At 36.0% G+C, this 121,896-nt stretch overlaps 1 protein-coding gene across 2 annotated transcripts; it reads left to right on the top strand.

The window, feature by feature from the left end:
- Positions 1-22,846: 22,846 nt before the first annotated feature.
- Positions 22,847-119,523, top strand: STK38L (serine/threonine kinase 38 like). Of its 2 annotated transcripts, none has more exons than XM_056799425.1 (14): positions 22,847-23,098; positions 85,201-85,346; positions 93,012-93,063; positions 96,691-96,813; positions 98,040-98,123; positions 99,573-99,696; positions 101,953-102,107; positions 104,471-104,573; positions 104,728-104,789; positions 109,047-109,164; positions 111,964-112,087; positions 113,354-113,449; positions 115,620-115,711; positions 115,852-119,523. In XM_056799425.1, exons 2-14 carry the CDS (start codon positions 85,213-85,215, stop codon positions 115,977-115,979), a joined length of 1,395 nt encoding a protein of 464 aa, XP_056655403.1. In that variant the 5' UTR covers positions 22,847-23,098; positions 85,201-85,212; the 3' UTR covers positions 115,980-119,523. The 2 variants fall into 2 exon arrangements, with proteins under 2 accessions (XP_056655403.1, XP_007503990.1); XM_007503928.3 differs by lacking the exon at positions 22,847-23,098 and adding an exon at positions 91,975-92,019 and having other exon boundaries at positions 85,216-85,346.
- The last annotated feature ends 2,373 nt before the right edge of the window (positions 119,524-121,896 follow it).

Below are 121,896 nucleotides of genomic sequence, written 5' to 3' on the forward strand. Positions count from 1 at the left end.
AGACATTTTCTCATTTCTTCCATTCTGCTAGGCAGCCAGAATTGGGGATGCCTTCAAAAGGCACCCTCAGCCAGAGTTTTAGTCTTTTTCTCTTTGGCTGCTCCCTCTTGGTTTGACTTCCCTGATGGTGTTTGATAAAAGATTAATGCTAGACTCTGAAGCTGTCACAAACCCACATGAACCAGGTTCAGTGCTTTGCCTGCTCATTTGCTCATTCCCATTTAGGTACAGGGATTGGAGACTCTAATTTTGCAAGTGTCAAAAGGTCAGAAAAGCAAGCCTCCTGATATTCTGGAATTCAGGTATTGCTGCTAAAAGTAGAGGCAGTAAGTAGCACAGTGGATAGAGCATCAGATCTGGAGATAGGTTCAAATCTGTCCTCAGACTCTTCCTCGCTATGTGCTGATGGAAAAGTCACGTAACCCCAATTACTTAGCCAATGCTGCTCTTCTGGCTTAGAACTGATAATAAGACAGAAGATTAAGGTATTGTTTGTTTTGTTTTTTTTTTAACCCAAATAATCAAAGTACTTAATATACTGCTTCCTTTCTTTTCATTTAGGAAACTAATCAGAACAGGTTTAATTTGGGCTAGACTTAGGGATTATTTTCTGTCATTTTAGTTAGCTTCCCTCCTAACCTCCTTTATAGTAAAATGATAAAAGATAATGTACTTAAAATGCTTTTGGAAAAAATAAGTGCCATTAGAAATGTAAAATGTTGGGAATATGATGATGATGATGATGATAGTCAGTATACATTAATATAGTAAGTTTATTCTTGTTCAGCCTTTTTCGATCATGTATGACTCTTTGTGGCCCCATTTGGGGTTTACTTGACAAAGATACAGAAGTAGTTTCCCATTTCCATCTCCAGTTCATATTATAGATGAGGAAACTGAGGCAAATAGGATTAAATGACTTGCCTAGGGTCACACAGCTAGTAAGTGTCTGAGAGCAGATTTGAACTTGAGAAGATGAGTCTTCCTGACTCTAGACCTGGCGCTCTATACACTATGCTACCTAGCTGCCCTTTTATAGTAAGTAGTCATTGATTAATCTATATATGTTAATTTTAGCTTTTATGTAGCCAAATTCCATTACTATCCCTCATGATAACTCTGAACATTTAGATAAATTTTCTTTCTTTTTTTTTTTAAACCCTAACTTTTCTTCTGAGCATCAATGCTGTGTATTGGTTCCAAGGCAGAGGATGGATAAGGACTATGCAGATGGGGTTAAGTGACTTGACCAGGGTCACACAGCTAGGAAGTATCTGAGGTCAGATAGGCCTAGCTCTCAATGCACTGAGCCATCTATCTGCTCCCATACTTTTTTTCATCACTATTGCTTTGGCTATCTTTGAGGCTTGAACTGTCTTGGATTCTGAAAACCTTATATTTCTCAGTTATATAAATGAAAGTCTATGAATGAAAGAGGTCAGCGTCTATATCTATATCAATGTTCTATACTGCTTTGTACATCTTTGGTACTCAAAAAATGCTAATAAGTAAAACCAAATTGGAAATAAGAGAGCTACAGTAAAGTGCCCCAGGTAATACAATGAGCTCCTATTACCTAGCAAAATTATCAGTAGAACGAATTATTTCCACTTCTGATCTGTTACTTAACCTATGAAGTTCTTGTTGCCTTACCAGTGGCATATGTAACACGAGTTGCACCTGATGGAAATAAGGCTATAGGGAGCATGCCATAAGATCACCTCCTCTGTCAACTCACAAGGTCACGATGACTCAACATTGAATGGAGGAGTACTTAAGATGGTGCAGCAAACAATGAATAGTCTCTTGGACCTTTCTCTTCCTTCACTCTCTAGCACAGATAGAGAGGTGGGGCTTGAGAAGTCAAAATAAGAAACATTTCCCCATCCTCTCTTTAACTCTCTGACATATTGAGTAAGTAGCTCTCTTCTGAAGGGTACTGGGAGAGGAACTACACATCCCTTATGTGTATAAATGGAATTTTGGGAAATTCTAAGGGACTTCTGGGGGATGAAGTCCAAAGGCTCAAAATCTCCATTTATACATATCCTAACAGGGTGGCAACTGCTCCCTTGTGACAAGGACTCAGTTAGATAAACTTGAACCTGCACCTCTGGTTGCCTTTTCTGCTTTATTTTTCTTTTTGGTTACCATGATATCTCAAGAGTTTCTAGATTCCTTTGTTGGTGTTAGTTTAACTTTGGGAATTACCTTCCCTAGACCAATTTTATTTTTTATTTTATTTTATTTGCATTTTCAAATTCTCTTCTTGCCTCTACTCCCTCCTTCATTCATTAAGATGGCAAGAAATACAGCATCCATTAGAAGTCATGCAAAATAGCATATGGGTAGGGTAATAAGAAAAAGAAACAACAAAAAATATATATACTTCAAGTCTATCAGTTCTCTATCTGGAAGGAGACAGGATTTTTCCTCGACAGTTCTTTGGAATTGTGGTGGATCATTGTATTGATCAAAGTTTCCAAATCTTTCACAATTGATGATCTTAACAATATTACTGCTACTATGTAAGTTGTTCTCTTGGTTCTGTTAACTTCACTTTGTATCAGTTCATTTAAATCTTCCTGGGTGTCTCTGAAACCATTCCTTTCATCATTTCTTATAGTCCAACAATATTCTATCACATTCATATGTCCCCCCTTGTTCAGCCATTCCCCAATTGATGGATATAACCTCAGTTTTCAGTTCCTTTCCACCACAAAAAGAGTTGTTATAAATACTTTTGAATGTATGGGTTCTTTTCCTTTAAATTTGATCTCTTTGTAGTGATATTTATGGCTCAAAGGGTAGGCACTTCAGGCAAAATTTAAACCCTATTCATCATTTCTTTAAGTTCTTACATTTTTTTTGTTCTTGTATTTTAACCCTTAACTTCTGTCTTGGAATCAATACTGTGTATTAGTTCCAAGGCAGAAGAGTGGTAAGGGCTAGGCATTGGGGGTTAAGTGACTTGCCCAGGATCACACAGCTGGGAAGTGTTTGAGGCCAAATTTGAACCTAGGACCTTCCATCTCTAGGACTGGCTTTCAAGCCACTGAGCCACCCAGCTGCCCCTTCTTACATGTTTTTAAATTCTTGCATATTCTCATGCTTAAGGCTTTCTTTACTGGGAAAGTATTACAGTAGTTATGTCATGTTTTTGTCTTTGTCAATGCCAACTGTGAGTCTTATGTGACTTTTAGCATTTCATTTGTGTAGAAAAAATAAATAGCTGTCCTTTACCTAATTTATATTATATGTTGAGTGGGGTATATGGGAGTGTTTAGGCGGCACTAGGATTTCTGGGATGAAATCTTTTTCAGAGCTGTGTGAATCTTAAAACTTCTCAGACTCTACTTCAGAAGATTTGATTAAGCTATTCCCCATTTTCTACAATGGAGGTACTTAGTCAAGAATGTATTGAGAATTTTAAAATTACTCCATCCTGCTCAGAGAGTGCCTGAGGGGAAGATAAAGTTGTAAAATTCCTGATTGAACAATGAAAAGTCCCCAACTCATACTTATAGTGAAGCAAACACCCTAAACTAGGTGGTCTTTTTTAGATCTAATACAAAAAGGTGATAAGTACCTATAAAGGTTTAATCACTAAAAGGTCAAGCAACTTACAAAGGGCAAGCTTAGCAAAGAGATGTGAAATACTCAGAAGATAGTAGATCTTCTAATCAGAGAAGGTGATAACAAAAGATGTGAACTAAGAATGGACAGTCCTGGGGGAAAGCTTCTACTGTGATTGGTAGATGTGAAAATTTAGTGGAGGTGACATAAGAGAAAATTCTCTTTAAAAGGAGGTCAAGAGTGGCTCTCTGAACTTAGTTGGTGTTTGGAGTTAGTTTGGAGGAGCTGGGTCTCTGAACTGAGTTCAGGGGTTGAGGATTTCAGTGAAGAACTGGAGTTTTGCTTTAGGACGATCTTGTGGTGAGATAAAAGACTGACTAGTCTCTCTTAAGGCTCAAACCTAGGCCATTTGGCCTAGACCCTTCCTACTATTTTCTCTTTCTCTGTCTCTTTCTCCCTTCCCTTAAATTTCTTCATTTGTATTAATTAAAATATCCATAAAACCCAGCTGACTTGGGTATTTTCATATTTGGGTATTTTTCCCATAGTGACCACTTATTTTTGATTTAAATCAAGAAACTAAAAATTATCTTTACAGTTTCGGCAATTCAGTCTTGAAACCCACATTTTCATGGTTACAGCTACTCATTCACCTTTGGTGCCCAGCTTTCACTCATCTCTCATTTGTGGCTCCAGGAAGCTATAGCATATGAAGTGGCCGCACTCAAATAAAATATATAAGGAGAAAAGCTAAACTAGGTTGAGGGTAGCCGACAGGCCTCAAACCCATTGGTGAGTTGGGGGATGTCTGTCTCAAGCATGTGAAGTCTTCCCTCCGTGGGATAGGTAGGTAGAACAATTCATTCCAACAGTCATGAAAGCAGCTGATTAGGTGCTATAGAGCACCTAGGACTTGTTAGTCATTGAAGATGCCATATTCATCCACTGCATCCTAGGCCATCATCTTGACTTTTGTCTTACCATTGAACTTCAATGCCTATGGATGAGAAAGTGAGGTGGAGAACTCTGCACAACTCTGCCTCACTTACCCATCTCATGTGCAAGTCAAGACACACTTGTGATGTCAGTGGTCCTCTTTAGAAAAGAAAGGATGAATAACAATTATAAGATGAGTAATTTCTAGTCTCCATTTTAGGGAGACTCCAGACATGAGCTAAATTCTAAACTTTAGGTAATATTTCCATTGGCTCTAAATAGATTTTAAAAAACAGCAACACATGACAGCAAGGGAAAGTAATGAAAGCTGGAGGGGATGTGGCAAAGTTGGGACATTAATTCATTGCTGGTGGAGTTGTGAATTGATCCAACCATTCTGGAGGGCAATTTGGAACTATGCCCAAAGGGTGATAAAAGACTGTCTGCCCTTTGATCCAGCTATAGCACCGCTGGGTCTGTACCCCAAAGAGATAATGGACAAAAAGACTTGTACAAGAATATTCATAGCTGTGCTTTTTGTGGTGACAAAAGGGGATGCCCTCCAATTGGGGAATGGCTGAACAAACTGTGGTATATGTTGGTGATGGAATACTATTGTGCAAAAAGGAATAATAAAGTAGAGGAATTCCATGGAGACTGGAACAACCTCCAGGAAGAGATGCAGAGTGAAAGGAGCAGAACCAGGAAAACATTGTACACAGAGACTAATACATTGTGGTACAATCGAAGGTAATGGACTTCTCCATTAGTGTCAATGCAATGTCCCTGAACAATCTGCAGGGATCTAGGAGAAAAAACACTATCCACAAGCAGAGGACAAATTGTGGGAGTAAAAACACTGAAGAAAAGCAACTGCTTTTTTTTTTTTTTAAATATATTTTATTTGATCATTTCCAAGCATTATTCGTTAAAGACATAGATCATTTTCTTTTCCTCCCCCCCCCCCCCACCCACCATAGCCGAAGCGTAAGTCCACTGGGCATTAGATGTTTTCTTGATTTGAACCCATTGCTTTGTTGATAGTATTTGCATTAGAGTGTTCATTTAGAGTCTATCCTCTGTCATGTCCCCTCAACCTCTGTATTCAGGCAGTTGCTTTTTCTCGGTGTTTCCACTCCCATAGTTTATCCTTTGCTTATGAATGGTGTTTTTTTCTCCTGGGTCCCTGCAAGTTGTTCAGGGACATTACACCACCACCAATGGAGAAGTCCATTACGTTCGATGATACCACAGTGTGTTTGTCTCTGTGTACAATGTTCTCCTGGTTCTGCTCCTCTCGCTCTGCATCACTTCCTGGAGGTTGTTCCAGTCTCCATGGAACTTCTCCACTTTATTATTCCTTTTAGCACAATAGTACTCCATCACCAACATATACCACAATTTGTTTAGCCATTCCCCAATTGATGGGCATCCCCTCATTTTCCAGTTTTGGGCCACCACAAAGAGCGCAGCTATGAATATTTTTGTACAAGTCTTTGTGTCCATTATCTCTTTGGGGTACAGACCCAGCAGTGCTATGGCTGGGTCAAAGGGTAGATATTCTTTTAGCACCCTTTGGGCATAGTTCCAAATTGCCCTCCAGAATGGTTGGATCAGTTCAAAAAGCAACTGCTTTACTACAGGGGAGGAAGGAACATGAATGAGGAGAGACTCTACATGAATACCCTAAGGCAAATACCAACAACATGGAAATGGGTTCGAATCAAGAACACATGTGATACCCAGTGGAATTGCACTTCCGCTATGGGGGGGGGGGGGGGAGGAAAAGAAAATTATCTTGTCTCCAATGAATAATGTTTGGAAATGACCAAATAAAATAATGTTCAAAAAAATTAAAAATATAAAAAACAGCAACAACAAGAAAAAGAGCCTGATCTTTCTTTTAGGTGGTCAGACTTCCTTAAGACTGAATCCAATTAGTACATGCCTCAGTCTAGAGCTGAGAGTGATCCCTTAGTAGAGTGGGAATATGTATTGTCTTCTAGCCCCTTGGGTTGCTCAGTGTTTTTTACTGATAAATATTGAAAACAAAAGGATTTGATTGTACAATCTGCTGTTCCTAGAAATTAGAGGAAAGGATGGCCAAAAACTAGAATGATAATAACAAAGAGGTAAAAAAACTAAACCTATGTGGTTAATTACTGAGAAGAATTCTTAAATTGGTTTCTAATTAATTTTCTAGCTCATATAATAACTTGCATTCATATTACTTATTAACATTACTACTTCAGTTGAGTCATCTTTAAAATGAGGGTAATAATATGTGCAGTAGCTCATAAGGAAATTGGAATGCTAAGTGTTTGTAAATTGCTCTGGGATCCTCTGATAAAAGTACTATATGACTGTAAAGGATTGTAATAACTGTTCTTGTTATAAAGAACCTTGTACTTAAAAGGATCTTATATGATTCCGTTGACATTGACTGAATCTAGAATGATTACATCTCTACTTTTTAAAAAATTTAAATGTATTTATTTGTTACATTAAAATACCCAGTTAACTCCTTCCCTGCCTCTTGTCCCTCAACTAGAGAAGGTGTCATTTGGCAAAAAGATATATGTATACATAAAACTACATCTTACTTATTTCTATACAAGTATTCTTCAAAGTGTTTCTGTTGCTGTATAGAATGCTCTCTTGGTTCTTCCCATTTCATGATTTCATGTAGATTCTTTCCAAGTTGTCCCAAAATTAACTGTTTGTCATTGCTTACAGGGCAGTGGTATTCCATCACAATCATATGCCACAACTTGTTTAGCCATTCCCTAATTAATGGGCATCCCTTTGATTGCCATCGTAAAGAAAGCTGCTATAAATATTTTAGAACATATAGGTTCTTTCCCTTTTCTGCAGATCACCTTAGGAAATAAACCTAATAATGGTATTGCTGGATCAAAGAAGTAAATACAGTTTAAACCTCTTTAAACATAACTCCAGATTGTTCTCTAAAATGATTGGATCAGTTCTCATTCCAAACCTTCTACTTCTTGGGAAAGCCCACTACTAATAATAGAATTCTGAGCTAGAAGACAACAATGTGGCTTCTTCAAACTCTGTATGTATGCAGATGTGTTTATGTGTATGTATTTTCATCATAAGAAGCAGAGAATAACAGAAAGGAGGTGGTTACACAAAATTGAAATCACTTGAAACTATGGCCTTTGAAAAGAGCCACAAGATACAGTTCTGGCCTTGAATTCAGGAGTGCTGCATTTTGTTTTAATTCTCTCTCTAACTACCCCAAGCATGTGAAGATAATCAATTTGTATCATACTTTAAAAATTAAAAAGCACTTCTTGTCCATTCTCTCAACTGAATTTTTTATTTTTATTTTTCATAAGCCTTACCTTCCATATTAGAATCAATACTGTATATTGGTTCTAAAGCAGAAGAATGGTAAGGGCTATACAATGGGGGGTCAAGTGACTTGCCCAGGGTCACACAACTAGGAAGTGTCTGAGGCCACATTTGAACCCAGGACCTCCTGGCTCTCAATCCACTGAGTCACCAAGCTGCCCCCTCTCAAATGAATTTTGAGAACTGTACTTACAACAAATTAAATCAGCTGTTCTAGGACTGGCCTACCTGTCTTAAGGACAAAGATTCTCATTGCATGGGCTGATTGACAGGTGAGGAATTCCTTGATGATGTAACATGTCCTTTAGTCCTTTTTTGCACTGAGAGTGTTGGAGAAGCGGAAAAGGAAATGGGATGGATTAAGAATCACATAGTTTTCAGATTACCTGTGATCATTTACTTTTTAGGTACCCTAAATATGAGGCATTCATGTAGGTCAGTACCTGCCTATCCCTTCTATCACAGATCTTACAGTTTCCTGGAGCACTGGGGATTTCAGTGACTTATCAAGGTCTCTTGGCCAATATATGAATAAAAGTATTGTGAATGGATAAAGAGCTGGTCTCTCAGGAAGTAAGACCTAGATTCATGTCTTGCCTCTGACATGTACTAGCTATGTAACACTATTTACTCTGTGTTACTGCTCCAGAGCTGAAAGTTTAAATAATCATTCTGCTTTTATCTGAGATCCAGTGATGACAAACCCTTTTAATTTATGATTTTCCTCCTGTTTCCCTGCATATTATTGACATTTTATTCCTTCATCGGAACGTTAAAGAATTTTTACTTTGTTTAGCCACAATTCTGATGAAGGAGGACATTAGGTCAGCAGTCCCACAAAATATCTTTTTCTTCTAGGAGTCCAGCAATTCTAATGGATAATTTGAAAGTTTTGTATTTCTCAATTTTTCATGACTTCCAGGGAATCCTTTCCATCTTTTGCATTTTCTATACTGGGCAAAATGAAGGCTGTTTCATACCTGATATTCATATTGTATACATGTAGGAATTGGCAATCCTATTACTTTTGGAGAAACCTAGACATGAACTGGATCAAAATTTTCTGGAGTTTGCTCTTTTGGGAGAGAAAGAGAAACTGACTCCTTTCAGGGTCAGCTCCCAGGATCAGACCGAAGTTCATCTGAGTCGAGTCCTTAGGGGTTGAGGAGTGGTCTGGGTTCCTAAATGACCTGTCAAAATTGTTTGTATTTGTGAAAGTCTTTTGTAGATTAATTCTTAGACATTTAATGCATTTTGTTGCTATTTTAAATGCTATTAGTTCAAACTGAGCATACCCTTTGACCTAGCTATTGCACTAGTAGCCCTTTACCCCAAAGAAATCAAAGAAAGAAGAAAAGAATCTTTAAGTATAATAATATTTATAGTAGGTTGCTTTTTTTCATGGAAATGACAAAATGGAAATTAGGTGACTATCCTCTTATTGGGGAATGACTAAATGAACTGTGGGACATGTTGAATGGCATGATTGAATATTATCATGCTATAAAAAAAAAGAATGAAATGGATAATTTCAATTTTTCAGATCTAACTTTATTTGTGTGAAAAGTGTTTTGTAATCGTGTTCATGTAATTTCCTTGTTTGTCTTGGCAAATTGATTCCCCATATTTTATATTGTGAAATGCATTATTTCAGTGAAAATTGGGAAGTCCTTTATAAACTGATACAGAGTAAAGTGAGCAGAAATAGAACAATTTATACAATAGGAACAACATTATGGAGAAAAACAACTTTGAAAGACTTTAGAACCCCTGATGAATGCAATGTTAAACCCCAAGTCCAGAAGAATGAAGAAGAACCATGCCATTCACCTCCTGAAAGAGAAGTGATGCAATGAAATGTAGAAAGAGATTTTTTCAGACTTGATTAATGTAGGAATTTGTTTTATGGTACCCTATAACTGTGTTGAAGGACTTGTTTTGTGAGTTTGTTTTTTTCTTTTAATTTGCTCTGTTGAGGGAATAGTGGGAGGTGCGGATGAATTAAAAATAGTTTTTCCTTAAAAAATAAAAATGATAAACTGCTAAAAATAAATGCTATTTCTCTATTTTATCCTCAGATTTCAGTAGCAACACACAAAAATGCTAATGATTTTGTGGATTTTGCTGAAGCAATTGTCTCTATTAATTTTCTTTTGATTTCTAGTTTTCAAGAGGATCAGATCATGTATCATATGAATATATTTTTACTTCCTCCTTGGCAGTGCTTACTCACTGAATTTCTTCTTCTTGTATTATTTCTAGTACTATGTCAAATAATTATGACACTGAGCATACTTATTTCACTCCTGATCTCACTGGGAAAGCTTCCAGTATTTCTCCATTACATATAATGCTAGGTTTTATCTAAACTTTTATTTTTATAGAGAGAGTTTATTAAAACTCTAGGTTTTAGATATATGTTTTTTATCGTATGAAGAAACATATTCTTATTCCTTTGCTTTTTAGTAAGATAAATGAATGCTAATTTTATTGAAGGCCTTTTTTACATAGATTGATAAAATTATATCACAGGTTGGTGCTGCTGGACCTAGAGTTAAGAAGATCTGAATTCAAATCTGATCGAATTTACTTACTACTTATTTCACTTTGAGTAAATTGCTTAACTTCTCCTTGACTTAATTTCCTCATGAATGTAAAATGAGGATAATAATAGCATCTATCTCTTAGGGTTTTTATGAGGATCAAATGAGAAAGTAATTGTAAAGGGTTTAGAACAGTGCCTAGAATATAGTAAGCACTTAATGAATGCTTTTTCCTTTCTTCCCTTCCTTCCAATTTTTTTTTTGGTTATTAATAGTCTGCTAATTTTTCCTGAAGTGGAGCTATTATTGAACATAAGCTTAAAGAATATATTTTTTTAAAAGCCCTTACCTTCCATCTTGGAATAAATACTGTATTGGTTCCAAGGTGGAAGAGTGGTAAGGGTTAGGCAATGGGGGGTTTAATGACTTGCCCAGGGTGACATAGCTGGGAAGTGTCTGAGGTCACATTTGAACCTAGGACCTCCTGTCTGTAGGCCTGGCTCTCAATCCACTGAGCTACCCAGCTTCCCCCATAAAGAATATTTTTTAAAAAATCTAACTCACCATGATGTCTTTACAAATATTTTATTTAACTATTTGCATCAGTTTTCATTAATGATCATGGTCTATATATTCCACTTTCTCAGTTTTTTGCCTCTGAGTGTCAAACCTAAACAAACCAAAACAAATCTCATAGAAGAAGGTTAGAAGAGTGATTTCTTTCTCTGAAAGAAATATGTAGGACTATTTTTTTAAAATATCTGATAACATTTCTTTAAAAATCTATCAAGACCTAGAAGTTTTTTTTCTTGGTACTTCCTCTATGACTGGTCAAATTTCTCTTTCTGGAATATTTATTTATGTCATCTATAGCTTGATCTGGCAAATTTGGTATTTTATATCTTTATAGACATCTATCCATTCTGTTGCTATATACTCCAGTATGGTAGTAGTTCTGAAATTTTCATTTTTCCTACTTCATTTGTTGTGAATTCCCTCTTTTCATTTTTGGTTTTTGCTTTCACTTTTCTTTTTCTAAAATCAGATAATAGGAACCTTTTAAAAGCCAACTTTTTATTAGTTTGATTGCTTTATTTTGCCTTTCATTTTTAAAATTTCCTTGTAGAAAAAACAATATTTCCTTTCCATGTAGGCTAGGCTAGCTTTTCCTTAAAAGTCATTGAAACCACACTCAAAATGAAATTGGCCCCAGGGTCTCAGACTTTTGCCATAGCTTCTTGGTGGCCTAAATCCAAAGTTCAATTAGAAGGAGTTAGATGTTCTTCCCTCAGGGTTCTGCTCAGTGGACCAGCATGGCCAACACAGAGGCAGGAAATTTGTCCCCAGCTGAATTAATGGGGGCAGTTTGGTGGTGCTGTCCTGGAGTCAGAAAGACTCATCTTCCTGAGTTCAAATCTGGCCTCAAACATTTACTAGCAGTGTGACCCTGGCAAGTCACTTAAATCTGCGTTAGTTCCTTATCTGTCAAGTGAGCTAGAGAAGAAAAATGGGAAAGCAATCTTTGCCAAGAAAACCCCAAATGGGATCACAGAGAGTTGGACACAACTGAAAACCACTGAACAATAAGGATTAATATTATATCCTTGCTGAATGCTCTTTCCAAGCTGTGGCTAAGCCAACTTCCTTTTGTTAAGTGTTAGACACCTTATTTGTGGCTTATTTCAGCCCATTCCTAAGCCTAAATCACCAGGCCAGTCTGAGGAGTGAGACTTGACCTCTAATATTTGACTATAGGTGTCTTGGAATGGAATTAGACCAGAATGACTTTGTTAGAATGAGGAAAAGGCAGAAGAGGAGAAGGAGGAGGAGGAGGAGGAGTAGAAGAAGAAGAAGAAGAAGAAGAAGAAGAAGAAGAAGAAGAAGAAGAAGAAGAAGAAGAAGAAGAAGAAGAAGAGGAAGAGGAAGAAGAAGAAGAAGAAGAAGAAGAAGAAGAAGAAGAAGAAGAAGAAGAAGAAGAAGAAGAAGAAGAAGAAGAAGAAGAAGAAGAAGAAGAAGAAGAAGAAGAAAGAAGAAAGAAGAAGAAAGAAGAAAGAAAAAAGAAGAAGAAGAAGAAGAAGAAGAAGAAGAAGAAGAAGAAGAAGAAGAAGAAAGAAGAAAGAAGAAGAAAGAAGAAAGAAAAAAGAAGAAGAAGAAGAAAGAAGAAAGAAAAAAGAAGAAGAAGAAAGAAGAAGAAAGAAGAAAGAAAAAAGAAGAAGAAGAAGAAAGAAGAAGAAGAAGAAGAAGAAGAAAGAAGAAAGAAGAAGAAGAAGAAGAAGAAAGAAGAAAGAAGAAGAAGAAGAAGAAGAAGAAGAAGAAGAAGAAGAAAGAAGAAAGAAGAAGAAGAAGAAGAAGAAGAAGAAGAAGAAGAAGAAGAAGAAGAAGAAGAAGAAGAAGAAGAAGAAGAAGAAGAAGAAGAAGAAGAAGAAGAAGAAGAAGAAGAAGAAGAAGAAGAAGAAGAAGAAGAAGAAGAAGAAGAAGAAGAAGAAGAAGAAGAAGAAGAAGAAGAAGAAGAAGAAGAAGAAGAAGAAGAAGAAGAAGAAGAAGAAGAAGAAGAAGAAGAAGAAAGAAGAAGAAGAAGAAATGTCCCAGAAGGTCTATGGCTTCTGGGTGTCACTTCTAGAGATGCTGTCTGAATATCTACTGGGAAGTATTCCCCCATTAACCTGAGGGAATTAGAGAGAGATACGAATGTATTCTGCCTCTCTGGGAACTATGCCAGGAAGGTAATAAATGCTATAACTATCAACTTTGTATAATTTTTGCTTTTGGTGGTGATGGTGATCCCCAGGTCAATCACTTTTGCTGGACCCGAGGACTTCCTAAAGGCTATTATTTGGGGATCATCTAAGAAATGTGATCAATGAAATGCTTAGGATTTTTTCATATGACATTCAGGAGACCTTTGGGAACCATGCTACATGGACTTTGTTGAAATACTTTAATGCAAGCAAGTGACTAGAGAAGGTACTTGAAAGTATAGTGTTTGCTCCTCACTAGAGATACTTCTAGAATTGAGAACATGTCTGAATGTGCTCATTCTCTCTTTGCTGGAGACAGGCAGATGCCTGCATCAGTTAAAAAGATTAAATAATTTCTGTTCTTGCTATACAGATCTCTACTTCTCTTTTTCTTTGTGATTTCCAGTGAGGCACCCCTAAGAAACCAGCCCTAGTGTAGGTCTAAGGACATAGGGACATTTTGGGGGGCTCTGGCACAGGAATAATGGATTGGGGATCAGCAGCAATGGGAGTTGGCATGGGCCTCAGTGGCAGCAAGCAGCAGAGCAGCCCCAGTATCAAGGGGCAGTGATGAAGCCCAGTGGCAGTAGAATGGAAAGGGACATTGGTCCAGCAGAGTGGGCATTGGCATAAGGAATTGTAAAAGCAGGATCAGCATACCTCTTCACTTACTACAATCTAGAAAAAATTGGACCTCTCCATATTGCCACCAGTGCAATCACTAGACTATTGCTTCCCAAGAGGGCTTTGTGGATCCTAAGGCTGAGTTAGGAAGTAGCTTGTTTTCTCATATCTACTCATTATTTTACCCTGTTAGAGCCCACTCTTTCCATATTCATTGTATATATTGGTTGGAGAGTATTCCCAAGATTTATGGAATAAATGTTGTATATCTACTGTTCCTATTATGCCATTTTAGTAAATGCCTTTCTCTAGATGCTAATTGTATCTCCTGGCTGATTATTAATTAGAAGCACATTGGTATGGACTCCACAGGACAGTGTCTGAGGTCTAAAGTTTTTGACTAAGGGTGATCCCCTCCCATTGAATTTTGTTTAAAGCCCTGACCTTCCTTTTTAGAGCTGATACTAAATACAGATATCTCTTCCACATCTCAACTTTACTTTTTATCATTTTGATAAATCTCTGATTAGCATAAGAAATTTAATAGGAATTGGGGGGGAATTTTTCAGAAGCTGTAGATGACATGTGAAGGCCAGCAGATGACAGAAAAAGTTTAGAAACTATATAGCTGTCAATGTGGAAATCTAGAAGTCCCCAGTTTATTTAGCTGGGAGGTAGAAACCCCAGGTTTTGACCTTGTCACAGGAGAGTTTTCCTCCTGAGGGAAGGTCTCACTTCACCAGACAATGGACAATCCACTTCAGGTGGGAGGTAGACCCAATCTGGGGCCAAGTGAGTCTTTGTCCCCAGAAGCCTTTCCCAGTATACTTTCCCAGTATACACTACCCAGTAGGTAGTGCATCAGTCTCACAGGTCCATCCTGAGAAGGAGGGTGTGATGTACTGGGAAAGGCTTCTGGGGACAAAGAGTCACTTCTCTTCAGATTGGGTTTATCTCTCACCTGAAGTGGATTGTCTATTGTCTGGTGAAACAGGACATTCCCTGGGGGTGGGGGTGGGGAGGGACTCTCCTGTGACAAGGTCAAACCTGGGGTTTCTACCTACCAACTAAATAAACTGGGGATTTCTAGATTTCCACATTGACAATATTAACGCAAAAGGTAAAGGATTTTAAAAAAAAAACTTGATGTTGTCAACTTGAAATCTGGAGACCCCAATTCTGCCCTTGTTCCCTGGAGAATTCACCTTGAGGGAAGTTTCAGATTTAGCCATTTCAGATCGAATAATAGACCTTAAGGAACTTAATGATCTTAGTTAGGTGGAACTAGTAGATCTAAATCAAATGTCAAGTACTCTTTTGTCCTAATAGTTTCTCCTACTTATCAAAGTCCTCTCCCAGGATGCCCAGCCCTTGGTTGGATCCTTCCCTTTTGTATCCATTGTAAAGCATCAGCCTCTCCCTGATGCTGTTTTGGGCTTTTCATTTCCTTGTAATCATGGTAATGTCAATCAATCATACTTCCCTGTCCTTAGTTCCCCAAATGGTAATATAAGTTCTCCAGTTTCTATTATTCTTTGGGGTATCATCTAGCGCTGTGATCCTCCCAGGGATACACATTCCCAGAGTTCCCAGTCTGTAGGTCCCCTGTGGTCTTTGGTGTTGGGCTCTATATAGGGGCCTATTATTGGAACTTTCCCTTTCCTGATTAAAAACTTGGTTTTTCTGACTACTTTAGTCTTTCTGTGTTGTTTCCAAGTTAACAATGTCAAGATGCCTTCCATATTGTTTGTCCCAAGGCACATTTTGTAGGACTTGCCCCAAAGGAGCAGAATTGTCGGACTTGTAATTTTATTCTTAGAAATGGAAGTTGTGACTTCCCAATTACTTTAGTGGATGGTCTTTGAAAGCTGCTGGAAATTCATCAACCCAAGAACAGCCAAGTAATGAGACTATCTGAACCTAGCTTTTCTCTCAAAAAATAGTCATCTGGTAATAATAATTAGTATTTATAAAACATCTACTAGGTGTCAGGTACTGTGCTAACTACTTTTACATATAACTCATTTGCTTCTCATAACAACCCTGTGTACTATTGGGCTCCCATTCTAAGCTCAATAGAACTTGCTACAACTCTTATTTAATTGAAAGATTTCCAGAATACTAGGTAACTTGTGTACCATGGAGAGGCATTAGAGTAGCTCTTTTAGGAGAGATTTATTCTCCCATCATCAAATTTTTTTGATCCCCTACTATGTATTTAATGCTGAGGATAATAAAATTTTAGCATGCTATTGCATGATATTCTTGATAAGTATGCAAGGGGCAGCTAGGTGGCTCAGTGGATTGAAGATACAGGTCTAGAGACAAGGTCCTAGGTTCAAATCAGACCTCAAACACTTCCTATCTGTGTGTCCCTGGACAAGTCACTTAACTCCCTTTGCCTAACACCATTCTTCTTTGTTGGAACTGTTAATTTGGGAAAAACACAGAACTATTAAAGTAGTCAGAAAAACCAAGTTTTTAATCAGTAAAGAGGTAGTGTCCACTATTTGGTGGCCACCAGTATCACTGAAAGGATAACCACTCTAGATTATCTTCTGAAGCACCATAAAATTTGGGAAATGTATATACTTCCTGGGGAACAGGGGACTGGAAAGTAGGATGATTGGCTTTACAAATGGCTACAAAGAAATGAGAAGCCCAAGACAGGATCATCAGGGAGAGGCTGATGCTTTACAATGGATACAAAAGGGAAGGGTCCAGCCAAGGGCTGGGCTTCCTGGGAGAGGACTTTGATATGGTGGAAGAAATTACCAGGACAAAAGGGTATGTAACATTTGATTAGATCTGCTAGTCCCACCTAAACTGAGATTATCAATTACTTTTAAATCTATTGTTCAAAATTGTGGTATATGTTGGTGATGGAATACTATTGTGCTCAAAGGAATAATAAAGTGGAGGAATTCCATGTGAACTGGAATAACCTCCAGGAAGTAATGCAGAGTGAAAGGAGCAGAAGCAGGAAAACATTGTACAAAGAGACTGATATACTGTGGTACAATTGAATGTAATAGACTTCTCCATTAGTGGCAATGCAGTGTTCCAGAACAACCTGGAGGGATCTATGAGAAAGAACAGGATCCACATTCAGAGGAAAAACAATGGGAGTAGAAACACAGAAGAAAAACAACTGCTTGATTACATGGGTCGAGGGGTATATGATTGGGGCTGTATACTCTAAATGATCATCCTAGTGCAAACACCAACAACATGGAAATAGGTTCTGATCAAGGATACATGTAATACCCAGTGGAATTGCATGTTGGCTATGGGAGGGAAGAGTGGAATATGATTTTTGTAGCCAAAGAATTTTGTAGCCAAAGAAATTGACCAAATAAAAATTTAAATTAAAAAAAAAATAAATATATTGTTCAGTTTGGGACTCATGGGTTCTATCCCCTGAGCCACCTAGCCTTGGGACTATCTCTCTTGGGACAAAGGTAAACTTGGGGTCTCCAGATTTCAAGTTGACAGAACTCATACATACTTCCTTTGTTCTTCCTTCCAAGTCTAGCTTACTTACGGAAGTTCTGCCCATTTAACAACAGCTCAAAGAAGAGTGAGTGCCAGAGTAGGACTAGGGTTCCCCCTTGGTACTGTAGTTAACAGAACTACTACTAACTGTCTTGTTAACTGCACTCAGCTTGTGTGGCCCCTTTTTTGCAGCAGAGACTGGCTATACAGACTACAGTGTAGTAAGGGGAAAACTCTTTGGGTATTTTCCCCTCTGAGACCATGTGGTTTTGAGAAAACAGACCTTGGTCCTTGGCTTCTATCTTTGTTCTTTTTTATTTTAGGTGGAGGAAATGGAATCTCCAGCTTTGTAAGTTAGAAAGCTCTGGAGGAGACATTAGCAAAGTATTCCAGAGTCTGGGTTTGCTGCCAATGCAGTACAGATGCCTCAAGGACCAGGGAGAGACTTTACAGAATGACCTTCTGCAACCAGGCCAGAAAAAGCTGAGATGAAGACTTATTTGGCAGCTATTGTTCATCTGGACATAAATTTGATGGGCTCAATATTATATGGGAAACGAGCTAAGTTTTGAGCATACTCTTCCCCTAGAGATTAAGGTTATACCTACTTAGAGGCAGAGAATGCCCTTGAGGTGCTATGAGAAAACATTTGTATATTTGTTTTTACAAGTTTTTTTAACCCTTACCTTTAATCTTAGTCTCAATACTATGTATTGGTTCCAGGATCACAATGTTAGGAAGTATCAGAAGTCACATTTGAAACCAGGAACTTCCATCTCTATGCCTAACAATCTATCTACTGAATCACCTAGCTACCCCATTCTTACTATTTTTTCAAGCAAATATCTGTGAAGTGGTTAAATGGAATTGGGAAACTAGTCCTTGGTACCTAAGGTAGGGAGAACACAGCCAGTAGGGGCTTAAGTCAATAGATTAGAAAAGAAAGACACTGCCACTCAGATGGGCACTCTAGACCCCTGAGTGGCTAATGTAGCAGCCTGGCCCTATGTGTAGTATAACTTGCTAGATATAGATGAGAAAAATGAAGTCCATAGAAACAAAGTAATTTGTTCATGTTCATCATACATGAGAGACAAGGTTGGAATTTGAACTCAGGGCTACTGACTAAATCCAATACTCTATCCACTGTACAATGCTGTCTCAAGCAATTGGAATTTTTTTCCTCCAAGCTGACATTTTCATAACCTTATTCTGCTAGGACTATCTCTGCTCTTTGAAAGTTCACTACTTCCTGTCTAGATCCTTGGTGCTGATATTTATGGACCTTCATGTGACTCTCTCTTCCTCCCAGAACTCCTAGGCTTTACCTACTACTCCCATGACTCCTGTCTCTAGGTTACTTCAGCAAGGGGCAGGAACAGTTCCACTTCAGAAGGTCCTTTCCTTCCCTTCCATCATATTTCACTAATTTTGCCCCAAGTGCCAGAATCCCTACGGCTATAGTACCTAATGAATCTAGGGTTTAAATGTTTCTGTTATACACCTTTAGGGATAGATAACTGTCAACTTTTGTTCTCCAAGTTGAGAGGTGATAATTGTTTCAAATGGTTCCATGAATAATCATCTGTTTAAGGATGAACATAAAGCTCTTTGTTACATACAGGTCAGGCACCCTCTGAAACCTGGTGGGAGAGTTTGTGTACAAAAGCCTCACTTTATAAATTGGAGGGTCCATCTAATGGATTAGTGAGATTTGGATATACAGTGGAACATTCATTAATTTGCCAATGTTAACTTCATATTAGTTGACAAGTTCTTTGTGTGTGTGTAGGGGAGTGGTGACAGAGGAGTTTAGTAATAGGTGCTTTTTTTTTTTAAGCCCTTATCTTCTGACTTAGAATTGACACCAAGTATTGCTTCCAAGGCAGAAAGGTGGGAAGGACTACATAATTGGTATTAAGTGATTTGCCCAAGGTCACACATCTAGGAAGTGTCTGGGGCTAGATTTAAACCCAGGACATTTTGCCACCAGGTTTGACTTTCTATCCCCCTGAGCCACCCTTAGTAATAAATTGTTTGTTTGTTTTTTAAACCCTTGCCTTCTGTCTGTCTTGGCAATAAGGGCTAGGCAGTGGGGGTTAAGTGACTTGCTCAGGATCACACAGCTTAGAAGTGTCTGCGGTCAGAACCTAGCACTTCCCATCTCTAGGCCTGGCTCTCAATTCACCAGGCCACCTAGCTGCCCAAGTAATGGGTTTTGATGAAGAGGATGAGATTATAATTATGGATGCTTTACTGAGGGTATAGATCAAGGGAATCTAGTTCAATTTCCAAATCCACTTGATGAATTTTTCAAGAGGTAACAGACAATGAGGACTCTATTTCTATATAAGGAGTCTGGATACTAGTTTGAGGGTTGGCAGAAACAATGGATTTGCCCTTACTTGTATCTTTTCTTTCACTGCTCATTGATTTTGGCAAATAGGAGAAACTGAATTTAAAAGAAAAAACAAAAACAAAACCCCCAACTATGCTAGAAATTGAGCTTGAGGCCTAATCAAGAGGAAAGCTTGTTATGGAGGAAGAACCCAGTTCTTAAAGAAGACCTTAAGAGTCTGCCCTTCACCTTTTCTCTGGAATCTCTTAGAGAGTCCAGAAAAAAGAAAGAGGTTTCTTTCTCTTTCCAGTTTGCTATTAGCAATGGAGCCTTGTATCAGAGAAATTTATGGCAGCACCCAGTGGATTAGAGAACTGCTGTGGAGTCTAGTTGGCAAGAAGAATTGAAAATCTGAGATCCTACTAGGCAGATCTCAGTGTCCATTCCCATTACACTACAATATTGAGAAAAGGGAAAAGGAACAAAAATTAGAGGGGGAAAAACCATTAGAGGAAGATCTCTTCTTGTCTTTTTTTTTTTTTGGTATGTTATCTGAAGCAATAGGTCTTGTATTTACCTCCCCTCAATGCTAGGGTTGAACTCTGAAAGATCTTCTCTGAAGGAAATGACAATTTCATACATTGTGAGATTCCTGATTCCTAGGCAAAGTGAAAATTCTGCATGTTTGGATCTTTTTGTTTGAATATATTTTGGTTCACGTTCAGTATTGTATCCAAATGAGATGCTACTAGAAAATATTATTTAGATGACTCATGGATAAAGAACTAGGCCTAGACATGGGATGTCCTGGGTTCAAATTTGGCCTTAGACACTTCTAAGATGTGTGACCCTGGGCAAGTCACTTAACCCAATTGCCTCAGCCTTACCATTCTTCTGCCTTGGAACTGATACTTAGTATTAGTTTTAAGGCAGAAGATAAGGGCTCTTAATTAAAAAAAAGAAAATATTGTTCAATCATTTTTTTAGTCATGCCCAACTCTTTGTGACCCCATTTGGGATTTTCTTGACAAAGACACTAGAGTGGTTTGCCATTGCCTTCTCCAGCTCATTTTACAGATAGGAAACTGAAGCCTGGGTTAAGTGATTCACCCAGGGTCACATAGGTAATGTCTGAGGCACATTTGAACATAGAAAGATGAGTCTTGGCACTCAATCCATTGTACCACTAGGCTCTGGTAGAAAGTATAACATCTTACCAAAAAAATTACTAATCAATAGCATGAAAAGGATATATCCAGCAAGGATACAGTCCTGATTCAATTATGGGAAGCTCTTCTCACCAGGTCAGAAGGGTGTGATGAACCTTGGTCTGTTGTTGTACCTTAAATATCAAGGATGGTTTCATTGCTTTTTAAAAAAATAACTTTTACCTTCTGTCTTAAAGTGGATACTATCAGTTCCAAGGCAGAAGAGTGGTAAGAGTTAGACAGTTGGTGTTGTGACTTGCCCAGGGTCACACAGCAATCAAGTGTCCAAGGTCAAATTTGAACCCAGGACTTCTGGGCCTAGTTCTCTGTCCACTGAGCTGCATAATTGTACTCCACCCCTTTTTTAAAAAAGGTATCTGCCCTTTGTGTAATAAATATTGCCTTACCACATTGTATATATTTGGCTTGAGATAAAGTTGTCAGAAGCCTTTAGGAGTTACTCCTTTTTGGCTTGTCCAAAGGTCAGCCTTTTCCCAAAACAAACTGTACCATTCTATAGTCCATCAAACTAGTTTCTTGCTTTTGTTCTCACATTTTGTTTCTCTATAACTTTTTTTCATCTTTTTTTATATATGTTATTTCCCTCTTTTGGAATGGTAGGTTCATTAAGTCTAAGGATGGCTTCATTTTTGTCTCTATCTTCAACATCTTAGCACTGTAAACAGGAGCTTTTTGATTGATTAGATCCTACTGTTTAGGCAGGGAAAAGATGTTCATTTTATAGGCAAGAAAACTGAGACTTGTAGGTTTCCCCTCCATTACCGGGCCCTGGTGAGGATCAAATAAGATAATATGTGTAAAAAGGGCCTAGTACACAGGCAAATAGTAGGTGTTACATAAATGTTTATTCCCTTCTTTTCTCTTCCCTGGCACATCTGAGGTCACATAATTAACAGATAGCAGAACTAAAATATGGTCTTCTACTTCAGAACTCTTTTCAATGATCAATGGTGATTCCAAAGGATAGATGATAAAGAATGCTGTCCACCTCCTGTCAGAGAGGTGACAGACTAAATATGTAGAACTAGAAACCCATTTTTGGACCTGGCCAAGATGGGAATTTCTTTTATTGGCCTATGCTTCGTTTTTTTTCCCCCTTCTAATTTTTATTTCAGAATTTTCCTCCCTTTCCCTACCCATTGAGAAGGCAAGAAATAATAATACTCATTGCATATGAAGTCATGCAAAATACAATTCCACATTAAACATGCTGGGGTAGGGGGGAGCAAGAAAAATAAAGTGGAGGAAAATATGCTTCAATCTGCTTTAATCAGCTCTCTCTGGAGTTGTATAGAATTTTTCATAATGGGTTCTAAGCTTGATTTTACATGTTATAAAGTTATTTTTGTTGGGTGGGAAGATTAAAAAAATAAATGCTTGATAATTTTCTTAACGGTAATTAAAATATCCTAGGTCTTCTGACTTATCGGCTTCCCTTAACCTTGCTGCCTCATCAATAAAAGCTTCTTCAGCAATCAAACCAGGGCTTCCGTCTTGCCTCGGTCCAGACAGCCTCCCAGCATGGAAATTCTATATTGCAAAAAATCCACCTTAAAAACGATGTACAAGCATATCCTGGTGCTCTCACATCACCTCCACGGTCTACCTCGTTTCAACTTTACAGCCAGGAAAGTAGTTTGACTTGCTTTGAGAAAGAAATAGGAGGCATCTGTGGGCTGGGCTGCAAGGAGAGAGAGTCCAGCTCGCCGGCACAGGGCAACCCGCGCAGGTTTTGCCTTAGCCAGGTGTCCAGTGATAGAAGGGGAGGCCCCAGGAGCAAGGTGACTGATGGGTGGCTGGGACTGGAGAGGGCCGCCGCCGAGGAGAGGGATTCAGACGCGAGGAGGGGGAGGAAGGGAGAAAGGTGGGGGCGAGGAATGGGGGGGGGGGGGGAGGGGGAGGCTTCCACGGGGGAGGGGGCAAGTCCAGCTCGCGAGAGTTGGTTCCGAGGAGGCCGCTCTGAGATTCGGGCTCCTGCTCCCGAGTCCCCACCTCCCGGGGAGGCGGAGCGAGGGGGGGGCGGGGAGCAAGGGAGGAAGTGAGCCGACTGGCAGGCGAGCTGGCACACGCACACTCACACACACACAAGCACACCAGCAACCGCACACACGCACGCATACACAGACGGCTGTAGTCCGAGGGGAGGCAGGAGCCGGTGGCAGCCGAACAACCCCAGAGGGAGCAGGAGGAGGAGGAGGAGGAGGAGGAGGAGGAGGAAGAAGAAAGAGGAGTAGGGAGGAGGTGAGTCCTGCAGAGATGCCCACCTCGCCCAGTTCAACGGCCCCTCTGTCCCCCACCCCCAACCCCGTTCCCTGTCTGCCACCTCTCTCGTGCCCCCCTTTACTAGTCCCAACTCTGCTTAAAGCAAGAAGCAGATTTTCTTTGTGTGTGTGTGTGTGTGTGTGTGTGTGTGTGTGTGTGTGTGTTGGGGGGGGGGGGGCTGTCCAGGGAGAGCCTAGCTCATCCCTTTGAAGCTGTAGCTGCAACTAGGGCCATGGTCCTTCCAGAACCCTTGGGGGGGGGGGGGTGATCCTGCTTGTCTGGAAGAGGTATCCTGAAGGGTAAGGGAGGTATCTTTGTCCTTCTGTTCTGTTTCTCTTGCCTTCCTCCCTCCCCCTTCATCATCCCTTATTCCCCGCTAGTCCCTAACATAAACAACAATTTTCTGTCCCCCTCTAGAGTATCTCCTTCTATCATTCGGTTCCCTGCCCTTCCCCCCACCCCAGTTGTTTGTTTGTTTTTTAATGGAGGGGACGGATGCTAGGGATAGCTCCCAATTGTGGGGGCTGCTTGATATGATATCTAAAAACTGATGCGTCAGATTGCATTTCACTGATAGACCCACAGTAAAAAATCCTCGGGTTCCCAGAAGCAGTAGATGTGTTAAAGCCTTGCTTAAAAATTCACCCCCTGATCTTTGCAACCCTTTACCCTTTTTTAAAAGCACTTTCCACCTCCTTTTCCTTTCCTTGCCCTTAGTAAAGGGGGGAGAGAGAAACATTTGGTTGGGGCAAGAGAAGGGAAAAAGCTTGAGCCTGAGTGCAGGGAGCATGCCATCTTTAAAAAGTTGCCAGATTGATGTCTAAAGGACAAACTGAATTTTAAAAGCCTAGTCTCAGTTTAGCCATATTAAGCAATGTTAACATTGTTGTGAATTATGTGTTCAGAACATTTAAAACAAAAGAGTTTGGGTAGGGAAAAGTGAATTGTTTATAAGTATGATGCTATTTATTACAAACACGCATAAAACCAAGTCTTTACCTGTGTTTTACAGTGTGTGAATAAGTTGTTGATGGGAACAAATGATTTGAAAATACTTGGGTATGCCGCTTTTCCATGTCTGATTCATGGTTTTTTCTTTCTAAACTTGAAAGTAGATGTGTTGTCTTTTACTGTGCTCTAACATGTCAGGTCACTCTACTTGAAACTTGCCTTTTTGAAATTCCTAGTTTTATTTGCCAGCTGCAGTTTTTTGAATGTTCTTTGTCTAAAAGCTGTACATGATACTGGAAACCCCTTTGTGTTTGTCTAGCCATTCTCTTTGCATGCCTCAGGATATATTCAACAATTAAGCTTATTATACCTCCTTAAAGCCTGCTTTCTGCCTTTCTCCTTGGTAGCTCAGTTACTGTGAGTGAAATACCCTCTTGTGTGACTGAAACAGTTCAAAGTATAACATTTGCCTAAAACAAAATATCTGCTCTTGCATTTGCCATATATCATTCCATAAAAAGTGAATAGAACTACTTTTCATTTAACTTAGCATATATTTATGCTCTCTTGGTCAGGAGTTAAGATGGCTGGTGGTAGTTTCCTAATTAATATGGGTCTAAGATATTTTTAATGGAATTTTTTAGAGTGATATGTTAGCAAAGCACTTTACATTTATCTGATCCTCTCAACAATCCTATGAAGTAGGTCCTATGAATATTAGCATTCCCATTTTGCAGTAGAAGAAACTGAGGCTTAGGGACCTTAGTTGACTTCTCCATGGTCAAATAAGTGAGGTAGAAGTCCAGGTTCAACACTCTACCCACTACAGTAGACCGACTCCTCATGAACAAAGCACGAACAAAGAGTGCGGTTTTATGTATTGTTTTATTTTTTGAATTTTTGAAAACTCCTGATTTTGGAGAATGAAAACCATGGACTTTATAAAACTATATCCAGAATCGGAGGCAGTTATTTTCTTGCTTTTTGTACTTGAAGATAGAAAAGCTAGAGTTTAGTAGCCTTTAAAAAAAACAAAAACCCCTTACCTTCAGTTTTAGAATTAATGTGGTATATTGGTCCCAAGGCAGAAGAATGATAAGGGCTAGGCACAATGTAATTTGCCCAAGGTTAACACTGCTAGGAAGTATTCTAATTTGAACCCAACACTTCTTGTCTCTTGACAGGCTCCAAATCCACTGAGCTACTAATATACTCCCCTTAGCACTAATTTTGGATTACTCTTCCCCTCCATTAGAATGTCTGTCTTTGGTTTTACATTCTCCTGCCTAGCACCATGCCTTGTACAAAGCAGATGAATAAATTTTAGTATTGATTTTAAAATCACTAAAATGCAGACTCAGTTTTCATATCTGTAAAACAAGGCTACACTGCCAGCCTCATAGGATCATTGCCAAGATCAAATGTGATAATGTATGATAAAGTAATAGACAAATATAAATGTAAGCTGTTAATAAAATTGTTGGGCAGCTGGGTGGCTCAGTGGATTGAGAGCCAGTCCTAGAGACAGGAGGTCCTAGATTCAAGTCTGCCCTCAGACACTTCCCAGCTGTGTGACCCTGGGCAAGTCACTTAACCCCCATTGCCTAGCCCTTACCACTCTTCTGCCTTGAAGCCAATACGTAGATGGAAGGTAAGGGCTTTAAAAAAATAAATTAATTAAATAAAATTGATGTTAAAACAAAAAAAATAGAAATAAAAAATTACTTGAGTATTTGCAAGCACAGGGTTTCTATCCTTGCTAGGTTGCTTTTAAGGAAAAGGGGCAGGCAGCCTCAAGTTGTCAACACAAAGAGGAAATTTGTGCTTTTCCGAAAGCTATGTTTATTAAAACTATTGACTGAGTTCTGGCATTTGTCTTAGGTAAAGTGTGTCAGCATGAAGAGTAATGAAAAATTAAATGGTGACATTACTTTGTGGTTTACAAGTCTTGTTTGCAGAGATGACAATGTATACATCAGGCAAACAATATTATAATTGTAATTGTGATACCATCAAAATGAGCAAGAAGGACAAGTTATGTTTTGGTTAGAGTTAACATCTTCAGAAACTGTTATACTGCTGTTTTAAATAGGCTGGGTTTTATGAATGGATAAGAAAACTAGCTTTTAAGACCTTAGATACAATGTAATATAGCTACTGTGAGTGTTGCCACAACTTCAAGAATGTAATAATGGGAATCTCTACTTTTATTTTCTCTTTTTTTCCCCAAGTAAAAAACAAAAACAACTTAGGAAATATTAAGCGTGGGATTCCTTAAATCTTTATAGAGCCTAAAACTAATCTCCACAGGAAGAGTTTTTAATTGATCAACTGCAATTTGTTTCAGGAGAGTCAGATGAAAACAGATGAAATGGATGGTCAAATTCACAGTAGTTACTCCTATGTCTATAGTTTTTAGGGAGTTTGTGCAGAGTCATTGCTCTAAACTAAATTTAGGAACAAAAGGATTAATTTTCCAGGAAGAAGCTTGAAAAAATGAAAACCTTAGATAAGTGATATTTCAGGTGCTTTTACATGTTAATTAATTTTAGTGAGTGCTCTTTGTGGTACAGATTAAACAGAGTCCTTCCTTGGGACTTGAGAACCCCTACTCACAGTTGCCAATTTGGCAATAAAACAAGAAATTAGACTTTTTTGGGTATTAACTTTCCCACATTTAGTGAAAGTCTTAAAAGCATTATTACTTTGGCTCACAATTTGTCAGACCAGTGAACTTTCAGAAATCTTTATCTGAACTCTGAAGTTAAGTTTTTCTTAATAGGTATTTAGGAGTGCTTCTAGTTCTTATTTTAACAAATAGCTAAAGAAAACAACAAAATGAAAGGTTTTGAATAGTTTCAGAGTTGAAAGAATATATAGGGAAAGGGAATGGATTTGTATTTCATATCTGTCAACTTTCTTAAATCCTTTCAGACTAGACTAAAAGTACCCTTATATTTTATTATTTCTAAAGTTTTAAGATAGGAGACTTTTGTTGGTGTTTTTAGTGTTTGAATAATACATTGCACCATTGTGGTTTGGGGGTGTGTGGAACTGATTAGTTTTTTTCTTCCTGAGTCCTGAATTAGGAATCCAGAACACTTCTATTCAAATCCCTTTTCTTTTGATGCACTTACCAGTCCAGTAACCTAAGCTTTGTTGAGGCCAAGTTTTTACAAAATGGAGTTAATACTTATCTCACCCTAGTTGCTGTGATAAATGAGATAATGTATGCAAATCACTGTGTAGAGATATTTTTTATAACAGTTAGCTACTTTTTCAGTGATAAATTGAAGTAATCCAAAATCATGGGTAGATCAACCCAGGAGTTTGAGTTACAGATCTACTGGAAGGGCTTCTAAGCAGTGTCTTCCAAATTTTAGTGTTATTTGTAGAACCAAAGGTAAGTAGACTTTGGAAGACTACCTTTATCATATTTAAGAAGGGGACAAGAGATTATATAATATAATGTGTTTTTGTTGGGGTTTTAAGTAGGCTAAGACAAAAAAGAAATAGTGATACCGTAATATGAAATCAAGTAGGGAAGTGAAGGGTTTGGAGGTTCTGATCTGCTCTCCCTAGGGTCTCTTATGGCACAAATTGAGGAGAAGATTAAGAATAATTGTTTCAGGTAGAGGCTTATAACTTTTGATGCACAGCTGAAGGCTTCTATGGCCTGATCACCTGGGAATGATTTCATGTCTTCCTGTTTAAATATAAGCTTCTGGAGGGTAAGGGATCTTATTTATCTTCCCTTTTCCTTTCTGTCCAGAATGGTGCTTTGCATACAATAGAGCCCCTGTAAATGTTGAAGAAATTGACTCTCATCTAAGTTGATCTTTACCACAACTCTGGGGGAGGGGGGGCAGATGGCAGTGTGCCCATTTTATAGCCAAATGGAGACAAAGAAAGATCTAATGACTTGCCCATAGTCATATAAATTGGTCCCAAGGCTGGGATTTAAAACTGCAATTTTATGACTTCTTTTCATGTTCTATTCTATCTTTTCCTTCAGAGAAGTATATAATACCGAGCACTGGATTTAGAGTCCAAGGACTTGGGTTCAAATCCTAACTTGTAATTTATTACCTATGACCATAGGCAAGTCATTTCATTTACTCTGAAGCTCATTTCCCTTAATTGTAAAGTGAAGAGATTGAATAAAATAGACTAAAGTCTTTTTAAAGTCTATTTTAACCACTGTCTCTGACCCATTTCTCTCCATTTCCTTTTTTTTTAACCCTTACCTTCTGTCTTGGAATCTATGCTGTGTATTGGTTCCAAGGCAGAAGAGTGGAAAGGGCTAGGCAATAGTGGTTAAGTGACGTGCCCAGGGTCACATAGTTGAGAAGTGTCAGGTCAGATTTGAACCTAGGACTTCCTGTCTCTCGGCCTAACTCTCAATCAACTGAGCTACCCAGCTGCCCACCTCTTCATTTCTTCAACATATATTTTGAATTATTTCCTTTACTACTTGGGTTAGAATTCTTATTATCCATTCATATACTTTTCACTTGGGAGATAATGAAGCAGAAAAGAAGCCTTTCCTCATCCCTCTTATTACTAGGTTTTTCTTTCTAAGATTAGCTCACATATATACTGTATAGCATTTTTATGTACATGATGGTTTGCAAATTGTCTCCTTCATTAGATTGTGATCTTCTTTGGCCTTCTCTTTGTAACCCCATGCTTAGCACAGTGCCTGACACACAGTAATGCTTAATAAATGCTAGTTGACTTGATTTGAATGAGTGTTTTTATATGTTTATTTTGCTGAAGGAAGCCTGGTTGTAGCCCTATATTCTTTAGCTTGCTTATTCAAATTCAGTAAGCATTTATTAAGTGTCTTATGAAAGGAAATTTTGATTCTCTGTCTATTCTGAGTTTACACTCAGGAAAAGGGAATCCTTTATTCTCTTTGCCTAGTTGGAGTTAAAACTTTGGTTAACAATTACTTAGGTACCTTTACTTAGTACCTCACTAGATTGTGATAGATTGTGAGAACAGGATTAACTCCCTTTGTCTACTTTTTAATTAATCAACAAAAGCAAATGTACCCATACTTAACCCTAAAATAAGGGAAGTCCACAAACTCTTATTACAGGGCTTTACGCCTCCAAAAGGAAGACACCCCTACTTAACCTTAAGTGGGGGTGGGAGGGAAGGCCTGCAAGACACATGCTAAACTGGGTGATAACTCAGAAACATGTGAATCCAAACTGGGCGACATCTCCTATCGGGAGAGTATAGGTATTTTCTCTAACCTCTTTCACATTTCTCTACTTTATTGTTTCCCTACTATTTTGGTAAATAAACTTCTGAATTGAGATAATAATTTCAGTGACCATGTTATTTCATATAAGTCTAACCACTAAATATAATGTTTGCAGTCTACAGTATGTAATGTTCTATGCTTGGCTCTGGGGATAAAAAGAGGAAAAATGCAAAGTCCTGTTCTCAAGGATCTTACAAAGCACTATATAGTCCTGTGATGGTGAACCTGTCAGCACTGACACATGTAGCCATCTTTGACAGGTGCCCTATACAGAAAAGTATGGGGCTGAATGCTGAGGTGTGTCCCCGAAGTGACACACCCCAAGTTATGCTCGTTTTTTTGGCGAATTTTGACACACCAAGCTCAAGGTTGCCCATCACTGATACAGTCATTTCAAGAGGGAGACAGGTAAAACCTAGGATGGAGGGAGGATGGGGAGGAAATCAGGAAAACCCTCTGGAGGTGGCACTTGGAGTTGTGCCTTAGAGGAATCTAGAGGAGAGTCTAAGAGAGGGGGAAAAGGAACTATATTCCAGAGTTGGGATTATTTGCGTAAATATAGGAATATAGTACTTGGAATATCATGGACAGGCATGAATGGAATAAAGAGCACAATGAAGGAGAGGGATCTGAAATAAGGCTGGAATGGTATGGTGTATAGATTCTGAAGACTGAAGTTCTAAAAACATCTTTGTATGGTACAGATATTATCCTCCTAATAAAGATGAGAGAAACTGAAGAAGAGTTGACAGCCCAGGTTTTAAGAAACAAGTTATGTTTGATAGTATGTTTGTTTGAAGTATGTTTGAAGTATGATATAGTCTTTACTCTCAAAAAACTTATCTTACTATAGTAGATGACATACACAAATAACTAATATAAAGAAGAGCATAAGTGTCTGGAAGACATAGGGTAGTGAAAAGAAGAAAATAAAGATGTATTAGCAGGAGGCACTTCCACCAGAAATTGCCTTTGGTTTGTTCCATTGGCCATCCACTTCATCTTTTATTTCCTAGATAGTTTTCAGATCAGGATTCCTGGGTTACTTTTTTAATTTCCTGATCACATTGACTTGGGCTTAACTTAGATATCAGAGGCAAAGATTCCTATAACTTTGATCCCTATAAGAGTGAAAAAGTCAGTAGAAGCTCTACACTAATGAAGTTCTGTGTAAAATTAATTGGTTATACATGGTCTTTGTCTTCCAGCAATTTATGCTATAAGTGTTCTCTCATGTTCTATCTAATGAATACTAGTCAAGTAGAATCAGATAAATGTCATTAATTGTACACATTTATTGATAGGTATAAGATCTGAATTCCTGAGGCTGAGGGTTTGGTAATAGAGATTTAGGTAGGTAGGATTTTATCTCTTCCCCAATTTTTCACATGGGAAAAGTCTTAAATTTCTGAGATTTACTGGAATGGAAGAGAGTTTTGTTGATCTGTTTGTTGTCTGCTTCTTTTAACTTAATAAGTTTCAAAAAAAAAAACCTCATTCTTAAGCCTGAATTTCAAAAAATGATGAGGAAAATAAAAAGAGAAAGGCATTAAAAATGGAAAGTCAACAAAAATTTGGCAAGATGTCTTATAGTAATATTTCTTCAGGAAACTCCCAATCTTATACTTCTTAGAATTGATAAGTGGTAAAGCAGTGTTGCTTCCTACAAGGTTGTGATCTCTCAAAGCATCACAAAAGAGTCTGTGTCATGGTGAGTCAGTTTTGTGAGGCACTTTTGAAATGTTTGTATCTTATAGCAACATTTTGTTTTTTTTAAAGATTTTCTTTTTTAAACAAGCTGACTGAAATTATATTAAGCTAAGAATAATAAAACTATCACCCTATTTGTCCTTATGTTTATGGGCTCTGGTTCCCTAGTTGGTAGAGAAAACCTTTACCCATAACCACTTAAAAACATCATTCTAACTTGGTTGACAACAATATCCCCCTTCTCCATTTTTCTTTTTTAGTCTCAACTCTGATTTTTTTTCTGATGCATTTAGAAAGATTTCCTTGTATATAACTGATCCAGTGTTCTTAATATTGAAAGGATTAAAATCTAAAAGCATGATGACACCTTAAACACCATCTAGTTTCAACTCCTTTATTCTGGAGACTTCCCAAAACTTCATATGTAGGATGTTCTGCTCAGTAAATGTCCAGAAGGATTGTGAGCTTCCCCTTAGGAAATAATTTTGTATCTATTTTCCTCATTTTTAAAATATGTTTGTCCTTTCAAGTGCTAAAATTCTGTGGCTTTATCGGACAGCATTTTAATAGTTCTTGAAAGCTTTGGAAGAAGCTGAAATTTGACACTTTTTCTGTGGGATAGAAATCCCTTAGCTTGAAAAGGAGTATGCTGACATGATAAATTGCCTCTTATCTTTGTGAAGTAAGTGGAGGAAACACAGATTCCAAAAGTGAAGAGCACAACAAATCTTCCTTTAACTTTTTTTCTGTATGCAAAGCCTTAGAATTTACATTGCCCAGTTTTATCAGCACCTCTCTATAATTCTTCCATTTCTTCTCTCTGTTCCATTTCCCACTGCTACCATCTTGGTTCAGGACCCTCATTAGCACCAATCTAGTTTATCATTGTCTGCTTTCTATGTACCACCTTTCTAGTCCATCCTTCATACAACTGCCAGACAGTCTTCCTTAATACTCTGGTTGATCATGTTGTCTACCCATTCAAAAACTTGAGTGACTTCATGTTGCCTACTACATGAAATACAGATTCCTTGCCCTGGCATTCAAGGTTGCTAATCTGGTTTTGACTAACTTTGAGATTTAAATTTTACTACTCCTTTTTAAGCACTCAACATTCCAATCATTTGTTTTCCTCTTAACTTCCTTCCCTCTGCTGCCTTTGTATTTCATAGGCTGTTTGTCACACAAGCTGTTTACCATGATTGGAATGAACTTCCCCCAACTCTGCCTGTTGAGATCTTTTCTGTCCTTCATTGGTCAGCTCTGGTGTCATATTCTCCATTAAACTTCTTTGGAGAGGAAACCAGATTAGCTGGTTCTCTGAGGTAATTAGAAGCTGAGAAGAGGTGGGGATCAAATTATTTAGTGAGGAAGGAAAGGATTGCCATGTGGGTGGGTGCCTGGTAGGTGTGGGTTTAGGTAGGACCTCAGCTGATTGAGGAAGGAGATAGGTTAGCAGGAATATTTTGGCAAAATTTATTTGGTTTTGGAGATTTATCTGGTGGATTACCAAACAGCTTAATGCTAGCTTATCTTTCTCTTCAGGACTAGTCATATAAACATATTGATATAATATTAATGTTTAATACTTTAATTAATTAAATGTTTCTTGCCTGGCTGATTGATGAATATCGAGCACCCTTATGGAGAAGTCAGGAGCATCCCCTTCTACCCTCCCTCACTAACTTATCCTGAAATATTATCCTTTCCCCTTCAACAACAAGACTTTGAAAAAATTTTAAAATACTCATCAAAAGGTGGAAAACCCTAGAGTCAGGCCCTACTAGGCTTGGTCATGCCCTCAGAATCAACTTTCTTGATTCTCCCAAATTCTGTAGCTATATCTAAAATAACTTTTACCAAACTTTTGTTTAATGAAGGAGAAAAAGGCAGGAAAGGTGGGAAATATAGGAGAGGGAAACTTTTTCTGTGATTTTTATCAGTGTAAGGAATACTTAGTATAGCAAATATTTCTAGTGATAGCTAATTGGAAACAACTCATATTTATATGGGCAGCTAGGTGGACCTGACCTCAGGAAGACTTTCCTGAGTTCAAATCTGATCCCAAACACTTAATAGCTGTGTAACAATGGGCAAGTCACTTAAGCCTGTTTGCCTCTGTTTTCTCATCTGTAAAATGAACTGGAGAAAGAAATGGCAAACCATTCCAGTATCTTTGCCAAGAAAACCTAATGGGGTCATGTGGAGGAGGGCATGATTGAAACAACTGAACAATAGGAACCACTGCTCCATAGCTTAGGGTGTTAAATAGCTGCCTAGGGCTCAGAGTGGTTTAATAACTTCCCTGTTAATGACTATATATTTAGTTAGGGTTCAGAGTCAGGTTTGAACCCAAGTTTTATTGATAGCAAGGTTTGCCCTCAATCTACCTGTCCTTTATCTTGGGGTGGATTTCATGCTGATAAGAAATGGGCTAATTGTTTCTTTCATTTAAAGGCTGGGCACTTGGCTTCAGACCAGACCCCATACAATTGTAAGCACACCTTTTAGTCTGGATATACTGCTGGGTGACCCTGCAGAAATCACTTTGTGTCTCTGTGCCTCTGATTGCTCATGAGAAAATGAAGATTATTTCTACATATTGCTAACAAAATCCACCAAGAAAGGAGAGAAAGAGAAATTACATTAAAAAACGTCAATAGTTGGAATATAAATATATATGTATATATTTATATATATATAAGTATAAATAAATATAAAGATATAATATAATATAAATAAATATAAATATATAAATAAATATAAATAAAGGAAGTTAGCCAGTACAATGAATGGAACATGGACTTGGAACCAGGAAGATTCATCTTTATGGGTTCCAATCTTTCCTCAGACACTTATTAGTTGTGTGATTCTAGGCAAGCTATTTTTTTTTTTTAGAAACCCTTACCTTCCATCTTGGAGTTAATACTGTGTATTGACTCCGAAGCAGAAGAGTGGTAAGGGCTAGGCAATGGGGGTTAAGTGACTTGCCCAGGGCCACACAACTGGGAAGTCAGACTTCCCAGTTGTGTGGCCCTGGGCAAGTCTCTGAGACCAGACTTGAACCTAGGACCTTTGGACTCTAGGCCTGGCTCTCAATCCAGTGAGCCACCCAGTTGCCCCTAGGCAAGCTATTTAACCCTGTTTCCCTAGTTTCTTATCTATAAAATGAACTGGAGAAGGAAATGACAACTACTCCAATATCTGTGCCAAGAAATCCCCCAAATTGTGTCACCACAAATTGGAAACAGCTAAAACAACTTTGAATATATAAAATACTTACCAAGTCTACTTACCAAGACATACACAGGAACTATATAACTCTTAGGACAATCTTAACAGAAATAGACAGGACTAAATAATTGGAGAAATAGTAATTACCCATGGATAGGCTGAGCCAATGTGGCAAAAATGGCACTGCTACCTAAATTACTTGTTAATTGCCATTCCTATCAAATTATCTGAGACTTGCTTTTAGAAAGTTATAATGAATAACAGTTAATTTGCAAGAGCAAAAGATCAAGAATCTTAAAAGATTCAAGGATGAATCCTCAAGGACCCAAAAGAATGAAAGATATGAAAAAGAAAAATGTTTTCAAATTAGTAAGAATTAGAGAAATACTAATTGAAGCAATTCTGAGGTTCTACCTCAAACTCCTCAGATCTGGCAAAGTTGAAAAAAAAAAAAAGGAAAATGACATCTCTTAGAGTTGCTAGAAAAAAATACACATCAATACAATATTGGTGGGGCTCTAAATGGTTCAAAGATTCTTGCAAGCAATTTCAAATTATGCCCTCAAATAATATTATTAGCTAGTATTTATATGCTACTTTAAGGTGTGCAAGATACTTCACAAATGTTGTCTTATTTGATCCTCACACAAATCCTGGGAGGGTAGTTATCATGACCTTTTTACAAAAAGAGAACTTCAGAAACAGTAATTTGTTTTGAGTCCCAGAGCTAGAAAGTATCTTAAGGCAGGATTCCCACTATGTTCTTCCTGACTCTTAAGACAATGACTTGATGCATTGTACTATCTAGCTGCCTCCACATGACTATCAATGAGTCACTTACATTTTCTGTACTCTTTGAACCAGCAATATATCTATTAAGTCTGTCCTAAAGAAATATAAAAAAAGAGGAAAGGGAACTATATGCTTAAAAGTATTTATAGCAATTCTTTTTGTGGTGAAAAGAATTGGAATCTAAGGGGGATATCCATCAACTGGAGAAATTGCAGGGCAAATTACAGCATATGACTAAGAGTACCATAAAAAATGGCAAAGAGTACAAATTCAGGGAAACTTGGAAAGACACAGGAACTAATGCAGAGGGAAGAGAGCAGAATCAAGAAAATGGTATGTAATAATATTTTAAAAACAAACAACTTTGAAAGACTTAAACACTGATCAATGTAATGACCTACCCTGACTCCAGGGGATTGATAATGAAGCATGTTTCTGATAGGTAAGAAATGATAGATCCAAGATATGGAATAAGATATATTTTTAAACCCAGCCAGATGTGGGAATTTATTTTTCTTGACTGACCCACCCCCATCCCCCAACTGAAGGAGTATGAAGCAGGAGGGAAAAATGTTTTATTTTAAAAGTTAAAGAAAATGAAGGAATTTGAACTACATAGCCTGTAAGTTTCTTCACTACAACTATACATCATCCTTTGAAACCTTTCTTGTTTTCTCAGTCAAAGGTTATTTCTCCTGCCACTCAGACCTCTACTTGGGACTTATTATCCACCTTATCATAATTTTTAAAATATTTTATAAAATTTTTAATAATCACTGGAAATAAAGGAATAAAAAGGTAATTATTTAGCAAAATAAAATAAAATCTTTTGTGCCCAAGCTCAAAAATCCCACTCTTCCAAAGCTGCCATCAGGAAGCAAAGAGGACCATGGAAGACAACCCAATTTATCTCCTGTTTCTGTCAGCATATAATAGTTTTTATATACTTATCCTTTATACTAGAATATAAACTTTTTGAGAGCAAGGATTGTTACATTTTATTTTGTATTTCCACTATATAGCTTAATGTCTTTGCACATAGTATGTCAGATGTTGTGCTAAGTGCTGAGTATAAAAAAAAAATCAAAACCAGCCCCTCTTTGAGGGGCTCAGTCTTATGGGAGAGACAACATGCAAACAACTATGCTAGATAAATTGGGAATTAACAGAAGGAAGGCACTTGGAGTGAAGTTAGATACTGAAAGGCATCATGGAGAAGGTAGGATTTTAGTTGCCACTTGAAGAAAGCCAGTAGATGAAAATGTCAGTGTTATTGGATTAAGGTATAAGAAGGCTGGAAAGGTAGGAAGGGTTTAGGTTATAAAAGACTTTAAAAGCCACACAGAGAATTTTATATTTGACCTTGAAGGGATTGGGAAGTTGCTGGAGTTCATAGAGTAGGGTGGTAACATGGCTCCTTTAGGAAAATCAATATAACAGCTGAGTGGAGGATAGACGGGAGTGGTGAGAGACTTGAGTCAAGAAAAAGCAGCCAACAGGCTCTTACGCAAATTTCAGTTGTGAGTTGATGATAGCTTACACCAGGGTAGTAAGTGCCAGAGAAGTATTTGAGAAATGTTGCAAAGGTAGAATCAATAGGACTTGGCATCTGACTAGATATGGAGTCAGGATAGAGTGAGAAGTCAAAGATGACACTTTGCCAAAAGGCAGTGAGCCTGGATAACCCAGAAGATGGTGGTACCCTGGACACCGGAGTAATAGGAGAGCTAGGAAAGAAAGTTTTGTGGAGAAGGTAAAGTTGGACAAGGTGAGTTTAAGATAACCAGGGAGCATCCATTTGAATGGGAAGTTGGAGATATGACTGAAGCTTTGGAGAGAAATTAGGATTCAACATAGTAGGTTTTTAATAATTTTCTGTTGTTGAATGGAATAGATTTGAGCTACTAGAATTCCCCAAAGATGGAAAATTTACAGTTATCTGTTCTGAGAAGAGGAGACTGTAGTAGAAGGAAAGTTAACATTAGCTTTTGTATTAAGGTTCTACCATACTCTCAATACAATTTCCTAGACAATACACCTAGTCTAAGTAACTTTCTCTGATTATGTTCATTCCTTTTTATTCCCTTTTCCTCTATTTCCATTTTTGCCACTTTTTGAGTAGTATATAGATTAATGCTTTATAATTAAAAAGTAGAGTTCTGCATTGTAGTTTAAGTGATATACATTATAGATTTTTAAAAATAAGAATAAGATTGGATTAAATTAAATTCAGAAAGCCAAGATATTTTGCATTTTAGCTGACATTAATATCAGAAGCTATTTTGAAATACTACTCTGTATTTGTGAAATACTTCAGACTAAACTAGAAGGGATGTAAAGTCAGCAAACCCAGTTTTATCACTTTTCACAAGTTTACTTTAAAAAAACAATAACACCTTACCCTTTGTTTTAGAATCCAAGGCAGAAAAGCAGTAAGGAATAGGCAGTAAGGGGGTAAGTGACTTGCCAATATCACCAAGTTTAGTAAGTATCTGAGGTCAAATTTGAACCCAGGACCTCCCATCCCTATTCCTGGCTCTATCCACTGAGACACCTACCACACCTCCAATTTTACTTTTTATGAAGGTCTTATTAGTTTCTCTACCTTATGGACTGGAGTGCTGAAACAGGATATAGTCGTGTGATAGATTAATGGGATATTTGAATTAGAATCACATCCCTTGAATTTCTAGACCAAATGTTGTTAGTTATGTTATTGCCTAGTGTGATTAGGGGGAATAAGAAACATTATTGTTGTCCTAAAAAGTGGAAGCAATAAAAGAAAAATGAGCAGGAAGAATAGCAAATGGAGTGCTCGGCCTGAAGGCAAGGAGATCTGAGTTTAAATTTTATTTAATAGCTATATGTTCCAGGGCAAGTCACCACTTCTGTCTGCCTCAGTTTCCTCATCTATAAATGATGGACCCTCAACTGATATAACATTTATATTGTACCTGGTATGTAATGGGCATTTAATGCTTGGTTTTTAATTTTAAAAAAATTTAGGTAAAGAATATGGTATGAGAGGCAGTAAATGTTCAGGTGCTACCACTTTCTACTTTGGGAGTCATTTAGTGATTTCATGTTTGTGTTTAGTTTGACCTGCTGACAATGTTTCTGTGTCTGAAGTACACTCTTCCAAAAAGCATATGCAGTGAATCTTAAAATCAAACTATAATAGTCAAAATTTCTAGGCATGTTTCTTTATCACACTTTTTACTTAGAAATAAACAGAAATTGAAAAATATTGACTTAAAATTTCCAAGACTATATCTTGAATAGGCAAAGAAGACTATGTAACAGAATATATAGTGTGGAGAGATGAAAGTAGGTGACCCTTGTGAGAATAGTTAAATAGTTGTAAAACTGGAACTTTAGGCTAACCAGCGATGTCATTTCCCAGATTTCACCAAGGGGAACAAAAGGGAATTTAGTGGATCTCTAGATGTGAGATTTGGCTCAATTGAAGTCCAATAAGTTCCTTTTATTGTCCCTTCAAAGCTTCCCCTCCCCCTTCCCCGCTAGATTGTCTTTCACTGGACTGAGTAAACCTAAGGAAGAAAGTAAGCATGACTTAATTTTTGTGTTGCTGGAGTAAAAAGCCCTCAGGTGGAAAGATTTGATATCGCATGATCTGAAGAGTACTTAGTGACTGATTCCTAAATTGAAATTGCTTTGGGGCTATTTTGATTGGATAACTTTGTAAAGGATTTGTAATTAAAAAAAGACAAAAGCAAAAATTTTTCTTAAATAAGAATATGAAGTGTTTGACAAGTAAAAATTGTTTTTAAAGAAAACTTTGGGTTATCAAACTTGATCCTTCACCCATGGATTCTTTATTATTATTAAGTAATCAATGCTGAAGAGAAGATTAGAAATAACAAATAAGGATGACCTTGGGGGCTACTCAGTCCCTAATAATCTTCTTACTGAGCTGGAACAAACAGGGTAGTTAGAAGCCAGGTAAAATAGGGATGTAGATTTGTGGAATTAGAACAGGATGAAGATGCTTCCCCAGTCCCTAGAAGAAAGCAGCAACCCACTGACTTCATTTATACATTTATCAACTTAAAATCAAATAGCAATGAAATATAATACTCCCATGCTTAGTGGTATATTTCTGTTGTTAGGTCATTTCAGTTGTATCTGATTCTTTGTGAGTCCATTTGGAGTTTTCTTGGCAAAGATAACAGGAGTAGCCTTCCATTTTCTAGCTCATTGTACAGATGATGAAACTAAGGAAAAAAGGATTCCTGTAGGGTCACATTGACATTAACATTATCTATGTTCTATTGTGTTTATCCTTTGTTAAATATTTCCAAGTTACATTTTCATCTTGTTTGTGGTATGTTAAACTACATTATTTATATTATGATGCCCCATAAAGTTTATTTGCTTTGTTTTTACCTGATCTCCAATCATTGTACCAGCTAAGAACCTTCAGGATCCAGTATTCCCTCCTATTAAGTATTAACCACTATCTACTTTGCATGGCTTTCAAGATCAGTAATGTTCAGAGTGGCAGAGTGTCCTTTGAAACACTTCTTTTTCTCCTACTGCAACTTTGATTTGGAAATAACAAAATTGGGCTTTCTAAAGATCTATACCTCTGTCAGCACCAAAACCATGAAGAGTATAAGATAGCAAATATATTGACCACTGTTTGTCCTTGACTACGACTTTCCTCCCAATAGCATGTTTGTGTGTGTGTGTATAAACATACACATACAATGCTCGTCTGGGATATAACATCATGGTCAAAATATAGAAAACATTCTACCATATATACCAATTTATTGCAAATAATGGTCCCTTAATTTGAAAACAAGTTGTTTTGAACTTAACACAAAAACCAAGCATTTTAACATAAATTAGAACACAAAAAGAGAATTGCATATTAAATATTGTATATAAAACCATATATAAAAATGCTTTGTTTTAAAAAATATATTTTAAGAAATGTTACAGTGGCTCTCTTTTTAATATTGTTCCTTTAAATTTTTGACATCACCATAGCTATTCTCTTTCATTCAACAAGAAAACATATGGAAATCAAACCCCTTTTAATTAGCATAGTATAGCAAAACAAACCCAGAAATATTTCCTTCTACACTCAAGAGTCTTTGAGTTCTCTGTCAGGAGGTGGGTAATATGTTTCATGAAGGTCCCTTGTAGGTGTAGTAGATCATTGCTTTGATAAGAATTATTATTTTTGAAAAATTTATTAGGTCAATTTAGAACATTATTCCTTGGTTACAAGAATCATATTCTTTCCCTTCCCTCCCCCCACCCCTTCCCATAGCTAAAGCACAATTCCACTGGGTCCTTGATCAGAACCTATTTCCATGTTGATGTTTACACTAGGATGATCACTAGGAGTCTATATCCCCAGCCATATCCCCTACATCCATGTAATCAAGCAATTGTTTTTCTTCAGTGTTTCTGCTCACATAGTTTTCCCTTTGGATGTGGATAGTGTTGTTTCTTGTAAATCCCTCCGAGTTGTTTGGATAAGAATTAAGTTTTTCAAAATTGTTTTTTACATTGTCATTATATTAATAATTCTGGTTCTGCTCACTTCATTCTCTATCACTTCATACTTCTATTTTTTTCAATTTTTCAATTTTAATTAATTTATTTAGTCAATTTAGAACATTATTCCTTGATTATAATAATCACAGTATTTCCCTCCTTCCACCCACCCTTCCTGCAGCTGATCACAATTTCATTGGGTATTGTCCTTGATCAGAACCTATTTTCATGCTGTTGATGTTTGCACTAGGAGGTTGATTTAGAGTCTACATCCCCAACCATATCCCCTGGACCCATGTATTCAAGCAGTTGTTTTTCTTCGGTGTTTCTACTCCTACAGTTCAATTTTCCTCTGAATGTATCACTTCATACTTCTGAGGGTTTTCTGAAATAATTTCCATTGTCTGTTCTCTTTCCTTTTTCCTTTTTCTCTTGACAAATACCTTTCAAATTTTCTATTCAGCTCTCTTTTTAAATTAGAAGTGCTAGAAAGTTATCTGAAAGGTTCATATTCTTCCATGTCTATTGCCTTTTAGAATATTGAATGCCAAGATCTCTTCTCCTTATAAAGTAGAAGTTGTAAAGTCTTGTGTAATCCTGAGTGGTTCCTTTGTACTTGAACCTTTTCTTTCTGGCTGCCTGAAATTTATTTTCTTTGATTAGGAAGCTCTGGCATTTGACTATATGACATTCTTGGCACTTTTTCCTCTTGGGGTTTCTTTCAAGAGGTGATTGATGGATTCTATTTTCACTTTGTCCTCTGGTTCTAAAAGATCTGGGCAGTTTTCATTTATCATTTTTTGAGCTAGTGTCCAGGCTTTTAAAAAATAGTGGTTTTTCAGACAAGACCAATGAGTCTTAAATTATCTCTCTTTGACCCATTTTTCAGGTTATATATATATATTTTTTTTTCAGGTATAGCAAATTCTATACATTTTCTTGCTTTTTTATATTTTGATTTCATGTTACTATTTCTTTTTGGGGGAGTCATTTATTTTTGTTTTCTGATTTTCATGCCATCTATTACTTGAAAGTAAATTCTGTTCTAAATATTTATTTTCCTTCCAATTCTTTTCTCCAAATTTTTTTTTGTCCCTTGTTTAATTTCTTTTGTCCTTGGGGGAAGATTTGTTTTTCTTTGTTTCTCTGCTTAGTTATTAATTTCCCTTTTTAATTTAGATTTGTTGGTATCTGCACATATTACACATTTATAGTGAACCTTATCTTCATGTGCTTAACCATCTTTTCATTTCTAAACTAGAACTAGAGCTTTGTGCCAGGGCTGATCTGCCACCTACTTTACTTTTGGGTGGGGTATGTCCCTTGAGTTCTTCTGCTGATCTATACCTTCCCAACATTACAGTGCTTCCCCCCCCCCCCCCCCCATTGAGTGCCTATTATTGAGATGTCTAGGTTATTCCTCCTTGAAAGTGATACACATCACTTAACTGTAAGCATACCACATTGGTTGTTGCCATTCTTTGTCTCATCTAAGGTCCATTATCCTGGTGTTTTATCTGGGGAACCCTATTTTTCTGCCTGTGTCTATAGAGCCTAGCAAGTTCTGAAATGTGTCTCAGGCCAGTTTCTGGTTTTGCTGGGTAGCTCCTGGTTTGTTAGACTGTATAGATATATGGCTTTTGCCCATGGAATTACATTTGTGTTTCTGTAGTAACAGGAAGGTACTGCAGATTATCATTGGATTTCTTGACCAATATTTAAACTTTTTCCAGGAGTCTGTATGGGAACATGGCCACCTGATTCCATTCAAGTAATCATCTTGGGTAGAAGTTGGAAAAAAGATTGTTTTTTATTAACCTTTTAATTAAGCACCCATGATTTGAAATCGTTTTATAGAACATGATGATTTAAGAGTATTAGAGATAATATGAATTTATATATAATAATAGAACTACTTAAATTGTTTATAAATTCTCTCATTTGCTTACTACTAGCCCTACTAGATTAAGCTCCTTGAGGACAGAATTTTACATTTTTATATTCCCTTATATAAGATTAAAATATCCAACAACTCCAAGTATTACATTTTATAAGATTAATTACAATTTATCAATAATCACTTGAAATAGAGGAAATAAAAATTAAAGCCTGAGTGAAGAGAGTTTTCCAATCTCCATAGTAGAATAGTGAGAGAGGGTGGGCTTACAGAAACTTCAGAAATCTCCAGAAACAGAAATCTCCAAAATGTAAGGACCTAATATGAGGACGGAGGTGAGATTCTGGGATTCCTGGGGTACAAAACTCTAATTACACAGTTAGTACAAGCTGGCATTTGTGAACTTTGTTGTTTTATTAGAAATATTTTGATGGCTGCATTTCAGGATAATTGACTCCCTTTGTAATCCTATGTATTTTATTCATTACAAACATTTTTAGAAGGGGCCCATAGGCTTCACCAGTTTGTGGTCAGGAAATGAAGAAAAGCTCTTTTGTACACATAGAGAATGGATACAAGAACTAAGTTAGCCACTTCTGCTTCTAGAATCCTGTGTTCTTGATCCTATGATTTCATGATTTCCGTTCAAGTCTTTCTCTGGAATTTCAGGAGAGGACTTAAAGCTGTGTTCCCAACTCCAAAGAGGGTTAAATTTAAATTCATTGTTTTCAAAGTAGTCTCCTACTACCCAATTATGTGTTCTCTGGAACTTCAATCTCAGCTCTTATCTGCTTTTTAGATAGAGGTCAATTATAGGTGGAGGAAAAAATAAAAGTTTTGTAAAGTCATAGTAGGACTTTAAAATCTCTAGGAATAAGGTAATTTCTAAAATGTCATTTTAAAATCTCCCAATGTTTATGTAGCAAGTACATGTTTAGTCCATACAGACTATGTGTACTTCCAAACACTTAGTTTCTATAATACTTTTCTCTTGCAGTGTGAATTTATTAGTATGGCTCATGTATTTTGAACTTAGATTGATGGAAAGACTTGGGAATTATTGCATTTGTTTTACCACTATTTCACTCATGCCACATGTGGTGTGTGCTTAGAATAAAATCTTAAAGAGGAAAAGGATTTAAAGATCACCTAATTCAACCCCAATTTATATGTAAAATGATTCTATTCTGTGGGCTCCAGCATGGTAAATTAGAAAGGTAACTGACTTTAGACCTCTGTTCAGAACATGCTTATTACTACCTGTGTGATCTTTCATCAATCCACTTGTTGAATCTTCCTGAGCCTGTTTCCTCAGCTATAAAATGAGGGTGTTGGTCTTTATGACCAAGCTCTAAATCTCTGATTGTAGATTAGTTATTATGTAATTACTTTCTTACAGAGTTCTAACTCTAGAATATTTCTTTAGAGTATGCTTTTTGGACCAAGCTCTTAAGTATTCCACAGTGCTTGCTATACAGCCGCTTTCATGGTTTTTGGAACAAATCACTGGCATCCATTCAGTGACTCTGAAAGAGAGTCTGATGAATCTGTAATTCTACCTGATATAATTCCAATTCATAAGCAAGTCAAGATATCACCTTGTGATGTCATTGGGCCTCTTTAAAAAACAAAGTAGTGGGGGCATCTGGGTGGCTCAGTGGATTGAGAGTCAGACCTGGAGACGGAGGTCCTAGGTTCAAATCTGGCCTCAGACACTTCCCAGTTGTGTGACCCTGGGCAAGTCACTTGACCCCCATTGCCTAGCCCTTACCACTCTTCTGCCTTGGAGCCAATAAACAGTATTGACTCCAAGACAGAAGGTAAGGGTTTATTAAAAAAAAAAAACAAAAAAACAAAGTAGCAACAACAATGGGAAACTATTTGGAAGTGGTATATGTCATTTATTGTATTTATTTATTGTATATATTATATTATTGTGTATATATATATATATATATATATATTGTATTTATTGTAAGCATTTAATAAATGCTTACTTTGAAATATCCAATGAGTAATACAGCCTTCATTAAAGAACATAATTGAAGATTTCTGAAGTCATTCAGTTTCATTTTTGGACACCTTTCATTGTTTTTGTTTTTGTTTTTCTGAAAACGGATTTTTATTATATTTTTAAAAATTAATTTATTTAGTCAATTTAGAACATTATTTCTTGGTTATATTAATCGAAATATTTCCCTCCCTCCCCTCCACCTAGCCTTCCCACAGGTGACCGCAGTTTCATTGGGTATTACTTGATTAGAACCTATTTCCATGCTTTTGATGTTTGCACTAGGAGGTTCATTTAGAGTCTACATCCCTAACCATATCCCCTGGACCCATGTATTCAAGCAGTTGTTTCAGTGTTTCTACTCCCACAGTTTTTCCTCTGAATGTGGATAGTGGTTTTTCTCCGAGATTCCTCCAAGTTCAAGATCATTGCATTGCCACTAGTGGAGCAGTCCATTACATTCGATTGTACCACAGTGTATCAGTACCTTTCATTGTTAAAATAAATTTCTCTTTATATTGCAATGATTTTTGAATCCAAAAGCCAGTCAAAAGTATAACCCAAACTCCACAAGATGGTTCTTTAAATATTTGAAAACACTCTCTCTGCCCATCCCCTTTCTCCTTGCTTCTTTCCAAGTTGCTCTGGGCTAAATATCACTGATTCCTTCAGGCCATTTCCTTAAAATGTGATTTTGAGTTACCTTCATTCTGGGGCTCTTCTTCAGGATATACTTGAGTTTAATATCTTTCCTACAATATAGCACCTAGACCTGAGAGCAACATTCTAGACTTTCCCCAGAAATAACAGGTAGTCTCTTTCTATTAAGATTGATATTAACCTAAAACATAAGAATATTTAAAGGACTGGTTATCCATTTTGTGATTTTCTTTCTCTTGCTTTTCTACTATCTTGCTCTTTTGGACATTAAGGACTTTTTTTCTAGAAGCTTACAGTGGCAAAGAGGAGTGAAAAAGCAATCTGATTACTCTAGTAAAAGATAGGATGAGGAGGAAAGCTAATGGAAAAGGTCTTTGATCTTGTGCTTTATAGTTTTTTTCTTTTTCTATGCATAGTGTGAACAACGAATAGCTTACTCCAACCCTGCCCTACCTTATCAGACTAGTGCAATATTTGCTAGTTTTATTGCTGGGTATGCTGCAATCAATCAAAAAAGTAAATATGACATAGATAACACTTTGGGGGGGGAGACGAAGATTTATAGTTTGTACCATAGGAAGATGAGTATGTGAGTGTACATGTAACTCAGAAACTTATCTTCATGTAAAGGCATTGATTAATTTTTGGGAGCTAATGAAGTATATAGTATAATAAAAATGAGTTATTTTAACAGAAATGAATGAACAATATTCATTTGTCAAGAGGGAAGCAAAAGTTTATAATTAGTGTCTATTCCTGAGCTAGACAGATAAACTGTATGCATGTGTGTGTGTATGCATGAGACATCCAATGAAAGAATCAAATAATCTACTTTCTACTTTTCTACTTTTGTCCCATGGGCTTAAAAGTTATGAAATTCTACTTTGAATTTAATCCAAACCTCATCTGTTTTACTGTAAGCCCATTTTATCTTATTTAGATCATAGTTGAGTTGAAGAGCTGCTATCTATGCTTTCTACCAATATATAGAAATTATATTTTGTTCTCTTCCCCTGTTGAGCCATTTCAGTGTCTGACTCTTTATGACCTCATTTGAGGTTTTCTTTTTTTTTTTTAACCCTTACCTTCTTTCTGTCTGTGTATTGGTCCCAAGACAGAAGAGTGGTAAGGGCTAGGCAATGGGGGTCAAGTGACTTGCCCAGGGTCACACAGCTGGGAAGTGTCTGAGGCCAGATTTGAACCTAGGACCTCCAGTCTCTAGGCCTGGCTCTCAATCCACTGAGATACCCAGCTTCTCCCTCATTTGACCTTTTCTTGGTCAAGATGCTGGACTAGTTTGCTATATCCTACTCCATCATTTGAAAGATGATTAAACTGAAGCAAACACTTCTCTACAGTCACATAGCACATCCATTCCAAGGTATCTGAGGCTTGATTTGGACTTGGGTCTCCTGACAACAGGCCTGATCCTGTACTGACTGAACCATTTAGCTGCCCCAGAAATACTTTCAAATGTTTGTAGATATTGATCCTAATTAGCTGTTATATAATATATATAGAAACAACATGTTTGTGTTGTGTGAAAGGCCTGCCATGGACTTAGCCATCTTTGTCCCTTTTGGGTCTATATTATATTGAATATTGTAGTTCTTAAAATCTGGAATGGAGGAGACCTTGAAGATCATCTAGCACAACCACTGTACCACAAGAAGAATCCATCCTAATGGGTGGATTCTAATGCCTATCTAATAGGTGACCATCTCTAGCCTTTTGCTGAAGCTTCCCATCTGATAGAGAATCCATGTCTTTATGAAACAATCTGTTCCACTTTTGGTTAGCTCGCCTTGTTAGAAAGTTTGTCCTTATATCACGTCCAAATATGGGGAGTTACAACTTCCATCCATTGTTCTCCATTTGCTTTCTGGGCCAAGCCAAATAAGCTTAATGCTTCTTCCATGTGACAACTTTGCAGTACTTGAAAACAACCCTCTTGTCCTGCCAGAACCTCTTCTCCAACCTTCTATTGCATCTCTGGAAACTTGATAGACTCTAAGCCCAACTCCATATTTTTCCTACTCCATACAAAGGGATCTTTATTCTGATTTTTTTTTAATGGGTTTCATTCACTCTGGTGGTATTTTGTCTTTAGAGCTGTGATTTTCCTCTAGACTTTTACAACTCATTTTTAATTGATTGACTTAGAGACTTCACAAACCTCACTCATTAAAAAAATTACAATGTTATAGGTATTTTAAAATTAAAGTTAATTAAATTTGTTTTTCTTTAAATTTCTTTCTTTAGAATTTCTTGATAAGCTGTAACAGAAGTCTGGGATCTTTCCTCTATATGTGCCATTTAGTTGTCTGGATAGCCTTGATGTATTAAAAACTAGGGAGATAGCATTTTCTTTTTTTAAAGAAATATCTTTAAAAATCTTTTATATTGGTAATCATTGCATAGAAATAATCATAAGCATAGGAAGCAGTGGCATAACAAATGAAGGCAAGTATGGTTACATAGAAAATTTAGGTGGTGGTAATTGGTATGAGCTTAGCATCTAAGGAGAAATATGTACAAATATGTACAAAAAAAATACAAAAAAGAATATTCAATTATTCTCTCTCTCTCTCTCTCTCTCTCTCTCTCTCTCTGCCCCTCCCCCCCCCCCCAGTTAAAAAAGGGGGAGGACTGCAAAAGAGAACATATCGAACATTTCCAGTACATTTTTCTTATAGTCTTGAGTAAGGATTACCTTTGAAGCTTGGTATAAATGAATCCTGAGCTGTGGGGTTTTCCTGGATTTTACCTTCGGCATTATTTCAGGAGCCAAGGTGGCCTACAAATTTGGGTTAGGACATAGATTGTCCTCAAAAAATGAACAGCTGCCACATTCATGATGCATATTGAGCAACTTCCTTGATATTTTGTAGAAATTCAAATCAATGTCTAGGAGTCTTACTTTGTTTTTGATTAATGTAACCTGTTTGCTTTCCTGTCATCCAGGCGAATATTATGCATTAAGACTTTTGGATGGGCCTTAAAATTGAAAGGGGGATAATAGGATACTGGAATACCATAGTTTACAAAGACCTTCACCAAATCCTAGGTAGTATGTACAATATTACTATCCCTATTATAAAAATGAAGAAACTGAGTATTAGAAATGTTGCAAGTTACTTGAATTCCAACTGAAGTTTTGTACTATAAATCACTGCTCTTTCCCCTGGGATAAGAATGACCAGGGCAATAGAAAAACAGGGATTTTAGTATTAATAAGATTTTTTTTTTGCTAAGTTAACTAAAGTCTAACATGAAATATAGAATGAAATGTCTTCAGCTTAATCTATGGAAAGGGTTTTTCTGTAGAATAATCTACAAGAAAATCAAAAGAATTTATTCATAGGTAGTAGTCCCCATAACACTTGATCAGGATCCACAAAGTGGCAACTAACTTGACATCACATTACTACATAGTTAGATTTAATTTCTTGTTTCTCTGGTATTGTTTTTTGCCTACATTAAACATATATTCAGGTATTTTAAGATTAATTTTTATCACTCTGGTTTCTGGAGAAATACCAACTAGTTTTTAATTTTAAGGTTAATATCCACATAAAGTCATGATTGCTTCTGTGTTAATATTAGAACTGGTCAATCAAATCAGTAAAAATTATACTAAAATTTGTTCAAAGTATTTTTCTAATACTTTTGATTTAAAATCTAAAATAATTATTTTCATTGAATTGAACACGTATGCTCTTCTAAGTTAAATGGGTCTTCACATTTGGTCCAGGTCTAAATCAGTTGTCTAATCTTTTATAGGAACAGGTTCTTATTTATTCTGGGTGAATATCAAGATGTTTTTATCCTTTTCATGTTCTTATAAGTGGTTTACCCATTATTTTGTCCAAAAACATTCATTTCTGAGTAGAAAATAACAATAGTTTCTTACTAATTTTTTAAAGTAGTTACTACATATGTATATGAAGGAAATAGCAGTGTAACTTTAACTTTTATATTCCCTTCAGTGATTGCTTTGTATATGATTGTAATTAGGAAGATTTTTAACCCACCTGGAATGTTGTCCAGCTCATGAATGTCTTGTCTGTTTGGGGGCTTTACTTTTGGTAAAATCATAGGAGCCTATGATCTTGCATGACTTTAGTGATCAAGTCACTCACATATTCTAGATTGGGAAACCAAAACCCAGAGACCACAAGTCACACTTGTGGTAAGTGGCAGTCAGGATTTGAACTGAGACTCAATCCAATCGATGACTAAATCCAGTATTCTTTCCATGATACCTTGACTTATAGTTAGGTGAATAAATTAATGGAAAAGTTTTTCAACTTTATAGTATTGACATATTACATCTTCTTTACTCACAATGAAAGGCTTTGTGATTGCTTTTCCCCTACTTTGTGTAACATTAAAAAAATAAAAGGCTGCATTTAGATCATCTTGCAGATCGAATTCCATATTTGTCTTGGACGGAAGTCTATATTGCTGCCTGGGGTGATTGAATCTGTACTTTGTGAGACTGGGTGCAACTTCCTTCTATTCAAGGGCGGGATCATCTTGTCAACAGGCATTTGCCTTAAAAGATGAGGTCACTTAGAAATTAAATTCTCTCTCCCCCCCCAGTTTTACTTTTAAATACTTTTCTCCATCAACTCCCACCCCACTGGGTGGTTGGGGTGTTGGACCTGCCTGCTATAAAGTCCTGAGGACTAATTGTAAACAGCATTTTCTCTGTGAGTCTCCCCTTTAACCCTCTGAAAGCATGTCAGTGCTGCAAATCACTGATAGGCAAAAGGGAAGTTTTTCATGCAAAGAAAGGTTGAAGAGGGGGCAAAGGCTAAATAATGTAATGAACTGGTGAAATATCCATAGACTTTAATCCCAATTTTTGTATCCCAGAATAGTTAAGCTCCCATCTTATATTTTTGTATTTAAAGTATATCTGGTAACTAGAGAGAAAGAATCTTGATATTACAGAGTTTAAATGTAGTCTTTGAACTTCCTGCTTTGAACTTATATTGACAGAAGCATTTTGTATTTAATTTCTTTATTCCTTGTTGGTTTTATTTATTTTATTTTATTTTTTAAATATTTTATTTGATCATTTCCAAGCATTATTCATTAAAGACATAGATCATTTTCTTTTCCTCCCCTCCACCCCCCATAGCCGACGCGTAAATCCACTGGGCATTACATGTTTTCTTGATTTGAACCCATTGTTATGATGATAGATGTTATGTTAGAGTCTCTCGTAAAAATGAATAATACTGAGAATAGATTATGTTTCCCAGTAGTCTGGCTGGAATGATGTACTCATACATTCTTTTTTTTTAATTTTATAATATTTTATTTGACCATTTCCAAGCATTATTCATTAAAGACAAAGATCATTTTCTTTTCCTCACCCCAACCCCCCATAGCCGACGCATGTTTCCACTGGGTATCACTTGTGTTCTTGATTCGAACCCATTGCCATGTTGTTAGTATTTGCATTAGAGTGTTCGTTTAGAGTCTCTCCTCTGTCATATCCCCTCAACTGCTGTAGCCAGGCAGTTGCTTTTCCTCGGTGTTTCTACTCCCACAGTTTGTCCTCTGCTTATGAATAGTGATTTTTTCTCCTAGATCCCTGCAAATTGTTCAGGGACATTACACCGCCATTAATGGAGAAGTCCATTACGTTCGATTATACCACAGTGTATTAGTCTCTGTGTACAATGTTCTCCTGGTTCTGCTCCTCTCGCTCTGCATCACTTCCTGGAGGTTCCAGTCTCCATGGAACTCCTCCACTTTATTATTCCTTTTAGCACAATAGTATTCCATCACCAACATACACCACAATTTGTTCAGCCATTCCCCAATTGATGGGCATCCCCTCATTTTCCAGTTTTTGGCCACCACAAAGAGCGCAGCTATGAATATTTTTGTACAAGTCTTTTTGTCCATTATCTCTTTGGGGTACAGACCCAGCAGTGCTATGGCTGGATCAAAGGGTAGATATTCTTTTGTGTATCAGTCTCTGTGTACAATGTTCTCCTGGTTCTGTTCACATGAATTCCAGTTCACATGGAATTACTCTAGTTTATTATTCCTTTGAGCACAATAGTATTCCTTGGAGTGATACAATTTTATTGATGCTTTATCTTTTTCTTACACTAGATTGTACATTGAATAATCAATATAGAAGCCTCCTTTATAATTGCAAAAATTGTTCAACAAAATAGATCCCCAAAATGATCTCATCGGACAACAGTTGTAACTTTTCCACAAAATCAGTCTCGCACCTCTTTCCAGAGAATGAGGGAAGTGGTTCTTTGATTATTTGTTTTCCAGAACCCAAATTTGTCATTGAAGCTTATTTGTTTAACTGCTTTTTTGGTGTTGCTTTTATTTATATTACTGTAGTCATAGTCTACATTTTTGTATTGGTTTTGCATCAACTCATATCTTGTTTCCCTGCAGAAGGTGAATACAAAACTGTTAAGTAAAATATAGATAGGATTTTCTGCTGAGTTCATGTTCAAGTATAATTTTGGTGCATTGTCAAAATGGCCAAAAAAATGTTGGATCCGAGTATTCTTAGTTTCAGATTAGCATAATTTTTAGCATACCTTTAAGTCAGTTATTAGCTTCTCTGTTAGGTTAGGTCTTCATCTGAAAGTGGAGATGATGAGTATGAGGAATAAATAATTCACTAAAGTATTTGCTATAATTTCTGAGAAACACAGCCCAACAAAATCTTTCTGTGTCTCAGCTGTCAAAATGTGATTATTATTAATAGTAATTCTAAGGAGTATTACTAAATTAGGGAGGGATTTTCTGAGGTTGGTAAGGACCTGCTTTGGATAAATGATATAATGGGTGGATTCATCAGTCTCTAAAACACCACATAGTCAGGAAGCACTCAGTTGGCCTCACTCTTCACAGAGAGAGAGAACCAAGAAGGTAAAGGATGACTGCTACTCTACATATGACCTGCCATAGGAAGGATGACCTATAGAGTTACTGCTATCTCCATCTTTAAAAATTAGTTGGCCAAAGAGTTGGGCCTAGATTAAATAAGATGAAAATAGGCTAAATACCTTCACAAAGCTCCTTAATGACCTCAAACTTTTCTTGGAAACAAAAGTCCTTCTTTGCAATAGAGAAATATTCACCCAAATATCATATGGTCATGAGTCATAGAACCCTGTGGTTCTGTAAGAATTATAAATTAATATCTTACAGAGGGCAATGGAGAGGTAAATGGTGGGTGTGCACATAGCACAGATAAAGAACTTCAAGAAGATCAAAAAAGAACATAGACTGGTCCTCTTCCAAGAACATGGGATAGCAAATAGATAGCCCACATGCTTTGATGAATATCCTTGAAATATTAGGAGAAAAATTGATGGTGAGGTAGAACTCCCTATGGTAAGCCTATAAATGAACCTGGACAAGATATAGAATGGACAAGCATAGAGGTGTTTCATTCTCCATCATTTCATGGAACATCCACATTGATTAAATCATAGCTCCATTTGAGCAAGAAATAATAAATATGAAAGATTCAGAGAAACATGGTTAAAAGTAAATCAAATGATATTTTATGGTGAGGTGTTGGAGGATTGCTTCCATTTGAAGGTAGGACAGAAATGATTTTATGACTTGATTTCCTCTTGCTTATTTTTATATTATTTTATGTCTTAAAGCCTTTATATATATTCTTATATGGTCAGGTCAGATTGTTGTACTAAATAGAAACTCAGGCCATGATTTTTGGCATTTATTACTTTTTCAAAAAGCCACATTGAATTTGGGAAAAGTAATAAGGGATTCCAGAGACAAAAATCCTTAAAAGATTTCCGGGGATTCATTTACTACACAAGTGCTTAGCAAAATGTAGCAGTAGACACATAATACAGATAAAGCTTCAAAGGTAATTAAATTGACTTGACATCAAACCTGAATTTAAGTCACAATTCTGCCACTTTCCATCTTGGAGAAACCACTTAATATGCCATATCTGTTTGGAATAGAGGGAGCAGAGGGTATTACTCCCCAGGACTGTCATAGTAGTTGTCTCTCAGTAACCGAGAATCACGATTGTCTTTGTGCGCTTTGCACAAAAAACACTTGTGCGTGAAGGAGATTTAAGTGGAAAAGTTGATGCACAGAGACAGTCCCACTCTCTTGGCGTTGGAAGCCTGGGTCCCGTGGCACAAAAAGTCATTACACCTGGAGACTTCCTCAGCTGCATTGGATGGCCATGTTGTCTTTTGTGCTCCAACACGCCCTAAGCACTCCACAGTGCTTTGCTGCGTCGCCATCTCAGCCATTGAACCTTCTTATTGGTTTCTTCCATCTGTTCAGCCAAAGCAGTCTTCACATGCTGGGTGAGCAAAGCCCTGGTTTACCAGGGGTTGACGACGACCCAATGGCTACCCTCACAAGGTTTAGCCGGCCTGTCGAAGCTGTTGCCCAGGGTGTGGCCCCTGTTGCATGCTAGCAGCTACTGGGAGCCACAAGTGAGAGCTGGGTGTCAGGTGAGGGTCAGAGGCTGGAGAGCTGCCCTAGGAGGGCACGACAAGCCCTCCATACCAAAGGTATTACTCCTCCCTGACCACCCCATACACCCATTTGTATATCTTAAAGCACTATATAAATGTGAGCTGTAATATTAGAAACAATCTTTCAGACTTGAAAATCAAATGGGGATTGCATCGGAAAAGTGCTTTGCAAGCCATCGAACTACTAATTTATTAGAGCTTTTTCTCAAGTCTTTGTTCTGATCTCTGCTCTGCCCTTTGCTGCCTAAATAACCTTGGATAAATTAACAGTCATGGATCAGGAAACATTATAAGTGCTTACTTACTACATGCCAGATGCTGGGCTAAGCATTGGGGATGCAAAGAAAAGGAAAAACATGGTAATTCCCTGAGTCTGAAGGAACTCACATTTTAATTGGAGCAAATGGATAACAGGCAGATAACTGTCCATACAAAATCTACATTGAATAATGGGGATAGTCTGAGAGTCTGCACTAGGGAGCAGACTTATCTTGAGGAAGACCAGGGAAGCTAGGTGGAAGGGGAACATTCCTGCCATGAGAAATCAGAGAAATCATGAGAAATTGGAACATAAAGAATATGGAAGAGAGTAAAGTGTAAGAAGCCTGGAAAGGGAGGAGGGGGCCAGGTGTTTCTTTATGATATGGGTGTTGCTAGATCATAAAGTCTGTGGAAAGGAGAAGATTGGAAAGGTGGAAAGAGACTAGGCTGTAAAGCATTTTTATATTCAATCATTGAGGTATGAGGGTACAGTAAGTGTGATATGAGGGGTGTTGACATTGTCTTTTACTTTGTAGGGGAAAAATGATTAGCTTCCAACTTAAATTTCCTCATCTGCAAAAGAAGAATATTGGGCTAAATAATGTTGAAGGTTCCTTAGTTCTAAATCCTACAATACAAAAGTTGTGGGGTCTTTCAGTCTCCTAAAAACCCCCAAAGAATTTAGGATTAGAATTCTATCTCATTAGTGAGTTTTTTCATTTCATGGATGTTTTCTTTTTCTTTAACTTCCAGGATCCTTTTTCTATCTCTCTCTCCTTGTTCCCTGATAGGTTATTAGAGCAGAAAAGGAAATGGGCGCTATTGTGGTATATTCCCTTTTGTAAGTTATCACAAGGCAGGATTTGTATAATTATATACAAAGTTCTAGGAAGATCATTTAGGTTATCATCTGTGGTTTATATATCTAAAAATCAATAGAAATCCTATATTTATGAACTTTGCATTTCTTGGTGTCCAGAAGAGGGTAGATTTCCTACTTTTCTCCCATCTAAATACTGGAAAATGGTTTTGTCTCTCATCCAGTATCGATTTGGGTTGTTCAGGGACAAAGGAAGTCTCAGCAGAGAATTGCTGAGGCTGGAGCTGTGTGATCCTGTTGAATACCTTTTTGGTCACTAAAGAATTTAGAAACTCTTCTCTTCCTGGTTCAGCTGGCAAACAGATGTGTCTCATGATGTGAGTGAAATTTGGGTGGGCCTCATGGCCCACCTAGCACGCTCTTTTCTTTTGCTTGTATTTTCTTTAACCCTTGACTTTTAATAAACCTCATAAAAATAATACTACTTGCAGAGTAGTAATTTCTACCTCTATTCATAGTAAAAGTTCCAGATTCTACTTACTAGACTTACTAGTTTCTACTTACTAGACTTACTAGTTTGAGTGTTAGTCTCCTCGTCTATAAAATGGCATAATAATACCTACAATATCCATCTCGGGAAAACTGTTAGAAAGGTCAAATGATATAGTGAATGTGTTAGCCTCTGCCATCTACTTTAGCTTTTCTAATTTCAGTGCATATATATGTATGTGGATGTGTGTATATATATATATATATATATAATATGTATAGTCAGAATCATAGGGTTAGAATTAAGTTCAATTCAGCAACTATGTATTTAAGTGCCTGCTGTATTCCAAACATTTATGCCTAAAGAATGGGGATACAAAGAGAAAAATGGCAGAGTGCCTGCCCTCAAGATGCTTACATCCTCCCAGGAGAAACAAGTTAAGTAGATACAAAGTTATTTGGGGTGCAAGTGAAGTGGATGTATCGGACAACTAAAAAGTGATGGCCTCTAGGTCATCTTTGAAGAGAGTTAGGTATTCCAAGAAACGGAGGAAAAGAGGGAAAGTTTGTTTGCCATGGGGAACAGCTTCTGCAGAGGAATGGAGGCATTCCTCCAGAAAGAAAGGGTAGGGCCAAGCTGTGAAAGACTGTAAAAATCAAATAAAAGAAGTTGTGTTTTGTCCTATATGTGATAAGAAGCAACTGGAGCATCTTTAGCAGAGAAATGTGAAATTCAGACATGTGATTTTAGAATGTTTGGCTGCTATATGATGGAGGAAAGTGTGGGATGGGGAGCAGGAGAGTCGTATCTTGACTACTAATAATGTCCTTCCCACTATACTATGGATGTACCAAAAGCAAAATTAGTAAATGAGGAAGGATTTTAACTGAATAATTAAATTGTTTATCTTGGCTTTGGGTCATTTTTTTTGTACTTTAGGATACTGGTGTTTGGGGATATAATACCTCAACACTTAGTAAAGTCACACTGAATTGTAAATAGTATTTGGTATTGCTGTTGGGCGATTTTCTTTCTTCCCTCTGAGACCTTTATCCTTTTCTGCCTAATTTCCTTTCTTTTTAAACCCTTTTCTTTGGTTTTAGAATTAATATTATGATATCCTAATCACCAACACTAACACCCCTACCCAGTATATTGCTCTACCATTATTGGACCATTAACATCTCCCAAATGTCATTAATCATTGTTTGCTCCATATCAGTTTTGACCATTTACTTTCTCCTCAATATCTTTTGTCATATCAACTAGTCTGATAGGTGTGAAATGTGATTGTTACAAAGCATCCCCCACTCCAGCCTAGCCAGGGGATACTTTCTGGCCCTGGGAGGTCTTCTCTCTTTTAGAACCTCTCCCCACCAAGATTAAGGCATAGGCAAATGGATGAGTTTGCAGGACACAAAGTCTTATCTGCCAGGTTGATTGGTCCACAACTAGCCTAGATCAAGATCAAGATCAATCACCTTGATTTGGGCTTCTAATTGGGCTTGTTGGCCATATCAATCTGTACTCTACTGTGGACTTTGGTTGCTGGACAAGGGTTAAAGTTCACCAGGTTATGACCTTTCTGTCTTTAATTCATCCAAGATGAAGAAAGAATATATACAGTCAGAATATATGCACATGCTCTGAATCTCTGAAGGGCAGATGTGTTCCATTAATCATTATCACACATTTCTTAGAACTAGTCTAAGAAGCTTCCTCATAGAAGGCAGGGAACACTGGATATTCCCCAAAGACTTGAGTCCCTTTTGGTCAATTCCCTATTATTTTCCAGCCCTGTTATTTTATAGATGAAACTGAGACTTTAAGTGATCAAGTGATGTGCCTAAGCTCATAAAGATAGTAAGAATTATCATTAGATTTAAAAAAAAACCCTTACTTTCCTATCTTAGAATGGATACTAAATATAGATTAACAAGGCAAAAGAGAAGCAAGAACTAGGCAACTGGGTGTAAGTGACTTGCTCAGGCTCACATAGCTAGGAAATAACTATGCTCACATTTGAATTCAAGACCTTTCATCCACCTAGCTATCCCTATTATTAGGTTTTGTTTTGTTTTTAAACCCTTACCCTCTATCTTAGAATCAATACTGTGTATATTGGTTCCAAGGTAGAAGAGTGATAAGGGCTGATAAAAAGGGGGTTAAGTAACTTGCCCATGGTCACATAGCTAGGAAGTGTCTGAGGCCAGATTTGAACCTTAGGACCACCACCTGCCCCCACTTTGAAAATACAACCTTAAGACCAAAAATGGTTTAGTTGGTTATTTTGTTCTAAAATGAATCAGTAAGACTGAATTAAACCTACTCAAAAAAGGCTACCTTGCTCATTAAAAACTATTTGAAGAAAGTGTTAGACTTCCCTGGGTATCTCAGATGTGCAGAAAAAATAGGGGAGAGTTACCCTGGCATTTAAAAAAAATATCTTTCAATTAGGTTTCATCAATTTCTGCTTCCTTTTTTTTAAAATGCTGCCCAGTAAAATTTCACTTGATTTTCATTGACCTTTCAAAGAAATCTCTTTCATCTTAATAGAATAATGTTAATTTTTTTTTCTTTCGAAAATAATCTAGTTCTGTAAAAAAAAATCTTAGTAGCTCTGGAGAAAACAACCTCTTCCCACAAATAGATTTACATATTCAGTCCTTTGAGCAAACTAAGTAAATTTCCATGATTCTGAAGAATTGGGTAGATCTTTAAGGAATGAGACTTTTAAACTTTAAATTTGGAGAATGAGGTTAGTATTTGAATAGCTACTCCCTAGTATTTGTGAATGTGTGGGCCATAAGGAATTTATTGATTTATCCTTTAATCAGTCTGATGCTGAATATAACTATGGTAATATATCTCTTTGGCTCTCCTTTTTCTATCCGTAGAGCCCCAAAATCATATCTTCAGATAGAGCCACAGAATCTCCAAACTTGAAAGAACTATTCAATTCATCTAATCCACTTTGTTACTTTATGTTAGGACTCCTTTACTACATTCTACTCTAATAACTAAAATCATTTGTCCTTTTGAACTTGAGTAGAGCTTTATGTTTCTCTTAAATGTCATGGTTAGATTTGACATTCCAGTCTTCTGAACTCATTTTGAATTTATCTTCTACTATACATCTTATTATTTTACCTCAACAAACTTGCCATCCACAAATTTGGTAACCATGACATCAGTAGTTTCAACTAAGATATTGAACAGGGTAGATAAGACTAGGGACCCAGCCTTGTAATTTGTTAAGCTTAACTCAGATCTTTGATGGAGAACCATCCAAGATTGATCAAAATGGATGATAACTACTCACTTTTGGTGATTTATATAGGCAGAGATGATCATAGGTTGTATTTTCTGTTGTCCAGTGAAGGCAAAACAGGAAAATAATAGCTTTGGGAAATGAACAACTGACTAAGATGTCTGAGAATGCAGTATGGACTTCTAGATGATAGCTTAAAATAGAATGGCAGATTCCTGTCCAAGGATGGACTAAACTGTGAGACTATAATCTGGACTGTAATGCTGGTGAGAATGAATTTTCTAGTCAAGTTAGGTGTTATCAACACTTCATTCACTTCACCTAACATACCTAATCTGTAAATTTTACTAGTCTCTAGTATGTGCCCCCTTTCAATTGCCAACCACCTTCATGCATACCTGGAATGTTGCACTAACCTGCTAATGAATTTTCCTGCTATAAGTATCTCCCATTCCAATCTGTTCCCATCCATCTTCTACTCAGCTTTTAAAATGATCTAAATTCACTTCTAACTTGACCCTCCTATTTAATAAATTTCAATGACTACCTCTTCCCTAAAGAGGATCAAATATCTTCAGTAGGTCCTTTATAAATGATTCTAACTTTCCAGGAGTCTCCTTAAGCTCCACACATGATGCAATCCACCAACATTGACCTCTTTGCTATTCCTCAAATAAGACACCCCATTTCTCAGCTTCTAACATTTTCATTCAGTGTCCCCATGCATAGAATACTCTCCCACTTCATCTTGGCCACCTGGCTTCCTTCATATCCCAGCAGAAAGCCCACCTGCTATACCTGTCCTTTTTTGACACAGTAATTCTAGTGCCTTCAATTTATCATGTATATTAGCTTATTTGTTTTGTACATAGTTTATCTGATTCTTTCCCTTTAGAGCTGGAGATAATATTTTTCCTTTATCACTAGCACAATGGTTGGTACATGGGAGGTGTTGTTGTGCTGAGTAATCAAAAGACTTTTAATAATATAATTATTAATATAATTAATAATATAAAAAAATTTTAAGACCTTTAAAGCAAAAACCCAAGAAGATCTCCTATACCTATATATGTGTGTGTATGTCTTCTAAGCAACATGCCAAAAAGAATAGCATTTGATATAGAAGTTCACAGGAAATAAAACTCAAGAAAGAAGCCCAGAAAAAAAAAACCCTTAACTCACGGTGGAAGAACCAACAAAAGCTAATTCCATCCTGGATCTTATTCTTACTAGCAAAAGAAACTGATACCAGGGATAGAAATACTGGAGGAACTGTGGGAGAGCCAACTAGGAGGATTAGAGAAAAAGGATGGGGCCTTTGTTTTGCATAGGGCAGATGGGGAAATGGTAAATGGAATGGAAATAAAGGAAGAACTGCTTAATTCCTATATTTCATCTATTTTCTTTGCCAAGGAGTGTGGCAGAACAAAAGGAAGGAATAGTCAAGACAAGTAGCTTTCTGATACTATTTTTGCATTATATTTTGTATTGTCACTGTTTTGTATAGTGTCCTTCCTTTTGTAAGTCTCTTTAAAATTTGAGGTCATTGGAGAATGCCCCATGTAAAGTTTGATAGGTATGCTCAACTATCATTCATTCATTCTATGGAAAGCATTATGAAACGCATCCCTTGTTTTTCTTTCTCATAGTGCAATCTTTCTTGTAGGTACTTTCCATAGCAGGTGTCTTCAAACTACTTTTACAAATCTCTCTGCTTTATGACATTATGAAAACAAAACAGGTGAATTAGGAGGTGAATGATCTTGCATTTCAAAAGGGTTGATAGCAGGATTCTTTTAAATATGATCTTCCCCCACTGCATTTAAAATAGGATTTAACTTATACCAGACTGAATTATGAGTTTATAAGATAATATACATAAAATAATGTATACCAGCATTAAGGGAGAATATGACATGTCACTCAGTGAGTGATATAAAAGTAAAGCTTGACACTACTTTATTGCTTCCTGTGTTGAGGATCAGAATTATATTTGTTCCATAGAAGGTATTTGTAGTGAATCTTTTTTCTTTGCAAACAATTTTTGTAATATTGGAATTAATTGTTCTCTGAGTGCTTAATAGAATTGTAAATCCACTTCATCATTGGTTTTTGTTTTACTTTTGAGTTTTCATTGCTTATTCAATTTTTTTCTGAGATTATTTTAATTTCCTTTTTATTTCCTTCTGGTTTGTTATGAGTAACTTTTTTCATTTTTCATATTGACTTGATTATCCTCAACCTTTTCTGTTCATTACCTGAAAGGTTATCAATTTCACTAAAAAAAACCTCAGGGGTAGCTGGGTAGCCCAGTGGATTGAGAGCCAGTCATAGAGAGTGAGGTCCTGGGTTCCAATCTGGCCTCAGACACTTTGCTGTATGACCCTGGGCAAGTCACTTGACCCCCATTGCCTAGCCCTTACCACTCTTCTGCCTTAGAACCAATGTACAGTATTGATTCCAAGACAGAAGGTAAGGGCTTCCAAAATAAACAAATAAAAATTTAAAACCTCAGTTCAAAATACTTCAATATTTGCTTCCAATTATATTTTTTCCTTAAATCTCCACTTTTCTACATTTGTTTACCAGGTTTTTATGCTTTAGTACATGATCCCTATGATCAGGTTTTTTCAAGGAGCCATGAACAGCTGAGAAATAAGTATATTCCCATTCTATATTTCCCAGAGTTTTATCGATTTCAACTTGCCTATCTTTTTATTTTTATTTTTCTTAACATTTGTCTTGTTCTGTAAATTATACCTGGTTGAATAATTACAGTTTCCTCTCAATTTATCCTTCAGTTTTCATTAACTTTCCCTTAACCACTTAGATGGTATGCCATTTAAGGAGTACATATTAATTCATTTATATTATTGATATTATAATATAATAATATGAATAGCTACCTCTACTTTTCTCTTTTAATATCTTCATTTTTACTCTTTCCTTGTTTCAGACATGATTACTGCCCCTGCTTTTAACAATTTAGTTAAAACATCCATATCTTCATTTTAATGCTTTGTGAATGTTTCATGTGTAAGCAGTATGCTGTTTGATTCTATTTTCTAATCCATTCTGCTACCTACTTCCATTTTATGTGAGTTTATCACTATTCACACTTATGCCTTTTATTTCTGTTTCCTTCATCATGTCCTCTTAGATATTTTCTCTTTTCTCTACATTGCTTTCTTTGCCAAACAGTTAGAGCGAGAAAGAAATTTTAATCAACATTAGTAAGTACAATTAATCTTTCTCTTCTAGTCTCTTCATGAAAATAAGATTTTTCATTATTTTTGATCTTCCCTCCCACTTGTGATCTGGTGACTTTTGCTGAGGACTCTTTTTCTCCTTGGATCTGCCCTCTCTCCTAAGTCTTCTTTCTTTTTCTGCTCCCTTGTTGAGTTTGGTGTAATTTATCATCAATAGTTCAGCATCAAAATCTAAAAAAGTATGTGTGTGTCCTTTTAACCTTCCTTTTAAACAAAGTTTAATGATGATCATAGGATACCTCCTCCCCAACTCCTTATTTTTATATCCATCTTTGTTAAAATATGGTGAGGGGAAGTCTCTATTTGGAAGTTTATATACCCTTTAATCTTTAACCATTCCCTTAAAAGTTAGGTCAGAGGAATATCTCCTTACCCCATTTCTTTTCTTGCCCATATTTTACCATGTTACTTACTTGCACAAGAAGTTCAAGTTATTCCCTTTTGTGTCCAAGATCAAATAGAATATACTTGTTTGGATGTTTTAGCATTTTACAATCTTTCTGAGCCCTCCCTTCCCCCCCTTATTAGCCCATTCTGATTTCATATATATACTTTCCATTCCAAGTAGGGATCATGTCCTACTTGTTCCTCCTTATGTATGATTTTCCATATATCCCTTTGTACTTTTCCCAATGCTTGGAATGTTCTTCCTTTTTTGTTAAAATTTTTGTTAAATTCTGTGTATTGGTTCTAAGGTAAAAGAGCAGTAAGGGCTAAGCCATGGGGCCTAAGTGATTTGCCCAGGGTCACAGAGCTAGGAAGTATTTCCAGCCACATTTGAACCCAAGACCTTCCATCTCTAGGCTGACTCTCAACCCACTGATCCACCTAGCTGCCTTTCTATATCCCCAAAACCCAAGTTTTAGGACTCAGCTCAAATTTCACTCCTCATAAATTATGTGTACCTTTAAAAAAAAAAGTAAATTATTTGAGGGAAGTGGTTATTTTATTTTTGTCTCTTTCTAGCACAGTGCCTATTAAATAGTAAATACTTAAATAAGAGCTTCTTGACCCCATAGGTTCTGAGTGATTGCTCCAATTAATTTTTTTAAATGTCAAAAATAAAATCACTGCATTTAAAAGCCCCAAAATACCTTAGAAAGCCAGCTCAAACCTCCCATATTGTATGGATTCATATTCTGATATTCAGAGAAGTATTTTCTAAGATCTCAAAAGGTGACAAGGAGAAGAGCCAAGATTCCTTCCTAGGTCTCCTAATTCTAAATCCAGTCTTCTTTCCAGCTCATTCGATGCACTACTTATTTTTAAGTACCAAGGACTTAATAAAAAATAAAGCCTTTTTAAAATGTGTTATGAAGCATTTCTAAACTGTTATACATGTTTCTACTTTTATAAATGGCATAGTTAATTTATTTTCAAGGTTCCTTGATTACTCAAGGTCATTAATATAATATGAGAGGAACTTCCCCCCCACTTTTAGAGCTATCCATTTGTGTAAGGCAGCTGACCCATTCACCAATTTTCCCAAATTGAACTAGTATTTTTGTTGGTATTTCAGTCTTCTACAGGTAACCCTTCAGGGGTTACTGAGGAGCCAAACTTCTTTGCCTCAATATTAGCAGCTGACTGATGGTATCAAAGTGCCTCTGGTGTTTCCAACACCTCTGAGAATTCCTGATTTCATAGTCTCTCCATGTTTCTCTTCTTAAATGAAGTGTCAGGAAGGAAAAGAACACAGTATCTCTTCATCCCCTATTCCTAATGCTCTCCACAGATGAGACAGTTTCATAAGGCATCTTGCCAGAGAGAACATAAAGCCCCTTGAACCTTTTTTTCTCCCAATTTGAAGAAGATTTTTTTATTATTTCTAAAGCAAAAATGAAACCAAGCCCTCTTGTAGCTAACTCAGTGACTTAAAAAAAAAAAGCAAGTATGATTCTTAACTTGTTAAGTTTTCAACCAAGTTGCCTTAGCAACACTTGCAACTTTAAAAAGCTCCTTCAACAGGAAAATTTTTTAGAAACTTATGTATGAAAAATCCTGTATCCCTTTAATAAAGCAGGGTATTCTGAGCAAGATTTTTAAGCCAGTGATTTAAAATGAGTTCATTTTGCAGCTCTGTTCAGTGTAGTGAATAAAGATCTTGCCTTGTATTAAGTAATTTTCTAACCCTTTAAAGATAATAATAAATTACAGAAGATGGAAACAAACATAGTTGGAGATGAATGAACAGTAAACAGGACACATAGAGCTGAAAGTGAACTGAGACAGGAATGAAGTTTTGTTTTTGTTTTTTATATTAGTGTGGGAAAGAGAAGAATGAAAAGAATAAGAACTGCTACTTACAGCTAATATATAGAATATCTCCAGAAGAAATATGACCAAAAAATGTTTTAATAGGAAAAGGTTATAAAGTCAGAAACTATTTTATTTCATTGGCTCTCAGTCAACTATCCCCAGGGTAAATAGAGATAGAATTCCTCTAGATAAGTTCAGGGATGGTGCTCAAAGAAATGAGAGATGATTGCTAAGTCTCTGTCAATAAATGTTCTCTCTCTCTCTCTCTCTCTCTCTCTCCCCCACCCTCCCTCCCTCCCTCCCTCTCTCTGGCCTAGGCAGTTGAGGAAAAGTGACTTGCCCAGTGTCCTACAAGTAGGAAATGTCTGAGGTCATATTTATCAGGACCTCTCCAGGCCTGGCCCTCTATCCATTGAGCCACCTAGCTATCTGCCAATCCCATGTCACTGTTCTTTAAAAGATTTTTCCCTAGAGGGAAAATGTCCAGATTAAAAAAAAAAGAAATGAGTGGAATTTACAAGTGGTAAATGAGTGTTCTGAATTTAGACTGCTGAGAAATGTCTAGATTATTATTAGCTATGGAAATCCGGGGGAGGGGGGAATTGCGGGGGTTTATCCCAAATAGGCTAATTTATTTTTTTATTATTTTTTATTTTTTAATGGGATCACTAGGTTCAGTAGATTGATAGATGATGTAGATGCCTTCGTTTTATTTTTAGTTGTTACCTATATGGCAGCAAAACTTTTATATCCTTTATTTTACTTTATTTTTTAAATCCTTACCTTCCATGAATCCTTTGGAATTGTCTTGGATCATTGTCTTTATGTATTTATGCTCATAGGCAAAAGTTAGATGTTGCAGGGGGTCTGGAACACTGGGCCTGGAGTCAATAGGACCTGAATTCAAACCAGACCCCAGACTCTTATTAGCCAGGTGACCTGGCAAGTCATTTTAACTCTGCAATAGTTCTTCATTTGTAAAATAAAGATAATAATGAAACCTATCTCCCAGGTAGCATTATATGGCATTAAATTTTTTGTCATTATACATATTTTTTTGAAGTTAGAAGATTCAAATTGTTTCCTTCCCTCCCTTTACTCTTACCACTCCTGAAGATGGTAAGTAATTTGATCTGAATTCTACAGTTACTGAATGCCAGACACTGTGATTAAGTGCTAGTTACTAAAAGAGGCAAAAACAGTTGTTGCCTTCAAGGAGCTCACATTCTAATATGGGGAGAGCAACATGCAAGCAACTGTATAAGATACATTGTATAAATGGAGATTTTGAACCTTAGACTTCATTCCCCAGAAGTCCTTTGTAGGCCTATATGTAGGTCACATTATTGGTATTAGTAACACCTCCCACATCCTCTCTTGCATGATGTAGCACCAGCAGTGATGGTGGTAAGGCAGGGAAAATTTGAAAATGGCTAACCAGCCATGGGCACTTGGTAAACCACATACCCATGGCTGGTTAGCTATTTTCAAATCACTGTATGCTACACCATGCATGATGATACATCATGCAAGAAGACAATGGAGGCATTACTGCCAGTTAAATAACCAATATTTTGCCAATGTGGAGACTTTTGGGGAATGAAGTCTAAGGTTCAAAATCTACATTTATACACATACCATGTAAATGGGAGGTCTTCTAAGTGGGGAACTTAAGCTGTCCTTTCCAGATTTAGTTTACATAATTCCCTTTCCCATACTCTGGTATTTCTGTTTTGAGAATTATTTCTTCCATGTCCTGCCTCATCCTGTCTCATATGCATAGAATTCACTCTTCAATTTGTTGGAATCCTCTTTTGGTTTTGTTTCCTTCAGAAAGACCTACCTCTTTAGTTGTTAGAGGGTTTCCCCCCTCAAATTATTCTCTACTTACTCACGTAAGCTTCTTGAAGGTAGAAATTTATTTTCATCTTGTCTTTAAATCCCAAGACCTTAATACAGTTCCTTGTATAAGGGGCACATAATAAATTATTGGAGAATGAATCAATCAGTAATAGAGATAGTGCGAACTCTTATGCAGTTGAAAATTTTTAACAAGTTTAACAAGTAAAAAGATGGAGGAAGCAAGTATTTTATAAAATTGCAAAAGATCTGCAGATTTTAGTGGCCCACAATGTAAGAGAGAAATCAAATGCAGTAGTTCAAGGAGCAGTTCATATGGGGGAGGTGCAAGAAAAAAAACAACCCAAGATTTCAGGGAGAGAACGGAAGCTGAGAAAACTCAAAACCTCACTATTTCTTTAGCTGGAGCCTGAGAAGCAGATCTCCTAAGCTGGGAGGAATCTTGGGTCTCTAGAGAGATCAACTGCTTTCCCTTTGAACCCCTGGATACCTTTCACTCACAAGATATTGTGGACTGGGACTTTGAAGAAATCCATCTACAGAGAAATTCTCTCTCCAAAGATTTATTCCCTATCTCACTAATTTGTCCTGGACACCAATACTCAAGTTAGTTAGCTCAGGAGCACGGACCAACCCAACAACTGACTGTAAGAGGGGTCAAGGCTGACAGCATGAACCCTGAAAGTTTGGGGGGGTCAGTCTGCCAGTAAATAGGGCTTCCTGTTTACCCACTTTCCACCCCTGACACCCTTACCTTTCCCTTTCCTGATTGAACCCAAATAAATAAGTCTGGCTAGTTCCTGATACTAGGAAACGAAGCTGAATATTTGGGGAGAACCATACCTCTCCACAAAGAGAAGCATTAGCTCAGGATCTCAGGGATCCAAACAACCAGATTCAAGGAGCAATTCTCCTAGTAACTCCAGGTTTTGGCCTCAGAAAACCTGTCAAACTGTTGTGTATCTAATGATCATCTTACTAGTAGAAATCATTTGGGGACTGCTAATCTTTGCCTCAGAAAACTTGGCTTCAAATTCTGGTTCTGATATCTGTGGTCTTCATATCATTTTGCCTATCTGAGCTTTACTTTTGTGTAAAATAGGAAAAATTTATAGGCTTTTCCTACTTTGCAGGGTTTTTGTAAGGAAAGCGATTTCAAAAGGCTATCAAAAAGACATTTATTATTGTTATCCTTTACATAGCTTGCCTATGCAAAAAAAAAAATCCAAATGTGCTAACCAACACAATTGGATTACTAATTGACCTAAATAAGACCATGTTGCATAGACAAAAGCTCACATAAGATCTATAATTTACCTTATGACAGCAGCATGCTAGGCTTTTATTTAGTCCAGTGAACTAATCTCAAGGATATACAGTTTTGGGTAGCATTTGTGTTTTGACCTTCCTTTGAGTAATATTAGTGTTAAAATTAATTTTCTTCTGTGATTATTTCACATGCTTGCAACATTCTTATGGTGATAATTTCTTGGAGTGAACCTCCAATTTTATAATAGAAGTGGATGAGACAATATGGTTTAGCTCTTTATTAGAGTTGGCTCACAGGCCATATCTATTCTACACAGTAATGTGTACCCTAAGAGGTAATTAGAGTCAAATGGAGAACCCTCTTTAGAAGTACTGTAGAAAGTTCTTTTCCTGACTCATTTTAGTAGGAGTCATGAAGGCAGCAGAAGGCCACATTTATTTGCAGATCTATCTCACACTCTTATTTATAGAAATAAATGCAAGTAATTATACTTGGCAAAAGATATTCATTCAGGAGGAACAAGGTCAAAGACAAGGTCTTGGTTTCTTCCTTTAATAGTGTGAGAACTTGAACAAGTAATTCCCCATTCCCCACTCCCCCAAAAAGGGCTATGTTGAGCTCTTATCTCCTGAATTTATGAGGGACAAAAAAGAAAAGGGAAAAAAAATGAAGTGGGCTTAAATTTCAGCTGGAGAGATTTAGGTTAGATGTAAGGAGAACTTTGTGATTGTAAGGCAGCCAGGCAGATAAGAGGCATTCATTCTCTTCTATCCAGAGACAGTGCCAGAGGAACTTTCCCTTCCTGGCCTTCTATGGCTATTTCTGGACTCCTGTGACACCACTGTGGTATGATGGCCTCAATCTTGAATGTGACTCCTTAAGAGCATCTTTTTTAGGATCTCTCTGGCATTTTGTATTTATTAAATTTCCTTTTTGTTCAAAGATTCTTTTAACTGGACAGGCAAGAAATATTTTTAAACTGTTGACTAAAATTACTGCAAGAATTAACTAGTTAAGCTGTGGAATTCCTTGATTAGATGTCTAAAAAAGGGTTAAAAAACACATCTAATCTCCACAGCTTAACTAGTTAATTCTTGCAGTAACCTTGGGCAGATCACTAAAAATTAGGGACTAGATTAGATAGATGACTTGTAGATCTATGAACTAGTTTAATTAGGAAGATTCAGATTCATAGGTCCCTTAAATCTCCTTTGAGTCTAAGAACTTTGTGTGCTTTTGAGTGAGTCATCTGGAATAATTTAAAAGACAGCAAAAGCAATGTAACTAAAATCAGAAGGAAAACAACAAGTTGGGAAAAAATCTTCATAAAAACCTCTGACAAAGGTTTAATTACTCAAATTTATAAAGAGCTAAATCAATTGTACAAAAAATCAAGCCATTCCCCAATTGATAAATGGGCAAGGGACATGGATAGACAGTTTTTAGATAAAGAAATCAAAACTATTAATAAGCACATGAAGAAGTGCTCCACATCTCTTATAATCAGAGAGATGCAAATCAAAACAACTCTGAGGTATCACCTCACACCTAGCAGATTGGCTAACATGACAGTTATGGAAAGTAATGAATGCTGGAGGGGATGTGGCAAAGTAGGGACATTAATTCATTGCTGGTGGAGTTGTGAACTGATCCAGCCATTCTGGAGGGCAATTTGGAACTATGCACAAAGGGCGATAAAAGAATGTCTACCCTTTGATCCAGCCATAGCACTGCTGGGTTTGTACCCCAAAGAGATAAAGGACAAAAAGACTTGTACAAAAATATTCATAGCTGCGCTCTTTGTGGTGGCCAAAAATTGGAAAATGAGGGGATGCCCATCAATTGGGGAATGGCTGAACAAATTGTGGTATATGTTGGTGATGGAATACTATTGTGCTCAAAGGAATAATAAAGTGGAGGATTTCCATGTGAACTGGAACAACCTCCAGGAAGTGATGCAGAGCGAGAGGAGCAGAACCAGGAGAACATTGTACACAGAGACAAACACACTGTGGTATCATCGAACGTAATGGACTTCTCCATTAGTGGTGGTGTAATGTCCCTGCACAATCTGCAGGGATCAAGGAGAAAAAAACACTATCCAAAAGCAGAGGACAAACTGAGGGAATAGAAACACCAAGGAAAAGCAACTGCCTGACTACAATGGCTGAGGGGACATGACAGAGGAAAGACTCGGAGCCAACACTCTGATGCAAATACTAACAACATGGCAATGGGTTCAAGTCAAGAACACATATGATACCAGTGGAATCACACGTCGGCCACGGGGGGTGGGAGGGAGGAAAAGAAAATGATCTTTGTCTTTAATGAAAAATGCATGGAAATGATCAAATAAAATACTATAAAAAAAATAAAAAATAAATTTGGATGCCAAGACAAAAAAAAAAAGACAGCATGAGGAATAGAGAACAGTCAAACATGAGTTCAAGTCCTGCCTTTGGCACACTGACTGCATTACCCTTACCTAGTTAAAATCACACTAAAAGAAGTCTCTTCATTCCCATTAATTCTATTTCTTTCCATCTGCTAGTTATCTCCTGATCATTTAAAAAATTACACATATAAACAATTTTTGACAGTCCCTTTCCCCTCTCCCCAAAGCACTTGGTTATACCAGTGCTTTTATGCAATAAATACATATTTTACATATTCTCTATGCAATGACAGAAGACCTATCACATACATTAAAAACTCTTGGAAGGAAATAAGATGAAAGATGTGCAGTCATACTTCAAGAGTTCCTTCCCAGGCTGTGGAAAGCATTTTTCATGAAAAGTCTGTGCATAGTTTGTGTGTGCTGTGAGCTTCTTAAAGTGCAGGGACCTCCTTTTGCCTTTCTTTGATTCCCAGCCTGGCAGGCACACAGTAAGAGCTTAATCAATATTTATTGATTGACTGACCTAACCTCATTATTCTATACCAGAGGTGTCAACTCTACAACCTGGGGCTGTATGCAGCCTGGAGTACTCCAGCATGTTGGAACAACCAGATTTAAATGTAGTTGGGAAGCTGGACCTTCTTTCTGTTTCAGCCTTAAAACTAATCTTCTAGTCAAGACTCTAAAACTATAAACTGCAGAAAAGGTGCCACCATGCATTAGTATAATAATATAATATATTAGTATAATAATATATAATAATAATTAGTATAATAATATAGCATAATATATTAGTATACAGTATATTAGTATAGGGAGTTCCCTAATATACTGAAATAAAAGTTTGAATAGGAATAAATATTATGTTCTGCTAATGTCTTTGGCATTCATTTTGACTAACTAAATGTTGTAGGAATTGATAGTCATTTTTTAGGGAAGCTGTGAAGTTTCTATTGAAGATTAAGGTGATATCTTGGTAAAGTTTAGGATCACTGGAGTTGGAAGGAGCCGTTTAGGTTATCTTATTTCCCTCTTAATAGTAATGAAATAGTAATAAAAACTAATAAAGCCCAGGCAGGGTTTTCTCCTGTTACTCTTCTCTGACTTCTCTAACTCTACCCATTTCTCCCCTCTGAAGTATTGCCCCTATAATTTTTGCTCATTATCTACTTCAGTTTCTCTCTCTTCTGACTCCATCCTTTCTGCCTGCATTTCCAGGTCTCTCCCATCCTTGCAAATTCCTCACTTTACTAGCCATTTCCTGAAGCTGTCCTTTGATATCCCCATCTCACTTTGGCTCTCCTCTTCTCTACAAACTCTGTTCTGTGATTCTGTGATTCTGGGGTTCAATTATTGTCTATGCAAATGACTTCTAGATCTGTATAATCCCGGGTTTCAGTGTAATATGGAAGTTTCTTCATTGTTTTCTGTCATTACTCCTGTCCTGGACTTCCACAGTCCTTCTAGTCATCCAGCTTGGTGTCTTTGATTCTTCACTCTCATTCAACAATCTCTCATCTCATTTATCTGCTCATTCTTATCACCTGATTTCTTTTAGACAAAGTCCCAAAGACTCCATGCCTAAGAAGTGGCTAAGCATAGGTCTTATTCTCTCTAGGTTAAAACATAATGTTCGTGTTTGATATTTAAAATCTCTCAACATCTGGCTCTAGCCCTAATTTCAAGACCAATAAGTAGGATTGTTATTATCTTTCATACATACTCTACAATCCAGCCAAACTAGCTTATTTGCTTTTCCTTACATAAGACATTCCATCTCTCATCTCCATGACTGTTTTTAATGCCTGTTTTGTTTTTATGCCTCTATCTTGAAGATTGACTTCCTTTAAAGCCCATGTTAAATGCTCCCTCCTACATGAGGTCTAAGGAGAGTTGCCCATGGCACTAAGTACCTGTCACATAAGACTGTCAGAGGCAGCACCAAGACCAACCCCTTGTCTCTTAGGCCAGAAGTTCTTTTCAGAAAGAATATCCTGTAAGAGTCATTTTCTCCCACATTATTTTGGATGGCTCAAAATGTGTTCCACAGGATAGGCAGCCAAGAATGGATAAGCAATCTACCCTGCATATTACCTTCCCAGAAAACTTGGTCCCTCTCCTGAATTTTCCTAATTCCTTTGAATGTCACCAGCATTTAATTCTGTTACTTTCAACCATCCTCCCTTCCTTCCTCAACTTATCCCAAAGTTTACAAATCTTGTCTATCTCCCCATCTTTTATTTCTGTCCTCTTTTCTGCATTTACACAGCCATCCCTTGTTTTCTATTCAGTACTATTTCAGTGACCTTGTAATTAATCTTCTTTTCTTATCTCTCCCCATTCCAATTCATCCTCCACACAGAAGCCCAAGTGATTTTCTAAAAGATCAAGTCTAACCATATTACTCCCCTGGCTTCTTATTGACTTACTGACTTCTTAGTGATCAAAACTAAACTCCTCTTTTTGGCATTTAAATGCATACCTTCATAGCCTAGTCCTAAACTACCTTTCCAGCTTTATTACAAACATTACTCTGCCCTCCATTTCCATCCCCCGTCCTTCACTTTTGTGGTCCAGACAAATGGGCTTTCTTGTTCTTCACTCTTATACAAAAATGCAGATTTTCAGATATGACTAGGAAATTAAGAGATCATACCATCCATTTAGTAGAACCACTGTGACACAGTGACAGTGGTTTCCTTACTGGTGTGTAGGTGCTTAATGAATGAATGTTTAAGGAGGATGAAAACTGAGTAGAAATTGGAGATCGTTCACTTTCATTGGTTGTTTTGTATATGTATATGTGATGAACATGTAAAGAAATAAGATTCCTAATGTAGTTGAATGGCTATCAGGACCCATTATCTTTCCATTTAAAATATTATTTTAAAAAATTACCTGCTTGGCAAGCTACATTAATCAAATTGCTTAAATAGCTGATCAATTATTATTCAGAAGTCCATCCTATTCCCCAAACCACACATTCAATTTTTCTTTAGAGCAATGAAGCATGTTCAATCCCATTGTTCTCTCTAAAAGTGTAATTATTTTTATTTTTTAGATTTGGAGTCTAAACCTGTTCATTGTTATAAGTGCTTCAATTCACACTTTTTGGTCTTATCCCTCTCTATAACTCATAACATTTGTGAGGACCCCCAACAAGCTTTTGTTTATTTCAGTTTGTACCTATTGTTATTTATTAGATTAGAAATGTCTTAATTATAAAGTTGTCAAATAAATTTGAACTCACTGACTCACTGAAAAGGTTTTGGGGACTCCTGGGCCTTACTTTTTTTTTTTTTATTTGAGGACTTGTTGATACAGAGAACTCCCAGGTATGGGTTACAACCTTTTCTGTACCTTTATAGTCTTACCCAGCACACTGAGAGGTTAAGTTGGGTCACAATGCCATTATATCAGAGGAAGGAAGTGAGCCCAGATTTTCCTGACTTCAAGGCTGTATCCACTATGCCCATTACTCTGCCCCACTATTCATATTTTTATTTGACCCAAAGTATTTTTGTATGTTTAAATTTTTTTTCTTTATCTCAGCCTTTTTAGATTTAAATTTTATGTATGTTTTACAATGTGTAATTATTACATATTACATAATAGTATGTAATCTAAGGCAACAATAATGCATAAGTAAAGTTATTTATCATTGTCTTCATATGTGCCCCCTCTTTAGATGATGGGGTGTACAATACAAAACTAGATTTAACAAGTTTTACCAATTTTCAGTTTTGCTGTTTAGGTTTCTCCCCACCATTTCTGTACTTTGTGGGTGTTAAAAAAAAGTGTTAGAACTGATTATATAGAGCACTGAAACTACTTTCTCAAGTAATAGGTATGGAGACTAATGATGGCTTCATGGTTCTTGGAAGGCAAATGATAATGAGACTTCAAACTGTAGTCTTCACTATCAAATAGAAAGTAACTTAAAAAAACTATACTTCACTGCTCAAAAAAAAAAATCTCCTTTTCTTATTAGTTAAATTATATTTGCAGTTTTGAGATCCTCCAGTGGGCTGCCTGGGAAAAGCTGAGTAGAATTCATCATTCACAATCTGAATTTATAGAAAAATGTCTGTGCTTACTTGAATATCAGGAAATCCTAGATCTCATGCCTCCTGTTTAAGTAAACTTATATCCTAAAGAGTTTTAGCTAGTATACTCAGACATTTAGGCATTTATAATGGTAGAACTGAATAGTGTATTGCTTTGTTAGAGTTTTGTATTCCGTCCTGACCAAAGTGGATAATTTTTTCGAGATTGCCCATGGCTTTTAAAGTCAGGTGATTTGTACAGCATTTGAGTGTATCAGTGAGTCCTATAGCTGTGTCTGCTTCTCTTTTGTGAATAGTTTTCTCCAGAGAGTGTCAGCCCCTAGGGAGAGTAATATATGACCCTAAAAAAAAAACCCTCATAGCTCATGGCATTTTAAATCTTAAATCATAAGCCTATTTATGGCATTTTAAGTTTAAAAATTAGAGATGCCTAACTTGCTAAAAACAGAATTAGTCCTATTCTGTAAACAAATAAATTTGATCAGTTTAATTCATTGGGCTCTGTTTAAAGGCAAAGAGTAAATACATTGTAAAATAAAGAAAATTTAAAAATGGAGAAGAGTAAGTCAATTTAAATAACAAACATTAGTCTTATTTCTTCTCTTAAAGCAGAGGAAGAAAAACAAATCAGGATCTTTGGTAGTTCTCGGTTTCTAACATTGTTCTTTTTGTTGTATGCTAAATTGAAATATACATTAACTGGTGGAAAAAAATAGCTCATTTATATGGTCTCTACTATGTGCTAGACATTGTGCTAAATGCTTTACAAATATTATCTCTAAGTTATGTGATTTTATGCTTCTGTCCTACACTCTTCTTTATAAATATAATAACTTCACTTAAAGTACATTTCCTTTCCTCTTTCAATGGCTTACTGTTCCCCTTCTCCCCACTGCCCCCCAGTCTATGAAGCAGATCTTCAGGATGATACTTTTTATATTTGGACAGTTAAGTGAGTTATGTTTAGTTATGTTGCTTCTACAGTTTCTCCAAAAGCTTGCTCCTCCCCTTTCCTTTAACAGCATGTCACACCACCTCATACCACTGGCCTTTTATTGCCTTGTCCATTCATTGGTAGTTCTGGGCACACTGACCCCCTCCGCCTTTTGGTATAAAAAAGCATTCTTTTTGGCTTTCTGGTTTCTTGCTTCTGGCATCACTTCACATGCAGGGATTCTAGACACCGGAGGAGTGGAGTAAAGGGTGGAGATCTTTTCATTTAAAGCTACAAACCTCTGGTTTTGTCCCTTCTTTGCTGTTTTCTGGGCAGTACTTCCCTTGGTACATGTAATTCGAGCTTCTATGGTGTGCAGCCCTGCTTTCATTCTTTGCTTGTTTTGATCTAAGGACATTCCTGTGACCAGAGAAAAAAAAAGATATAGGGTATGTTCTAAAAGTATTCATTCAGTTTTAATCTTTATTAACTTACAATTACCCTATAATAAATATTTGATATAAACATATGTAATATAATATATATGCATAGTATGTCCTCCAGAATGCACCCAAGTCAAAATAGATCCTTTAAAAGAGTTGTTTTTGTGTTTTGAGTTTTTGCCAGGAATACATGGGGCTAAGACTGAAACTTCCTTCAAAATTCCCCTTGGTAGGCTATTCCTGTTTCTCCTTAGTTTGCCATCATGACATCATGGTTATTCTCTGTGATTTGCCATAATCCACTAAACAGAGACTTAAGGATTTGGTTCTGGGGGAAAAAACCTGGACAGTGATGTCTACAATATGCTTGAAGGGCAACTTGTATTTGGTGAGCACTTCTCAAATTTTTCTGGGAAAATAGCTACACCTCAGCATATAGAAAGTAGTGATTTGGTAGTTTTTATCATTGTTAATGTAAAAAGTGTAGGGAATTTCATATAATTAGCTTGTAGGTATGGCTACAAATGCTTCTTTGTTTTATGACAGGTGGCAGGATCACCATACTGACTTTTTGGCATTTGTTTATATTGTGTATTTTACATTCTGTATAGTATTTTAAGTCTTTTTCCACTTCTTGAGCTCAGCAACATGTTCAGGCCTTTTTATCTTGTTAGTGGAAAGTTGGGAATGGCTTTTTATTTTAAAGGGGGATGAAAGTGGAAGTTTCTGCCTGGTAGAAAAGATCTGCACTGTCTCCTATCAAACTTTACAATCAGAATTTAAATTGCTACCCCTACCAAGGTTTTCAGGGCTTTGCCTGATTGGTTCATATGCTGGTCGATATATATATATATATCCCTATATCCCTGAGGAAAAAATCAGACAAGGGAATGACATTTCCCCATCAAAATAGAATTCTAATTCTTTCCTTCTTATATTATGGCAACTTCCTGTAGTCTTGGCTACAAATGGCTAAGTGAAATATTACTGCATTCTGTCCTACATACTTGTGGGATAGAAATTACTTTAAACTGGACCTATACAAGGTCTATTTTGAATTTTTCTTATGTTTTTGATTATTTTTCTATTCTTTTGATAATTGACACATACACCCCCATAACTGAATATTGCATTCTGAGCTAAACTTGATATTTTTTTTAAATACTTACTTCAGGGGGGATTGTATTTTAATTTAAAATCTAAGAATTTTTGAATTTTTTTTGTTTGAGATTGTATTTTTATAAAAATCCAAGAATTTTGTTTAAAAATCTGGAGGGGAAAACACCCTCCAGATTTATGGATAGAATTATCGAGTTTGGGGACAGATACTTAGATTGGGACTTAACTAAAGAGAGTAGTTTAAGACAAGTTAGAAGAATCTTTGTAAACAATTCTTGCAAAGCAATTAAGAATTATTTTAGAACACAATGCCCAAGATGGTCAGATATGGACCTTGAAGAATTGCGAAAAACAGCTGTATATGTTTTGAAGGGAAACAAGGAAAAGGAGGAAGAAAATAATGATGACATAGAGGAAATAAAGAAAAAAATGAGATATTTAATAGATAGGATGACTAAATTAGAAAGTGGGCATGATAATGAACCAACGACAATTGCCCCTCTCCAGAAATCCAATTATCAATCCATTACTTGCCATATATATATATATATATATATATAGGGATTCTGTCACTAAAGACTGACTTTGATGTTGATTAGGTCATTTTTCCCTGGAATTCTGACTATTTAACTAAGTTATTGATCTTTTCAGTGTTGTTAGCAAACAAGCACAAAGAAGCCAGAACTCAAGGAGTGGTTTAATGGATTGAGAATGAGTACTAGAGACAGGATGTCCTGAATTCAAATTTGGTCTCAGACATTTCCTAGCTATCTGACCCTTATTTACCTCCATTGCTTAGCCCTTATTGCTCTTCTGCCTTGGAAACAAAAGTTTCTTAAAAGAAGCTAGAACTCCTCATTTAAGTCTAGTTTTCTTGAGCCTTGGTCTCTAGATCAAACACTCTAGCTAGGTACCTTTGTTTACAAATTATATACATGTAGCAATGTACATATCATTATGTATTTTATAATGTACTTAATGGCTATACAAAATGAAAGATGAAATAATATTTAATAGTAAATTTGAAGAGCGACATGGTGATTTGAATCTTTATTTAAGGAGCTTTATTTAGCAGCTATGTAGTTAGTCTCTAGTCCGTTGACTAGAGAAGGGAGAGCCTTGAAGCTGAAGGACAGAAGGAAGCTATGTAAACTAGCCTTATCTGTTCTTTCTGTGCAATTCACTGCACCAACCAAATTGAAAAAAGAGAAGGGGCAGTGTGGAGTTCACTGTTACTGCCATATATCATTGAATACCACTATCCTATCATACCCCTCCCTGGCAACTGCCCAAAGCATGAGGTATGACTACTCTGGGGAGGAAAATTTTTCCTCATTCAGCTACAGGTGCTGGTGCAGGTGCCCTTATCTCACATAGGTGATAACCTCTTAAGGACATTTCCATCAAAGGGTGAGGGCTAGCAACAGAGAAGGGATAGAGGGAAGGAATTTGGACAGTACTGAGTGAAGGGGGTAGTATAGTTGTGTTGGAGACATGTCCTATGGAGTACCATAGGGTTAGGGGAAGGACTACCACAAACCACTGTACCATAGTACAGTGTTTGTACATAGTAGATATTCAAAGTTCCTAGGGGCAGCTAGGCAAGGGACCAAGGAAGGATTCTTATTCAGGTCTTTTTGACTCCAAGGACTTTGTTCTATTCATTAATTAGAAATAATTCTGACTTGCTATTAGAGTAACCCCCAAAACCCCCTTGGAAAGGGTGGATGTAGTGGAAAAAGTCTGACAAATTTGAGCAAGATACTTTCTAAACCAAATATAACTTGGTGATTTCAGCTGGGTAGTCTACAAAGACCCATTAATCCCATGTGCTACTGATTAAGGGTACAGAAATAGAATGATTCCATTATGTAAATAGTGTGTTGTTGGGTGGTCATTTCCATGAAGGATGGGGTGGCACCTTACCTAAACATTCACTTTAATATATTGAGATCAGCAAAGGCTATTTTTAGTCATGAACTGAATCTCAAAAGGGCATTTATTTTTCAGCTTAGTTGTTTATATTTGATAGATAGCTGCTTTTTCTTCCCATCAAGAGTTTTAGGAATATTTTAAGTTTCCCCCATTATTTGGATCACTGTAATAAATTGTTTCTTCCATCAACAACATAGCAAATAAGCATTTGAAGACCCAGCCTATGAAATTATTTGTGGCCATAGGACAAATGACACATTCCAAAAGGATCTGAAGGATAAGTGATCATTTCAGGACTTAGTATGCCTTCCAGTTTATGCTTTTAATGGCAACAAAGAGGAGGTTGTTATCTGTAACATTCCTTCCTTTAAAGTAATCACTTGTCATGCCCCAAATGGAGAGAGACAAGAGGACAAAATGATGGTGGCAGAACAGAATTCTTCCCCTAATCTATTTTAAAGCATATGCAATAAGGCATATCAATTCTGAGCAAATAGATTATGAAGTTCAAATGAGAATACCATACTCCTGTTTCATAAGTTATTAACATTTTTTTGTCCTTAGTTTTCTTCATCTATAAAATAGACCCCAACTGTAGATGTGAGAAAAGGGAAGGTCATTAATTCACTGACTCAGTATTAAACACAAAAGTGGTAGTATTTTATAGTGGATGAAGAATTGGTGTGAGTTATAAAAACCTGAATTCAAGCTCTGAGGGAAGGTTCGGGTTTAAAAAAAAAAACACTAGGACCACACAACTAGGAAGTGATTTGAACTTTAGTCCCAAGACTTTATCCACTGCACCTACTAACTGCCAGATTTCAATTCAGTTTAATAATTATTATAACTAAGATTTATATAGCAATGACTAATGTGGCTCAGGGAATAGAAGGTTGTAACCAAAGTCAAGAAGACATCTTCCTGACATCAAAAGCAGTCTCAGACACTCATTAGTTTTAAGACCTTGGAGAAGTCACCTAAACCTGTTTCCTTATCTGTAAAATGAGCTGGAGAGGGAAATTGCAAATTACTCCAGTTTCTTGGCCAAGAAATCCCAAATGGATTAATCAGACATGAACAGCACCAGGCATTGTTACAGTTATTTTTGTAACAACTCTAGGGAGGTAGGTATTTACCCTTTTACAGATGAGGAAATCAAGCAAACAGGGTGAAGTGACTTGCCCATGGTCACACAGAGTTATTAAATAGCTGAAGTCTTTGTTTCTCTGGCCACCTGATTTCAAAAGCAAAGAGTGAATAGAGAGCCAGGTCCTGATTTAAAAAATGGCCTTTCCTATTGTCTAGTTGTGTGACCTCCGTAAGTCACTTAGCCTGCTCTTCCACCTTGGAACTGATTCTTAGAAATAAAGTAACAGTTTTAAAAAAAAGGGAGTGAGAGACCCAGCCTACATAGTGGCAATTTCCTTATCCAAGGGAAATAGAAATGTCAGGGAGGATACATTTTTCTCTTCAGAAACAGTACAGAGAAAATAATAGCTGATATTAATATACCATATGCCAAGAGCATATGGTGTAACAACAATAGCAAGTAGGTGCTTATTCCTGTCTCCTTGAAGTTGAGGAAACCAAGTCAGAGATCCATGATCATAAAGCTTATTACTTATTAGTATCTGAGGCCATATTTGAACTTTAGTTCCAAAACTTTATCCATTGCATCTTCTAACTGCCCCAAAACCAAAGTCACTTCAGTGGTCAGATGTTTTACTTTTCTGCTTTTGTAGCTTCCTAGTAAACCTTTGTAGTTACCATTTCTACTTATAGGTCATTGCTTTAGTGCCAGGTTTGTTATCACCTTTCTTCAGGCTTAAAAATCAAAAGAATTTTGAACATAACCTTTGGTGTAGTGTCTCCACTGGTGAATAAGTAAGTGTGGAGAAAATACTTGAGCAGGAAATTCAAGAGTACCCACAGCTGTTTTTATCAGTTCAGGAACACTAGACTTGCAAATTGTATCCTGTTCTTTCTGACTACAGAAAAGCCTTTATTAAGGGGAATACAATGTTAAATCCATTAGGGGAATGAATTTTCAATATAATAAGTGTCAGTATCTCTGCCTTGTTAGACTATTGTTTCATCCTTTGGAAGTTACTAGGCTTCCAGTAAGGCTCTATTACCTTACAACTATATAGATAAACAACTATACATATGGTGCGTTTTGTTTGTGGGAGCTTATGTTTTCCCTACCCTCTTCCCCAGATTAAAAGTAAAAATAAATAATGACCAATTTTTTGTTTGCTATATGTTCACAAAGGGCTATATGCTTTAGTTTTAAAGTCATTTAAAGTCAAATAATGAAAGTAATAATTACCTTCATTGATAAATGAAAGACCTTTTAGCATCATCTCAATTTAAATTGTGTATGTCATTCCTTTGATTCTGTTTTCTTTGCTCTGCATCAAGTTTCTATTTTCTATTTCTCTGAATTTCTCATTCTTCATTACTTGAAGAGTTTTTGGGATATTCCATCATATTAATATTAAATTTTATTTAAATATTCAGTTAATGAGTTCTTAATTAGTTTTTGTCCTTTTGTTATAAATGCCTACAATGGTATTTTTATTATGCATCTTTCTATCATTGACCTCCTTAGGAGTAGGGGTAGCTAAACCTAGCAAAATTACCACATCAAAAGGTATGAGTCATTTTTTAGATGATAATTTCTAAACTATGAAATAAATATAAATGAACTAGTTTCGTTTTATTGGCCAGTTTGATGGATATAGGGTGAAAGTTCACAATTTTTTAAAATATGCATTTATCTTAGTGAATTAGTGATTTTAAAAATGCTAATTACATCCTTGATGTATATATTTTCTTCATATTCTGGCACAGTTTCCTTTCTGCAAAAAGTTTTAAATATTGTCATAACAGCATAATTTAGAAGGATCATAAGAGTTATTTAATCCAAATCCATTTTAAAGAGGAAAAAACTGAGTCTCAAGGAGGTTCAATAATTTGGCTAAGATTCAGAACTATTAGCATCAGAAGTAGTATTTGAATCCAGTTGTTTTGACACTACCACAAAGTGTCCTTTCCACCATCATATATGCCGCCACCCCCCCAATTTTTACGATGCTTAAAATTTTATAAATCAAGAATTCCCCCCAAAACTGTGTTCTCGAATTTATCAACACTAGGTTTCATTTGCTTCTGTTTATTGTATTTCTTTTAAAAATTGCTACTTTATAACATAATTTGAGATCCGGTTATTCTCGTCTTACTTCATTCCTACTTCTTTTCACAATTTCCCCTATGACATTCTTGACCTTTTGTTCTTCCGTACAAATTTTGTTCCTTTTTTGGGAGGGGGTGGTTTGGTCCCATAAAATATCTTCTTGATAATTTGATTAGGATTACATAGGGTAATCTACGTGGTGCAATTTTTATGTTGGCATACGTGAACACAAACTGACCTATCTATCTATCTATCTATCTATCTATCTATCTATCTATCTATCTATCTATCTCTATCTATCTCTATCTATCTCCTTACTTTCCATCTCAGAATTACTACTATGTACAGTATTGCTTCTAAGGCTGGGCAATTGGAGTTATGTGATGCCTCCTTATCTAGCACAGTTGCTACATAGCTGTTCACTTGTGAGTTTATGGTTTTCTCAGTCTGAGTCAGATTCATTGGCATATAATCAATTATAGAAATTTTCTTTATTTCTCCTCAGTGAATTTCATTTTATTAATTTCATTTTGTTTTTTAAAATCAAATTAGCTAATTATAGCTAATGTAATAATTTATTGGGCTTTTTACAGAATAGCTCTTTGTTTAGTGCCTCAGTTCAATAGTCTTTTTGTTTCAATTCAGTTTCCTTTGTGGTTTTGAATTTTTTCTTTTACGCTTCTTTAAAGATTTTTCCAGTTTTTAATTGCAAGCCCAATCAATTAGTTGTCTATTTTCCCTTTGTTAATGTTTTCAGAGATGTAAATTTTATTTTTAGAATTGCTTTATTCTCAAAGGTATGTGATCTCCCTCTTTTCATTTTCTTTATTGTGATTTATTTGTTGATTCTATGATTTGTCCTTTGATCTGTTCATTATTTAGGTAAGATTTTTGTCCTTGACCCCATTTAAATGGGTATCCTAGTGCTTACCTTTGTGATTGACACTTAAAAAGTAAGCATTTTTTGGTCACTTGTTCATCAGGGCTGCACATAAATGTTCTCTAAATGATCTTCAGGATAGGTTTCCTTTTTCCCAGTAGAGATATAAATGTGGTTGTGAATCTCATCATTTTTTCCTGTTTCTTTTAATCTTCACATGTCCTGTCCCATTATTAAAATACCAGTTCACTTCTACTTCTTGCCTTAAATATGATAATTTTATCTTTTATTTTTTCATAATTATCTTCTCTTTGTTTTTACCATTTTCTTCAGACTAGGGAGAATATCTGGATTACAAAATATTCTTCTCTTTGTAACTTGCAATTGTTAATAATTGTCTGCTTGATTTATTTTTTGCCCATATAGCCTTGCTTACCTTTTTTGTTTGATTAATTTGTATTTCCAAATATTCAATTCTTTCATTTGTTCTGATTAGTATGGTTTTAAATAGTTTCCCTGGATTTCTGTGGACTTCACAAATTTGCAAGATTGTTTCCTTTTGATGTTTTAAAATTTGACAAGTGCATTTCTGGGTTATTCTCTGACAGAGTCAGGTACACTTTGCCCACTGATACATTTCCTCTAATAGGAAACTCTTACCATTGGTACCATAAACTTTGAATTTCATTTTTCTTCTGCTTCTGGAGAATTTGAATCAAGGAGAAATCTTAGTGGTTTGTCTAAAGGACTCTAAAAGGTTAAAAGTTCCATGCTATTTGAGGTAAACATAAGGGTTTTTGCCAAGAATATGTGGATTTTTTAATTTATGGAATTATTCTAATCTAATTATTCTTATCTCTCTGGGTAGCCTGAACTATGCTTGATGTTCTGTTTTATTCATACTGGATCACCAATGCTTACTCCTAGAACTACCTGTTATTAGTAATAACTCAATAGGTACTTGTGTTAATCATTAGAGTCTAGTCCTCAAGGATCTTGTAATGTAATAGAGGAAGACAGCATATAGATAGGGATATATGGGAAGTAGGGGAAGGATATATGGTCTGAGAAATCAAAATGGACTCATAAGCATATCAGCTTAGATGCTGTCTTCAGGAATAGTGGTATTATATTGTTCTGATTGCTCTTCCCAGACTGAGAGGGATGGGCAAAAGGAACTCAGAAGAAGAGTGTGTATGTGAGCAACTGCATAGCAGAAAGATGACTGGAATATAGTGTGGTGGGATTATGGCATAGTGTGCATGACTAACTCTTACAATAACAGCTCTGTGAGATGATTAGTATAATTATTACCTTCATTTGACAAATTAAATGACCTGCATATGGTCACATGCTTAAATAGTGATAGAACTTACGCTATCTAGGCCATCCAAATTAGAATTGGTCCATAATTCTTTCCCTTACACAATCTTGACTCTACCACCTTTATGAAAATGTAAGGAGATGCTTATCATTCTATTTTTCTTGACCATTTAGTTATCCCTTGATTCCATAAAATAGGGACATATGTAATATGTAATATTTCTTGACTTTCTCAATACTAAACCATCAAAGAATTAAGGTTTTGGGAAGAAATTGAACCAGATCATTATGCATCCTAATTCCTATAATTTTGAATACCATATGAGGAATATCTGGCCTACCGCAGTGCCTGGTACTTGATAACTATTTAATAAATACTTTGTTGATATAATATCGACCAATAGGTTAGATGTCAGTACAGAGCAACTAATGGAATAGCTATTCAAGTTATTCAAAGGACATCCTGTATAAGGTTCCTAGTCCAGTGATATTTCCATTATAACATGTTTCATTAGCACAGTTTCAGTTTCATTTAAGATATTGTTTCTGCTATCATGATACTGATCTATCCACCACAGGGAGTATTAAAGCTTGGGGGGGGGGGAAACCCTTACATCCTGTCTTAGAATTAATGCTAAGTATTGGATCCAAGACAGAAAAGCAGTAAGGGTTAGGCAATGGGGATTAAATTACTTGCCCAGGGTCTAGCTAGGAAGTAATTCAGCCTGGATTTGAATCCAGGATCCCCCAAATCTAGACCTGAATTTCAATCCACTGAGCCATGGAGCTTCTGCTACACTATGACTGTGTGTGTGTGTGTCTGTGTGTCTGTGTGTATGTGTGTGTGCATGGTGTGTGTGGGTTTGTATTTCCTACTTTGTGAAAATCTGGACACCTTCCTGTGTGTCTTTGCATTCTTAATACAATGCCTGACAAATGGTTGTTTAATAAATGCTTGTTGATTGAGATTGTAATAGATCAAAACACTATTAGGTTTGTGACTCTAGACATTTCACTTAAACTTTAAAAAAAATATATCACTTCATTTATAAGATGGGTGTTAATTACATTCCACCTTCTCTCCTGGTTGTGAAAAGTAAATGAGGTAATTTATGCAAAGAACTAAATAAATATAAGATCACGCAGCTAGCTGTTATAGGGGATAGAGTCTCAGACTTGTTAGCACCATGGGCACTTAATCCACTTTGTGTAGTTGTTACCAAGACAGAAAATAAAGGTTTTAAATAAATTAATTAAAAGCAATTGATGTAATTATTTTCTTACACTACTCTTCCTTCTTTCATTTGTTTTTCTGTTTTCATTATGAAACTAATTATTTTGGACCTTTGTTTTATTATAGCAAATGAATTTGTTATTTGAAAGCAGTCTTTTACTTTGCAAACTTGGTTTTTTTGGGAAATTCATAAAGCTAAATTATTTGGCCATTTGCAAGCAAGCATCTTTGTATACATATATAGAATACCTATAGTAATTCACATGTTCTTACTGCTTTGTTGGAATTCTTTGTTTTGCTATAGTTAATCTGGCACATCTTAGTCCACTAGTTTCATATAATTTTTATGGTATGAAATGCTTAGATTTGCTTAATTGCCCTCTTCCAATGAAAGTTAAACATTTGGAGATTGTCAAAAAGTTTCTTTGGTTGAGTAATTTTTTATAATATATTCTGTTTCAGTTATCTGTTACTATGGCAATGACTGCGGGGACTACAACAACTTTTCCCATGAGCAACCACACCCGGGAAAGAGTGACTGTAGCTAAACTCACATTGGAGAATTTCTACAGCAACCTAATTTTACAGCATGAAGAAAGAGAAACCAGGTACGAAAAGAACCAGTCCAGGGCAATTTCTTACTTGGTTTGGACTGTTATATTGAATACAATATTATAAAAATACAAGAATAAAAGCATGTTTTACAACATGGAACAAACTATATTATTTATGAATAACTTATTCTTCAAAGCTTATTCAGTTTTGATCAAATAAATACCACTCCACAAACTAACACATATGTTTTTTAGATGGGAAAAAATGTTACACTTCTCTACTGTTTTGTTTTTGGTGGACATGTTCCTAGAATTTCATAGTAGTAAAGATTAAAAAATAAAAAACAAACCTTTACCTTCCATCTTAGATTTAATGCTGCTTATTGGTTCTAAGGCAGAAGAGCAGAAAGAGCTAGACCAGTGGTTCTCAACCTTTCTAATGCCGTGACCCCGCAATACAGTTCCTCATGTTGCAGTGACCCCAAACCAAAAAATTATTTTGGTGGCTACTTCAAAACTGTAATTTTGCTACAGTTATGATTCGGAATGTAAATACCTGATATGCATCATGTATTCTCATTGCTACAAATTCAGATGTTGAGAACCGCTGAGCTAGACAATGAGGGTTATATGACTTGCTTTGAAACTATGTATGGGTTCACAGAGTTGCTTAGGTCAACCATCCTCTTCTTGATATAGGATTCAGAATTAATGATAAAAAATAGTAAATTGGGAAAATTTGCATCATAATAGTAGCCATGTTTTACTTTGCAAGGTTGACTTAAACTGTATTTTAAAAGTTGACTGTCATTATTGTAGTTGTTGAAGATATCAGTTGCTATTAGCTTTAGTCTTAGAATTGGCAGGGGAAATCAGTGTTCTTAAATCTGTCTATTTAAATCCTTCAAGGTCCAGTTTAAAATCTCCTATGAAGTCTTCTCTGATCCCCAAATCATTTGCCAAATCCTTAGATACCACCTTCATTCTCTTTCTTCCATCCTTTTTCTCTCCCTTCATACATCTACTAACCTATTTCAGATTCTTATTACATTAAAAAAAATAAACACACACACAAAACCATATATTTTCTTTGTAGGAATTCTAAGACTGAAGAGCAGCCGGAGTTAGGCAATTCTTCTACATCAAAATCCAGTGTTTTTCCATCTCTGTCTTCATCCAGACTATCCTCATGCCTCTTGCCTCATGCTATTACCTCTTCATTAAGGCCTACTAAAATTCTTCTCTTCCTTCTCTTCCTTCGCTCCTCCTTCCTTCAAAATTTTCTTTGAAATATTGTGTTATTCCTCCCACCAAGTCTCTTCATGAATTTGAAGAGTACTCTATGTGCCCTTTCCTTTTTCATATAGGACATTTTTACATTATTCTTAATTATAAATATGCTGTATTCCCTTCTATCAGACCATAAACTCCTTGAAATCAAGGACTATGGTTTCTTAAACTCTGTACCCTAAATACCATACAAAATACTTTGCACATTAACAGCTATTTCTTGAATTGTTAAATTGAATTTTATTTCATAGTACATCATAATATTTAAGGTCCTTTTGATTGCTAAACCTCTGTTGAGTGGGTCAGAGATAAATATCTCCTAAAAGGTTTGAAGTAAGAATATATCCAACATTTAGACTTGCCTTTAATATTTTCTGTATATTGGTTGATTGGTCATCGATCAAATTTTTTAAGCTGGACATATTATCTACCATCTGAGAGAAATAATGCACTAATTAAAAAACTTCTTAGAATCGATACTGTAATTGGTTACAAGACAGAAGAGGGGTACAGGCTAGGTAATGGGGTTTAAATGACTTGACCATGTCTCACAGCTGAGGTCATATTTGAACCCAGGTCCACCGAGCCACCTAGGTACCCCTTAGACAAATTTTGAAAGGAGAAGTTGTGGTAAAATAGTTTAGCAAAAATTTTAATGAAAGAAGAGGACTTGGCAAGCTTTTAGAAGATCCTTGAAGAAAGCCTTTGATATAGTGGGCTCATTGTACAGATAGGTAGATTTTTGAGGCATAAAGTCAGGGTACTAGCCTTTTATTAGCAAACTTTAAATCTTCCAGCATAACTTTAATTTCATAGAAATGACTGAAAATTTGGTTCCAAAGGAAGTCCTTTGTACCATGTTAAAAACTATGTGGACTACCCAGAGATTTGTGTGACTGCATTAATCCTTTCCCCCAATCTGGAAAGTCATTTTAAATCAGAGGTCAGTCCTATTTTAGTATATTCTAATGCTTATTGGTACATGATGTACTTGTTTAAGAGTTACACTGTAAAATTACTCAAGTACTTTTTTAGAAATAAGTTTAAATTTATTGCCCTTCTACCCCATACCAAAACACAGATGCACACTTACACATACATACTCACTACCATCATCATATTCACACACAAACACACACTTACTACCACCATCAGCAATGCCTAAGGTGGCTTCACTTGATTGATGCCCTTTAGCATTTTTTTTAAACCCTTACCTTCTGTCTTGGAGTCAATACTGTGTATTGGCTTCAAGGCAGAAGAGTGGTAAGGGCCAGGCAATGGGGATCAAGTGACTTGCCCAGGGTCACACAGCTGGGAAGTGTCTGAGGTCAGATTTGAACCTACGACCTCCCGTCTCTAGGCCTGGCTCTCAATTCACTGAACTACCTAGCTGCCCCCTTCAGCATTTTTTATAAATAATTCACTTTTACTATAGATATATAGATGAGCCTAAATACATTATCTGGCATGACTTGGTAATTTGGCTGTTATAGTTAAATGATCCAGCCCAAAATTATTTGACAGAGATTATTCTACAGAAAGCAACTTCCATCTACCAATGCAAATCCATATTCTTCTCCATCACTTAAAGTCTTAGGTGAGCTGCCCAGGACACTGAAAAACTGTGACTGAGTTCCACAGGTTCCAAAATGGGTTGAACCTTGAACCAGGTCTCCTCATTCTGAGGCCAGCACATGATCAAATAATTAAAATACTTAAATACAAAACTATATTTGCATAGTTTTTCCTTGATGGTTTAGATGATATTTTTAGATTTTGCTATTATAAATGTAATAGGTCATAATTATAAATGTAATAGATTCAAGCAGTACCTGTGTGCAATGTAATGTGTCACTAATGCTTTGGAATCCTTAACATCTCTTGGGGTACCTAAGCTGCAAAATCAATGCTTTCAAAGTCTTTTAGATAAGAAGATCAAATCAGTCAGTACTTAAAGAAATTTAACTCTTCATTGGAAGTACAAAACTTAATTATGTTGGTCATATAATGAGAAGAGAGGAAACATTGCAGAAGATTCTGATGCTGGAAAAGATTGAATGCAGTAGGAAAAGTGGATAGTTGATGGATAGAATATTCCATGAAGTAATGACCATAAGCTTGGTCAGATTTTAGGAGATGTGGAGGACAGAAGGGCCTGCACGGTATAGTCCATGGGGTCAGGAAGAGTTAGGCTCAATAGCAACAGCAGCAAAAACACCTTTACTGATGACCACTTTATTTCTTGAACCAGTCACTTCTATTTATACAAACAGCACAGTAATGATGTTTTTAGATCTTAAACATAACCATTTACTTAGGAAAAGGCAAAAAGAAATTTAAAAATTGCATAAATATAAATTTGCTTTTATGATTTCTTGTCACCTGGTCCTTACTAGTCTTGACCAGGGCAAATTCTCTTCTCTTATTAAAGCAATATATAGTACTGAGAAGTCAAATAACTGTAAAATTCATCAGGCTGACTCTCAAGGTAATACAGAGTAGCTCAACCAGCTAATAATAATAATAATGATAATAATAATAATAATAGAATAATGTGTTGACCTATCAAATTGTAGCAAATAAGCCTCAGAGCAGAAACAGCTCAAGTTGAGTTTCTGAGCAAGAAAACAAGCCTGGCACTCCATTGATTGTTTCTGTGTAATCCAGTTAATCTCAGTGTCTCATCCTATAGGACAGTGTAGCTGCATCTTTTCTCTTTTTACTTCTCTAAAATCAAGGGCAGCAACGAGCAACGATGCCTTTACACTAGATCACATTGAAAAGCAATAGCTTAAAACAATTTCTTCCAATATGCTTAAATTTTTGTTTAGTCAACTCAGAACTGGCAGCTGAAGCTACTCCTTACTACCTAATTGTGTCTATATCTGCCCCGATAAAGCAGTTTTTAAAATTTTTGTTGAGTTGGCCTCCTTTGTCAATTTTTTAGAAACTTTTTAAACTTTATGTCTTAGAATTAAGTACTAAGTATTCATCCCAAGGCAGAAGGTTGGTAAGGGCTAACTGGGGGGTCAAATGACTTGACCATGGTCACACAGCTAGAAAGCGTCAGCTTTGAACCTCCTGTTTCTGTGCTGGCTCTCAATCCACTGAACCACCCAGCTCCCCCCACCCCTCCTCCTTAGCCTCTTAAATATCCAGTGGTTTAAATTAGAACCTCCTGACATCCAAAACCCCACCTTGGTAAAGACTCACCAAAGATTTCCCTATGAACTCAATGGTCTTTATTTAACTCTCCTTAAAATGGTCACATAATAAAATGGTCTTTTTTGCATATAAAGCAATTTTATTCAAATGAAATGAGAGATCATAATCCTCTGAATTTTCAAGTTTTCAAAATAGCCCTTCATATTTGTTTCATATTTACATACTGTCAGTTATTTTATTTTAAAATTAATTTTATTTTCATTTCCAAATTCCCCTTTCTCTACTTATTGAGAAGGCCAGAAAAATAAAATGAATTACAAATATGTATAATATACAAGTTTTCTGTACATTTTAAACTATCATACCATTTGTATACAAATCAAGCATCATGCTACATCTGGTAGGTGATTTGCATCTTTATACTTATGCCGAAGTTCATTTCCTTCCCCAAACTGTTTAAATATCATTAGACAGTTGGGGCTTCTTTTATTTATAATTTTTTACAGTTTTTACTAAATCTAAGTTGCTTTCTTCACTTCTTTCAAGCATTAAACAGTTTATAAAAAGGAAATATTTTGCTCACCTTTTGATTTGATTCTTCTTTAGGCCAAAATACTTTCACCCCCGTTTACTACAAAACTACTTTATGAAAAATAAGCATCTTAAAGAGATAGTATTTTATAAACAGGAGTTATTATTGCACTATAAAAGTTGAGGAATGACAGCTTAGTGAATTTTAGTTCTAGGACCGTATGTAGCTAAATGAACAAAAATTGTGCTAATGCTGTTTCTAAGGCTAGTATTTTAAAATTTCACTTCAAAGTGAAGTATTCTGTGGAACTCTTTATATTTTTATTTTTATGCTGCCTCTAAAAAAGATAAAATGATAAAGAGCTAACCTCCAGATAGGGAGACTTGAATATTAACTTCCCACCTCAGGGGCACAATGTTTAAGTGATATGCAACAAGTCACATAATCCTTTAATGTGCAACTCTGTAAGGCTGTAAGCCACATCTCACCCTCCCATAATCTCAACTATTATCATCAAGAATTTCCATTTTCTTCCTTTTCCGGCCATTGGCCTCCAATGGCTATGTGAGCTCCCAACCTCTCCCCTTAATTGTCATTTTTGGTTGGACAAAGTCCCACAAGATCAGAAGTAAAGGATAGATTCCAATCTGTATCAGTCATCTTTGATTTCCATCTCTCATCTGCTCCACAGATCCTATCTTGTTTTTAAGTCCCAAAGATTCTACATCTATAACATTTCTCATGTCCTTCTTTCTACCCACACAGGTGCCAGTACTCTTTTTCAGACCTTCATTACCATGTCCCTGCCCTATTATACAAGCCCAAGAGCCTTCTAATTGATCTACTTGCTTCAAGTTTCACTCTTCTCTAATCCAACCTCTGCATAGCTACCAAATTGGTATTTCTAAAGCGCAAGTCTAGCCATCTTTTTTACTCATTAGTAACTCTTAGGTTTAAGGTTTATCTTATTTTTCTCATCCTTTACAAAATTTCTATTTCAATATAATCCCTTCTAACTGGAAATATGTTTTAGTAAAATAATTTTTAAACTACTAATAAAAATAAACATAGTAGTACCACATTCCATTGATGAATAATATATATTTATATATACATATAATAAATATAATATATTTATATGCACATACCCATGGAACATGGTGAAAATTTTTTGTTGATATAATCTGACTTATGGAATATATAACATAATATGCATATTATAATATATAACTTATAAGTTATAGAATAGTTTTCCATCTGCATGAGAAGAGTTTCTTCACTGAGATTTCCTTATCCATTACTCCATTATCTTTTCTAAGAAAACTCTAAATGGGGTCATGAAGTCAGACACAACTGAATACCAAGTAATCTTGCCTTTTTTACTATGCTTTTCCTTGACGATATATATATCTCCCCCTTCTCTACCAACTGAGCTTTGTCTTATAACAAATATTTTAAAGGAAAGAAAAAGTAATTTAATATAAATCTGAATGTGCATGCTATATTCTAAAACCATTGTCCCACACTTCTGCAGTGAAGGAATGAAGTACTTTGGCTCCATTCTTCTTGAGCAGAATTTGGGCATTATAATTGCATGGCATGTTGTATTTTTTTGTTTGTTTGTTTTTTTCTATTTGGAATTAAGGCTTTGTAGCTAGAAGGGATGTCTTTTTATCCAATCCCTTTATTTTATAGGTGAGGAAATTGAGGCCCAGTGAAATTGTGACTTCCCAAAGTCATGTAAGTAGGAAATGTCACAGGGAAAATTTGAACTGAGCTCCTTTGGCTCTAGAATTAGTATATACTGATTCGTACATTATTGTCATTGTGAATAAGGTTCCTTTGAGTTTTAAAAACACTTTTTAACTGTGAACTTAAGCATTAACAAAAACATTTAATCATACAATGAAGTATAAAGAGATTTCTGTAGTATTGAATTTCTGCCTTGAAGAGTTTGTTTTAGAAGTGTACAAATTATGTATATATGTAACAAGGTAAATATGTGTTTATTTTGCGTCTCTGAATGAATTGTATTCATTTCTTATGATAAGAGTAATCATCCATTATATTTATGGCTATTTCTTAGTTTATGGGTATATTCTTTGTTTCTAGTTGTTACCACAAAAAAAAAGTTACTCTGAATAGTTAGTATTTGGCCTTTCTTTCTGTCTTTGACTGTTGCATTTTAGAGGCCCTCATCAACTCTGTTCTTCAGAAATGCTTAATGTCCCTAGTTCCCTCAAGGGTCCATTCCCCCCCACCCCCTCCACCCTGTAAGATTATATTCAGTTTTGCAGAGTAAGTTATTTTTGGTTCTAAGCTTATATTTTGCCTTTTGAAATATCATACATATATCAAGATTTTCTCTTGGTAAATGGTAGAAGTTTTCAGGTCTTCCACAAGTTTTTGGTTCTTGAATTGCTTCTTTCCGATTGCTTGCAGTATTATTTCTTTGATATGAGGCCTCTGGATGACATTCTTGGAATTTCTATTTCCTGGGACTGGGTTTTCATGAATCTTTCACCTTTCTAGTGCTAAATATTCAAATCCCTCTCTGGAGTCCTCAGAATCCTCAGGGTATCCTGACTTATACAGTATTTGATATTATCTATCCAAGAAACTTTACCCTTCTTGAGGAAATGAGGGGGTGAGGGGGAAGTGTGTCTAAGACTTGTCTATGACAGTGTTCTAAAGTATACCTAAAAATGAATACTTTGTTTTACTTTGTCTAGGCAAAAGAAGTTAGAGGTGGCAATGGAAGAAGAAGGATTAGCAGATGAAGAGGTAAGATAGCTTTCTGTTTGCTGATACATCATCTTATGAGTTAGGTTTTTTTTACTTTCAAATGGTTGCATAGTTTGAGTTACAGACCTTATATTTCATCACTTTTAGTCATAAATCTGTTAAAGGAAAGGAAAAAAGACAGATCACTACTTTTTTTCAACACCATTTTTAGCAATGTTCACCAAAAGGAAGTCTCAGACATTACCTAATCTGTTTTTTGTAAATGAGATCATGCCTCCCTAAATACTTTATAGTCTTAACATCTTTCCATATACAAAAACAAAATTGCTTCATATAGCCAAACAGAGAAACTTAATTTTCTAACCCTACATCTCCAAAATACTCTCTTCTTGGATATATTTCCAAGATCTGTGATTTCATCTGTTTCCTTTTTATCAATGCAGATTTCAGCCCTTTCAAATTAGAAAATTTAATGAATTGCCCGGATACTCCAAATTCACTGCCTGATGGTAAAAGCTCTTGCAGAAGATATAGAGGCTGATCCTCTGATGATAGACTCTATTCGTATAATTCACGCTATACTAGGATGTACCACAGTCAAAGGAGGTACCTAGAACAGGGTCTAACCATGATAAACCTTCACTACTCATTTTATTTTATGACTTCAGTTATTTAGTCTTGACATTTTAGAATGGAAGTGGCGTAGTTCAATAGGAAAGCATTTGGAGAGACAATACTATTAATGGGGTCTATACTTTCATTTCCACATTGCTAATTAAAAACTTCTCTATGTACTAAAAAATTCTATAGTTTGGGAACTGAAGTAAAGTTTCTCTGCAAAGAATGTGCTCTTGTAAAGTAATTGATTATTAGCCACCATTGCTTAGAGTACTTTTTAGTTACCCTTTTAAAATTTCATCTCTTTGCACCCCAGAGTTTTAGAAATGGAGAATTTCAAGATTATTTAGACAAAGTTAGGAAATAAACACCAAAAGGTTAAGTGACTTACATAAGATCATAAAGCTCATTAGTAACACACCAGAACCAAAACCCAGGTTATAGACTTTTAGTGCAGTGGGTTTTTTTCCCCCTTTCGGTGATATTTATCACAGGCCAGTAGTAACTTGCTTGTAAAACTCTTGAACATAAGTAGCATTGATTTGGTCACTATAATATTCAATTATATAGTATAGTACACACATATGTTTTTAATTTAACACCAAAATGCATTTTAAACAAATTATTTAATCAGACTTTAAATTTAAAAATTTCTTTTCATTTGCCCCAGCATACATATTTTGTATGTATGTCAATGATAAATATATGTGACATATATACACACTAGCATTTATAAAACTTAAGAAGACCATGCATGCCTTGCCCCATTTAAGGAAGAGCAAACCACACATAGACTATGCTTTACTCATATGGAATGTTGTCTACTTGTTCAAACTGGAAAAAATGGAGCAAGAGGGACTGGGTGTATTATCTACTGATTTCATTTGTCTCCTTCCTTGTATAGAATAATTATAGGCCCACAAAAATGTTTAAACTAGCTTTTCCTGAATATTTACTATGTGATATAAATACTAAGCACATGAGACATTCATTATTCATATTTTCATTTATGTGTCTGCTATAGGTTCATAATTTTAAAGTTGGTTTTGAGTATATGACTTTACTTTTAATTGGCAGTCTTTAAAAGCATTATGAATTCTAAGTGTTAGTCTTTTGTACTTTTCAAAAAAAATCTGCTGAAAAACTCATGAGTTTTTTATTGTGGAATGCAGTTTACGATCCATCAGATGGGATATGCTTCTATTTTCTTCCTTTTGGGGGGTTTGGATGGTATTTTTTTCCAAATTTAATGCAATCGCCCCCAATTACTGCTTCTAATAATTGCTTTGATTCATTTCTGTATTTTTTAATCCTAAATATTTAAATCAAATGGTTCTATGATGCCCCCTTGTGGTTTTTCCTCCACTGTAAAATGAGGATAATAAAATAGCTACCTTGCAGGGTTGTTGTACAGATAAATTGAGACAATATTTATAAATTGCCTGGCCTTTAATAGGCAACTATATCCAATCCAATAAACATTCTCCACTGTGCTAAGCATTGGGGATACAATTAATAAAAAGACCGTACTCATCGAGTTGGGAGAGATAAGACTCAAAGATTCATAAAGGGTAGGAGGGAGAAAGACCTGAAGATGCCCAGCTCAGGATCATCTAGTTCTGTGATACTTAGCAGAACAACAGAGTCTTGTAAGCCAAAAAAGTCCAGTTCCTGCCCTGTAGAAAGAAAGGCATTAGGAGTAGTTTCCCTCCAGTTATCCAGTCAAAGATTGAGGAAAGCGATGTTTGAATTAGCTAGAATTAAGGAAAAGATTGAAAAAAGGCATTGCATTTCATTCAGACTTAGAAAGGGATGGAAGCCATGTTATGAGGGGACAAGGAAAGACTAAAAGAAGAATTGGGAGCATTTGGTTATAGTGACTTTTTTTTAAACCCTTTCTATCTTAGAAGTATCAGTTCTAGGGCAGAAGAGCAGTAAGGGGTGGGCAATTAAATGATTTCCCCAGGGTCAAACAGCCTAGCTAGTGTCTACAGTCAAATTTTAATCCAAGACTTCCTATCTCCAGATTATGGCTTGGGTTATCCATTGATTGTCCATTATCCATTGAGCCAACTAGTTGTCCCTGGCTACACAATAAAAATATGGCCATAAAGAGGCAGAATGAGATGGGTTGGGACCTGGTTAAAGCAAGTATCATCAAGAAAAGTTTTTATAGGATTGAAGAGACCTCAGCATGTTTCTGAGAAGATAGCCAATGGTGAGGAAGATATTTAAGATCCATGAGATGTAAGAGGATGATTGATAGATGAAGCTCTTTAGGAAGGCAGTAAGAAATGGGATCAGGGGTTGAGGTGAAGGGACCAATTTGGGAAAGAAGTAGTGATAACTTTTTTTATAACCAGGACTAAGGAAGAGACAATGTTTGATGACATTGAAAATTTTGGAGAACAGGAAGGGAGAAGTTGGAAAGCTTCTGAGGGTAGCCCCAATCTTTTCAATGAAATAATAGCCTAAGCTATTTTGCAATAATTATGAGTGATACTGAGGTGCTCCTGGGAGCTTAAGGTGTAAAACAAAATGTCAAGTAGTAGCTGAGCTGCTGTTATAAACCATAAATTTGTACTGAATGAAATAAATTTGATTTCATGACTTTCTAGAGTCTCATTTTGCAAAGAGTGTGTTGTTGTGTTGTGTTGAGTGGGAAAGAGGCATGTGTCAAATACTTCTTAAACTTGTCTGTCCTGTCCACTTTCATACCAATCACAGAAAAGACACACAATATCACCGGATTTTTGAACTTTAAAAAGGAGGACTTTAGAGATCATCTTGTTTTAAGTCCTGTCTTTTACAGATAAGGAACCTGGGTCTCAGAAAGTTAATATGGTTGACAGTCATATCAATATTAAGTGACAATTAAGGGTAATAACCCAGGTAATTATAAATGAAAGTTCTGTAAAATTTTTATTGAAGTTATTATAAATAACTTTGGCTTCAAAAAACTTTTGTTTCTAAATTTATGCTGACAACCTTTACAAGAACAACTTTTAAAATAATCTGATCTTATAATTTACTTTTTTTGTCCCATAGAAAAAATTACGCCGATCACAGCATGCTCGCAAAGAAACTGAATTTCTACGACTCAAGAGGACAAGGCTTGGTTTGGATGACTTTGAATCCCTGAAAGTTATAGGGAGAGGAGCCTTTGGAGAGGTTCATGTCTTTCCTTAAGTCCTGTCTTGATAATTCAACCCATCTTTTCTCCTGAGTCCCTGATTTGTCTTTTGGTATATTTATTAATCTAATATCATGCATTAAATCTTTTTAATTTGGGAACTAAAATTATTAAAGTACAGAATTTCTGAAATTTAAAATGCTACTTCTTTATGATACTATCATGAATTTTACCGTTTTAAGAGCTTTAAAGGAATTTCTGAATTATTTTTGTTGATTCTAGGTAATTATAGTAAAAAATGTTACTTCCATTTCTGTTCATAGGAGAAGATAGCTCTTCTATATACATATCTGTGCACATATCTATATATGTTTTAATTGCACCTGTGATTACATTAGTATTGGGATCTTCCAGCAAGAAACTTGGAAGAAAACTCTCTCAATGGATATCACCATCCTTTCTACCTTGTTTAATCTCAAAGAATTTGATTCACTGAGAGGGACCAAGGGGGTCTGAACAATTGTTCAGACACATAAGCAGCTTTCTAATTCTGAAGCCAGCTTTGATGTTCTACCACTTACATAACCTCAGGAAATGACCAAATGGATAGAGTACTAAACTTAAGAGGCAGAGACACATGTGGGACACATCTAAACTTAACTAGAGGAAGAAGGACCAGATGTGTCAGGTGCCACAGTGCATAGAGTACTAGGTCTGGAGGCAGGAGGATCAAATTTTAGTTTCAGAAAAATCTATGTGACCCTGGATAAGACAATTAACCCCATTTGTATAGCCCTTCCTTTTCTCTCTGAGTTGTTACTATTACAGAAAGTTAGGATTAAAAAAAAAAAAAACCAAACAACTCTGAACCTCAAGTAACTCTAAACTTTAAATTATGGATAGGCTGAGATCTCAGTAGGTGGAAAAAATTCTCATGCCTGTGAACTCACAAGTCACTGGCACATTGATATATAAATATAAATATACACATTTAATAAATACACTCATCTTGAAGTTGAAAATAATTTTTTTGGCATTATTTGTGGCTTTCCTAAAGTGTATCTTATTCTAGTTTGCTTTTAAATTAGATAGTCATGTGTTTCCCATGTGATTAGATAATATTTTGGTGGTATATAGTGGTAGTAGCAGTAGTAATTTCTCATAGTGAACTTCTACAATTTAATTAAAATCTACTTTACTTCCTAAAGGTTGACTTTCCCAATTTCATCCAGAAAAATAATAGTAATATTCCTCTAATTTCTAGGTACGCCTTGTCCAGAAGAAAGATACAGGCCATATCTATGCAATGAAGATATTGAGAAAGGCTGATATGCTTGAAAAAGAACAGGTATATATTGCACAACATTCATATCTATAATGTTATCAGTATTCATGATGTGGAAATAAATTTTGGGTTTGAAAAATTATGTTGAGAATTCAGAACAAAAATTTTTTTAAAAATTCCAAACCTTTTGGATTATAAATCATTTAATACAATCTTCCCATTTTATGATGAAGAAATTAGTCCTGGGAAGAAGCAACATGGAAAGTTAAGCAACATGCTTAAAGTCACCTAGTTTATTGATAGCAAAGCCAGGACTAGAAGTTAATTATTCGCTTTTTGTTTTTTAATGAAAATATATGAGAAGTAAGGCAGCTAGATGTTTCAGTAGATAGAGAACCAGCCTTGAGATTGGAGTCCTGAGTTCAAATCTAGTCTCAAAACACCTGGACAAGTCACTTAACCCCCAATGCCTAGCACTTATTGCTCTTCTGACATAGAACCAATACTTGGTATTGATTCTCAGATGAAAAGGAAGAGTTTAAAAAAGAAAAGAAAGGAAAAGAAAGTGTATAGGGAAAAAACATTGGAATAATTCATTACTTGTTGGGTAATCCTGCCAATTATTGACCAACCTTATCATGAGTTATTGAGTCTATCTTAAATACACACTTGCTGCTATTAGATGTGCCTGTTTTCTTTTTGTTTTCTCTATACAGTGTGAAAATAAAGCAACCTCGAAACCTCACCCTTTTCCCTTCTGTAGCATAAATAGAAAGCTCTCTGCTCTTAGTTTTAATTTGTTTTCTAGCATTCATATACCTTAAGTTGCAAACCAATTGCTCTTCTGGATTGGTAGGCAGAGGATTGTTCTCCTCCTGATATAAAGATGCTACTCATGTTCAGTCTTTATGTCTCAGTCTATATATTTAAAAATTTTTTTTCCATGGTTACATTCCAGAACAGACTAGCAATTTCATTGGGTTACACATTATCACTCATTCTATTTCCATATAATTAATTTTTGTAACAATTCCATTATGTTTTAGAAGCCTGAAATCAGAAATGGGGAATTTACTTATCTGATGTCAGGAAATAAGGAGAAAGTTAGGGATTTCTAATTTGATTCCTGTTTGAATATCAGTACCATTAAATAAAATGAGTAATAAATATATTTTTTCAAATATTTTCTTTTTTTTTTTTAAACCCTTACTTTCTGTCCCAGTAAAACTGTAGGACAGAATGGCAAAGGCTAGGCAAATAGAGTTAAGGGACTAATCTAAACTCATACAATTAGAAAGTGTCTAAGGCCACATTTGAGGGCAAGTCCTCCTAAATCTAGAGCTGGCCCTCCATCACTGTTAACTGCAATTGTGATATTTTTTAAAAATCACAGTTTTTTGTTTTTGTCTTTCTTTTAATCCAAGATTTCCTTCAGTGTTGAAGGAAAGACACCAAGTCGCTAATTTATCAAAACTAACATTAATGTATTTTACATTTACTTTTTAAAAATAGGTGGCCCATATCCGAGCAGAGAGAGATATATTGGTAGAAGCAGATGGTGCCTGGGTTGTGAAGATGTTTTATAGTTTTCAGGATAAAAGGAATCTTTATCTCATCATGGAATTTCTCCCTGGAGGTAAACATAAACATGAGAGTAATGATGCAAACTGATACAAACCATGTAATCTTAATATATGACAGAAAAATGCAGTATATAGTTATAATGTGATTGGCTTGTATAATTTTAGTAATTAAACTTTTAGTTAATTTATCATATTTAGTTACCTATAGAATTAATTAACTGAGGACATGATTTATGCCCTAGAATCATTTCTAGCTTGAGGTAGAAAGTATTGTTTCAGTGAATAATTTCTACTCACCCATGATAATTCTGATCCTTGACCATGAAAATATTCTAGGATAGTGGTTCTCAAAGATTTTTTCAGTGATAGAATCTTCACTTTAAACAGAACTTAGTGGAACCTTTTCAATAAATTTTAGAACTACCTGACAATAATGGCTGTATAACAAAATAAGGCCATAAAAAGAAAGCATTCTATTAAATCCTAGAACTTCTTTGACCTGCTTACAAAAGAGAATAAATTACAAGTGTTAAATCCTAGTTTATAGCTTGCAAATCTGACTTTTCATTTTAGTGTTAAGTAAAATTTAAAAAGTTCTCTAAGAATCAAGGTTGTTTTCTTCTTAAAAAACCATACTCTTCCCTAAAACCAGTGAGAGAGAAGATTAGAGCCTTGTGCATTCATATGGTCATTTTCCCTTCCAAATGTAACAGAAAAAACAAAAACCAGTTTTGTCTAACTATAAGGTCAACTGAAAGAAGAAACCATAATACAAGCTTTTAAAAAACACAGAGGAATCTTACGAGATTTTCCTTCCAATAAATATGGTGTTCTCTGGGGGAATGAAAGCACTTTGAGGACAGTGTTGGTCCTTAAATAAATGTTTATTAATTTGAATTCTGTAATTCTGTGTGGATTTCTCCCTTTTGATTTTTTTTCAATTGAACATAAATTCAGTTGAATGAAGAATACAAAGACTAAAGACAAACAATAAACATGAAAAGTCCTTGATATTAAGTAGTAGTATTCTTTTGCACAGACCTGGTGGATGCCAAATGGCACCTATAGATACATTCCCTGCAAGAGAAGAAGGAAAAAAGGGTTCCAGACAAAGGGTTCTAGAAATATTTGAGGAAGGAGAGGATGATTTGAGCTGGAGAGATGAGGGAAGGTTTTCCAGAGTTGATACCTAATGAACAACAAAGAGGAAATACATTTGGACTATGGGAGCAGGAGACATGATGCAGAATTCCAAGAACAATTTAACAAATGTTTATCCCCCATCATGCAAAGCACTGTGCTAGGTGCTGAGAATGAAATATAATGAAAATTTAATAATTTCTGCTGTCAAAGAATGTCTCTTTTAATATGCAGTTATAGGGTAAGAAGCCAGATTGCATATGATCAGTGCTTGTGAGGAGCAGGTAGAGATGACAGTTCATTTTTAAGAATATGAGAAAGATATGAGGTGATAACTTGGAGGGGATGGTGTAGTAAAATCACACTTCATTTATTTGTTCATTTGTTAGTGAATGGAATAGATTACTTGAATGCCAGTCTGTCCTGTAAAATCTGGGGTGTGAGGTCTTTGTACCCAAATAATAGATGAAGTAAACCAAGAAAATTGCAAAGACAGACAGGGAGGTGGAGAAAAGATGGTATTCCTGGAGATGGTGATAGAGGTAGCTACTCAGTTGGGGCTTCAAAGATAAAGCCAATTTTTAAGCACAGAATGAGAAGAGGTAGGAACAAGAATTTCTTCAGAAAATAAAGTCAGAGAGGTAGAAATGTGCATATAGCCCCAGGGGAAGATAAGAAATAGCACTATTTTTTAAATTTAGAGATTAAGGAAGATTAATCTAAAGATTTAGAACATTGGAGTTTGAAGCCTGAATGAAGCTCTGGGAATTGTCTTTCCTATTGATTCTGGAGAACTAGGAGTTCTAACTGGTCCTCTGTAGCATGACTCATTTTAGTCTTCTATCTGTGGCCAGGTCCCTGAATCCAACTTTAGCTAAAATAATCACTGAAGGTCTGAGGAGGTGGTTGGTGTCTTAAGAACAAACAGGTTTTTTTAAAAAAAGAACAAACGGGTATAGTGTAAATATCCTTACCTCCAGATGTAGCCAGGAAGACATATAGACATGACATTAACTATAGATCCTTGTCCAACAGAAATTGCACAAATAGCATTACAGGAAAACAGGATCATAGATCTATAAGAAAACTTGGAGGATACTCTTTAAGTACAATGAATTCCCTTTTTTGAGGCATTTCCTATAACATGTCTCTTAATTTTCACCATTCAGGAGACATGATGACATTACTAATGAAGAAAGATACCTTGACAGAAGAAGAAACCCAGTTCTATATTTCAGAGACTGTTCTGGCTATCGATGCAATTCACCAGTTGGGGTTCATTCACCGAGATATCAAACCAGACAACCTCTTATTGGATGCCAAGGCATGTGAATGAACTGATAAGCTCTTAACCTGCTGGTTATTATTTGGTAAAGAAATGGAGCTGTTGATTTTTTTCCCCTTAATGTTTTTATTGATAATAATGCTCTTTTCTTTCTTATATTTCATTGTCACTTTTCAATGACTTTCAATGCCTCCTGCCTCCTCCAACTGCATCATAGCACCCTCTCCTGTAAAGCAGTATAGCCGAGCAAAATACATTGGCCATATCTGAAAATGTGTCGCTCTTTCCACACCTCTGCCAAGGTATAGGAGGCTGGCTTTGATCAGTCTTGATGTCTTGAAGTCTTTGATCAGTCTTGAAGTCATGATGGGTCACTGGCATTGATCAATATTCTGAAATTTACATTGCTGTGGTCACTGGGTAAATTATTCTTCTGGTCACTGCTTACTTTGCTCTTTAGAAGACATCATTCAAGACTTTTTAAATTTCTCTTCATAGTTATATTTTCTTACTAAGATGGGGAAGGAACATGCATTTATTAGGCACATTCTATGTGCCAGGCACTGTGTTAAGTACTTTACAAATATCTCATTTAGTCCCCACAACCCTGTGAGGAAGGTGCTATTAAAATGTTCATTTTTAAAGCTTATTAAGGCAGAAGGAGATAAGTGACCATGGTCACACAGCAAGGAAGTGTCTGAGACTGGATTGGAACTTGGGTTTTCCAGACTGCAGACTTGACACACTATCTACAGCCTCATGACAGAGTAACACTACATTATGTTCATATGCCACAATTTTTTTTAACCATTTCATAATTGATGGACTCCTACTTTGCTTTCTTTTCTTTCTTTTTTTTCCCTACCAAAAATATGTGATTTTTTTTATATGTGATGCCTTTCTGGTTTATCTTTGACTTCCTGAGGATACATGTTCCTTGTAATGGTATCTTGAAGTTACATAGCTTGTACAAAGTAACAACTTTTTAATATTTTTTACTTTATTTTATATTTTTGTATACAATGGTACCTTGACACAAGTTTAATTCATTCCATGTCCAGAATTTCCCCAATTAAATAATGGAAATGCAGTTAATCTGTTCTGGATCCAAAAAAACACATGGATTTTTTGTGTTTGATATGCTTTTACATACAAAATAGTACTTCATAAATAACAAATATATTTACAGATAATGAGAAGGGATGTAAAGGAATGAACTTGGTTATGAAATATTATTTACCTTCAAGGTCAGGCAAAGATGCTGGTGAGAAAGGTTTTCATTTCCTGTGCTATCATTTAATATAACTTACTACACGTAATGCTACATTTAAATGCAAAATTGACCTTACATTTTACTTCTGATATATAACTTTATTGCAAAGCTTGATTGCTTTACTTAATAATCATCATTTTCTTCATTGAATTTTGGCTGTTTTGCCACACTTTTCCTCAATTTCACTTAAGAGGTTGTTTCAACAGAAACCTTTCCATAGAAGTTTATTTCTTCTTCCCTTTCAGAACATTTTGATAACAAGTGTGGTCACACAGCTCCAGAACAACCTAGCTGTGTCTTTTCAATAAAATTTTTTTTCAAAAAATTTTACAAGTCCTCAACATTTCCTTAATCTGACTTATATTGATTACCTCATCCACCTTGGGCTCCTCACATGGGTAGAAGCTCATGATTCAAAAATCTGCTTGAGACTTAAAGCAAAAAATACAGATCACGACTGCTCATATCTCAAATTGCTTGTGAATTTGTGAAGGTGCTTGTGTATCAGTTGTATATTCTGATTTGTTTTCCAGAGTATTTGGCCCACTTCACAATTTTAGCAACAATGTATTAGTATGCCTGTCTTCTCACAGCTTTCTCTCCACCCCATTGTTTACTGTCCTTCTTCTTTGTTAACATTGGGTACACATATTCTAAATGGAAGTGGCAGATTCAGTTTTTGTTGAGAATAATTTCCTTTTATTTCACAGAATGAGGTAAATGGGTGAGTGATACAGAATCCAAAATCAAAATATTACAACACGAACATTTTTGAATACCAGTCTTGTAAATCAGGCAAGCAATTATGATTGACAGGTCACATTCAAATCTACCATGCTTCCTATTTTGTCAGTCCTCGCAGCTAAGAATTTTTACATTTTATTATAATAATTTTTAAACCATTTTTAACTACCAGATTGCAAAGGCCACATTTAGCCCTTATTCCTTACTTTGCAGAACCCTGTTGTAAATGAATGAATCTCTCTTAATATTGTGCCTCACTTAAATGTCTTAGATCATCACTCAGTAGTTAATATCTTTATATATATATGTGTGTGTTCTTTATAAACTAAGCATTTTACATCTCAATATGTACCCTGAGACTTACCAGCCTTTTTTCCCCCCATAGGGTCATGTAAAGTTGTCTGATTTTGGTCTATGCACAGGACTAAAGAAAGCACATAGGACTGAATTCTATAGGAACCTCACACATAACCCACCAAGTGATTTCTGTAAGTTTCAGTGTTTTCTAATAAACAAGCTCAATGCTTGTTGTACAATGCCAAGTTTTTTTTTCAAGATTAAATTTGCTTGAAGTTGTAAAAGATTGGAAATTTTTTTTTGCTCTTTTGCTTCTATCTTTAATCCTTGTTTTGTTGAAATTAGCATTTCAGAATATGAACTCAAAGAGAAAAGCAGAAACATGGAAAAAAAATAGGCGGCAATTGGTGAGTATTTTTAAAAACAGGATCTCCTTAATAACATCAAACTAGTTTCAACTGTTATATAGAGTTGTATGATCGAGATGATGGTAGGGTTTGTTTCTTTTTTTGTTTGTTTGTTTCTTTGTTTAAAGCATTATCTAGGCATCCACTCCATAAAAATCTGGTTTTTTTTTAGCCACAGAAATTCTTGAATGGCTATGTCCCCTAAAATATGGGGGTTTCAATTTGCACCCTTGAAAAGAATGTGCTCACTATTAAAACATAGCCATGAAAGATTGACATAAATAGAGTCAACTAAGGGCTCATCCATGACCTTGCATAAGGAGACTAAGTTCATTGTAGTTTCTTTGCTTATAGTAAAGTAATGGAAAAAGGTTGCATGGGGAAATTCACTAAATGTGTCAATCCTCAGAATCTGGAAGGGCTGATTTCAATTTCTGCTTCTAACACTATTGGTTGAAGGGGGATAAATCATTTAATCCATGTCCAAGGCAGGTTAAAGATGTCTGAGATGGCAAGTTACCTACTATCATGGAAGTAGTCTACATAATAGGAATTCTCTCCCTCCCCTGATCTCGTATGTGTCAACTAATATCCCACATTCTACTGGAACCCTTCCCCAGCCCCTCTAATTCCAGTACCTTTGCTTTATAAATATTTGTTGTCTTTCCCATTAGATTATAAATTCCTTGAGGGTAGAGGGAACCTTTTTGTCTTTTAACTTCTACTGTGCTTAGCATAGCTCTTTGCACTAAGTAGGTACTTAATAAATGATTGATTTGAGTTTATTTCCCATCCTGATGAATTGGCCAGTATAGGACCTCCTCCCCCCCATTGTTATCTAATTCAGAGTTCAATGATTAGTTACTTTTAAGAATGCCTTCCTCTTATTCCTGCTGTTTGCAATCTGGTCATTTCATTAGTAGTTTACCAGAGTGAGTAAAGCAACTTTGTTCCTTCAAAACATACCATGTACAAGCAGTTTCATGACCAAGACTTGATAGAAAAATTTAATGCTTTTGACTCGAGTGAATTTGTGCTCTCATTGATGTGACTGTTCCCACTAATGATACAGGTCAAAATCCCTCTATGTGTAGCTATAATCTTTGGCAACTTGTCCATCTCTATATTCCATGATGTTTGGGGGCTGGAGAGGGGAGGTGATCTTTTTTTGACATTGCTAGAAGAGCAGTGGAGCAAGCTAAGCTGCTCCAGAAGCTTCTTCCTCTTGTTAGGCAATCATTACATCTTTTTTTTTAATCAGACATTTTTCTGAGATTCTTTATTCTGGTTTTTCTAATAGTAGTATCTGTTGTGGACTTCTCATACTCATACATACTTCTCTTCTCCCCCCTGAGTGATACTCTATTAATTCTTCTGAGACTGTAGTGTTCTCTGACTTGCAGAACTACTAGTGGAATTTTTGTTTGCTTCTTTGGACCTGTGATTTCACTGACATTAAGGAACTCTCACTGAAGAAACTACCTCTACCCATGTAGGTTTGCTTGGGCTCAGTCAGAAGGAATTGCCCAGATCATTGAGATTGACAACCCAGCCAGTATGTCTGAGACCTGAGACTTGAATTCAGGTCTTCTGACTCCAAGGCCAAAAATGTGTACACTATTTTAAAAAATAGAACTGAATTTTAGGGAAAAGTTCTGGTTCTGGTTCACTAAAGGAGTTCTGTAGTTTTCTAGAGGTAATCCAAATGATCCAAATCATTGTCCATTTATAACCTCTTTCCACACAAATACATATACCCACATAGATGAACTGTTCATCTGGTATCATTATAGTCAGAGTAATAGGAATTCCTCACATACTTGGGTTTACTTGTTTTTTCTCATGGCTTATCAAGCCATATTCTTTTGAATGATTATCATGCTTGTCTATGGACTCATTCATGTTTTGGGACTTGATATCATCACCAGATAGGAGATTCTGGGATTTGACCATTTATAGAGACTTATTCTGTTTGGACTCTGCTCTGCCTGTGATCCATGACAATGGCAAGCAACTTTAATAAGCCAGTATCCAGCTTTATGCCACGTCTGATCAAAGAACCATCAAAATTTTTATCTTTATTATATCTTTAAGGTCTCTTACAGAAATTTGATGTGTATTTGGGAGACACCTTGTGAAAGAGAGCATTTTCTGTGGGATCTTGCAGATTTTTTTTCAGTCAGTTGTGTGATGGTAATTTCTAAAGTTTTAATGCGGCATCAGGAAGTCATGGTTGCATCATAGAGAAGGAGAACAAGCACCCAAGGATCACAAGTGTCAGATACTTTTATTTATCACAGACATGCATGTGTGCAGCTGCCCAACTCTTCAGTCTTAGGGACAGGCAAACATGGCTTCATGAAAAAAACACAAAGAACTGAGTCTTTATATCTGATATAGTTGTTGGGCAGACTGACATGGACCGAAGTGAGAGAGATCTTCTGGGTAGTCAATCAGTGGGTGGCCCAGAATGTGCTGCATCTTACCCTCCCCCCCCCCCCCCCCCATTGATTACAAGAATATTTTGATGTCTTTGCTAAACAAATCATGATAAGAACAACCTTGCATTTCTTACCTCAATGAAATTGGCTCCACAGGAATTTTCCAATACATAAGTGGATCATTCAGTAGTCAAACACTGGTCTAGGAAGAGGCCAGTCCTCACAATCTGCAGGATGCCCTCAATAGATGCATATATTCTGACAATTTTTATGGGGATGGAAAAGTAGGCTGATAGGTCACTAGTTAATGTTCTCTGTCATCTTTTTGGGCCATTAATAATGGACAAAATTTCTTGATGTTTCTGATTGCAAGTTCGTACTCTTTGTTTCTTCGCCTACTCTTGACCTTTATTTATAACAACTTATTTCTATTATTGGCGTACTATCTTCCTAGTTACCTACATTCAAAACATTAAGCTCACCCTTAACTCTTCTGCTAATCCTCAAATTTTAAATTATCATCAAGTCATTTCTAATTCCATAGAATCTCTGGCCCTCTATCCACTTCTTTTTATTAATAATTCTAAGCTCTGTTTACTTTTGCAAAATGACTAATATGAAATATGATTTGTATGACTATACATCTATACTCTGTATTAAATTTGTCACCTCAGAAGAGTGGAGGGGTCAAAAGAAAAGTAGATTTGGAACTCAATTTTTTAAAAAATGATTGTTAAAATTGTTACTATATGTAATTGAAAAATTTTTTAAAATTAGTACTAGTGCCCTAGTTATTATTAATAATAATGGCACTAACACATGAGAATCATTGTCTCTACCCTACACTACACATAACACATCCCAAATGGTTTCTTTTTTTTTTTTAAACCCTTAACTTCTGTCCTAGAATCAATATTGTGTATTTACTCTAAGGCAGAAGAGTGATAAGGGCTATGCAATTGGGGTTAAGTGACTTGCCTAGGATCACACAGCTGGTAGTTTCAGAGGCCAGATTTGAACCCAAGACCTCCAGTTTCTAGTCCTGACTCTCAATCCACTGAGCTACCCAGCTCTCCCCCCCCCCCCCCAAATGGTTTCTTTGTCCCCTTTTTGCTCACCTCTAATCCACCCTTCACACACATCTGAACATAATCTTCATACCTAACAGTAACTATTACTCATCACTCTTTAGTGCCTCTCTATTGCTCCTGGAATAAAATGCAAATGTCACAGCCTGTTGTAACTTGCCTCCTATCTATGTTGTCATCCTTATTTCACATACAGTCATCACCAATTTTTTAAAATTATAAATTGTTAAAATCATCACTATATTCCAGCCAAACTGCTAGCTGTTTCCAGATCTCTTCCTTCACTCCCCATTTTTTTATAGGATTTATCCCATTCCTCTTTATCTCTTTCTACTGAAATCTTTTCCTTTTTTTGGTTAGGCCCAGTTCCAATGCCACTTATTCCTCAATGCCTACCTATCACCCTAGATAAAAATGATCCCTTCATATTCAGCTATTCCAGGAGCATTTTAAGCTTCTTCTTTGCCCTAATGCCATTTTACATAATGTGCTATTTATTTTATATTCCTTCTCTTAAATGTTCAGACTATGTTGCTTTGTATCTTTGTATTATTTGTTATCTTTGTATTCCAGGTACCCTATCATATAGTGCCTTACTAAAAGTAAATGTTAGGTAAATGAACTGATAAATGATTCATTTCATAACTGTTTCCAAGTCATAGAGAACTTTTGAAAGAATATTAAGAATACTGTTAGCATCTCTTTGACATCATAATATTTTCTTTCAGGCATATTCCACAGTTGGAACTCCAGATTACATTGCTCCAGAAGTATTCATGCAGACTGGGTACAACAAATTGTGTGACTGGTGGTCTTTGGGAGTTATTATGTATGAAATGCTAATAGGTATGGCTTGCCTTATTAATTTCACTCCACATTACATAAATATTCTTAAGAGTCCCTGACAGAATATACTAAATATTCATCAACAACACTACAAATATGCCATCTATTTTAATTCTTTTAGAAAGTTGTTGATTCCATTTTCATTTATGGTGAAATAGGAGCTTTGGATATACATGTTTTCAAGAAAGGGAGATTTTAAAAATGATTTGAGTTTAGGGAAACGTTTCTATAACCATCATGTTAAGATAGAGATAGAACTAATTTTTTTAAAGGAATCTTTGCCTTCACTACTGTTTATTAGTTTCAAGGAAGAAGATAGATATGGGCTAGACAATGGGGGTTAAGTGTCCGAGGGGCCAGATTTGAACTAAGGACCTCTCATAGAAATTGGCTCTCACTTGACTGAGTCACCTAGCTGCCTTTAGAAGGAATTTTTAAAAAATCATTTTATACACAATTTGATAGGAAGTCCAGGAAGATTTGTGTAGAAATCTGACTCTGATATATATGGCCCTGGGCAAATCACTTAACTTCTTGGTGCTTTGGATTATATATCTCTTATGAGTATATTTTGCAGAGAAGAGGAGAAACTACATTAGTCAGGAATGGAATTACTTTCTTTACTAATGTAATACTATATATTATATAGTCAATATATATATTTTAAAAAGGTATTGAGTTGTATTAAATCATGTGGTTCAAGGAATCCCATATTTGGCAAATCTGGTTAGATTGTCAGTGGTAGCCACTGTTGCCTCTAGGATAAAATGAGAACTCTACCATTAAGTCTACAGTATGTCCCTAACTTTCCTTTTATGTCTTAATTTCACATTACTTACCAGCACATACTCTGGGTTCTAGTCAAACTGTACTAATAGCTAATCCCCAAACTCAGCATACCATTGCCTCTACCCATGCTCTCAGATAGGCTTTTCCATCTGGAAGGCATCCTTTGCCTTTGCCTTTCAGATTTTCCTTATGTTTCTTTGAGCTGAGAGTCTACCTTTCCTGATACTCAACAGAAAGTAATCTTTTCCCCTCTCCAATCAATTACTTGAGCACTTTGAGCTCTTCTTTACTCCTTAATTTCATACCTCCTACAAGTTTATTTTTGTATGTGTGCTATTTCCTTGTTAGAATGTAAAGCTACTTGAGGGAAGGGGCTTTGTCCTTACATTACACCTTATATTACTATATTATATATAGTAGGTGCTCAATAAGAAAGGAAGGAAACAAGCATTTTTAAAAAGACCTACTATGTGCCAAGCATGATGTTGAATGCTTCAGAGATATTATCTCACTACTTAATAATTATGGAATTTGAATCCCATCTGCAACAACAATATCATGCTGACATTTATTTTCCTCACAAAAATCCCTCCAGGTAGGAGAAGTATTTCTAAAATTGTTTTATTCTGAAGCAAACAAACCAACCACAACAGTTATTTCCATATGCAAAGTAAAAGGAAAGAGGATTGAACACAAAACTGTGAATCTCTCTCACCTACAGCTTGCTTTTTTTTTTAAGCATATAATAAATTTAACATGCAACTTTCAAAGGTCTTCTATTTGTGCTTCCTTCTGGCCTTCCTTCTGTTCTCTTCTCAGCATCTTAAAGAGAAACTGAGCCTGAGAGAGCTGAAGTGATATTCAGCAGCACACATGCATCTTGAAAGCAGGCACCATTCCTGTCCCCTAATAGGTACTTTTAAGAAATGCTGATTATCTTGTCCACATTTATAGAGCTTGTCCAGATTGGAAATAGAATCCAGGAAATAAAATCCATTGGAAATAGAATTCTTATCTCCAAATTTCATGCTTTTCTGCTAGAGAATACTTTTCAAGTGTTCTGGCAGAAACCAGATAAACAACATCTTTGAGATATAGAAAGCTGCCCAATAAAGGTGGCCTTTGATAACCCCATAGGTCCTTATGATCTCTGAAATTCAATTAATTTCCATCCAACAAACATCTCAGAATAATTTTATTAGTGTTCCCTGTGCTAAGATTCTAAATTTTGATAAGATGCAAGCCTGCCCCCATGGAGCTTAAAATCTAGTCAGATTAGATGAAAAGCATATTAAATTCATAATAGCAGTTAATAACAAAACGGAATAAAGACCATTTCCAACAGAGCAGATCAGGGGAGATATCTTTAATTAGGTAGTATAATGCGATCTTTGGAGGGTGGGCAGGAATCAAACATTTAAGAGGAACATCTTATTTCAGGCATGAGTAATAAGTTTGGTAAAAGCACCCATAGTTGAGAAAGTACAGGTACATATCAGGGCCTGACAGAAGTCTTCTGGCAGAGGTTTCAGATCATGGAGGATTTCAAATACCAGAACAGAAGAAATCTCACAAGATAACAAGAAACCATTGAAAGATTTTTAGCAAAAATTAGCATGAACCAAGCACTAGTTAAGAAGCTAAATCTGGCCAACATTGTGTAGGAAGGATTGGATGAAAAGAGAAAGAAAGCAAAGACAGAAAGCTTTTAGCAAACTGTGAAAATAGTACAAGAAGGCAGTAGTGAAATGCTTGTCTTGAAATGAGTTAATAGAAAAAGAAAAGGAGGGAGTAAATTTATGAAGTTTCAAAATTGGCAGGTCTTAGTAATAAGTGTATATGAGCTAAAGAACAGAAATGAATCAAAGATATAGCACTAAGGCTTTGTACATAGAAGACTGCTTCTGCCCTATAGAAGCAAGAAAATCTCTTCCTGTGTGCCTTTACCTGTATAGTTCTTCCTATGTTTAATAAAAAAGATTCAGATGAAACTTTATCTTTGTTGTGTAGGATATCCACCATTCTGTTCTGAAACACCACAAGAAACTTATAGGAAAGTTATGAACTGGAAAGAAACTCTAGTATTTCCTCCAGAAGTACCTATATCGGAGAAAGCCAAGGATCTAATTCTCAGGTTAGTGCCAAAATCTATATAAATGACTTACTGGAATCTCAAGGATACATAGACAAAAGCCAGTAGAATGTTTTAGCAGTTCTACAAGAGCAATAATATTTTAAATAATATTTATGTCATAAAAAGAAACAATGAAAGAGCAAGCTCTGTACTAATAGCACAATGTACACTGTATACAGATACAAAAGTAAAGACAGCCTCTTTATAAAGTATGTGTATACATTGTATAAAGATAGTCCTCAAGGAGTTTAGTTTCATGGGAGAGATGATGGCATGCACTTTATATAGTCTAATGGGAAGCAATGCATAGAGGAGAATGGTGGAAAACGAGGGATATTTTGATTTGGAAAATTACTAGCATGATAAGTGAAGTCATAAAGAATTAGATTGATACATACCTTTTCTAGCAACAGTGACAGTTGATTTGATTATGATTACAGAATGGAATGGTTGGGGGACAGGATATATTTACCCAGTGTGACCTTTAATGGGAAGATGGCCATGGAGACAAGTAAAGAATGACTGGAACCCAGGCTTAGGTACAATGGGCAACTGAGGCAACCAGCTATTAGGGCAAGTTTCAGCCATGGGCATGGGTAAAAAGTTTTATTCTCTTGTATAGTGAGTTTGGAAATAGTGTTAAAATATGTAATGTCTGTTGTTGTTTACTGGTTTTTGAGTTGTTGTTTTTACAAACAAAACCAGTGAAGTTACAATGAAAGGAGGATTATGGGAGAAAAATCTTATATTGAAGGTCTCATTTCCAAAATATATAAGGAATTAGTTAAATTTTATAAGACTTAAGAGCTGTTCCCCAGTAATAAATGGCAACAGAATATAAACAGTTTTAAAGGAAGAGATCCACTCTATCAGCAGTCATAGAAAAAATGTTCCTAATTAGAGAAAGGCAAATTAGAGCAATTCTGAGGGTCAGTCTTGCATTCCTCAGATTAGCAAAGATGACAAAAAAGGGGAAATGTTTTGTTCAATTATTTATATCAGTTTTGTTTTTCTTTATACTATTTGGGGATTGTGGCCCAAACTCTGAAGAAAGGAGGTCAATTTGTTCTAAGTTGATTTTAACAAATTTTTGTAACCCATCATCTACCAATTTAATTAAAAATCATTTCTAAAATCCTCTACATGCAAAAACACATTTGCATTTCCTCAAACATTTTTATAGAGTTTGTTTGTGCTCATCTTTTAAAAGATGAAGTATTTCAAATAATTGATTTAATAATTTTTTAAATTTCTTCCATGTTGCAGATTTTGTATTGATTCAGAAAACAGAATTGGAAACAGTGGAATAGAGGAAATCAAAGATCATCCATTTTTCGAAGGAGTAGATTGGGGACATATCAGGTAGGCATGCTCATCAAACAGATGATGGGTTTTTTTTTTGTTTGTTTGTTTGTTTTTTCCCCTTACTTTTCCGTCTTGGAATCAATACTATATATTGGTTCCAAGGCAGAAGAGTGGTAAGGGCTAGGCAATGGGGTTCAAGAGACTTGCCCAAGATCACACAGCTAGCTGGGAAGTGTCTAAGGCTAGATTTTAACCCAGTACCTCCTGTCTCTAGGCCTGGTTCTCCATACACTGAGCTACCTAGCTGCCCCCCCAGATGATGGTTTGAAAAAAAGTATTTTATCTTCCCAACTACATGAAACAACAATTTTCAGCATATGTTCTCTGAAAACATAAATCAATCGTCTCCAACCCCCACCTTACCCCTACCCCCCAACCAGATTGTGAGCAACTTGTTCTGGGTTATACATGATCATGCAAAACATTTCCATATTGGTATTTGACAGTTTTTTTTTTTACTTTAAATGAAAAGTTAAAAAAAAAAATAAACCCTAGAGATCAGTTTGACTATATCCTGCTAGACCCAAGATAAAAAATAATTTCATTACAGAAAAAGATAACATCTGTTTGGTTTTTGTTTGTTTTTAAATTAAATCTGTGTTTTCATAATTATATTCACATTAGGGAATATCCAGGTTGTACTAATTGACTAAATTCAGATACTGATACTGATGTTTTTATAAAGACAAAATTCTGTTTAAATGATTAAATTTTGAAATAAAAAACATTAGAAACCCAGATGTGTGAAAAATTCTGGGGAAAAAAATAATGGTACTTCCCCCCTTTTAGGATCCCTAGGATTAGTAAGAGTTAATAGTATAGAGCTAAAAAAACCCATTAGATTTTACTTATTTTTAAATATTAGTATAAACTTCTCATGGGGGGGTGCTAACTTAAGTAAATATCATGAGGTCTGATAATTTTCTTTTATTGTCATCTCCATGACTGCTGAAGTATACACTGTTCAGATCCTCTCTTTGATTCTCCCTTAACTTGTGTAAACTTGGGCAAGGCATTTAACTTCCCTGGGCTTCATCTGCTAAATTCAGGGTTCTTTACCAGATCTAGATCCCAAGTTTGTATTTTTTTTCCTGTTTATTTTTTTAATTCAGTTTTATTTTTAGTGCCAAAATCTCTCCCTTCCTGCAAGTTTTGAAGATAACTGTTGCATTTAGACTCCCTTTGAATTTTTTAAACCCTTTCTTCCCCTATACTACCCTCTCCTCCTGTCAAGGGGTTAATAAAGACTTTTCGCAGGATTATTTTTGGTCATTTATTAAAGTGATTTTTCAGATTATAGAATATGCCAATCTTCACTAAATCAAGTTGAAGCAAATAAAGTCTTTAATTTTAAATGACAAGTAAAATTACAGATTTAAAATATTTTTGGATAATTGATTCTATCATACAGTTGATGGAATCCTGAAAAAGATCTTCTAATGTATCTATTACTCTTTTGTATGGGGTGGTCAGGGAGGAGTAATACCTTTGGTATGGAGGGCTTGTCGTGCCCTCCTAGGGCAGCTCTCCAGCCTCTGACCCTCACCTGACACCCAGCTCTCACTTGTGGCTCCCAGTAGCTGCTAGCATGCAGCAGCGGCCACACCCCGGGCAACGGCTTTGACAGGCCGGCTAAACCTTGTGAGGGTAGCCATTGGGTCATAGACCCCTGGTGAACCGGGGCTTTGCTCACCCAGCATGTGAAGACTGCTTCAGTGGAACAGGCGGAAGAAACCAACAAGGTTCAATGGTTGAGATGGCGACGCAGCAAGGCACTGTGGAGTGCTTAGGGCGTGTTGCAGCACAAAAGACAACATGGCCATCCAATGCAGCTGGGGAAGTCTCCAGGTGTAACGACTTTTCGTGCCACTGAACCCAGGCTTCCATTGCCGAGAAAGAGGGACTGTCTCTGTGCACTGACTTTTCCACTTAAATCTTCATGCACAGGTGTCTTTGTGCACAAAAACGCACAAAAACAATTGTGATCCTTGGTTACAGAGAGACTACAATAATAATAATAATAATAATAATAATAATAATAATAATAATAATAATAAAATACTTAGAAAACACCATGTAGAATTTCAGAGAGGGATTTTTTTTTTTTGGCTTAATGGGCAACTCAAAGTAACTATAGCTGCTAATACTCTTCTTTGGTATGTGTTAGGGAGAGGCCAGCTGCAATTCCCATTGAAATCAAAAGCATTGATGATACATCAAATTTTGATGAATTTCCTGAGTCTGATATCTTACAACCAGGTAAGAGAAAATGCCACATGAAGCTTTCTTGATTATGTGATCTCAGAAATTTATTCTCCTTGCCTTTTCTTAAGCTTTCATCATAAAAGTTCTTTGGAATTCCTTTGCCCATGGTTAATTTGCTGTCTCTTGTTTTATAGTGCCAAATACCACAGAACCGGACTACAAATCCAAAGACTGGGTTTTTCTCAATTATACCTATAAGAGGTTTGAAGGGCTGACTCAGCGTGGTTCTATCCCTTCCTACATGAAAGCTGGGAAATTATGAATGAAACTCACATACGCCCACACCCCAAAAGAACTCAGGTAGCTGCATCACCAAGGCTTGCTTGGCGTAGATAACAATACACTGAAATAAATATTCCCAAGGACGGTGGTGCTCATCGACTTCAAGAGGAAATTCTACAGGACTAGGATTTCTAAGACTTCTACAGGAATTAGTTGGCAGTGCCAGCTGGATTTTTTTTAATATTTGACTATTTTTGTTAACTTTATTATACAAAGGTACTGGAATAAAAGGAGTGTACATCCCTTTGTAACTGCACTGCCTTCACGCATATTACGTCCATTCTGCCTCTGTGTACTGTGGCTTTGTACTGTAACACTTCTAATCAATTCAGGAGAAACACATATCATTTAAAGCAACATAGGCTAACTTGTAGGTCATGGTGCAGTATCGCTGTTTTCTTGCAAACCTTATGGGTTTAGATAATCAACATAAAAGCCATCCTCCATAGTTGTTGTTAGAACACTTGCCCTATTGATTTAAACATCCATAGAGCATATATGAAGACAATTTAAATAATGATTTTTAATAGACATAGGAAATACACTGGTTATTTAAAGTTAATTAGGTTTGTCATCAAGTTATTGTGCAGACTCCACCATACAGAGCTGACAAGCTTGTGAGCCGGTTACGGAAGTACATACACCATGTCCACTCATACACAACACTAATCCATTTCCTTTTCATCCAGAAATACTGTTACCTTGTATACAACTATCTGTGTGTGCCCTTAGGGAGATAGACTGACTGTCCAATAGAGAACATCCAGTTGCTTTCCTTATGGCAAAAATATTTGTTTTTGTTTTTTACAGAGAACATGCATTATTTTCACTTAATTATATAGCAAGTTGATTTTATGAAATGACTATGAAGGCTTCTTGTAAAATTTGTGTATTTTTATTAAACTATTTTTTTAAATGTCAACCTTCTGATCATGATAATGAACTTGCAGAGATGCCAAGAGCTCTATACTTTGGTTTTCAAGAAAGATGAAGTTGATACTTATCATACAGTACCATTACCTTTGCTTTCATTGAATGGAAGTCTCTCCTTTGGTAGTACTTGTATTATTGTGCCATTAGTCATTATACTCCAAATGTACCAAAGATCCTGAATTGAGTGGATGGTTGTGACTAAGAGGGACTTTTATTTTCCATTGGAAATGACATTAAGATATGGAAGGGTTTTGACTGAGGTTAACTTATTCAAGGGCAATATTATTCACCTTCAGTTTCATCACTGTGGTTTAAGTAGATGGGTTCCAGGAAGTGAACGTTGGCCAGGGTTTTGTGATAGGGTGGGAGGGAGGGAACATGAGAATTCATACTCAGATCTACTGATGTGGCCAATCAGTCTGTCTTGCCTGAAAGTTAGATAATCTTTTATAGCTCTCTATTTTAGTTCTGAAATGACTATCCGAAGTTTCAGCATTTCATAGGAACCCAAAAGTAAAGGAGTAAACTGTTACCAGAGAATGTCCTGATAATTTGTGGCTCCAAACAATGAAAGCAATCGAAACTACAATTATTCTAACTGGCCTTTTCCCCCCAAATCTAGATGGATGGTTACTCTGGAATAGGAAAAATTATGCAAAATTTAAAAGCTTTTACAATTATTGCTGCTAGGTAACCCCATACCTATCTCAAGAACATCTCGTTTTTATTTTTGCCACCTACTATTCATTTTCAACATTTGAATCCCAGCTATGTGTTCATCTATGACTTCATCTTTTTATTGTTTTGATCATGTTGTATCTTAATGGTGAAAGCTATTAAATTTTTGATTTGGGTTATCTCATTTTGACTTCGCAAAGCTATAACTGCCTTTTATAAACATTTTCAGCTTCCAGGATTCTGCTGGTTTTTTAAAAGAGCTATTCCAATAGGATAAGCGCGTTTTGGTAACATTCAAGGAGATTGCAACCACATCCAGTTCTTAATTTCCCCCTTTTACTTTAGTAACTAATACAGTAAAACATTGTTAATTCAAGAATCAGATGGCCAAATAAAATAGTAACATCTAGTGAAAGGAGCTATATGAAAGGATATTTATCCACTATCACATTTTAATTGCCAGAAACCAGAAAATTTAACCAAGCTGCTTCTTTCCAAATATTTCATGGAAAGAACCTAGACATATTCCAGATTCCTTGTCAGTACAAGTCACATAAAAAGTTTACTTTGTTTAGATTAATAGTTGTTATTTTTCCCACCATCACCAGTTGACAGGGTGATTCACAGTCCATCAGATCATTTCATCAAAAGCATTTAAGTGCCTATCTAAAAGCAATTAAAGACTCTTTGTCCTTTGTGAGTCTAAAATTTGATTAATGATGCAGATTAAACAGGTGATTTGCAAAGTACTATTGAGCCTATTACATGTTTACCACATTTCTGGTAAACCTTAAATGGCAAAATACTAAACATCGGAGTTATAGCACTTGCTTTGAAAATTGTCACATTTGAATTAACAGAAGTTTTACTATAAATTATTTTTTCCTAATATATATATATGCATACATATATAAACTGTATAACTCAGATTTCGTGATATCTTGATTTTATTGTAGATTTTGACTTTTTTATTGAAAAATGCCACCTTTATATTAAAGTAGTTATGTTCTTTTTCTTTATATTTCTTATTAATACCTCTTTAAATCTCCTTTAAATTTACCAAAATGTAGAGCCATCAGAAAATATTGAATTGCTTAGAAATCATATATGATTTCTTAGCAAAATGTTTTTATAAATTGATTTGGCAAAGACAGGAAATGAGAATTGTGAAATATTGGAAACATTTTTTGATCGTTACAGATCATTATTAAATTATTAATGAAATTAAAATGAAAGCATAATGTATTAGACTTTGTTTTTTAACCCCTACATATTTTCCTGGAAATCTGTCTGTTTTAAGAAACGATTTTTCCATATATAAAAATATTATTTTAATGCTTGACTGTGGAAGATCTATAGAATATTGGTATTACACTTTATTTGTTGGGTAAATTTTTTTTTGAGTTGTCCAGTTTTTTTACAATTTCCAAAGAAAGTAAATCTCTGTTTTGATCAGTAGAGACTTTGTGCTCCTAAACACATTCTCTCGTCTGAAACCCATAAAAATTCTAGATGAATGTTTTCTTACCCCAACATTTTCACTTTATTTTTATTTTAAGGTTTTTTCTTTTCCCTTTAGAAGTGCACTTATTTCTGAAAGATGTACATGAATACTCAAACTTAAATAAAAAATATTCAGACCTCTAGAGGCAATACTTCAGTTTTCTATGAAAGTTTAATATTTGAGGGTAATACTGTTATTTTAAATAAGAACAAGGTTACAAACAGGAAAACAATAGACCTCCATTCTTAAAAAGCAATCTGAAAACATAGTTTAGTAATTGTGTAGAAATTAATCATCAGAATATTGGGTTCTGTGTTCAGTTACGACAATTTGTAAATGTTGGTTTGGTGGGGCTTAGGTTTCTTTTTCAAGAGTCAGACAAGAATAAAAAGCTATGTTTACAAAATTCCTTCTGATGAATGGTGCTTTGTTTGGGGGTTTGGGTTGGGTTGTTCTTGGGTTTCAGGGAAGGCAGTTTATGCTGCTTCTGTATTCTCTAAAGTGAAAAGTAATTGTTTCAAATTATAATACATATCAAGACTAGAGGCTATTTTCTAATAACAATTAGGATAATTTCATACATATGTAGAGGTACACATCTTTTGAGTATATACATGCATGTATATATACTTGTGACACATGTGTCTCTCGCGCGCACACACACACACACACACACACACACACACATATATATATATGTATAATAGGGCTTCCCAAAAGCCTCAATGCAATTTTAAGCTAGAGCTAAAGTAAGAATTCAGGCAGGTTAATTGGGAGTCATCTCCATTGAATTGATAATTGAAGACATTGAAATGGATGAGCTTACTGAAAGTAAGACCATAGAGGAAAAAAGGGGTCAAGACAACAGACTAATATGACAAGTAAACATAAGATTTTTGTCAGTCCAGTTCTGTCCCACTTTCCCCATGACCCCATTTGGGAATTTCCTTGCAAAGATATTGGAGTGGTTTGCCGTTTTTCTTCTCCAGCTCATTTTACAGATGAGGAAACTGAGGGAAATCATGGTTAACTTACTTACTTTGGAGTCACATAGCTAGGAAGAGTGAGGCTATATTTAAACTCAGTTCTTCCTTATTCCAGGGCCAGCACTCTAACCCCTGTACCACCTAGCTCTACCTAGGTGATATCAGATAAATATATCTACCTAGGTGATGTCAGATAAATATATCCATATTTAACTGAGGAAGGAGAATCACAGAAGAGGGAAAGGCATAGGTAGTGGCAATGTGAATGGGGCTTTGAATTAATGGGATTCTTAGAGCTAGAAAAGAGGAGCAAGTGCCTCACTCCAGGCATGAGTGGGATAGACTATGCAACATCAAAAAGAGCTAGAAAATAGGATGCCAAGTTCAGATGAGTTTGGCTGAAATGTATATTATGTGAAGAATAAGATATGCCAGAATGTTTGTCTGATTGAGAAGGCTTTTTAAATGAGGATGCCAAGTCGGTCTGTTTATTATCTTGGAGGTGATAGGAAACCACTGAAGACGTGGTTCACACACCAAGACACATTCAGGATTTTTATAAAATGCGTTATTGCTGGAATAAAGGAAGACAAATAGTGATGCTTGTTCAGTATTCAACTGCACCAATAAAATTAAAATGACTTTACTAAGTGCTGAAATAAAATTGCAGATTTTGTGATTTATCAATCAAATTGCCCAGAAGTTATTTTATATGAGATGAAATAAAAACTACATTTGAAAGAACTTAAGGTCTTCTGGGGAAATCAAGCAAAGTAGGAATGAAAGGAAATATACTTAGTAATCTATAGAAGTATTTGATGCAGGTTAATAGGAAAGGAGAACAGTGGAACAAATTGGATAGCATTTGAAAATAAGTTTCCATCTTTTCAAGTCTCAAACTACAGATGGAAGAAGTATTCACCAGAACCTGGGAACACTGGGAATGAGTTTGACAGAAGTAGAAATTGGGTTGAGGAAGAAGTGGGCACTAGAGACTATGAAGTGGCACATTAGAGGTCTGGACCTTGAGTCAGAGAGACCTCAGTTCAAATATTCAGATGCCCTGGGCAAGTCACTTTACATATGTGTATCAGTTTCCTCATCTGTAAAATGGGGATAATAATAGTACCTAAAATGCTATATAAATGCTTGGAATTATTTTTTAATGTTTTTTATTTTTTCCATTACATGTATAATCAATTTTTGACAATAATTTTTTGAGATCTTAAAATTCAGATTTTTCTCCCTACTTTCTCCTGATCAGGTGGTGAAAAGTCTGATATAGATTATGTCCTTACTGTCATGTAATACATATTTCCATATTTCTCATATCATGATAGAAGATACATATGACACATAATAGAATTTTTTTTTAACTCTTACCTTCTGTCTTGGAATCAGTACTGTTTGGTCTTTTCAAGGTTTTCTCCGTCCCTCTTAGTACTTGTTCTTTCTCCATCTTTTGGTATTGTTGACCTCAGTTTCCTTCAAAACATTATTCTCATCCCTTGGGTTCCATGAAAAAGCATTTCCCTGGTTCTCTTAATTGATCACCTTTTCAATTTGTTCCCATCTCCTGTCTCCAAGTCTCAGGCTTCTGCCCAGGCCATCTTCTCTCTAGATGGTATGTGGTACCTATCAATACATAGAAGACTTCCAAATCTATATATCTAGGTTTAATCTGCCAAACCCTAAACCTGCATGTACGGCTGCTTCCTGGACATCCTGTAGATATCCAAAACCCAGCGTGTCCAAAAGGGAACTCGTAAACTAGCCTGCCTTTAAACTTCCTTATC

This window comes from Monodelphis domestica, chromosome 5, assembly GCF_027887165.1.
Source record: "Monodelphis domestica isolate mMonDom1 chromosome 5, mMonDom1.pri, whole genome shotgun sequence".
Taxonomy (NCBI): Eukaryota; Metazoa; Chordata; class Mammalia; order Didelphimorphia; family Didelphidae; genus Monodelphis; species Monodelphis domestica.

Bases quoted from the DNA above. Each gene is read 5' to 3' on its own strand.
- STK38L (XM_056799425.1), top strand. From the start codon at position 85,213: ATGGCAATGACTGCGGGGACTACAACAACTTTTCCCATGAGCAACCAC. The intron at 93,064-96,690 runs GTAAGATAGCTT...TTTGTCCCATAG, and splicing joins AAGGATTAGCAGATGAAGAG to AAAAAATTACGCCGATCACA. The intron at 102,108-104,470 runs GCATGTGAATGA...TTCCCCCCATAG, and splicing joins ACCTCTTATTGGATGCCAAG to GGTCATGTAAAGTTGTCTGA.